We start from the raw sequence: 103,860 nt of genomic DNA on the forward strand, positions 1-103,860 counted from the left end.
CTGTTCAATTTTAACGTGTTCACACCCCGACTATCTTGTTTGTTCAGATGTCAGGAAACAGAATTGAATGACAGGTGAAAGAGAGAGCAGAATAAAGGTATTAAATAGAGAAAACAACACAAGTTTCACTATGGCAGCTGTTTTTTCATTCACAACTTGTATTCACAAATACAAATAAATTCCAGAGATACCGTCACACTACACGAGTTAAACAGGAAAAAACACCTTTACTAATAATTCACCTTTAAAACACCCTTAATTTAGAACATACAGCTATGCTTTTATGTTTGTGATATAGACCTACATACAACTTTTTAGACTTTCTCACCTGTTTAAATGTTCTTGTGTGGTTGTTTCTATAATACAGTATAAAATGCATTTATCAAGACACTTTACGTTTCCCATACAACCTTTATTATTAACATTAATAAATGCTATTTTATCCATAGACTCTAAAACAAATATGGATGTAGTGTCTGTGATGTCACCCATAGGTTTGTGAAGAACTTTTTTGAAGCCAATAGTAGGCGGTTCCTGCCGTCGGCATCTTGGCCGCACGTCACTCGCGGATAACCGAAAATGGGTAAAAAGGGCGGGACATGGGGTCGCTGGGTGCTGAAACCATGCCTGCCTAGCTCGACTCTAGTGACAGCAGTTGCCGTTTAACCGTCACTCAAGTGGCCACTCCCCTTAATTATGCAGAACTTTAAGGCTTACAAAATAATTCACCCCCTTAAAGTTGTCAGGAAGGGAAAAATTAGCTATAGACCAAAAACACATCTTGTAACAGACTGTAAACATATTATTTTCTACTATAAAGTTTGGCATTTTTACATGGGGGTGAGAATTGACTTCTTTCTGGAGCCAACCTCTAGTGGCCAGTCGATGAATTGCAGTTTAAGTTACTTCCATATTGGCTTCATCAGAGAGATTGGAAAGTTGGCCCTTGTTTTTAACATTTGCACTTTTTTCTTATGATAAAAATTAATGTTATTGTTTGAGATGAGCTAATTCTGCGCAGAATGGATCACCGGTGATCAGCGCATGATGCATGTCGGTTAGAAAAGTGTCCGACTTCCGTCCGACTTGCTCTGATGTCACGCTGACGTGTGCAAAATAACTCTCGCGATGGAGAGGCGGGCTCGTCGGATTCTACAGCCGAGCGCAGTTGCTCTCCACCGACTGCGTTGACGAAAAGCACGATGGGCAAAGACTTGCTGACGACACAGTTTAAATCTCATTGGCCAGGTTATGTCAGCTGATGACTTGTTAATTCTAAAAACTCTAATTCCTGTAGTAGTTTTTATATTAATTCAATTGTTCTTTACTATGACATTTATATTTTTAATGAATTCCTGTAAACTTCTGTATTGGTGTTGATTTATTTGTACTGTGAGCTGTTTATATTTCACACAACAGAAACGAATTGGTATTACCACTAGACTTCATTCATCCCAACATTTACTAAGTAACCTTTTCCAGTAACGAACAGTTCACCTTCGTTGATTCTCCTTATAAACATCTTTATGTAAATGAATTTATTGGTATTTAAGTTGCATCTATTTAATCCGCGATAAAATACGCGAACGTGATCTCTGCCTATATGCTGACGTTTGTAGTCGACTGGACTGCGAGATTGGTGAAGTGTCTGACTTAAAAGCTCTTTTTTCACTCCTCCCCTCACTGCAGCCGTCTGCTCTCGTCTGAATGTCAGGCAAGGCAAGTTGCATCTCAAACAAGCCTATTTGCATACATATAAAATTAACACTTTTTGGACTTTTATGATACTGCTTCTTTATCAAAAAATTGGCCCTAGCTGTCACTGGTGCAGTACCCTTTAAAAAGATCCTAATACTATTTAGCTACAAAGGACCAATGTCCTTTAAGGTACTAATATGCACTTTTATGTGTACCAAAATTGTCCCATTGCACTTGACAGTGATCCAATGTACTCATATACTGTAAAAATGACTTTCTTACTTAGTATTTTTTTTTGTCTTGTTTTCAGAACACATGTCTAAATATTCTTAAATCAAGATAATGAAGACTTTTTCTTGCACTGTAAAAAAATCTTTGCTGCCTTAAATTTTTTGTTTAGTTTTTTTGTATAATCAACTCAGATTTACAAGTCATTTCAACTTACTTTTATTCTGAGATGATTAAGCAAATACTTTTTTACAGTGTGATTTTAGTAGATTTTAGACAAAAATATAAAATGTAAGTAAATTCGTGTTTAAAACAAGCAAAACAAATCTGCCAATAGGGTAAGATTTTTTTTCTTGAATCAGTTTAAGAAAAAAGTAAAGAAAAGTAAAAAATATATTTTTTTTATATATTTTGCAGATTTTTGTTTATTTTTGCTTGCGTTAAAACAAAAAATCACTTCAAATTTATATTTTTTTGACTAAGAATGTGACTACTTTCATGCAGCATTTTGCGGCATCAAGAAAATGCAATGAATTTTTTGATATTTGTACTGAAAACAAGACAAAAATATTAAACAAGAAAGTCATTTTTTGCACTGCATAAATCTATTGGTTTGAAAAATAAAACCGCACAGTTTGCGACAGCAGCTGCAAGGCTGGACAGGAATCTGCGCTGAGCAAAGTTTGAAACGTATCCCACTTATAAGCCATCATTTTGGCACACTGGTATGTGCTGAACATCAGCATCTCCGGGCTCATTTCAGGTCACGAGAGGAGGATCATATCTCAGCACAGGAAGATGTGGTCCTGCCAGAGGAGATAACATCATCACTTGGAGACTACAATTATATACCGAAAAAACCCATGGGTACAGTTTTCATATTTTGGTGCTGATGTGTTCAAATCTAAGCTCAGGCTTTCTGGTTAGAGAGTCAGAGACGTTGTAAAATTTTTAGTTCAGTACAGCGAGTCTGTTGTTATTGATTACGGTAATCTAATACGCTCAAAACCATCACAAAATGATTTGTATTACTAAATGAAAAATGACTCAATCATCCTCCAGATGAAAAATATGAATTGTCTTCTTGGATATGCATTACCAAAATGAAATCTATCTAATTCACTAAGAAAGAATTGCATTTGAACCTGCTGCCTGTGATGTTTAAGCTCCTAAATCACTACAGGATTTATGCAAATCAACAGCCACATATTTGTACTGTGCTGTACTGCTTGTGGAAGATACAGCAAAGTACCGCAGTCTGGCATGCTTTACTGGGGACGTATTGCATCACTCCACCACTAACATCCAGGTCCTCGAATCAAATCTTTAAAATGCTAAAGACCCCTTTGACATCTGACCAATCATAACGCTCATGAATAAATGTAGCTGATGTTATCTGGACTTGGCAAATAGCAACAAGCATTATAAAAATGGCACACTGAGCCAACGGTAAAAATACAGCATTTTAACGTTCACATCAGCACCATTTCAGCACATTTAGTGTATAGTTCACCTGCACTGCCGGCGCTTTCACAGACAGCAGATGACTCCGGGCCGGATCCACACCAGATCTGTGCCGAAGTCAGCAGCTTTTGTCTGATTGTCTGCTATCTGGGTTATACTAAAAAGCTGGGTTACTTTAAACCCATCGCTGGGTCAAAAAGCAGGTAATTTAACCTATTCTGGATTGTTTCAACCCAAAATGCTGGGTTGTTTTAACCCATTGTTGGGTCTTAAATATAAACATGGGTTCATTCAACCCAACAGCTGGGCTCGTCATTTTTTGACCCAATACTGGGTTGAAAATAACCCAGCATTTTTTAGCAAGTCTGTGAAAAGCAAGGTTTGCACCGAAACACCGCATTCATAAGTGCCACAACTCTCTAATGAATTCACCTCCAGACGTTGAAAGATATTCACCCCTCATTGAAATCAGCCAGACATTGCACTGTGGATCTAATCTCTAGACGTGCCACAACACATTTAAGCCTATTCAACATAACCTCACTGTTGCCAACTGTAAAAACAAAAACCTCTCGTATTCACAAATCGAACAACCAACTTCCAGCTTACGGCCAGCTGGCCAGCTATGTGCTCACGGAGACAACATCCAAAGCTTTTCATTTTTGTCATCCTCCCCGTTTTAAAAATATTCTGCCGGGGGAAATTCTGTGAAAGCCTCCCCTGTCATTTTCTTCGTGCTAAAATTGCAGAGAGGAACCCACACCCTGTGCATTAATGTGTGATGTTTAAGATCCTGTCTAAGCCTGCACGTCTAAGCCTGATGTTATTAAAAGGATTTCTTGTCTGATTGGAAAATCCACCTTTATTTTAAAAGGCTGCAATCTGCGTTCAATAAATAATCAGACCTTTCTTTATTCTTTTAGTTTCTTTTTTCTTTCATGCACACCACTAAAATGAATCTATAAGAAGTCCCAGCATGGATGCAATGCTTTTAATATGAAGATAATGATATTTACTGGACCCCATAAAATCCTGCCAATAGTAGCAGAAGATTTTGTAGGAAAACTTCAAATGTCATCACAAGTCCTTTTGTGTTAAATGTATTACTGCCTGTGAATTTTTTTGTAATTTATTGTTTTCTACATATATCTATAATATATCAAATATGATATTAAACTTTGCTCCAAATCTCTCATTCTTTATAAGACTTTAACCTGAATTTCACAGACAGGGTCACATATTTGTAAGGACATTTTTACAAAAGTAAAGTCAAACTTTTACACACACACACACACACACACACAGACACTTCTATTGTTAGTGTACAAAGCTACCGACTCAATGCAGACAACCTCTAACCCCTAACAAAAAGGTTTCATTCATGATTTATTTATTCAAGAATCAGGTTTCAAATGAGGATGTCCCCAAATCTCTCCAAAGACAGGATTTGTCAGATTTAGCTCACTTCGGGAGACAAATCTGTCCCCGAGCAAACACCCTACCCCCCAACACACGCACTCATTCAATGAGCCGCTCAATCTGTCTCAAACAAAGCCACGGAGGAACTCTCCGGAAAGACACAGAAAGGCTGATGGAGGGCACAATGGCGCGTTGACAGGTGCATGAGCTTTATCACAAGTGGAGGTGGTTCCTTGCGTTGCTTTGACACAAGTTACATCACCACCCAAATCCTTACAACTTTTAAAAACACATTTAACCAGTGATACCCTGGACCTTCTTAGCAGTAACTTGCTCGGGACAAGATGAGGGACGACATGGGAGCAGTTAGGGACTATGAAAATGTTTATGCAAACGCAATCCCGCGGTTCTATTGTTCGGATGGGGTTTTTCTCCTTTTAGCTCCGGCTCATGACACTGTGTGGGTTTTTCTTTTTAGCCTCTCCACGGATGAGAGGGTTTCTGTCTTAACCGGTGCCTGCAGAATTTCCTTATGCTGAAAAAAGAGGGCGGAGGCATACGTGCTCGGAGGATGCACCTCTTTGTGAAGCAAAGCAGAATTCAACAGCCTGTGTTTTAAAGGGAAATAGTTGTATAGGTGTTTAGTGGCAGGTGTTTGTTATTGAAAAGACAAAGACGTCTGTCTTATTTGCCCTATGCAAAAATTCTGACTGTCATTTGACCGAGATTGTAGGAACGGGTGAGCGCTGTTGGTATTGCGTCGTGTGTTTCTAATACAACCAGGATATGCGGAGGTCCTGGGAAACGGTCAATGATTAAACGTCTGTGCGGAGTTTATTTAAACCTCCAATAACACAAAGCCTTGGTTTTTATTGCCTCTTTATGGTGGCTTGTGTGCATGCGTGTGCCCTTTAAAGATCCTCAGTTCCCAGCTGTCTGTTGACCTACACTATAAACACACATACACTAAAAATAAGGATGATACACCATGCCATAGAAGAACGGTCATACAGTCTTAAAAATAAAGGTGCTTGTGAGGTTCTTCACAGCGATGCCATACATACGCTTTTCTAAATGCGAAGGCTGCAACCTCCAGAGGTCGCATATGGGCGCTGCACGTCATCAAGCTTGGTTTATTTAAGTTAAATAAGCATTTCATTTGGAAGTTATAAGCATAATATAACAATTAACCGTTAACTAAGAATAATAGTCAACTTCATAATTGTTAATATTCTGAAATACATCTTTATGATGCATGCAGCCTACAAATGTGACCAAATGCAGCCTTCAGATTAAGAAACGGCCGGCATGTTGTCCGAGTACAAATCAGTGAATAAAGAAATCATTAAGTATTTTTAAAAACCTGCATAAATCTGCATGTTTGCAACTTATTTAAATTATAGCATCTCGTTTTCATTAAACATAATTTGGATTTGGTATAATGGTTTTAAATTATCTTGAGATCAAGGGGCCCCCTAGTGGTGCGGGGCCCTATGCAAATTGTGTACTTTGCGTATAGGAAAGACCGGCACTGGTTAGTTGTAACACGGACCGCTTACATTGTTGCACAGGGTTGAGCGAATTGTTTTTCCGGTATTGTTTTCACGCCACGCAAAGCAAATTTATGGAAATGTATAATGTTTTTCCATAGAGTTATTGATAAAAGACTGTTTTGGTGTTATATAGGTAAATTTTTTCATCATATTTTTTCGGTTTCTGAGTTGGGTGTGTAAGATACCAAAACCAATGTTATGTCATCTTAATCAATGTCTTGTTGACTAAAACATAGCATCATTTTAAAATATGTCTGCTGCTCTTAGCAACTTTTTTGGCTTAATTTTTTTTTGTGACACAGCTGGTTTAATTGTAACGCTGTGTTACAACTAACCCCTCAGCACTTACAGATGTGGCCTTTAAAAACGCACGTTTTCTCCCGCGGCATTCGCCAAATTATCTTGCGGAGTTTTGCAAAATTCTGCAAGTGTTTTCAGGGGGGCTACTTTCCCTTTTCCCTTAATGTGTTTCGCTTCACAGAAAATCCACCAGGTGGCGCATAAAAAAATAAATTTTTATATGCGTTGTCATTGCGCTTGTTTCCGGAAGTTAATAAGGGCATTGCTGAATATTTAACATTGCTATTAAAACAGCAAAGTGACGTCAACCCCTTCTTGCCAGCATAACAGCGCATACAACTATTAAGATGACTGTACGTGCAATGCGCATTTATACTAAGTGCAACAGAGAATTTAGTGTGAGCCTAATACACTTATGATATGAAAACCGCTAACGTTAGCGTAATACTTGCCTTTGTTTTAAATAGGCTACACATGAATGATTGCTGGCTGCCAACAAAATAAATGTGCCTGTCTTATCAAAAATTGTGTGTCAAAATGTATTTTTGTTCATATCTTTAATATTGATTGAATAAGGCCACGTCAAAGATTGAAATCATAATGAAATGAATGGCTAAAATCAGACGTTGATTGAGACTTTAGTATGGTTTTTGTTTTGTTTTTGTCATAATTGTGCTGCTTTTTCTCACATATTTAGACATTTGTATTCATTTATAACTATGGTTAGATGAGGGATGAATAGTGTACCTGCCTATTATAGACAGATATATAAACAATATCCAAGTATATAGACAAAATAGTATTGAAATATTAACTGTAAACTAAAAGTGTTACAACTTACTCCCTGCCTGTTACAATTAACCCCACCTATGGGGTAAGTTGTAACATTTGCACTTTTGTCACGTTTGGTGTAATTGTCCAAGAATAGTAAGTGATAAAAACAAACTTCAAATGTTCATTTGTAGCAGAGATGTGTGTGTTGCATGTGTAAAAATATAATTAAATCAAACTCAAATATTTGTTTAATGATTGAGCCAAAATCAAAAGGCATTGTGCCCCCCTCTCCCCTACTCCAGCCAAATATCAAAATTACCCCATAATTTACTCACCATGAAGTCTTCCAAGATACACAGTCCAAGATGGTGTTTGATATGTGGATTTGTTTTACAAAATTGCATCGATTACCTGCGAAAGACCATCATTAGCCCCTTGGAGCTGTGTGGATTACTTCTGTGAAGGATGAATGCAATTTTTTGGGCTTCAATGTCAGAAGTTGTTCCTTGATCCCTGTTTTATACCATTATATAGCTTGGAAGAGCAAAGACATTTACTAAAATAACTCCAAATGTGTTCATCTGAAAGATAAAATGTATCTCAATTGCTTGTGGGTAAGTAAATCATGGGGTAATTTTAATATTTGGCTGTAGTATCCCTTTAAAGGTGCTCTAAGCAAATTCACGCATTTAGACCATAATTTTTTTTTTGTTACATACAGCAAACATCTCCTCACTATCTGCTTGCTGCCTGTCCGCTGATCAAACTGTAAAAAAATGCAATCTCTGTAGACAGCCCAGGCTCCACAAAATTCAATATAAACACAGTGGCCAAACCTAGCACCACGAAACAAAACAAAGTGTTCCAGCCAATAAACGACAAGAAGGATTTGGGGGTGGGAGTTGGGTGCGTTCATGAAAGCACGGAAGGGAGGGGGAGGAGTTAGCTACGCTCCGATTGTTTGAAAACAGTTCAAACATCAACAAAAACTGACGTCTCGCAGATTTGCCTAGAGCGCCTTTAAGTTAAGTGTGTCAATGTAGGGACTGTTGACACAATACCGTTTTTAACTAAAAAGGAAAACATTTTATTCATTTTGGCCATTCATTTAAAGCAACACTAAAGAGTTTTTGCTCTTTGCTCCCCCTACAGGTTGGAAGCGGAATTATCCATTACCAATGTCGTAAATAATTTAGCCTACTGCAGCAAAGCTGGCTCTGACTGGATTGTAGGTGTGCTGTAAAGCAAGTTTTTGTAGTTTTCACTTGAACTACCGGACCGCGACCCAACGGTTGGAAACTTCTTTAGTGCGGTTGGAAACGTTATTTGAAGGTAAAAACACTCCTTGGTGTTGCTTTAAATATAAGTAGCTTCTTTGACTCCAAATACCAAATCCATACAACGTCCACACTTTACATTATGGGGTTCAAAGGTCAACGTTTCAAAATGACATCATCAGCAATCACGAACCTACTGCAAACGCAACAGTCTCACTTTAACGGTATGAAAGACAAACACACTTTTATGATTCACTTCATCCACATAAAACACACAACGATATGCTGCGCCCAAGCAAATGAGCTCATGATGGTCTCATGTGAGTGTTTAGTGTGACTTGGGTAAACGAGAACTGAACTGCACGTGTGTTCCACATGCATGCAGGGTTAAACGCATGTCAGGATCTGAGGAATATCTGTGGGCCGTTTGAAATGCTTTGTGGTGTTTGGCTACGGTGTTACCATGATCCACTGCAGCTGGATCTCTCAAAGCACATTAAGCTAGTCGCTCTTGGACGCAAAAAGAAAGTATAATTGGGCCTTTTGATTGTCATAAATTTGTGGTGTTGGCTAGGCAAGCATCACTAACACTTAGGGTTGTCAACAGTCCCGTATTAGCCGGGACGTCCCGTATTTTGGGCATAATTGATTTGTCCCGTACGGGACCTCCCACGTCCCGTTTTTTGACTGCTACGCTGATCTAACCAGTGACTGATACAGTAGACTTGTTTGACTTCATGTGGCGCCACAAGAACAGAGAGGCAGATGACATCAAAATCCCACCACTTTTTGTCCCATATTTCAGACTGACAAAGTTGGCAACCGTACTAAAACAATCACTCATACTAATGCATATCCCTAACTTCAAGTAACATAAATTTTCTTCTACAACATGAATGGTACTTTGAATTATGTACCATGGTAAAAAAAGAATATGCTATTACTTTTCTAAATAATCAGACTAATGATTTTTGCCAAGCAGACAATAAAACTGGCATACAAATCCTATACATTGAGAAAGGACACACGCCAGCAACCACTTATAAGCAATGCTCTGCTCTAGCAACCACCTAAAACACCCTAACAACTGCATTGCAACACACTTACAACCATTTAGCCATAGCATTAACATAAGGGTTTACAATTTATATTTACTCTACAAACACATAATCAAACAACTTTTGTGCTCTTCTCCCTTGATGATATAAAACATATAGGAGTCATATAGGAGCTTTAATCTCTTAGACTTAATGTCTCTTGATTGATGGAATATAATAAGCATACAGAGCTATAAAATGAATATGAATAAATATATTGCACTTGGAAGACATTTGATATCTCTTCTCATAAAGCAGATTTAGTCAGAAAAGTCTCCATGCACCCTGCATTTAATTTCATTGCTATCTGAGAAAAACAACTGTGAAAAGAAATCTTGTTTTGTGATTGTATGGGTTATTCTCACGAAACCATTGAAACACCACGGCACTAATGATTTTAGCTTTAAAATGTGTAATATAGTAACATTAAAAGCATCAGAATTAACACAATAATGTGTGATTTCAACATAAGAATTTATAATTGTAAATTTTATCTCATTTTCTGCTGAAATTCTCATTACCGCAATGTGTCTGGCTGTGTTTGAACATGCGTTATGTTGTAATTTAATCAAATTAACACAAAAATATTAAGAAAAAAAATAAATGGATGCTTTGCTAGACTACTTTAGATGACAGAAAAAATATTTACTGAATATTCATGTATAATAATAATGAAGAAAAATTAGGAAAATTATGTGCTTACACGACATTTTGATTATCATTACCGCAACAGATGCTTATTAAATGTTAATTTAATTAATAGAAGCATAATACTTTGATTTTAAATGCATGTGCAGAATCTCCAAATTATGTTCTTTCAGGTTTGTCATGTCATATTGAAAATATGTCAGTGTTGATGTTTTCTGATTGTTGCGGTAATGAGATTTTTTAGAACTAATTTTTTAAATTATGTTACAAAAAGTGTTAAATGATAAGTAAAAGTTTTTAAATTAATGTTCCCATTTACTCCAGACTTTGTTTTTCAATGTCTGGTGGGGAAAAAAGTAAATTTAAGCAATTGTTACATTTTCATGCTTGACATTTTTAAAACCAAGTTTTCGTGAGAATCACCCGTATGTACACTGTCAAAAATAAAGGTACAAAGCTGTCACTGGGGCAGTACCCTTAAAAAATGTCCTAATATGTACCATTTAGGCAGTGGTGTAGTGCAGGGTATACGCAGGTATATGGAGTATACCCACTTCTTTATTAGATGGCATGGGGTATACCCACTTCTACTTTAAAAAACGAGGGCATGATACCCACTTCTCCAGGCACCACTACACCAATGCATTTAGGTACAAATATGTATCTTTGAACTGCCAATATGTACCTTTGAAGTACTAATATGCACTCTTTGGGTACAAAGGTGTACCTTTTTGAAAGGGAACTGTCCCAGTGACAACTTTTCTGAGAGTGTATGCAATAGCTCATTACTAATATTCCCACCTAAAGCCTGGCGTATTGTCTATTTTTTACATGTGCGCGAACTTACATGCACAGTCGAATGTACTGCCTTGCAAAGTTTATTTGACCCATATGTTTGTACACAGACATTTGACAAAATGACGAATTTGCGAAAAAATGCAAAATCTCCTGCTACATACTACATTCTCCTGTACACGCATGTTCGACCTGTGTGCGCGACGTACGCGGGTTTTAAAAATCCGGTGGTGCACGTACAGTATGACCACACTTTTCTGATGATGAAAATTGCATCATGTGCACTATGCGGACCCTCACGTACTGTTAAAAAATGGTCCATACTTCGGCCTTAACACATACAGTATAGTTTATTTAAACCCCATTGACACAGCACTTTGGTTCCAGAAAATTTCCGTAAAATTGGCTTTTGTGTGAACAAAAACACGTCCCATAAATGTTCTGGGATCCCTTCCGTAAAGAGAACCTAGTAACATTGCCGTAACATTCACGGAAAGCATACTGTGTGAACAAAATGCCGAAACAATGCTGTAAGGGGCGTACCGTAGTGAGGATGCGCATGTAATTGCAACAAGAAGTTATGGTTCAGAGCTCTTTGACACAGGGATTTAAACGCAGATCAACATTCACGACGAGGAATGTCGGCAAACTGGACTGAAGCAGAGATCAGGGAGCTCCTCACTATCAGCAATGAGGCTGAGATCATTCACCAGCATGACACTGACAGACCAGCGCATCACATGCTAGGGCTATCACAATGATTAAATAATCGTATCATCGTGATTGTTTGACCTCATCGCAATGATTTCAGATCACCGCAATGATTGCACATCTCTGTAAGAAACACAAGGGGGAGCTGCAGCGCCCGTATAAACGAGACAGCATCAGATTACTTTTAAATTTGTGTTATGTTTATTAATATTTACTGCGAGGTAAACCTTGCGAAAAATTTAATTTAAATAATCACAACAATGTGGGAAAATTATTTAATAAACAAACAAAAAAAGTATGAAAATTAAATGTCAGAGCACTAAAACATACAATTAATCGGCATAATCGTCAAAGCCCTAAAACAGTCAATTAATCCTCATAACCATCACAATTTATTAGACAATTAACTGTCAGACAAATTTTATAATCGTGACAGCCCTATCACATAAGCTTGACATAAACAAAAATGCACCGCAGTGGTATCTATAGAGAGAAATCACGGATAATTAGCAAACTTAAGACGCTTTGAAAAACAAATGATCAGGTGCAGGTTTGTTACGGGACCTTTATGGTATGTGTGTGAATGCACCCACAGATTCTGGAAAATCATTGGCGGTGTGAATGAACCAAAAATCTATCCCGGATAAATCTGGGACGATTTCCGTGTATTTTCCGTAATCTCTGTGTGAAAAAGGGCTTTAGATAACATGATAACTTTCACTGACCTTGCTAAACTCTCTGAATAAAAATCATCGGTAATTATCACATTGAAAAGATGAGGCGAGAACAGACAAGCTTTTGCTTTTAAATGGATTGCCTGGTGCCGTAATCAATAATCCAAATAGATTTTTGCTAAAAAGCTGTGAAGCTTGGATTCGTTTAAAAGGATCTTAAACATATTGAATGAATCAGAAGTTATCATTGGTTTTCTAGAGAAAATAACTTACACTGCAATGTAGGAGAAGGTTATCTGTGCGGTAAAGAATAAAGGACGATCACAGTGAACCACATTTTACTTTAGAGAGACGATATTATTCACAAACAGCTTCTCTTGCTGACAGTCAATATGATTTGTAGATTCAATTGAAGAAACGCCAGTATCACTTAACAGGCAAATGTTGAGCGCCGGTGACATATCAAAGACGAAGCTGCAATGCGCTCACTCTGACCATCAAAGAGTTTGAGAAATATATGACAGCTGTGATAACACGATGAATGCATATGGATTGCAATATGGAAAGTTTTCCTTTGTGTGTTCTATCATGTTGTGATGGACTTGAAAGTTGAGGCATATTGAAGTCAACTATTAGTTCTTGCAGTTAAATGTCTTATAAAGCAAATACCAATTGCCCTTGTCTTGGATGATCTCAGATTCAAGTCTTTACTGGACACCATTAGTTATCTTTTACTATCTTGTTTATTCTTTAGTTGTTCTTTAGTGTTTTTGACTATTCTCCCTCTATCTACGCCTGTCTCTGCACTTCCCCTCATTAGTCTCACTGAGGCTGGTTCACACCTCATTGCCACCTTCATTCATTGCTGTATTTGGTGATAAGCCCCCTTTAGGAGGTCAATGGGACCCTTTCAGATTCAGCTGCCTGCTTGCCTAAAGAATGGGGGGGGGGGTAACAAACAATTAGATTTATTCCCTACCTTCTTTTAACCAATCTGAAATAAAAACCATTTCCTCATTTTAGGGAAGGCATCATCTAGTCTTGGCCATGAGTAAATTCTCTGTTATTGTGCAAATAATAATAACAATGTTAAAGTAACTGATGTTTCAATAAAGCGTAGTGTCAAAAGGAAAGACACATTAGTCCTTAGGTGCTTTTGGAACATGAGCGGTGTATTACACATTGCAGAGGCGCCTGCTGTCGCTCCCATGGACTTCGCTGTTGTTTGGCGAGCAAATTGGGTCAATAAAGGTTTTAGTAGAGAGAAAACTGTCGCCTCAAGCCCCGCAGGGAAACCTTACAACTATGAACACAAAGCTGGCAAACAAGTAAACAATGTTCAAATGGAATTTAAGGGGAAACTGGTTGTTTCCTAGAAAGGTATACCTCAGACGTACCTTTAAATACAATAACACATAAGCATGTCATAAGCAGAAACTTCTGGGGGGTTTCTATACTATAGTTCCCTAATGGAAGTTAAATTAAATAGGAGAAGCTACCTAAAGCTTAACCGAACCTTTTCCTGCTGTTGAGATAATATATGTGCAGGCTCTTAACTTTGCTGTGGACACCTTTACTAAGCAAACACAGGTCGTGTCAGGGGTGTGTGGACATTGTTGACGCACACAAAAAGAATGAGCTGAACAGCTTTATCTGTAGAGAAACCTAATCACTCATCCTCTTTATACTATCTAACAAGGTACTTTTCAGCGTTTACAATATTATCCAATCTTTATCTAGTATGTTATTGTATGTATTTTAAAGTTTATAATGTTATTGTATCAATAAGCATTACATTATGACCACCCACATCCTAGGGCAATGAGCAGACCTGACAACCAAACAATGGCACAAGTTGGTGATTCTCACAAAAACTTGGTTTTAAAAATGTCAAGCATGAAAATGTAAAAATTGCTTAAATTTACTTTTTTCCCACCAGACATTGAAAAACAAAGTCTGGAGTAAATGGGAACATTAATTTAAAAACTTTTACTTATCATTTAACACTTTTTGTAACATAATTTAAAAAATTAGTCCTAAAAAATCTCATTACCGCAACAGTCAGAAAACATCAACACTGACATATTTTCAAAATGACATGCAGACCTGAAATAACATAATTTGGAGATTCTGCACATGCATTTAAAATCAAAGTATTATGCTTCTATTAATTAAATTAACATTTAATAAGCATCTGTTGTGGTAATGATAATCAAAATGTCGTGTAAGCATTCTGACAAGACAATATTTCAAATTAACTGTAAAAAAATGATCTTACCTGGTAGCCATCTTGAAGTAACTGGTCCATGTGCTTGGTCACTCAAAATCAAACTTTATTAAAATTCTGTATGTGTGCTTAAACTGTTCTCAAAAAGTGTTGCGGAGGATGAGAACATCAGGCATGGACACATCATTTTCCTAATTTTTCTTCATAATTATTATACATGAATATTCAGTAAATATTTTTTCTGTCATCTAAAGTAGTCTAGCAAAACATCCATTTATTTTTTTTCTTAATATTTTTGTGTTAATTTGATTAAATTACAACATAACGCATGTTCAAACACAGCCGGACACATTGCGGTAATGAGAATTTCAGCAGAAAATGAGATAAAATTTACAATTATAAATTCTTATGTTGAAATCACACATTGTGCAAGGTAGAACACAGTATTGTGTTAATTCTGATGCTTTTTAATGTTACTATATTACACATTTTAAAGCTAAAATCATTAGTGCCGTGGTGTTTCAATGGTTTCGTGAGAATCACCCAAGTACAGTTCATAGAGCAGTATGCATACCACCCAAGGACCATTTTTTGGTCAGTCAAGTGTTTACGCTTACGATCAGATTTTAATAGAGGACAAATTGTGATGGCACGGCACCTTAGAACTTCAATCCCAGAAAGGATTCGCCTCGTGGGTTGTTTACGTGCCACTGTAGGGAGTACGAACCAAAAGTGGTGCACGGATGGCCAAATGACAAACCAGCATCCAGCTGCATGTCATCTGAATGCCAGAGGGGGAACAGTACAGACTGTTGCCCATTATTCAAAGCGACCGCAGGGACACAGTGTGACAAAGCACCAGCAGCTACAACAGTGGTGACCAGGGCAATGTGTCACAGCACAAACTTCTACGTATGGGCATGCGTAGTTCAAGCCAGGTCTTTATGCTAACGGCATGCCATTGCCAACAATGCATGAAATGGGCGCAAGATCAATGATTGGGCCATGAATGGTTGGAAGAAAGTGACCTTGGTTCCTGTTGCATCACATTGATGGTAGATATGCTGATTACCAATGGCACCTGGATGATCTGTTGGGCGGACACAGGCTGGTGATGTTTTCTTGGGACACTTTTGGCCCTGTTATTATAACTGCATCTGACTATCATTGTGGACAAAATGCACCCATAGCAACTGTGTCCCCTGCTGGTGATGGCTATTAGCACCAGGATAATCCCACATGCCACATTGCCAGAATCATCAAGGAGTGGTTTGAAGAACATGATGGTGAATTTCTGGCCTCCAAATTCACCTGACATGAACCAAATTGAATATTAGTGGTTCAACTTGGAAAAACGGGTTTGTGCTACATCACCACCACCCTGCAAAATACGGAAACTGAAGGACCTGCTGACATTATGGTACCAGATACACCAGGAAACTTATTGCCACCTTGTCAACTCAATGCTTCGCCTCATAGCTGCTGTTTTGCAGGCTATAAGAGGCACTAGGGCTGGGCGATATGGCCAAAAAAATAATCAAGAAAGTTTTTCCGTATTAGACAATATCGATCATTAACGCAACAAATGACAAATTTTGATTACGGTATAATTTAAAGGCGTTTTTTTGCTCCTTCATGAAAGTTGTAAATATCTGACAGTTAAGTATGGTTTTATACTACTTTTTATTCAGAACATGAGCAATACTATACAAACAAGTGATAAATTGAGGTTTACAGATTAGAATATTACAACGTCTGTGGTGACCTTCGTGCTAGTCGTGGGCACTGCATTTTCTTCACTGTCGCTCATTTTTCTTTCTCCACTACTGACACTCTGACTGTGTGCGGCATCCAGAAGTGCAGTATCCAAAATGTCTGCATAGCGCATAAACATTATAGAAAATTTATCGAACAGTCATTAAAAAAATAAAAATAATAATTATTGTTGGAGCACAGCATAGGAGCTGCTACAGGATATTAGGTGGTCATAATAAAATTGCTCAGCTGTGTATATGTTTAATTGTATATTAAAACAAGAAATTATAGAGTTTTGTGTATCATTTTATTGTATCTATTGATTAAGCACTATTTGCCAAGCCAATGCGGGTTTTTTGTGTGAAGTTAATTTTATTAATTTATTTGCTATCCATAAATTCCATTAGATGTCATCATATTACTGACCATCCTGATTTATAGATATTAGGATTAACCATTGGAAAACACTTATGTCATAGTATGTAAAATGTTATTGTATTGCTATTGCATCTTCTTTCCGAAAAGTATTTACACAGTAAAGGTTCCCAAAATAGTCTTTGTCTGGCTGGTGTGGTGCCACAAGGAACCTTTAACATCCACAGAAGCTCTTTGCTACACAAACTGTTCTTTTTAGTTTAAAATAAAGGCTCTTTCAACTATTGACATGTAAAACAAATTTGTTCTTTTAAGAAACTTCGACTTAAAAGGTTCTTTGGAGAACCAAAATGGTTCTTCTATTCACATACCTTTTATGAACCTTTATTTTTAAGACGGGTGACGACTTTAGTTTTTCAAAAGTGCAAAGGACGGGGTTCAGTGTTTGAGAAACTACAATCCCAGAATGCACCGGGTAAGCTGTTTGGTAGTACTGAGGTGTTAGTGATGGAGGGGGAGTCAGTGATGTCAATGTGTGTGTGTGTGTGTGTATGTGTGTGTGTGAGATTACTCACACTCCTCCATCCATGAGTGCGGAATCTCGTTGTATCCTCTGAAGTGCTGGGGGAGGCCGACGCCACGGACTACTCACACAGCAGACAAAAAAGATTATAAAGTTAATTTTGGGAAACAAGTTCTACCATAGAGGAAACTTCGACTCGAGTACGTTACCACAAGAACGTTTTGCCCTACGTTTGTGACTTGCACGGATTGCCGACCGAAGTAGCGAACGGGGTAAAAGTTTCCCCCCTGATCTTTTCGCATGGACACAAACAAAAACCAAACGGCTGGGATTTTTAGGAAAAACTGGACAAAACAGCTCGGAACATCGTTTGTTGATTCTGTAAGTAAGCCGTGAACTAAATAAGTTAACGTTACCTGTGCGAAATCTTCACGAGATCTTCAAGCACGCGCGCCTCCGCTGAGTGTATTCACTGATTTCAAACGATTCTCGAGCGAGTTGGGAAAAAAACAGTTTGTGAAAACATCCTAAAAAGAAATTTTACGACAAAGGGAGAAATGTGGAGTTTCGTCCAGTGACTTTCTGGACGTGTGTTTTTAGGAACTTCTAAATCTAAGGATTGAGTCTTTTTAAAAAAGGATTTACTTCAGAAAGGACAAGGTGAGTAACGTTAACGTCTTTGAACGCTGTGAATGGAGTCTGTCTGGTAACGTTAGGCTAAACATGTTTGCTTTTTTGAATAACATAGCGTTTTTACAATGTCATGTCCTGTCGTTTTTATAACCCCCCCAAACATATAGACATTTATACGGTTTACACAAAATATCCAGTTATGTTTTTTTTTATTTAACGTTAACTTACTCTGCCAATCTAGCACAATGTTTATATTTTGCTTGTTTTATCTTTCTGTCAGAAAGATGTCTTTCAACCATAAAAATCATACCGATGCTTTTTGCAACGAATCTGTAGTGATTTAACGGGAAAAAATATTTTTATTTTTTTAAAGCAGTTTGTATGTAGGCTATGTTGTTGCTGTAACGTTAAGTTGTTTTTACACAACGCCACGCGCGAGAAAGTAAGAAAACACTGAGATAACATTAACATTTATTCTCCAAATGTGAGATAGCCTATACGTAAATTAATGCGCGTTCCTGTACCCCCATGCGCGTTCTCGATTATCACTTGCTTTTTAAACGCATAGTATGGCACAAGTTTTACCAAACATGTTTCCATATATTGGCAATTTTCAATTAGTCTTTGCTAAAAGTATCCTTTAGATAACCAATTATAATTTCTGTACAAAGTTTTTGAGACATTCTTGAGCAGTTTGATAACTTTACAACAAATTATCTGTTTTTTAGTCATGAACCCAAAAGAATTATGTTTAGTTTGCTCATAGTCATACACTGGTTTTCCATTTACATTGTTGTCATTGCATAATTTGCCCCTATGCCTGATGTTTTTTGTTGCATGTTTGTTGTTGCAGTTGTTTATGTTCCTGAAATATAAGGGATAAAACATAAATATACTCATATGGGCATAGATGGCCCTGTGGCAGAAGTCTAAAACATTTAAAAGTCATACAGTAATATGAGTGACGCATTAAATCCTGTGAGCATTTCAGATGCCTGTAAGAGAAAATACTTTCCATCTGAAATATAAAATTGTTGTCCCTATTTTGGCAGCAAAGGCATATACCTTTCCCAGATGGTAATACAAAATGTATCCAACACAATCTAATGCAACTAATGTACAGTACAGTTCCAGGGCTTGTGTTGTATTACTTTCTACATAGTAATATTTTACTGCACCCATCACACAGTGTCAGTCCCTCTTTTCCTCCTCATCAGTCACTTGATAATTTAACCAGCACTGCAAATACATAATTTTAAGTCTAGAACTTTCTATTCATTGTTCACCAAAGTAACACAAAAGTCCTTCCAGTTCAACTTCCAAAAACTTTTCCTGCTGTTAAGTGACCATTGTCATTTGAAATTAGGACATTAGCGGACAGTTTGCACCTTTTCACTTGCATTGGGGACGTGATGGGGGAGCTGAGCATCTGAATGGCGACACACAGGCTGGCGATTGCATGTGCAGACATGACCGAGACTTTTTGTTATACAGTACATAAGTGTGAGCGGAATACAGGTAGTTAAGTTACAGAACGTATGCAGATAATATTACCAATAAAGATCCATATCATAGTTCATTTCCATTTCCTCCATGATTTCCATATACGCGGTTTAGGTTTGTTTTGCATCTGGACTTTCAATTTAGAAACTAATTACTCCCAGGCAAAAGCTTAATGCACTGCATGAAATTGTAGGGTTTTGCGTTTTCAGTTTATCTAGCAGGTTTAGGATTTATACTTCGATGTTCTATCAAGGGAGTTCTTTAATTATTTTCAGCTACTAAAATACTGAAGAACTGCACTAAGGAACCGATCTTGTAAAAATGCAGTCGTTTTCCATAATTACATCATTTGCTTAAATTAGAGGGGAAATCATTATGGTCACTGGTCCCTCTGGATCTGACCAGTGTTTGTACATTTACCCGGTCTGAACGGGTCAGTGTTTCAGCTGGTTTGCAGTAAAGGTGTATGCTGAGAAGCGTCTGACAGTGACAGCTTTATAAAGTTACAGTAATAAATTTCAGATAGGAAGTTTACTCTAGAGTAGTTTGAGTTTATGGATGTATTTACTTACTAAGGGGCCGTTTACACCACAGGATTTTCAACCAAAGTTTTTTGTGCATTTTGGCTTTTTTTTACATGAAAACAGCTTTTTCGGGTCCTGGAAACGCAAACGCTCGTAATTGTGTTTGAAAAACAAATTTTTGACAAGGGCGGTGTTATCGCTTCCGTATAAACAAAAGAAGCGCAAAAATTTAAGTGAATTGTAGTAATAAACCTTTAAAAGTCGCTTTTGCCATCTTAATTGTTTTTACTCTATAGAAAAATGTGAATGTGCACAGGCACGTAGTGTTTCTTTACAAAGTTACAGCGCCATCTGCTTGCCTGACATGCATAATGCAGCATTTTAATCATTTTCAATGATTTCCGTGAAACACAGGTCTTTATGATACGGTTGTTGTATGTGTGTAAAAATGTCCAGAAATTTCTGTCTGTTGCATGGTCTTGTGGTGAATATTTTACAGTACAATGTTATGTTCTGTGGTTTGAAAATGAAAGGAAGCAATTGGATGGAGACATATTGGTACTTTGCCGTGGGTGTTCTTCCGGTGGAAGTGTGTTTTTGAGGGTTTGGGGCGAAGAGGAATTCTGTGCTTTATAATTTACAGGGTTGGGCTGGCACAGCCAAGTATCACCCAGTGCTTTTTAAAGGAAAGTTGCGGTTATAAACATGTCTGAGAGCTTTAACATGAAACTTTTGCTGAGCGTTTCATTTCTACAAGCATTCACAATCTAAACGTTCTTGACAAAGTAACAAAATGGCTGCCTTGCATTACTATCCAAAGTTTAACCTTGTTTCTATGTGTCCTTCCGGCATCCCATGATGACCTTTCCATCATCAGATTAAAATTGACTGGGGCTTCTGCTCGATCTTGGTTTCTCAAGAAAGTTTTGGAAAGGGAGAGTTTAGAGGGTAATGTGTTTAGAGCAGCATTTGAGATTTGAAATAGAAATTGTGAGGAGCGGTAAGAAAAAAGCAACAAAAGAGAGGTTTGTAGATAAAGTTCATTAGTCTGGTCTTAATGGCCTCCCCATGGAGTGTCAGTCTCGGGGCACATGGTTTGGTGGGCTGACTTTGGTTCTGGCTCCAACCAATCCCGAAATGGGTGAGGTCAGGCGTTCCGTCTCCGACACAAACCAATGCCGTTCTCTGGAATGTTCCGCTCCAGTAGTAGGCAGCGGTAATGAGCTGGGCCTGCTCCAATCTCTAGCCACGTTCCCCTCCAAAGATCAGACGCTGGGGTTCATTAATTAGGGTACTAACTTTTCTTTCCACTCGACTGGATCTATTTCTCTTTATTCCGGTCTCTCCCTCCCTCTCGCCTGTCTTGAGTATCCTTCCCTTTTTCTCTATCAAACTGAACACTGAGGAACGTTGTGTTAGTTGGAAATACTACATCAACAAAAGGTTATTAACATTATTTCAAGTTGTTTTAAACTAAACTAAGCATTGGTGAATTTATTTTCCTCCAGGAATGATTTGTTTCTTTCCCAAAAGTATAAAATAAATCAAATTAGACTTTTAGTTGTAAGCTGTGTAAAGCTTTTGAAATTTGGCTGCCAAATGTGGATAAATATAGTTGAATTACAAGTAGTTAGCGAATAAATTTATTCAGTTTAGTTTTCTGGGATTTTTCCCAGGTTTATTGATTCGATTATGAACAGGAAAAAGGAAAGGAGATGAGATAGGATCAGGAAAATTTGTATAGTTTGTGTTAGGCAACAGCTTTAAAAGGCTACTTTAATTTTTTAGGAACATTTAGGGGCCGTTCACATGTTGCGCCTAAACACGCGTATAAAACGCTAGGGGCATAGGTTCTTGTCACATGACCTGCGGTGCGCTTGCGGCATTCTAAAAAGTTGAAATGTTTTTAACTCGATGCGGTGCGGACGCACCTGGATAAAATGGTGCGTTCGCGTCACTTCCCTTAACAGCGTGCATACTGCGCGCTTACAATTGAAATAATGAACTTAAAAGGCGCGATATGTAAATCATCCCTTATGCTTCCTGTCAGAAGATTCAACAAGGTATTCTTAGTAAATCAAATAGTATCCGCTGTTAAATGCATCTAGTTCATATTAAACATCTTTTTTAAAAGAAGTGAAGTTAAATTATATTTAGAATATTATTGCATGTATGCAATGATGCTGTACGGGGCCCTAAGCTAGATGTTCATCACATTACATCACTGTTACTGTTTATGCCACATAAACAGTAACAGAAAAACATAAACACATGACAGAGACTAACAGAGCTAAACAATCTAAAGAAAAAACATACTGCTTGTTAAATTGTGAATCATTGCTCTCTTTAGACCAATCCATTTGTCTTGGGGTTTGTGTTGAAATGTGTAAATGATGTTTGAAGGAGGAGTTCTGATAGCTAGAAGGACAAAAGGTTGTGGGGGTCATGCTGGGGTCTAAACCAGCAGAGCTGACAGATATCTGTGAACGGGTGGAGTTTTTCAACTGATGGATTGACCCAGAAATCAAGGTTTACCATATAACTGTTTAAAAATTATGATGGTTGTCAAGGGTTATGCAGCCTGTTATATATATTTGTCGTATGTTGCCATCAGTGCATTATTGTTACTTAAGTCATGCGTTTAGTTGAAACAACGATTTAGCTTGTTTGGGGTCATTTTGTTTTATGTAAACTCACACTTGGTTCGATTATGCTGGCCTTATAAATCATCTAATAAGTGTCACATACATTGTAATGGTCAAACTGGGGTCAAAATCTTTGAATTCTTTAAGGACACGTTGTTCCACTATTGGCCTTATACAGCGACATTTTTTGATTCCGCTTCATGGTGGGAGAAGAGTTTTATCAGGCTGTTTACAAAAAACTCGGATCGGTGTGTATCAGGCATCAACAGGGGTTTCTGTGACATCATTTTGTGAATGCAAAATGAATGCTTTTTCTTTGCTGTGGTTTTGATGGTACAAAGGTTGTGGTAAGAGTGTGAAATATATCAGTTTCGTATCTTAATCAGCATCTTAATGCCTCAACTTTCTCTGCATCTACAAGAAGTAATGATAGAATCATGTTGGTGTGAAAAAAGTAATATTTACTGATATGTCTTCTCCCAAATAATGCTTTTTTAAGTTGTCTAATGAGTGACTCATTGTTAATAAAAAAAAATTAGTATCTAAGTTTAATAATTAGTTGACCTAAATAGTAGGCATAAAATGTGACCAAATGAGTCGGGATGCGCACAGTCTAATTTTAAGCTACAGCCAGAAGAAAGTAAAAATGTAGATTTTGTTCAAAATTGAGTGTTTCATAAAAATAAGTGCATTAAGCCCTCGTGTAGCGATCCCAATTTCTAAATAGTCATTACACGTCAAAAATAATTTTGTTTGCACGTTTTGCAAGTTTTTTGTGATTGTTGCGGGCAATAATCCTTGATCTTGCGGCACGTTTTCTTAAAAAATGCGCTGGAATATGCGGGATATTTATGCAATTTTATGCAATAAATTTGTGGCAACTTGCAAAACTGCGGGAAATTGCAAAAACTGCGGTCTCGTAATTATGTCACTTCGTAATGTTCCCATGGCAACAGGGGAGATGGCTGCGCTTGTGTGAAGTAAATGCAACATTTTTTAACTTTCTGCTAAGATATAGACGTTTCATCGGATGCACGTGCGCTGACGCGATACACGTCTGGATCCGAACTTTACTTCCGGTTTCGTTTTTTTAATGGTCTGACTAGTTGCTAAACTGATCTCTTGAACAAATGTCTCATGGAAAATAACAAATGTTTTGGTTTCCTAGGTAATCTATGTGTTGTTTTTTTTGCTTGTTATATAAATAAACTACGTTTAAAGTACTTTGTTGTTATTTATTCTTAGCTGAGTTTACCGGAAGTTACGTGCGGACCACGACAGCCGCTAGTGATGGGAAGTGTGGATCATTTTTCTAATTCAGATCTTTGAATCTTGTTCATCAAAACGAATGAATCCTTTTTCGAGTCATTTTGTTCTTTTGATTATGATTACGTGTTATTTCACGAGCCAGAACGACCACTCATGCAAACAACTATGACATTTCTAACAAGTTATGAGAAATAAAAATGCTTATTTCATGATTTATTGACATTCACATAAGCTCTGAAACCTGCACAAGAGACTGCTTACCTCCTAAGTTAGTCCTTGTGTACAAGACATTGCTTCTGTCGCATGACAGCCCCCTACAGTCTGTGTTTATGCTGTCCTGAAACAGAATTGATTAGTTCTTGTCGAGTTTTCGGGTTTGACTCGAGTCATTACATCTTTTCGATATAAGGCTATGCAGCCCATAGCAGATATAGATTTGATTCGTTCATCTCGAGTCTTTGGGTCCGAGTCGTTCTGTCTTTTGTCACGTAATGTCACTGGATACAGAAATTATAGTTAACAACTGCATACCTTATAAACAATAATTACATTATTTATATAAATTTAATTTACAATTATTTAATAATAGAGATGCCTGTGTAACCTAACTTCGTAACATAGCAATGATGTACACATAAACACTGTATACATAATTGTTGTTTATTGTTTATACTGTATATTATGCCAGCAAAAAAATATTTAAAAGAATTAAAACACACACGTGTGCACCACAGATACTTAAGAAACATTTAACAATAATTGAGAGAGACTCACAGAAACAATAGTAGATCACAACTTTTATTTTTCAGAAAAAGTTTATTGTACTTTGTCTTTTGCACTGTTTCTTCTGATAATTTCCAGATAATAAATGGTCTGTAAAATATACTGAACCGGGAAGTGCGGTCACGTGACAAATGAACGGACTTGTGCCAAAGACTCGAGATGAACTAATCATTTCCGGTACAGATAGCATAGCCCATTGGGTTGTCACGTGTGAAAGGAACGAACGACTTGGAGGACCCGAAGACTCAAAATTAACTAATCATTACTCTTTCCAGTACATACAACATAGCATAGCTCAAAGGGTTGTCGGTTGTGAAAGGAACGAAAGACTCGGAGGACCCGAAGACTCGACAGGTGAATTAATCAATTCTCTTTCCGGCACAGAACCAATAGATGTTGCACATGCGCTGTCAACACAAAATGAACGAATCACTCTCCGGGACGAATCATTACTCGCGAGTCCTACTAAAGATTCGTTCAAAATTAACGAATCGTTCATGAACGACCCATCACTAACAGCCGCTTGTTTATGTTGTTACTGCTGAAACCGTCTATATGTGACTTTCTGCTACGAAAATTATGAAATTATGAAATCATGCAAGCCCCGGATATTTTGCTTGTGGAAATCTGCAATTTATGCGGCAAAAGTGTGGCGTATTTGGAAAAATACGCCCCTGCATAAATATGTGGACTTTGACTGATTATGCATTGAATCATGCGATCGCATAATCGAGTTTTTCTGGAGGGACTGAGTGTGGCTTCAGTTTTAAAACGTAGGATTTAGAAAGTAGTGCAGGACTTGCTTGATGTTAAATTATTTATTAAGAGAGATCAAGTTCGGGACTTGATTGATGTTAAAAGAGTTATTAAAGCGATAAGACATGAAAACGATCTTCCTCGCGTTCACTGACAGTTCCGAAGCATGCACATAGATGCGTGAGCGCATGACCACGATATATACACATACACAAAATTACACATTTAAAAATATCAGTTATCTTTATATCAATATCTTTTTTTTCAGATCAACAAATCATAGATTGTTTTGAAGTTTTTTTTAATAGACAATGTCAAAGTATGAATAACTCCTTTTTGAAAATTTTATCATTCTGACTCATTGCCAGCATGCATCACAAATGGTAAAAGTTTTTAATTTTAAACAAACTTGCTTACTGGTTTCTGTCTATCTGTCCCACACACAGTACTGATGTCCTAGTTGTGTTTATGGCGTGCTGGGCTGCGTGGAGAGTTCAGATGTAGTGGATCTTTTATCATGATGATGACGATGAAGACCATGCTGCTGCTGATCTCAGTGCTCCTTACTCAGGCTCTTCAATCACAGGGGAGACCCGCAACTCCTGAAGAAGGTAAGATTTTTTGTAGCACTTTTGTATCATCTTTCAGCCAAGGATGTGCTAATCATGGGCTTTTTTAAAAACCAAGTTTAACTGTTCCTTTTAAGTTTTTTTTGTTGTTGTTATAATTGGGATCATCATTAGGCTTTTTGAATGACTTGTTTATTTTCTTTGTAAAATTAGTTTCAATAAACGGTTTGGTTGGAATGCAGATGGATACTTGCATGGTGCAATTACAAATATGTTTACATAGTATGTCAAAATACTGTTTTCTACAATATATCTCATTTTAAAACGAGCTACATTTAATATGTGATTATACTAGACGATACCACTATATTGCTTATCCGCAGACTGCTATGCTTTGAGATCATATTCATTTTTCCAATATTCCAAAGGCAGCCAAGCAAAGCATACAGGTGAAATATTCTTCTCTGTGTATTCTAAGCGCTGGAAATTGACACATAGATACAATTTGTCAATATTCACGCCTCAATGCTAAAAAAGCAATTTTAAACCCAAGCACTCATGTAGGCCGAAAGTGAAACGGATAAACGGAAGGAAAAATGCCAGCTGAAATGAAACCCTAAAAAATGTGTATATTGGCAGCATTCCAGTGGAGCGAGTGCTGGTGTCTTTCAGTGGCCCAAACTGGATTTAGTAGCTTCATAGTCTTGTTTAGATTTGGGAAATAAAGTGGGCTCAGGGGACTTCTGAATGCCTTATATTATGGTTACAACATTATGAAATGAGTGGCCCAACTGTGAAGGCTTTAAATAAACCAAGTTGGTTTGAATTTACCCTAGAGCTGGAGGTGTGAAATAGCTGTCGTCTGTAGCCTCCAGCCATGTAAAAATACCTCTGTTCTCTCTTCCCCCACTATCTCTCTCTCACTCCTTCCCGTTGTCTCTCTCTCCTTCTTTTGTAATGAGAAGGTATTTGTTATCAAGGGAAGAGTTGTCTACCGGAGACGCTATAAATTACTGCTTTTAAAAGAAGAGACAGAAAGTACTCCGCCCTGTGGTGCTATTCCACAGTGGAGATCATGTTTCTGGGAAAATGCAACAAGTTTTCTAGTGGTTGGTTCCAGGTTGGTCAAGCATTAATGCTCTTGATGATAAGTGGGATTATTAACCAAATGTCACCTCTTAAACCTTATATCTTGCTGTGGTTGTAACAAAGTGGGGGCTTGTCCGGGATATAAATTTGGTTGTTGCCACTGATAATCATAATTCTTTGTCCGCACCCACATATTTCCAACTATTTTGGGTGAAAATTTCAGTTTTTGATAATTGATTGAACACATCCCTTAAGGATTTTGTCTTGACTATAAAGTAGAGAGGAAGACCAGGCCAGAATGTGATGGATGAGCTTTTACCACTTAATGCTTGACAGCCAAATGGCCAGACGTGCTGAGACCATCTACTTGTTTTCTCTTCCTCTCTCTTCTTCCTCCTGTCAGGACAGAGCTCCTTTCTATCTATCCCCCCAGGCCTCCTGTGGTGTAAATGATAGTTTCAGCTGTTGATGAGTGACTGAAACTTTGGCATTTTGTTACACTTGTTAAAAACAGCCTGTGCAAACAACATGACTTCCTTAAGTAGTGTGTACATTGCTCAATCAGGAAAGTGTGATTATTACTTAATTCAAAGCTGAAATAGACAACCTTCAGTATGGTTATAAAGGATACAGTATTGTGTGGATGTATTTATCACGGCTGAAGGCTTTTGACTATGATCCGGTCATGTCTTTAGGAGGTCATTTCCTTATAGTTTCCTCTGGCTCATAATTCTACATCCTATGAGCTGCTGTCAGTCAAGATGAAGTGTAAATAAAATGTAAGAGTATTATATAATGTAAGTATCATAATCATAACCAGTAAAGCAGTCCTCGGGTGTTAAATAGGGATGTGCACAAATGGTCGATTTTCCAAATATTTGATCTGCAATAATAATTCAAGAAAAGAAAAATAATTTAATGTTTTTACTTCATCTGTACTGCTTTTTACAGAGTTTAATGTAAAATATACATGAACATTAATTTTTGATTGTTTTGGCAATTTAGTTTTTGGCCACCGCCTCATGTGTTGTTTAGAGGTGCTCATCCGCCGCATCAGTGCATCATGAGAGATTTGTTAGCTTCCTGTTATATAGCCTACTTTATTAATAACAAGACAGACATGGAGAAGGAAACGAAAACATTTATTCATTTGCGGTGCAGTGTGGAAAATAAACCGGATAACTGTCCATTGTTGTTTAACAGCAAACAGTAGCAACAGCCCCGTCTTTGTGAAGTGCTGTTAAATTAAGCTTGTAACTTTGCACAGTTAGCAGTAAGGTTTCATGTCAGCTTACGTTGTTTGTAAAATAATGTAAAATTTGGATATTCTTGTTAGATCCATCTGTTGTTTTTAACAGATAACCACAGAGTTTTCTCTGCAGCGGCATTATTGTAGTCAGTATAACAGGCTTTTACCGGAACAGGTAGACTAAATATGATTTTCTTTCTTCACAAAAACATGTCAAAATAAATGAAGATATTTATATGCCGACTGTGCAATCTGTTATGGAGCGTTTTTTTTTTGTTCACTCCAGGCTCTCACTTGCTATTTCTGTTTACATGATGATAGCATACTTTGTCAAGTCCTCAAACTTTAAACTTCAATTGGGTTTGGGTAAAATATTTGGTAAATTATAATTTCTGTAAGATCAAACAGTACACAGGGTTTCCCGTAGCACTTTTCAGTTCGGGCGGCCCGCCTAAGCTGGGAAACCCTACCGCCTTAACTAGGTCGTTAAAAAAAGAATAATTCGCCGTACAAAAGCTCGTCAAGTGCATCTTGGAGAATAGCGCAGACGTCCTTCACACCGCGAGCGGACTTATGTTTTGGGTTTATTTAAGCCTGCTATTCTGCTATTGTATTAGTTAGTGCTGCACAATTAATCGCATCGCAATCGCAATGTCAGCCTGTGCAATTATATGACAGCAAAATGTTGCAATTATATTAAATAAATAAATGTGTGGACTTGTTAACACAAACTTTCTGATAACAGTTTGATGATTTTCCTTGCTGTTTAAAAAAATATAGAAAAACGAACAAAAAAGGCAGTGCACGTGTGGCATGCACGTGTGTGGTGTGCGTCGTCACTTATACCAGAGCGAAGATGGATGCAGAGGAGGTTGACAGTGATCTGGTAGCAAAAAAAAAAAAAACTATGTCTGTTGTATGGCGGTATTTTGGATTTAGGATTACTGACACTGAGCAGTTGCTACATCACGTGGTACAAAACATTTCTAGTTTTACAAATACACATTTTAGCTTATCTGTGTGTGGATTTTCCTTAGAACCCATCAAGTTGACTCATGATACCATTTAGTATAATCGCAATCGCACATCGTAATATTAGCAGCAATAACCGCAACGGGAAAAATTACCCAAATCGTGCAGCCCTAGTATTAGTCTATAGTTTTTGCAAATTTAAAGTAAGTTAGCAGGTGATTTTGTTGTTTTAGCAACCTGCTAGTTAGGTTTCACGTGCCTGTTGATTAGATATAATTGTTGAGTGCTCTGCTCACGTTATTTATGTGCATTATTTACATGTTACAGTAGTTACACTCCTTTAAAATAATGTAATTAATAGTGGAAAATAATCAGTTTTCACAATTTTTCCCTATCTATCATCGTTTGCCAGACATTCTACAACATCTGCTTTAGTTTGTGTTTATTAACCCTTTAGTTTCACTTCATCACGCAGCTATTCCCGTTAGATGTAAAAACATTTAATTCATTTATAATCTAGTATGTGTTCATTTTCTGTCATAGTTTCTTCAAAATGAAGTTTTATTTGAGTGTTTTAAATAAAAATATTTTAATTTTCATCATAATGTGTGCGCCCCGCCCCTTTGATTGACCCGCCCCCTGCCCAACCCTACCACCTTAACAAACAATTTTTCTGTGGGAAACCCTGGTACAGAATTCATACTAACGACCGACTAGAAATCAAGACACGTTCAGCATTCACAATTAAGTTGGAGGAGTTACTAGTATAAGTTTTATATTCTAAAAATGCCTAAAGTGTAGATTACCTGTTCACATAGTATGTTTATATAAAATTTTCTCTAATATTGAATCATTACACAGATAAAGATATTTTGTAAGCCATGACCATATTAAGATAATGTAAGTAGTAGTAGTAAATGTCATTCGATTTTGTTGTAATGTACAAATCTGTCAATTTTCTCATTGCATTATGCTGTTTTTAGTAACAGCCGTGCAGTCTGTAAAGACGCTCACTCTCCAAATGGAGATAAATAATGTTTTGTGGAAACAATGACTGTTATTCAGACTGATCTCATTCTTGTCCTCCTGCAGAGCTTGTGCATGTGTACGTTAGCACATTCATGTGTAGGCAAGCAGTGATTATGTTTGTACAAGCATGGCTATTGTGAACAAATGTCCTTTAGAGATGTGTCAAACGACAGTGCTAGCATAAGACAGGGGAGGTCTTTAAAGGGTGCATTAGTAAATTTCCCTGTTTTTTGGGGGGTCACAATTAGCTAACACCTTTACTAATCATGTTAAGTAACTGAAATAATGAAGTGCTAGTCACATAATCAAATTTAGTCACGAAATGAGATTACTGATCGTATTGCAGTTTATTTGTTTGTTGATTATTTGTGACAGCGCACATTCCAATTTCTTACTGAGACGAAGTGTCTCTCTGATCCGAGGTTGCGTGAACAGAGTATTTTTTGTCGTTCACTAAAATTGTCCTAAAATTAAAATCTAAATGCTTATAACATAAGATATCTGGTCTTGCCTTTAAAAATGGTAAAAAAATTATGCTAATGGGGTTTAAAGTAAGGTGACCAGATTTTTTTTAATAAAACTATGTCCTAGTTCAATAGTTAAAATACTATTGAAATCTCATTTAGTTTAAAGAGAAATTAAATATAAAAGTTTTAAAGAGGAGAACATTTTTTTTTTAAAGTTTATTGGATAAAATAAACCAGATTGCAAGAGCTCTTGCCACATTTAATGTAAGTCAAAATAAAATAAAAAATTGACAAATAATTAGTAGTTATTTGTTGTAAAGAAGTTATTGATTACTTGATTATTATGTTTACTGGTCTCTTTATTTCTCTATCTTCTCTCCAGCGAGAGGAAATCCCTGTAGTAATTCTCTTGTATTGCTTCCTTTTGTATCCGGTCTCTCCAAAAGGCCTCTTTTCCATCCTGCCCACACTGCCTCTCATTTTGTTGGTCATAAAAAGGAGATAAAAATTCACTTTCAAGATTAACTATAATCAACTTGATTTTCAAAAACGTCAATCATCTTTTTGCATAGTGTAAAGCAGGAAAAAGAAAGCAATGATTGCAAAAATATGCACTTTTATCCAACTTAATCTGGTCACAGAATGTGAAGGATTAATGGGAATGGGATTCTTGGAGGATCTTGGATGTTGCTCATCTTTTTGTTTGGTTTGTACTAGATCATGCTGTTGTTTCTAGACACATGAATGATACCTGAAAACCTCAAATCATGAAACCTGTATTTTAACTTAAACTTTCAACCATCCTTTTTAAATCTGTAATGCTGTAGTTTTGTAACATCTGGCCTCTATAGCTCATACACATAGCATATCTTCAGCTTGTTGCATTATAAAAAGTTTCGCTCTTTGTGACTTATGGCTTGGTGGCATGCCAGAATTGAATATCCTGGAAGGAAGCATGTCGATTAATGACCATAAATCAGAAGCTGTAGAATTTCCTCCTCGTGCGATTATTATACAATAGTCTCACTTGATACCTCACAGCCTTTTCAGTGATTGCAGTAAAATGTTTTTGGAATCTTTTCTGCTGATTACTAAGTCTCAAGTGGAAATTGCAACCTTATTGTCACAAACTTATGATCTGTTGCGTGTCTGTGATATGTCAAGAGTTCCTCGTCGATACAGCGTGATGTGTTCCTGGCTGTAGAAGTGATACAGAGGGTCAAATGAGGCTGTGATGTTTTCGGGGTAGAGCCTTTGAGTCTGTGTAGACATAGGCCAGATATGGATACAAAGTTTTTGAAAATTATGTTGGTATTTTTTTTCCGTACAAATGTATGACATCTTGCACATGAGCAATACGTGTTCAGTCTACAGGTAGGCGTAAGTACTTGACAACCATAACAACAATGGTAATTCACTTATAGTAATATTCCAGGTTCACTTATAGCGATAAACCTACCTCATCATTCCGTCCAAAAAAATTGCTTGATGCTCGTGCGGTCTTTATTGTTGGTATTTTTCGCTCTGTAGGAGAATGCTTATGTGCGCTGGTGCGTAGTGGTTCTCTGCCAACTAACATCACCAACTACTGGCCTGGCATGCATAATACGCCATTTTTAGTCATTTTAGCGGATCTGCGTAAATAGGAATCATTTTGACAACTTTGTTGTGTGTATCTGAAATTTATCAGAAGCGCAATGAAAAGACTTCCGTTTTTAGTACTACCGTTGTTGTGTAAACATGCCCTGAGGCTACACTGGCTCATCATCTTTTCTCCTGCCTTCATTCCTTTCTGCAGTGTTACAGTGGGGTAAGTTGATCTCTTTCAGGCCCCTGTTCCTGTCAGGATTAAGAGGCTGTTAGACACATGCGAAGCAGGAAATACCTTAACTAGACCCTACTGAGATCACCATGGATACGAGCCCAAAAACCTGCTGCTACAGGCCTCTAGCCCGCTCTCCTTTATTGGTGGAGTCAGTGCATGGCTCCAGACTGCAAGCAAATTGTGTCCTTTCGCGACCAATTTTTGAGACCGCACAAGCATTTTTTTACAAGTACTCGCGTCTGTGCGACCTGCAAGTTTGCAATTTCTTTGAGTTGTAATTTCACGTTGAAAGACGAGTAGATTGCGAGCCCAAGAGTGTGCTGTGGCATGGGTAACATTGGCAGCTGACACAGAGCATCGGTTACAAAAACGGAATATGCCACAGGGTTTTTACCCCTTATCTCCGTTAGTCAACTGTGCAAGTCATATCCCTCTCAAATGAAAATAAAATGGCACTTTGTAATTTAAGTCAAAGTATTTGTAAGTAATTTTGGGAAAATTTTGAATAATTGAATTGCAGACTGATTTAAGGTGTGGCTCAAAATTTTCTGTTTGCGCTCCTAAAATTTTCATTCAGGGGCTACAGTGCACCTATTTACTCTTTCACTGCCAGCATTTAAAAAAAAAGTTGCCAGCCAGCGCCAGCGTTTTTCATGATTTTCACCAAAGTTTAATGCCCTCCAGAAAATGTTCTTCTTTAAATATATAAACATACACTATACCAAATGAAAGAACAGACCCTCTGCTTTCAAAAAAAGAAAAAGTTTCATCCTACCTTCAGTAGTTCTTTGTAATCAGCTTTTGAATATGGGTAGGTTTCTGCAAAAACACCACATTTTGAGCAAAAAGCAGAGATAATTACATTTTTGTGACGGACTTTTCATAGAGATCCCATTTAGAGCGATCTTTAAAAGAGACACGGACATGCAGCTGCTTGCCATAGGGCAATACTTCCGGGTTTAAACATTGTGGATAATAGCGGTATTGCGGAAAGACGGAAATACTCGTCATTGGCAAGGAAGCGTTTTCTCATGATATCTCGTCAATGGCGTTGAAAGAGTTAAACAAAGTTAGTCGTTGTGTACTGCATTCTGTTAAAAACGCAATAAGCGTAGCAGTAATAATGAACCCTTTACCTTCCATACTAAATCTTCAAAAGTCTTTAAAAATAAAATATTGACTCATTTAATAGAAAAAAGTTGAAAAGAATGAATGTGTTTTAAACTTATTTAGAAATAAAATAATCTTATGGTATGTAAATCCACTCATTTCATATTTAACTCAGAAAATTCCCATAGACTCGAATACAATTTTGTAGAGCTGCACGATTAATCGTTAAAAGATCGTGATCTCGATTCAACCCCCCAAATGATCTTAATCCAGCATTTCGACGATTCAAATAATTATATATTCAAGTAGGAAAGACAGTCTCGTCAGTTCTCTCGAAAACACGCAATCACAGCAACCGCGATGAGGTCTTTACATCACATTTATTATTGCGCAAGCCAAATGTGCTCGTGTTCACTCCACTGGTACAGCGGATGCTTTCGCCGAGAAGTTAGACAGAAAGAAACAGAAACTAAAGAGAATCAGTGAGGCAGAGCATTAAGCATGCATGTAGATATTATTATTATATTATTCACCCGATGGACGTTCACGCCGACAGCGAGAGCGTCAAAAAACGCTCTGAGGCTCGAATGCATTCTCTGGAATCCTCTCAAGCAGAGATGTACGCCCTTCCGATTGGTTCCCGCGGAGCGTTTCCGCCTTGCGATTGGTTGCAGCCGAACTGCATCATAGCTCATTAACGTAAAGTAATAATGTCAATCCATGTGACAGCTTTTTTTTAGGCTACTTAAAATGTATATTTAATTTTTTTCTTTAAATATAAAATGAATACATAATCACTCTACAATTAATATTAACTGAATTTAAAGAATATCTACACATATCTGAAACTTTCAGAATTATAATTAATTTGCACCTGTAAAAACTAATGTTCTGGGGTTGTACATCTTTAAAATTAACAAAGTTCTTAAGAATCATGAGAGAATCGTGATCTTTATTTGAAGCAAAAGAACCGTGATTCTCATTTTATACAGAATCGTGCAGCTCTACAATTTTGTGCAATTTCTAACATTGCAGTCTCTCTTTTATTCTTGGGTCATCAAAGTAGCTCACAAGGATGTAGGTCATGCATTGTTTCTTTAGATTCACTCATGCATCACAAAACAATAGTGTAAATGTCATTCTCAGCAAGTGGCAGCACTTCACGGAAATGTAACCTATTTTGAACAATTATCCAGCCGGGATGCATAGTTTACAGGAAACCATTTGCTAACATTTAAATCCCTTGGAGCAGATCAGATGCAGTATTATTGAACGTAAGTAAATCCAATTACCATGTGAATATACAGCAGTTAGCATTTGCTTTGTAAATGTAAAAATCTCATTTAAGTCTACTGTTAGTATGGAGGCGCAATTAGCATACGGTGTCAGTATGTGCTCTTTGACGACTTCAGTCCATTCTTTTAAGGAGGAACCCTAACAGGGACAATCCTACAATATGCTTATGTCCTTAGTAGAATCAGACCACCTTAAGAATGTACTACTGCTTGTTTGACAGGTACAGATGGGTGACAAAATGTTGATGGACATTGAATCAGCGTAATTAAATTAGGCCTTCCCAAATTCAAATCTCAGCCCCCCGTCTCTAATGGTCACCAGTCGAAACGGCTGGTCTCAGGTGGCTTTGTCTGAGGCAATGCCCCCAACCTTGCATCCCATAATCAAATTTGAGCTCCCTCTCAGAATTGGCCTGACAATTGGCCCTTGACTAATTCAGAATGAGATTTGATTTCACATGGTAACATTTTGATGGGTGTTTTTGCTCAATGTCTGTAGGATGCAAAATTTTAACGACATTAGATACACTACAGGAAAAACAGCATCTTCCAAATCCCCATAATTTGTCCCAAGTACATAAATTCACATGCAACAAAATATATTTGTGCCTATTTTTTTGCTTATAAATTAAAGGGATACTCCGATCCACATATCAAATTACCCCATAATTTACTCACCCCCAAGTAATCTGAGATACATATGTCCATCATCTTGTTGATTTTAGTAAATGTCCTTTCTGTTCCAAGACTTAAACCCCCCAAAAAGTGCATTCATCCTTCACAGAGGTAATCCATACGCCTCCAAAATGGTTAATAAAGGACTTCTGCATTTAATCAATGTTTTTTTAAGCAAATTTTCATATTTCAAACTTTATAAATTGTAATAACTAGCTTCCGGTAATGACGTCATAGCGTAGTGAGCGTTTTTTGCCATAGGTAGGTTGTGCAGTGACTCTTGTGAATTGCGTGAGACCAAGATGGCGTCGTTGACGAAAGCTAGTTATTACAGTTTTTAAAGTTTAAAATATTTGGATATTTTTCTTACAAAATAGCATTGATTATTTGCAAAATCTTTAATTAACCCCTTGGAGCCGTGTGGATAACTTTTTTGGATTTCAAAGTCAGAAGTTGTTCCCTGACCCCTGTTTTCTTCTGTTATAATGTGTTTTATCAACTGGCTATCCTCCAGACATGACGAACCACGTCTTTATCTCATTTCGGCCGTGTGGCGCACGTGCACGCTCGCGGTATGAAGCGCATCCGCAATATTTTCCGAGATGTTTTATCAACTGGCTAGTTATCCTCCAGACAGTGACGGCCTGGACCACGTCTTTATCATTTCGGCCGTGTGGTGCGCGTGCCCGCTCACGGTGTGAAGAGCGTTCGCTCTATTCTCCGAGATGCACTTAACGGCCTTTTTTGCAGCATTTTTTTTATGACCTAGTTAAGGCAGTAGGGTTTCCCAGCTTAGGCGGGCCGCCCGAACTGAAAAGTGCTGTGGGAAACCCTGTATTAACAGAGTCTGTTAAAGTATTAAGTGTGTGAAATAATTTTGACTGATTATAACTAAAAGGGCTCTTATTCTCCTGTGCGTTTCCTTAGCGGTCGCCCTTGTAGAGCCCACACCATTTACTCTCTATCCTGGGGACAAACTGGAGCTGGGCTGTAAAGGTAAAGAAGAAGCACATGATGTGACTTGGACTAAGGATTTCATTCCACTGGCTGACGGAGAGCACACGCGCCTACGAAACAATCAACTGGAGATCGAAGCGGTGGAACTGGCCGATTCTGGTCTGTATGCTTGCTTTGCTCAGGGACCCAATAGCAACCACACAGACTATTTCAATGTCAATGTTACAGGTGAGAAACTTGCTTTTTTCAGATTTATACTGTAGATTGGTTTGTTCATTGTTAGTAATCAAAATTGTATTCCTTGAGCAGATGGATTAGCTTCCTCAGAAGATGATGAAGAAGAAGAGTCTTCCTCAGAAGAGACCAAGCTATCAAGTAGCCAGAAACTGCTTCGTGAGTCACTTTCTACAGTACTTTTAGTAAAACTCTCTGCTCTCCAAACTCTAACTCAAAGATTGGGTATCTCAAAAATGTCAATAACAGAATTAGTTCCTTATGCAATTGGTATGGTTGACAGGAAGTAGTGCACATAGTTGTCTTATAAACCACAGCTGTCTCCAGTGAAATTGGTCAAGCTTTAGTTCACTAGATTGAAAGTCTGTTTTGATGGATTAGTCTTTGAGTCTGGAGGACATCATTACTCAAGTCAGACAGAGTAAAACCAGCATCACCCAAACATTTCCCCTTTGATCTGCGATTCGGTCACCAGTCAATCTTGAGGAACGTACTGTTGTTGTTGATGTGCATTTATGAATGAATACTTCACCCAAAAATGAAAATTACAATAATTACAAATAAAGGATAAGTGACTACAACCAGTTAAGTTTCAAGAAGACTTTACGATTTTTAGTAAATAAATATCAGTCTGCTTCTCACACAAAGCTATCTTATCTCTTCTTTATTTGATATGCTCATAAATATTGTGAATTTCACTTCTTCACCCTAAAAATGTTTTTGGTAAACTTTTACATTTAGAGTTGTCATTCAGATGTTACACCATGGTTTTACTTTTTTGTTAAAGGAACATTCCACTTTTTTAAAAAATACAAATTTTTCTGCTCCCTTAAAGTTAAACATTTGATTTTTACCGTTTTGGAATCCATTCAGCTGATCTCCGATCTGGCGCTATCACTTTTAGCATAGCTTAGCACAATCCATTGAATCTGATTAGACCATTAGCATCGCGCAAAAAATGTAGTGTAACATGGCTGCAGGAGGGGCAATGATATTACGCAGCAGCCGAAAATAGTCCCCTTAGTAACTTTCAATGGCAGGGGACTATTTTCGTGCAGTGCGTATTATTCCTACGCCTCCTGCAGCCATGTTACATCAGCAAAGTCCTTGATTATTACGCCAGAATGAGAGTATAGTTCCTAACCATATCTGCCTAGAAAATCACAACTTTTAATTTTCTGTCTGTCTTAGTACACGATGTAACTAAAGAAGAGTCAAGTTCGAAAGTCTTTGGTTATTTTTTTTGCGTGATGCTAATGGTCTAATCAGATTCAATGGATTATGCTAAGCTATGCTAAAAGTGGTAGCGCCAGACCCGGAGATCAGCTGAATCGATTCCAAAATGGTAAAAAGCAAGTGTTTATCTCTAGGGGAGCTGGAAAATGAGCATATTTTTTAAAAAGTGGAATGTCCCTTTAATTATTCTTATATTCTTCACTCTTTCTCTTTCACAGCGATGGCCCCAGTCTGGGCTCAACCTGATAAGATGGAGAAGAAGCTCCATGCAGTTCCTGCCAGCAAAACTGTCAGGTTTCGTTGCCAGGCCAACGGTAACCCAAACCCAACACTCAAGTGGCTCAAGAACGGCAAAGAATTCAAGAGAGACCAGCGAATAGGAGGATTCAAGGTGAGAGTGCCTGGATATGGATACCAAACAGCAAGATTAGATCAATAACCCGACACTTTGTTATGTGTGTTGTATTGCTAAGGCAAGCGTAGCGGTTACTGTTGGCCATTCTTGGGAATTGGGGTTCATTCCATTTTTTTAAATCAGACACAAAGCCATAACATACTTCTCTAATAGAAGTTTGCAAATATAAGTCAGTTTCTTCCAAAAAAACGCAAAAATGTAGGTTATTCATTTTTGTAAATCTATAATCTTTAATTCAGTCTATATATTGATGTCTCCAGAATACCAAACTGAAATGTTAGTAGTGCCCTCCTGCTCTTGTTTTGAGGTTAGAAGGGCAGATCTTCTCCTCCTCCTTAAAGGCGGAGTCCACGATGTTTGAAAAACGCGTTGGAAAAGGAGACGGGCCAACTACCAAAACACACTTATAGCCAATCAAATCAAATCAAATGCCAGGTTGCGTATGTGTGGGGCGCGTCTATCAACAGAAGGTCCAGATTCTATTGGGGTAGGGGCGTGTTTGTTTGGGTGATTTCAAATATCAACATTGGCTTTCAAACATCGTGGACTCCGCCTTTAACAGATCAGTCTTACAGACACCTCACTACAGCATGACAGGAACATAATAGCTGTGGCTGGAAGGCAAACACTGGATCTATGGATTTTTGGAGAAAACATCTTCTCCACTTGACTGTCCTCATTTCACGCAACTGGTTCTCCTCATAAGAATAAAGTCCTGAATAAAGCGTCTTAAACAAACTAAAAGTAACAAAACAATTAAATTACGTTTTGGCACTTGTTTGGCACAAGTGCACTTGTTTCATATCTGTTAAATGTTTTCGGCCCAAGATCGTTCTGGTGCGAAGTTATGCACAGTAAAGTTTAAAAAGAGAAAATGTATTGCTGTTTGTTTGGTTACCATGTTTGATTTTTCCTTATCATTAGGTCGTTGCCATGTACTCTTTTTTTATTTGTATTTTACGAAGATTCATTTTTGGTAATCAACGTTAAAGGCAGCAGCATGAGATCCTCAGTCGGACCTGTGGCAGGATATGATTGCTTCATGCTGCTGCCTTCTAATAGAGAACAGAAAGAGATTTCCTTGTTTTTCCCAAAACACTGTAGCGTGTTGCTTAAGGCTACATCCAAAATCGGTGAAACGTCAATTTTCTTTTCAAAATGGTGTCCGTCCACACTGACGATTTTAAACATTTTCCGAAATCGCTAGTAAATGCTTAAATAATGATTGTTATGAGATGCATTTCCCAAGATTTCCTTTCATTTACCATTTTGACCCTGGACCACAAAACCAGGGTTTTAAGTTGCGCGGGTAGCAAAAGCGGAACAATACATTGTATGGGTTTTTTATGCCAAAAATCATTAGGATATTAAGTAAAGATCCTGTTCCAATAAAAGATATTTGGTAAAAGTCCCACTGTAAATATATAAAAATCTATTATTGTGAATGGATGCAGTTTTCATTTGGCGATTTTCTCAATTTTTACATTTTTTTGCACCCTCAGATCTTAGATTTTGGCCAAAAATTATCCTATCCTAACAAACCATAAATTAATGGAAAACATTTTTATTTAGCTTTTTTATTATGTGTAAATCTTAATAAAAAAATACCCTTATGAGTAATTTTGTAGTCCAGGATCACATTTGTTTTGCTTCAGTCTCACGCCATTAGTTATGTCGAGATGCTCAAACATTCACTGCAAAGCCGTACAGTTTGTTAAAGATATCAAGAAATCAACCTTTTTATTACGCTGCAATTGGCAAAAGTATTAAAAGCTACTGGACAATTACTTTCTCCATGTCATTCTCTTCTACATGACATGTCAGAGATATTTTCTGCAGTTCTCTGCTTGTATCATTGTCGTCTGTGTTTCTCATCAAGGTGTACTCCAGCTGGGAGGCATTAGTCCTCTTCCTCTTTTCACCGCATACACGCTTTACCATCTGGAGTGTGTTTGAGGCCACTGCAATGCATACGGATGTACACACACACACTAAAATTACTTGTATGTTTGTATAAAATCAAGTCTACGAAGTATGCAAAGCAAAATTCCTTTGCCTTTTTGTTTTTTATATGCTCAGAACCATAAGCAACGAGAATGCATGCATCCACATCCAAGCTACAAAAGTGTGACGGGGCTTTTCGTTGAGGGGCCCTGCAGCTTTTTTGTTCAACCTCCCCCTCGGCCCCATTTCTGTTCCCTTTTGTTTAACAAGAGTCCGGCACAATTGTTCATTTACATTAAGTGTATGTGAAAAGGAAGTCAGGCAGACTGAGTGTAGCAGATCACATCTGGGCTTTTGTAGCCTGAAAACCTATATTAATTGTCCAACCATAAGCTCTTTGCGTCTGTATTTTATAAAGCCTCAGAAAAAGCCATTATAGCAGCGAATGTTGTGGTTGGGCTTAAAAGTACATTTCAGCCCAAAATTAAAATAGTCAGCTCGCTCACCCTAAAGTTGTTACAAACTCAAACAACTTTCTTTTAATGGAAAGCATACAGTGTGCTTTGGTTTCCAAAATGACTAAAAGCCCATAAAAGTAGCCATGATGATTTGTGCAATAGGTTTTATATAGCCAAACGATAGCTTTGTGTTAAGAAACAGACCAAAGATCTTAAACCTTTCTGCCACAGCTTTTAAAGTTACATTCCACTTTTTTGAAAATATGCTAATTTTCCAGCTCCACTAGAGTTAAACAATTGAGTTTTACCGTTTTGGAATCCATTCAGCTGATCTCCGGGTCTGGCGGTATAATCCATTTGAATCTGATTAGACCATTCGCATCACGTTCAAAAATAACAAAAGAGTTTCGATATGATGATATATGATCTAGCGCAGCAGCCAAAAATATTCCCCTTGGTAACTTTCAATAGCTGGGGACTATTTTCGGGCACTGCGTAATATAATTGCGCCTGCTGCACACATAGTACTGCAGCAAAGTCCTTGATTATTACACCAGAATGAGAGTATAGTTCATAGACACATCGGTTTAAAAAATCACAACTTTTAATTTTACGTTATTCTCAGTACACGATGTAACTACAGAAGAGTCCAGTTTAAAATAGGAAAAACTCTTGATTATTTTTAAGTGCGATGCTAATGGTCTAATCAGATTCAATGGATTATGCTAAGCTATGCTAAAAGTGGTACCGCCAGACCCGTAGATCAGCTGAATGGATTCCAAAACAGTAAAACTCAATTGTTTTAGCTGGAAAATAAGCCTATTTTCAAAAAGGCCAAATGTATTCAAATGTAAATCTGTTTTTTACACAAAGCTTTGTATGTCTTTAGTGTCATTGAAGCATTTTTATAGACAATAGTAACAACGTTTCAGCAGTAACAACATCCTTTTACAGTAGTGTATTTTTGGTAAACAAACTAAACTAACTAAAGTAAGTAAATTATCTTTATTCACATATCTAACACGCATTAACTACTACACTTAGCTAACGTTACTGTGTAAAACTAACGTATACAATGTTCGCAAATTCTTGCTTGGCTGCCAAATTTCTCCGCACAGCAGTGAGCATATTTGGTTTCTCCCCTTGTCTTTAGCAAACCAAAACATTTCATTTTTGGACAAGGTATTTGTTTCTGATATCAGTTTAGCCACAAGCCAGATGATAAACGCAGACCAGAAGTTAACTTTGGTTCCAGGCGCATTGCTTTTTGGATCTGCTTTCATTATGAATTATGAACATTGTTTGTGTTACACAGAAGAAAAACAAAATTATACAGGTTTGACCCTACTTAGGGTAAATTATGACAGGATTTTGTTTTTCAATGCTATAGCTTTTTCAGTATGAATGTCACCTTTATTTCAGCTGCATTGTAGAGGTCTGTATTTCAATAAGTTAGGTTTTCTAAAGTTTGATGTGTTCTTTATAGGACTTTTGACTTGCAATGCCGTCTGTTTTAATGGACATGAAGTGGCTTGTTTCCCACTCTCCATGGAACATGCTGTTCTTCACGGCTCTGATCTTGCGCCTGACTGGATGCTAAACTGACCTGATATAGATCGGTTGCCAACATACTTTGTAAACTTCCTCAGCCTTTCATCAAAATGATCTTAAAAAGACAAATGGGCCTCTAATGCATTTAGCAGTTTTCTAGGTTTTTTTTACACTGAATTGGATGAATATTAGTCAAAGAGCGTGTTTTTATGTATGTCTATATCATAGTCCAGAGGTGGGCAACTGGCAGCATTGTCTGTGGCTTTGTGAGGAGTGGGGCCAGCTACTGTCCTCTAGTGTACTCATAAGGATCCAATGCCAATTTTAACTAATGATTCTGCCATTCCTATAGAGTTCTGAACTGATCTGTGAATCTCTTTTACTGCACAGGTTCGAGAGCACATGTGGACCATCATAATGGAGTCTGTGGTGCCGTCCGACAAAGGCAACTACACTTGTCTGGTGGAGAACAAATATGGCAGCATCAACCACACCTACCAACTGGACGTAGTTGGTCAGTCACATTTTATTATTACTTATCTCTGTTTTTCAAAGTTAGTTCAAGGGTAAATGGGATTAACCAAGTGCTCTTACATCATTTCTCGGTCAAAGGCCGTTTGGTGTCTTCTCCTCCCCAATAGTTTAATTTCGGTGATTTATCCCTTAGCTTTTGATTAAATTGATTTTCGTGTTTAGCTACCACATAACACACAAATGGTCCCCAAGGGAGCGCTTCAGTGTTTACTCGAGTCTATCCGATGTAAATGGGTGGTGTTTACCATGTAGCTAATGTTTTGGTGCAGGACGCCTAATGGTTATCATTACTTCAATGCAGTGAACTGAGGTAATGGGTGGCTTTACGCCTTGTGTGTACGTGTAGTCTGTTGATGGTGTGGGTGAAATGATCCAATGAATAGATGAGGTGTTTACTTGATGCCGTGATGAGTTAGAGATGCGGTTAGTGGACGGGGATGAGATCAGAGTATTTGGAATAAAGTCATTTAGAACACTGATTGGTGGATGTACACTTGATTGATGCCTTCATTAAGTAGGCAATAAATCAGTGCCACGCCCTTGTAGATGGAAACCAAATGTGACATCATTTGCACATACAAGCATACACATTCAATACACACACAATTTTTCATAGACACTTCATCGTCCTGTAAAGTACTCATTATGAGAAGTCGTAAGTGTTATGTGATGTGAACACTATATGTATGTTTTCATTTCTTACTTCATGACAAAAAGAAAGCAAGGTTTTTAAAACTACTGCTGCCAACTGTAAACCAAAGGATGAAAAGATCAGAATCATGAACATTGTGCAAAGTGAACCGTCTGTGTTTGCACTTTATTTCTCTTTTAAGTGTATTGGCTTTTTGGTGAAAATGGGCTGTGGCTAAAAACAACAATACCACTCGTTTACACCAAATTGCAGCAATTATACTGAGATTCTAGTCTGCATGTTAAGAAGGCTGATCCCTACAGACTGTTTGAGATTAGCATCTGCCCTGCTGAAATAACAGCTTAAACCGACCTAAGACCTCCTAGTCTTGGCAGGCTGTCCAACTTAGCTCGGCCAAACGGTTTGCTGGTTTTAGGGGCCGTTTAGTAGTGTTGCGCGATATTCCCCATAGTAAGCCTGTCAGATCGCCGATACACGATAGTATCAAGGTGGGGCAATAATAATAGCATGATAATAATTTAACTATAATGGACAAACTATCATCAAAAAGGCTAGTGCTCTGTCTGACTATCATCATAACAACATTTTCAACAGGAAGCGGTAAAGTTTTTACGCAGTTTGCTGTTCGTTTACATGAAATTGCCATTTTGGATTCTTGAAAACGCAAACCAGTAATACGTTTCAAAGTGCAACTTTTGGATAATGACACATTGAAAACTACCTAAACGCAATTCTGTGATAACTGTGACCTTAAGCACATGTGTTAATTTAGTATATACACGGTTTCAGCAGTAACAACATAAACAAACAGCTTTCGTGGAACAAACGTTACTTCCAGTAAACTACGCAAAGAATCAATAAAAACAAAGTCCTTGAAGAGTAGTTTATTTCTGATAACAAGCAAAATAAACAAGAAGTAGAGTACCTTAGTTCAAATCATAGCTAAAGCCTATCAAAAACTACATTTAGCTATGGTTACTGTGTAAAATGTGTACTATATAAGGAATACAAAATACAGATCGGCTACCAAACCTCCTATCAAATGGCGGTAATCCATGATCGCCATCTTCCCTTGTCTTTAGGAAATCAAACATTTGTTATTTTTTTCAAGGAGGTATTTGTTCAAGAGTTCAGTTTAGCAACTAGTCAGACCATTAAACAAACAGAGACCGCAAGTTAAGTTCCGCTCAGTTTCTACGTTATTCCGATGAAACTATAGGCATCTGAGAGTTCAAACAAAACAATTTTGTGCTTTAGGACTGTGTTTATGTTACTCAAGATACTGAGTTTATTAACAACGTACGTGTACACATTTTTATAGCCTACATCATCGTCTGTCTATTAAGAAAACTTCTCGACGACTTGATTGATTGTATTTTTCACTCGGTAGAAAAATGCATATGTGTGCAGACGTTTAATGTTTCTTTACAAGGTAACATCGCCTTCTACTGGCCTGGCAAACATAATACACCGTAGTGATGGGACGATTACCGCTTTCACGATTAACGATAAAATGTCCTGACGGTTAGTATTATTGTTTAAAATGTAATTATAATTACAACCGTGTTTGATTACCGTGATTTTGAAAACTCACGGTAAATCCTGTCCAGCCAGAATCCGTTTGACGCAGGCGCGCACATGCAACATAGTTTTTGCACAAGAAGGCATTTAAGGGATAATGTATTGTATTCATTCAAGGTAAACTTATTAGACAGATTTATTTTTTTACCACAGAAATTATTTCAGGGACAGGGAAATATTAAATTGTGATTTTCAAAAATAAAACTTTTTAAAAATGTTTTCAGTGTGTGTATCAGTTCTTTTTGAACATTTCCATCTCATTTTAACAAAACCATGAAAATATTGATAGCCGTGAAAACTTTGGTCACTATAATCATGATATGAAATTTTCATCCCATCCCTAATACACTGTTAAAAAATGCAGCATTTTTGTCAAATCAACATCTATTTTATGTTACTTTAACTTAAAAAATTAAGTTAAACAATTTCAACAATTTTATAAGTTATTTTCACAAGCCAAACTTTAAATAGTATGTTGAATTGACTTGCAAAACCAAGTTGTTTTAATTTCATGCTGTATTTTTTTGTCAGTGTAGAGCATAATAAGTTGTCTTCACGGATCGGTGTAAATTTTTTTAAAAGCTTTTTTCATTACATTGTTGTTATGATGCATTTTAGGTCTGATTGTCAGATTAAGAGACCTGCTGGCCAGCCAACTAAACTAGCTAATGAACTACAGCTTGAAGTCAGGTTAAGCAAGGGCTTAACCTCGTAAAACCAGAGCTTTGGTTTGTCTTTTTTTTCAGATTTCTTCCAGCAATTTGGGGTTAGGAAGAACCAATAAATATAATAACCAAATATTTTTCTTTGAACATGAAGCAGTGCAATTGTCCAGTTGGACTTTTGTGTTCATACAATTATTTCATGCATTTTTTTTATCAACTTTGTTTTTGTGCTACAGAGCGTTCACCACACAGGCCAATCCTTCAGGCCGGGTTGCCTGCTAACCGCACAGCCGTGGTGGGTACCGATGTGGAGTTTGAGTGCAAAGTCTTCAGCGATCCTCAGCCGCACATCCAGTGGCTGAAACACATTGAGGTCAACGGCAGCCGAGTCGGGCCTGACGGACTGCCTTACGTTCGTATCCTAAAGGTAAAGAAACATTTTACTATCAAAAACAGTTGTTTATGTAGTGAAAATCTTATCTCATACTACAGAAATTTTGGTTCAGAACATTTATAGATAAACATTTTATTAAAACAATTTATTTGGCCTCCGCAGTTTTGGCCTTCCCTCAAAGGCTTTTGTTGCTGTGTCCAAAATTGTTTTCTAGGAAACTTTCCCCAAATTGCTTCCACCTCTGTAGACAGGAGAACCATTGTGAATGGAACAGGACTAACAGCTTTTAATAAAACTATGATCTGTGCTTTTGGCAGGCTGTCTTTATTTCATAAGATCAGTAACGCCTGTTGCCTAACAAGGGCATGGTGGTGTTTTTCAGTGAAGGTTGGGATCACAGCGATCGACAGCAATGCGACTTTGTGCTTGATCTCTGACATGTTTTGACCTCCGCAGAGCTCTGGGGTCAACAACTCGGACACACAGGTCTTGACGCTGTACAACGTGACAGAGGAACACAGCGGAGAGTATATATGTAAAGTTTCCAATTATATAGGCGAAGCCAACCAATCAGCATGGCTCACCGTTACACATCCCTCCCAAGGTAACCCACGACCCCCGCTGCAGAGATGTCAGTCAGTGCAGAAATAGACAAACATACACGGGCTAGACGGGGGTACAGGCGGGCGCGCTTAACATAACACATCTGCCCTCTGTCGTCTCTTGTTTTCTCTGGAGCCCCTTTTTGCAAATGATGCCATGGAAAATCCCAGCAGAGCAACTGGAAGTATTTTGGCTTTTGTTTATACTGGAAATTTCCTTCTTTCCATACGTCTGCTACACTCTGCCCTCCTAATAAGGGTGTGTTTTGTGCCCTCTAAAGGATTACTTACGCTCTCTTGCCCTTCAAAGGCTTCTCAGCGGCACCTTAAATGTGCCTGTTTAAATTCCTGTAACTCGCTCAGGGGCGAATGCTTTATTTTAGTCTGACAACTTGACTTTTTTCATGACTGCTCTGTTTCCATAACCAATTCCTCTTTCTGTTTTTAACTCCTAAAAATGTGTTGTGTTATCAATGTTAAAGGTGCAGTGTGTAACATTTAAAAGGATCTCTTGACAGAAATGCAATATAATCTACATAACTATATTGTTAGTGGTGTATAAAGACCTTACTTAATGAACTGTTATGTGTTTATTACCTAAGAATGAGCCGTTTATATTTACATACACCGCGGTTCCCATTACATTGAAGTCGCCATTGTGTGCTGGCATGTTTCTACAGTAGCCCTAAACGGACAAACTTCTCTATAAAGTGCGTTTTATCACTTCTGTATTTTGTCTTAGGGCCTGTTTACACGAGAACGCTCGAGGGTGAAAACGTAAAAATATTTTATCGGATGTGCCTTTCGTTTACACAGCGACGGCGTTTTGGGGGCTTAAAAAGCAAAAAAGTGAAACCACCCTTCAGAGTGGAAATCTTAAAAACGATCTACCGTCGCGTTTTCGTCTAAAGAGTAAAAACGCAAATGTCTGCTCACGGTGGCTCTTGTCGCGTACACGTTTACATCACAGGCATGCGCCAGTTCAGGAAAATAACAACAAACATGTCACCTTATTTTCATATGTCGAACCTTCAAGTTGCCATATCAGCTCTGATAAATATACAAGTCTTTCCAGCAGTTGTACGAAATATTCACAGCTAGTATTACTGATCAGAGAATTACCTCAGTCAAACTGTTGATGCGCCAATTCGTCGGAGGCAAACCAGACGGCTTTGGACGAGACCTGGAAGAACCAGGAAGAAGGTTATACGCAGGCACACGGACTTGGTGTTGTTGTGTGTCAGTGCTTAACATTGCCACCTGGAGTGCATACCACATCGAATATCACACACTTTTGCGTCACCATATGCACGCAGATTTCCCCCTCAAAACGCTCGTATAAACGCAGAATAAAAAGTGATGATGCAACGCCACTTTTGCGGTTTCTTTTCAGATCGTTTTCATGTAAACGTAGCCTTAAACAACAACATGTTTGTCCTGTGGCAGCTACCGTAGCTTCTCTATGCGTTTCGGTGAACGGTGGACTGAGCCGTTGATTGCAATTCACAATCTCACTGCTAGATGCCGCTAAAATCTACACACTGCACCTTTAATATTAAAAAGGAATCTATTAGATGCAGTATAACTACATTTTTTGCAGAATGGGCCATGCCTGAATTTAAAAGTAAACTGATAAAAAAGGGTATTATTTTACAGTAAACTTTGTGCTCCATATTTATATATTTAAATGTAATGATGCAGTTTTGGTCCTGGCGGTGAGTCTGCAGAAGTTTAAGGGTTAATATTACATTTTTTACTGTATTCCTCTATTTCTTTGAGTTCCTTTCTAAACTGTATAATGGTCTTTATTTCCTATTCTCTCTTTCTCCGTGTGTGTGTGTAAGAGTGGTTTTGTACAGTCTCTGCTGGTTATATTCCATGTGGCCCATCTCATGCATGTGAAGATAGATTTTAGGGTTGCGAGTGGGGTTATACGTCACCCTCCTCTCCGACGACTCGTCCTCAGGTGTTGGGTCTTTAGCAGGTGGAGTCATGTGCTCTTTTCTCCAGCTAACCACAAATCTCTCTGCAGGCTCATCGAACGATTCAGTTCCAGTCTTATTTTCTCTAGGGACGGTGAAGGACCTTATCTTAGGGGTTTCTCCAGTATCCGCAACCTTCTTTTCGTCAGTCTAAATCGATCAAATCTTCACCTCTCTCTCTATCCAAAATCTCGCCCTCTTTCTCCTCTTTTGGGTTTTTCCGGCTTCATTCTGTGGTTCTTTTCTCTAGACGGCAGGCGTCAACACCACGGATAAGGAGATGGAGATACTGCAGATCAGGAATGTGTCTTTAGAGGATGCTGGGGAGTACACCTGCTTGGCTGGGAATTCTATCGGCCACTCCCATCATTCTGCATGGTTGAGTGTCTATGAAGGTATCTTTGGTTCTTCTGGTTGATGGTTTCTTCCTGTCTAACCGCGGCAGTTTACACTGTGGGTTGAATTTAGTGTTGCGTTTAGACATTGTCAGTGCTAGCAGACAACAGCTTTTGTGTCATTGCGTGCAAAACGGTGGGTCTGTAGCGCATGACAATGCCAACTTTGTGTGCTGCACTATTCTTCAACCCACGTGTTTCTGCTTTTCATCTGTCGACTGACACTTGTTGAAATGTCAGCTGAAACATGTCTGAATGTCATGTTTCGTCTCTTTCGAAGCAAAGTCAAACCACCCGCAATCTCGTACGAAAAACTTTTCAGATTACTCGCATTTGGAAATGTTCCAAACCCATACCTATAACAGCGTAGTCATTTCAGACTGTGTACGGTGGTTTGGCAATGCTTTTTTCCATTTATAAAATGACTTTAACATTATAATATCCTTTCTCAAGTTTTTCAAAATTAACCCATTTCTAATTAATATTTCTTCATGCCTCAACATTAGACAAGCATCCCAAAGAAAATGACTTTGCTGTTGTCATTTTCTATTTGGGTCATATTTGATAAATAAAAATCTGTTCGACTTTCGAATAGATTTGGTTTATCAATGCTTGCCAAAAGTCTTAATCACAAAGCAAGCTCTTGCGTATGTGATGCCAGACTGTAATGTTGAGACATTCAACATTAGGAATGAGTTACATTTCATTCTCCATGTTGAATGTTGATGTTACCGCTGCATATTGCATTGAAGAAAACACTGGCAGTATGTTTTTCGACAAAAACCCGCACATGAGCATGTTAACACATTTCATATCCACCCTCATATTGTTTAGGTTTTTTTTTATAAAAACATGAGTAATCTATGAGATGCATTTGTCTGATTGCATCTGTGTGAAACGTATATACAATAAAATCTTTTGTGCACGTGAACTGTGTGAATGAAACCCGGTATTATAAACCCGAGCTTTGTGTCAGAAAAACAGCAACCAAATAGCTTAGGAAACATCTTTATCATTCTGACTCTTCGTGTAATTTTACCCCCATAACCTAGCTCTCCATTTATACCTCCTCTCGGATATTGTCTTCCCACCCAGATTAGCCATTCTTCTCCATTTACATTTGTATTTGTGCTGCAAATATAATGTCTCATATGAGCTCCTAATCTAGAAGCAAAAGCTGCCAAGTATCATGAGCAGCGGTTTCCTTCTCCTGCTTAGTCCCATAAGCAGAAGAATGTGCCGTGAAACCTGATCCATGAAAGAAGTAATTATGATGCTACAATAGGAGTTTGTGCTCCACGCAATGTGCCAGTCACATGAACAACTGTTTTTCCAGATTCGTGCCTTGGCAATTATTTTTTTGGGTTTGCAATTTGTGAATTCTAGGTGAACATGTAGGTTTATGTAAAGAGAGAAAGTTTTGTTTATCAAGCCTGTAAAGGCCTAATCTATACAATATTGAACCATTTTTTCAGTCTTTGTAGATTAATGCAACATCATCCTTTTAAAGTACGTCGAGCTCACTGCTTTCTGCCACCTTGCATTGCTCCCCTTTCCAAATCTAGCCGTTCCCCCGACTCAGCTGCCCAACCAGACGTACCTGGAGGTGCTGATCTACTGCGTGGGCTTTTTTCTCATCTGTGTGATGGTGGTGACCGCCGTATTGGCCAAAATGCACAGCTCGGCGAAGAAAAGTGACTTTAACAGCCAGCTGGCCGTCCACAAGCTGGCCAAGAGCATCCCCCTGCGCAGACAGGTAACAGAAAGTAGATAGGGGGTTTGATATCTTTACCACTAAACACAAACCTCTTTTTCGACAGCTTTTTGTTAGTTTTACATTAGCGTTAAGCTAAATAAGCTACTGTTATCAGAACCTGAAGGTTACCAAGTAAAAAAAATATGTTTTATCAATGAAGTTGTTTATGCTGAAATGAAAAATGTATCAATTGTGACACTAAAGGATTGATCCAGGTTTTTCCACGTAAGTTCAGCATGGTGTAATGTCATGTACCACAGGAAATATCTCACACATAAACATATGTCTATAGATACACTAATAAAGTAACTTACATTGCACAGATTTGTTTATAGCGCTGTATTGTTTGGAGAGTAAGCTTTAAGTGTTTCTGTGCAGGTGTCTATAGATTCCAGCTCATCAGGCGGGATGCTGGTTCGGCCTTACCGTCTCTCCTCCAGTGGCTCCCCAATGCTCTCAGGGGTCTCTGAATATGAATTGCCTCAGGACCCACGCTGGGAGGTACCCAGAGACAGGTAAAACATTTACATTGCCCTTTCAGATCTGATTATATGCATTGTTGGAAACAAATTGTGTGGTACGAACATCAGAGGTACACATTGTTACTAAATGTATACATCTCTATACCTAAATGGTACATATTAGGACTTTTTTTAAAGGATGCAGCTGACAGCGTGGGACCATTTTTTCTGGCAGTATAGTAAAGAAATGATTTGGGGGTATAAAAAGATGTTGTGAAAATGGACATTTATAATTTGCTACGCTGGTTAGTGCTGCCTCACGATTAGTCACGACTAATCGTTTGCAGAATAAAAGTTTTTGTTTACATAATAAATGTGTGTGTACTGTGTATAATAATTATGTTTATATAAATTCACACACATAAATGTATAATTTTAAGAAAAAAATATATTTATATAATAAATATTTATATTTATATTTATATATAATATAGATTATATATAAATATAAACATGTATATACACATGCAAATGTTTCTTAATTATATACATGCATGTGTGTATGTGTATTTATACATAATTATTATACACAGTACACCCACATATATTATGTAAACAAAAACTTTTATTCTGTAAACGATTAGTCATGACTAATCGTGAGGCAGCACTAACGCTGGTTTTAAAACAATCTCTGGGAATCAGATTGCTTAAAGGGGACAGAGAATGAAAAACCATTTTTACCTTGTCTTTGTTGAATAATGGTAGTCTACCCACATTCACAAACATACAAAAAGTGCTAAACATGCTAAACATCTCAGTCTCATAGAAATTCCTCTTTTAGAAATGTCAGCCAGAAAACAGCCCAATCTGAAAAACTGATGCTTATGACATCACAGGCATCTAACTGCCCTTCCACTTTAAAATAATTGGCTACATTTTGTGAGTGGCAGCAAAGTCAGCCAATCAGTAATGAGATTGAGAGTTAAGCCAGTAGGGGGAGCCAAATAGGTGCAAAACCACTTGTTTAAAATCCCCCACCCTAATAGAGCTATCTGAGAGAGGTTTTTAGGAAGCTTCTAAGGCATTACAGACCCAAACAAAAAAATTTTTGTCTACATGTCACATCACAGAACAAGGATAAATACTCCGTTCAATCATTCTATGTCACCTACCCTTATCTACAGATTGATGCCATCAAATCTTAGATATACTAAGGATTTGTTCAACAAATCATCTTGTTTGATAAGTCAACAGGATAAGCATGTCTGGTTATTTCACTTAATAGTCAAAGTTGGGGGTGGTACAGTGGGTAGCACTGTTGGCTCACAGCAAGAAGGTGCCCGGTTTGAGCCCCGGCTAGGTCAGGTGGCATTTCTATGTGAAGTTTGCATGTTTTCCCTGTGTCAGCGTGGGTTTACTCCGGGTACACCGGTTTCCTCCTATAGGCCAAAAACATGCAAGTTGGGTGAATCGGAAATACCAAATTGCCCCTCCCCAACCTATGTATAGATTTAATGTGTGTGGATCAACAAGTTCTCGCCATGAATATAGCGATAGATGCTGGAATGGTGTCAAGAATAAAGAAAGGTAGAATAGTCAAAGTTATATTTAATTCCAGATTTGCCCCCCAAAAAATTAAAGAGCCACTCCACTTTTTTTGAAAATATGCTCATTTTCCAGCTCCCCTAGAGTTAAACATTTAGGTTTTTTTGTTTTGGAATCCATTCAGCCGATCTCCAGGTCTGGCGCTACCACTTTTAGCATAGCTTAGCATAATCCATTGAATCTGATTAGACCATTAGCATCGCAATAAAAAATAACCAAAGAGATTCAATATTTTTCCTGTTTAAAACTTGACTCTTCTGTAGTTATATCGTGTACTAAGACCGACAGAAAATTAAAAGTTGTGATTTCCTAGGCGACATGGCTAGGAACTATACTCTCATTCTGGCGTAATAATCAAGGACTTTGCTGCTGTAACATGGCTGCAGGAGGCGCAATGATATTACGCACTGCCCGAAAATAGTCCCCTACTATTTAAAGTAACCAAAGGGACTATTTTCGGGCAGTTCGTAATATCAAATAGTCCCTTTGGGTACTTTAAATAGTAGGGGACTATTTTCGGGCAGTGCGTAATATCATTGCGCCTCCTGCAGCCATGTTACAGCAGCAAAGTCCTTGATTATTACACCAGAATGAGAGTATAGTTCCTAATAGGGATGCACCGATAGGATTTTTTTTGGGCCGATACTGATTTAAACAGACAACTTCTGGCCGATTCCGATGCCGATATTAAACACTTGTATATAATACTATACAGTTGGTCTATTAGCTAGTTTATTTCTGCATCAAATTATTTTTACTGAACATGGATTAAATCTAAATAAAATTTAAACTGACCAACAAAATAAGAGAAGCACAAATTAAGCTAAAACAAATATAATAAGACTGTATAACAACCTTCAAAGGTTGTTTTTGCTATTCAGCATTTATTTTATTAACAACATTAAATCATTTTTTACATATAATGGATTTCTTTATGCAGTTAATTAATAAACAATCGGTATTGGCCTTTCTCGTGCTATTGCCGATATGCCGATGGTTTCAAATTCATCAAAAATCGGCCGATAAATATCGGCGGCCGATACATCGGTGCATCACTAGTTCCTAACCATATCGCCTATATCTAAAATGTATTTTATTGTGTGTATATATATATATATATATATATATATATATATATATATATATATATATATATATATATATATATATATCTTGTACAGAAGAAGCTGCAAACTTAATGCTAATAGTGTAACGTTAAAGAGTAATTGATGCCTTTTAGGAATAAATGTTAAAGTTGGGTATTTGACACATTGTGTATTAATGTTGTATATTTGTGTGTGTTTGTATCTCAGGCTGGTTCTTGGAAAGCCATTGGGTGAGGGCTGCTTTGGGCAGGTAATGATGGCCGAGGCTGTAGGCATGGACAAAGACAAACCCAGTCGTGTCACCAAGGTGGCTGTCAAGATGCTGAAATGTAAGTGCTTACTTCCCACTTTTGGTCTAAGTGTAAACTCTTCCTGGAAATCTGTGTCTCATGAGGAATCTGATGGTCTGCTGAGCTCTCGTCTCTTTTCCACCTCGACCCTGAAGCATGTTAATCGAGCTCTCGTGTCACATACCACACCAGAGCAGCGGGTGTTTATTCTGGCTCAGGTCCTGTCGTCTACCTCTCCTTTAGCAAGTGAACGGCCAGAAACACCAGCAAAACCGTCTCACGGATACACAGTGTGTGTGTGTGTGTGTGTGTGTGTGTGTGTGCAGTAGCTTTTTAAAACCTAACACAAATATACTTCAGTTTGGCTTTAAAAGGAAAGGATAGTCCACCAAAAAATGAAAATTGTGCATCATTTACTCACTCTCATATTGTTGTGAAACTGTATAAATGACATAAAATTTCGTTCTGATGAACTTCCATATATGAGGTGCTTGAAAGCCTATTTTATTCGGAAAACTGCTTTAGATATGGTTTGGGAAAAGATTGCACTATGCTGGTAAATGCAAATATCTGTAATGTCAAATATGGTAAATTAATTGTAAACAAAATGCAACGTACATCAGAAATAATAGAAGTTTAGCCTACCTTGTATGTAGGTGAGAGTAAAACATAAACCAATTGAATGTTGTGTCATCTCCTAAGCTATTTATCTCTCATGGCTGGTTAAGGTTGAAGGTTGCGTGACCTGTCATACTAAGATATGCGTCTTCATCGATATTTCTTTTTTTAGCCGACGCCACAGAGAAGGACCTGTCAGACCTCATCTCTGAAATGGAAATGATGAAGATTATTGGCAAACACAAGAACATCATCAACTTGCTGGGAGCCTGCACACAAGACGGTGAGTAAAGGAGGAGGCAGAAGGACGAACGGGGGGATGGAGACATTTAGAGATGATTTCATCATTTTATTTTCAAAATCAATTTGTTATTGGCACACAACTCTTTTTAATTTCAGGAGTAATGAATGTTGTCATGAGACAAACTATTGCGATTTCACAAACTAGAAAACATCTGTTGTTTTGTTTAATTACTTTAATGGATGATAAAACTGACAGAGAGAGAAAAAGAGATTAATGAAAGACTAGACATTTGTGGATATTTGGCCGTTTTGAGATCAGCATTGGTGATAATGGTTTGATAGGCTTGTCATTGGAAGGTGAAAGGGTGATATAAAAGGCTGAAAATGCAGTCATCTATAGCTTACAGTAATGGCCAAATGCTATATGCAGATGGGTGAAAAAAAACTTATTTATTCAGATGATGAATAAATCTGAGTTTTAAAAAATTGATCATTTTTGGTTTTGTGGTCGAGAGTCACAAATGTGTGTCAAGCACTGACTGTGATCAGCTTGTGCTATAATTGTTTGTATTTTTCTGCTTTCAGGTCCACTTTATGTCATTGTGGAGTTTGCATCAAAGGGTAATCTGAGGGAATATCTGCGTGTACGTCGTCCTCCTGGAATGGAGTATTGCTATAACCCTGACCAGGTGCCTGTGGAGCACATGTCAGTCAAAGATCTGATCTCTTGTGCTTATCAGGTGGCACGTGGCATGGAGTACCTCGCATCCAAGAAGGTTGGCATATCTGCTTTTCTGTACCTGAAACAAGTTTTTATGCACTGACCGCATTTCTTGTTGATGTTAAAAAAAATCATTCTTAATATGTTTTGTAGGCAATAAGGTTCATTTTTAATTGTTTATGTTAACTATTACCTAAAGTTTATATATTAACTTGCATTAACTAAATACTGAAGATTTATCTTTCTAAAGATCTATTTGTTGTTAAACTATTCATCTCTTACTTTATTATTTGATCACTCTATCTATTTATTACTGTATCAGACATCTTTTTTTTCTTTCTTTTCTTCCTTCTGTCCTTTCTTTCTTTCTTTCTTCCTTTTCTTCCTTCAGTTCCTATCTTCCTTCCTTCTGTCCTTTCTTCAATTTTCCCTCCTTTCGTCCTTTCTTCCTTCCATCCTTTCTTTTTTTCTTCCTTTCCTTCCTTCCTTCCTTCTGTCCTTTCTTCCTTTTTTCCTTCCTTTCGTCCTTCTTCTTTCCTTTCATCCTTCCTTCCATCCTTTCTTTCTCCCTTCCTTCCTTCCTATCTTCCTTCCGTACTTTCTTCATTCCTTCCTTCCTTCCTTCCTTCCATCCATCCATCCTTTCTTCCTTCCATTCATCCTTTCTTTTTTCCTTACTTCCTTCATTTCATCCTTCCATCCTTCCTTTCTTTCTTCCTTCCCTTCCTTCCTTCCCTTCCTATCTTCATTCCTTCCTTCCTTCCATCCTTTCTTCATTCCTTCCATCCATTCTTTCATTCTTTCTTCCATCCTTTCTTCGTCCTTCCCTTCCTTCCTTCCATCCTTTCTTTCTTTCTTCCTTCCTTCCTTCCTTCCATCCTTTCTTCATTCCTTCCTTCCATCCTTTCTTTCTTTTTTCTTTCCTTCCTTCCTTTCTTTTTTCCTTCCTTCCATCCTTTCTTCCTTCCCTTCCTATCTTCCTTCCTTCCATCCTTTCTTTCTTTTTTCCTTCCTTCCTTCCTTCCTTCCTTCCTTACATCCTTTCTTCATTCCTTCCTTCCATCCATTCTTTCTTTCTTCCTTCCATCCTTTCTTTCTTTTTTCTTTCCTTCCTTCCTTTCTTTTTTCCTTCCTTCCATCCTTTCTTCCTTCCCTTCCTATCTTCCTTCCTTCCATCCTTTCTTTCTTTTTTCCTTCCTTCCTTCCTTCCTTTCTTCCTTTCTTTTTTCCTTCCTTCCATCCTTTCTTCCTTCCCTTCCTTCCTTTCTTCCATCCTTTCTTTCTTTTTCCTTCCTTTCTTCCATCCTTTCTTTCTTTTTCCTTCCTTTCTTCCATCCTTTCTTTCTTTCATCCTTCTTCTTTCCTTTCATCCTTCCTTCCATACTTTCTTTCTTCTTTCCCTTCCTTCCTTTCTATCTCCCTTCCGTACTTTTTTCATTCCTTCCTTCCTTCCTTCCTTCCTTCCATCCATCCATCCATCCTTTCTTCCTTCCATTCATCTTTTTTCCTTCCTTCCTTCCATCCTTTCTTTCTTCCTTCCCTTCCTACCTTCCTTCCTTCCCTTCCTATCTTCCTTCCATCCTTTCTTCATTCCTTCCTTCCTTCCATACTTTCTTCCTTCCATCCATCTTTTCTTTCTTTCTTTCTTTCTTCCATCCTTTCTTTCTTTCTTCCTTCCTTCCTTCTATCCTTTCTTCATTCCTTCCTTCCTTCCATCCTTCATCCATTCTTTCCTTCTTCCTTCCATCCTTTCTTTCTTTTTTCCTTCCTTTCTTCCTTTCTTTTTTCCTTCCTTCCATCCCTTCTTTCTTTCTTCCTTCCCTTCCTATCTTCCTTCCTTCCTTCCATCCTTTCTTTCTTTTTCCTTCCGTCCATCCGTTCTTTCTTTCTTCCTTTCTTCCCTTCCTATCTTCCTTCATCCTTTCTTTCTTTCTTTCTTCCATCCATGCTTCCTTCCTTCCATCCATCCCTTCTTCTTTCCTTTCTTCCTTCCTTCCGTACTTTCTTTCTTCCTTCCTTCCTTCCTGCCATCATTTCGTCCTTTCTTTCTGTCTCTCTTTCTTTCTGTCTTTCTTTCTTTCTTTACTTATTTTGGCTAACTTAATACTATTTTGAACTTTTAGACTACGCTTTACTAAGGCAACGTAAAGTTTTTTTCTCATGGCTTTACCTCATCTAGTTGAATTATGATACCTTGTGCATTATTTGATGGCAGTGAATTGAACTGTATTGCAAAGTTTTGCCCAAAGTTGACTATACTATTAAAGGAGCATTTCACCCGTAGAAACATTAATCTTTATTGAAAGTGCGTCATATTTGTAGTCGAAATGTGACATATATTTCTAATTTGGTGCCTATTTGGCCAAGAAAAGTGGTGTTTGTAGTCTCACGCCCTCAACAAAGATATTGGACTTCCTTCTTTCAATGATGCAAAATGATGATTTTTGCACCATTGAAAGAATGAAGTGCAACACTGAAATCTGTATTTCTCCTGTCTCAGGGAAAACTGAGGAAATGATGCATGACCATTCAAAAACATGACTGGGGTTCTAACGATACAAAGCTTAATGCAAATGGGTGAAGTGTCCCTTTTTTTACTCAATTGAGAAAGTTTTATAGCTACGTATTATTTTTCTGTTAAACGCATACCTGACCTGTCAAATGTCTCAAAATAACCATCAAAGCAACGTCGGTGGTAACTGTGGTATAAGATGAATAATTAACTCCGGTCCTTTGGATTCCTTACATAAAATGTAGAAAATTCTAGTATGAAAGAAAGGCAAGAGGTGTGTACAAACTGTATATCTGAAAAGCTTGTTTTGCGAGTTGGTATTGCGCCATGCCTTTGTCTAGACTTTGATGAACTGTTTCCTTAAATAAAGTATGCATGTGTTTGTGTTTTCACTCTTCAGTGCATACATAGAGACTTGGCTGCCCGTAATGTCCTTGTAACCGAAGATAACGTCATGAAGATAGCAGACTTCGGCCTTGCTCGAGACATTCATCATATTGATTATTACAAGAAGACTACCAATGTAAGAATCATATCTAAACAGAAAACATTGTCTTTTTATTTTTTGTTATTTTGTTGTCTAATTGCTGTATAGTGTATTTAACGAAACTTTTAGTCCATCCCAAACAGATATATATTACAGCACTATTTCTCACTATTTTGCTATTGTATTATTTATCACCACTGCTGTAATAGCCACTTGGCCATAGGTAAAAGTGATGTGTGGGTCATTTTTTTCCAATTTTTTGCACGCCCCGCATCACTGTATCTATTTTTACAACCTGCAACCATTAAATGACATACTAGGCATTGTAATGTAAATGACAACAAGCTTTATTTCTGCACATCACTAATAGGTAATATTTAAAACAGCACGTCTGCAATCCTAACCCGAGAGAAAAACCGGATAGGTGTTTCATATAGGTGATGAGTTTGTTAATAAAGTATTCGTGTTTTCCACAGGGTCGTTTACCAGTAAAATGGATGGCACCTGAAGCTCTGTTTGACCGCATTTATACCCACCAAAGTGATGTGTACGTTTTACCCTATTCTTTTTAAATCTTACTTTGATATAAAGTCGCGCTTCGTGCAAAGTTAGCAATGCTTAGTAATGTTGTTTGTGTACTAGGTGGTCATTTGGTGTGTTGCTCTGGGAGATCTTTACTCTCGGTGGCTCACCGTACCCAGGTGTGCCTGTAGAGGAACTCTTTAAACTCCTAAAAGAAGGCCATCGCATGGACCGCCCCTCCACATGCACCCATGAACTGTATATGATGATGAGAGATTGCTGGCATGCCGTTCCATCTCAGAGACCTACTTTTAAACAACTGGTGGAAGATCTGGACCGCACCCTCTCTGTGACGTCCAATCAGGTGAGTCTGTTTTAAAGACAGCCCAGATAGCTTGAAAATGCTCAACTTCTGCTCATAGCGCTGCTTCACATTTGAATGTGGTTTTAACTTAGTGCTTTGTGGTTTTAAGGAGTATCTGGACCTGTCTGTATCTCTGGACCAATTTTCTCCAAACTTCCCGGACACGCGCAGCTCTACCTGCTCTTCAGGTGAAGACTCCGTGTTTTCTCACGACCCAGGCGCTGATGAACCCTGCCTGCCCAAATTCCCTCCACACCCCAACCGCGGAGTGCCGTTTAAGAAGCGCTGAGTTCCCTAAACTCTCACATCTTCAGCTGGCTGGACTCGGCTCACGAACGTTTGGAGTATTTGAAGCTTTTGCCACATACGGAGATGCCTGGAGCGAAAGCGCTTGGAGATTGTGCGATGTTACGGTTTGGAAGAGAACAAACTGGGCACACGTGGACCCCTCTTACCTGTTGTGGTTGTTGTAAAGCTATAGGGCACTTGAGTGCAAGACATATAACATTGCCTTGGTGGTAGTAGAGAAAACCTTGTTGGAGTTTTTCGTTTTTGGACATTTATTTTGTTGCTCAGACCAAATTCTTAATCTGCCCGAAATGAATTGTGACAACGGGCACACATCTGACTGACTGACTGAAAGGACACACAACCTTTCTTGTAAATACAGCTAGAAATGTATAAATATGAATATATATTTACACTCTACCTTTATTTTTATTACACTATTTGAATCATGTCGCTTTTTTGTACCAGGATGCGTATATGTAGACCTTAGATGTGTAGCTTTTTTGAAAGGGACGTTACAAGGTCCACGAGATTGTAGATGAAATTATATGATTAAGAGCTGATATATGGCCAGTTTTGTACGTTTTCTGTATCATTGATGCATCCTGGCAGAAGTGGCTCAAAACTGCTGCTATCTCAGATGGTACCCAGTTAAGCTATATGTATATAGGCTACCATTGCTGAAAAGACAACGAAGCCTACTTTACGGTTGTTCTCTTCGTATCTCTTCATATCATAAATAGTCATTGCTTTTTATGATACGGTCTTTGATGATGATCATAGGAAAAAATTCCAGATAAGCACCCATTCCAGAGAAAATAAACGTTTTGTTTTAAAGGGATAGTGCACTGAAAAATTAAAATTTTGTCATAATTTACTAACCCTTAAACTATAAATGTCTTTGTTTTGCTAAACACGAATATATTTTGAAAAATGGTAATAGCCAAGCAGATCTGGGGCACTATTGACTCCCATATAATATAATATCATGGAAGTGAATGGTGCCCCAGATCTATTGGCTATTAACATTTATATCTTCATTGTACAACTGGAGGGTGAGTAAATGATAACAAAATAAATTTTCGGCACCTCTTTAATGTAATGAAAACACCTGCATGTCATTTATGTTAATCTAGGATTGCATCCAATAAAATGCTGTTGACAAACAAATCACAAAAACTTCATAAACAACCTTGTAAATATCTTACTGACGAGTTTACAACATAAATTTGTGTTTACAGTCCAACGGACCCTCACATTTGGCGTGGGTTAGTAGGGGTGATGATATATTATAACGTGCAGCTTACATTGTAAATGCCAGGTCCGAAAGCCGAGCGTGGCGGTTAATGCTTTATTTATAGTGGTACGAATGACCGTTCTTAGTAAGGTACTATGCTACAAATGCATGCAACTGTTACCAATGGTGACTGGCTCACATCCAGTGGCTGATGCATCACGTCTTGATGCGGCCAAGTGATTCATTCTGGCCAGAACCGGCTCGGGCTCGTGAAGTCGAGGCTTGATTTATATGACTGAAGTCTACAGTTGAAGGGTACGGGGTATACAGCAGTTTCAATTTATGACTGTTTGTGAGTGTACAATGTGTTTATAGGACAGCTGCGGTAAATTTTAATTTGCGGTACATTGTTAGGTTCTGAGAAAGGTAACGCAGGTCAAACAGATGGACTACTGAAACATTTGTTGTATGTAACACGTGCATTATAATTGGAAATGTTGCAGTGCAGTTTAGTAAACTGCAATAGTTTGGCTCAAATTCATCAATAAATGTATCAGCTTTTAGTTTCTATGTGCCCTCTTGTGTCAGATTTTATTTAGAGTTGTTCAATTTGAAATTGGATGACTTAATCTCCCAAGACCTAATTTTTTTGTTGTTGTTTGGACCATAATACTCCTTAATAAACCTGTTGTACACAAACATGGACAAATACATTGCTTCATGTTCAAAGAAAAATATTTGGTTATTATATTCATTGGTTCTTCCTAACCCTAAAATAGCTGGTAGAAATCTAAAAAAGACAAACCAAAACTCGGGTCTTAGGAGGTTAAAGAGGATGTTGAAAAATCACTATAAAAATGCTGTGGGTTATTTTCAACCCAGCGTTTGTTTGAAATGGCACAAACCCAGCCGTTGAGTTGAATTAACCCAGAAAATGTTTATATTTGTCCCAACGCTGTATTGAAAATATCCCAACTGCGTGTAAACGAAAGTGACCTAACCCCTGGTCACAATTCAGTGTTATTGTATAGAGAATTAAGCATTGTGAAAATTCTGGTAAGCACCTTTTTTATAAAATATATGGAAAAAGTGTCTGAAAAAAAGTGAATGAACATGAGGGTAACTTTCATGAAACCAGATTGGTTTTGGCAAGAGCAACCTGTGTCAGTGTCATATACTTTATCTCATTCCCTATATGCTTTGTGTCCAGCTGCACTGCTTCCTGGGCTTCGGCCGGCTCTTTGTTTCTTGGCTGCCATTATTGGACAAACTGATTAATCCAGGTGTGCCTGACCTCAGTAGTCACAACAACAATAATCAGACACACCTGAATTAATCAGTTTGTCCAATAATGGCAGACAGGAAACAAGGAGCTGGCTGGAGTTCAGGAAGTGGTGCAGCTCGGCATAAAGCCTATTGATTACATGTTAATGCGATCTTGTAAGAGCTCCATTAAACCAAAGCAGGCTGTTTTGTTTTCCTTGTTAATGTGATGTCACACTGATAAAGCCCCACCCACAGCCATAGGCTGACTGGTTAATTTAACTTAAAAGCTTTTGTAAATGTGTTTGTTAGCATGTTTTAGTGCTAATGTGGCTAAATATGCTATCATCACAGACTGTATTCACAGGAATCAGATCTGTTTTTAACCAAAAACGCTCAATGTCTGTTGGTAAGGGATTGAGGAGCAGTAGCTCATTTGCATTTAAATGGACACTCAATTTACAAAAATTTTCAAAATGTGCTAGTTTTCCAGCTCCCCTAGAGTTGGGCATTTGATTCTTGCCGTTTTGGAGTCCATTCAGCTGATCACTGGGTCTGGCGCTACAACTTTTAGCTGCAGCAGGCGTAATGATACTACGCATTGCCCGAAAATAGTCCCCTGCCATTGAAAGTAACCAAGGGGACTATTTTCGGCTGCTCTATAGTGTCACTACGCCTCCTGCAGCCATGTTACAGCAGCAAAGTCCTTTATTATTACGCCGGAATGAGAGTTCCTAGATAGGCCATATCTGCCTAGAAAATCACAACTTTTAATTTTTCGTCAGTCTTAGTACACAATTTAACCACAGAAGAGTCTTAAAAGTTTTAAAGTTTTAAATAGGAATAATATTGAAACTCTTTGGTTATTTTTTAGCGTGATGCCAATGGTCCAATCAGACTCAATGGACCATGCCAAGCTATGCCAAAAGTGGCACCGCCAGACCCAGAAATCAGCTGAATCGATTCCAAAATGGCAAAAATCAAATGTTCAACTCTAGGGGAGCTGGAAAAGGAGCATATTTTCCAAAAAAGTGGAATGTCCCTTTAAAGATACAGACATGAAAACAACGCATTTTTTGCCCCCTGAAATGGAGGCATTTTGGACATGATATAATAAATGATCTGTGGGGTATTTTGAGCTGAAACTTCAGACAGATTCTGTGCCCATCTCAGACTTATATTACATCTTGTAAAAATGGGCTCAATATGTGCCCTTTAAAAAAAATGGTATGGTTCACAGTTTTGGTACCACTGACAATGGAAACGGGCATAATTGCATGGGTGATTCTCACGAAACCATTGAAACACCACGGCACTAATGATTTTAGCTTTAAAATGTGTAATATAGTAACATTAAAAAGCATCAGAATGAACACATTACTGTGTTCTACCTTGCACAATGTGTGATTTCAACATAAGAATTTATAATTGTAAATTTTATCTCATTTTCTGCTGAAATTCTCATTACCGCAATGTGTCCGGCTGTGTTTGAACATGCGTTATGTTGTAATTTACTCAAATTAACACAAAAATATTAAGAAAAAAAAATAAATGGATGTTTTGCTAGACTACTTTAAATAAAATATTTACTGAATATTCATGTATAATAATAATGAAGAAAAATTAGGAAAATGATGTGTCCATGCCTGATGTTCTCATCCTCCGCAACACTTTTTGAGAACAGTTTAAGCACACATACATAATTTTAATAAAGTTTGATTTTGAGTGACCAAGCACATGGACCAGTTACTTCAAGATGGCTACAAGTTAAGATCATTTTTTTTACAGTTAATTTGAAATATTGTCTTGTCAGAATGCTTACACAACATTTTGATTATCATTACCGCAACAGATGCTTATTAAATGTTAATTTAATTAATAGAAGCATAATACTTTGATTTTAAATGCATGTGCAGAATCTCCAAATTATGTTCTTTCAGGTTTGTCATGTCATTTTGAAAATATGTCAGTGTTGATGTTTTCTGACTGTTGCGGTAATGAGATTTTTTAGGACTAATTTTTTAAATTATGTTACAAAAAGTGTTAAATGATAAGTAAAAGTTTTTAAATTAATGTTCCCATTTACTCCAGACTTTGTTTTTCAATGTCTGGTGGGAAAAAAGTAAATTTAAGCAATTTTTAAATTTTCATGCTTGACATTTTTAAAAACAAGTTTTCGTGAGAATCACCCGCATACTGTGCCATACCAGCCAATGGAAACAAGGCATAAGTGTTCATTTGTTCCAGAGATGTGTGTTACTTATGTAAAAATATGTTTACATTTTTTTTTGTTAGAGCCAAAACCAAAAAGCGTTAGGTTGTGCCCCGCTCTCCCCCTACTACAGCGTCTATTGAAGGATCATCTACACTCTTGTCTGCGCGGACATAAGAAGTGGCTCAGCAAGTAATGCTGGAGGTAAAAGTGGTAGATGTTAAGTGAATTGTGTTGTCACATTGGGCAGATGTGGAAATGAAGATATCGGCAATCTCACAACGGCTGCAGCTTGTAAGCGTTATCTTAACAATGTCAACTTAATTGACAAGAATCCAATGCAAGTCATGTGCTTCTAAGTGTTACATACAGGAGTAGTTTACAGTATTGAGGCCAAACTACTGTAAGGAAAGAAAATCAATCATCTCAATTGATTGTGGAGAGCGGGGCACAACCTAACGCTCAGGGTTCCCACGGGTCCTTGAAATCCTTGAAAGTTTGTGAATTTGGGTTAAAAAATTCAAGACCCTGGGAAGTTTTTGAAAATATACATACATAGAAAGTCATTGAAAGTACTTGAATCTATTTTATGCAAGAAGTTTTCTGGAAAAATCCATATTATGCTCTGTGTAATGTAGGATAATATCATAAAAATTCTAGACTTTTTAAGCACACGTGCTACTGTTCGCAAATAATTCAATAAAATTCTGTCCATATACTAAATGTGGATATTGTTTATATATCTGCCTATTATATATATCCACACATTTATCCATTCATGATCCTTCCCCTAACCATCCATGTATTATGCATCAATGCATTTAAATATATTTTTTTAAAGAGCTGCACAATTAAGGCAAAAAGTTCATAATTTTGAGTTTTTTCTCCTGATATTGTATTAACAGTTATCATTTTGATTATTAGCATTTACATTGTTTTCATTTCATTATCATTGTATACCTGAGGCTTCATTGTAACGCTGTGACAACTAACCCGGCTGTGTACAAATGTTTTCAATCCCAGCTATCAGTTACTAGGAGTTGTTATGTTGTGTTATGTTTTAGGTAACAAGACAGTGATTAAAATAATATAAGGTTGGATTTGATGACTTACACACCCATATTTTTATGCCTCCAAAACACTCTTTGTTCAATATCATATCCAAAACACATCAAAACTTTTTAAAAATTCACAGTTGATCATCTTCTGACAGTAAGAGAAAAAAAACAAAAGTACAGATTGCTCAGCCCTATAGAAATATGTAATGTAGTCGTGTTACAATTAACACACCCGCGTTAGTTTGTGCCCAGCTCACCCCCTATTTCCATTTCATTTATTACTCATTGATAAAATATTTAATACACTGTAAAAAAAAAATTCCAGTGAAAGAAATTACAATGTTATTGCAGCTGGGTTGCCGGTAATTTACCGTAGATTTAAATTTATGTTATTTACTGGCAAGAGTTTGTTCAAAGTTAAATACATTTTAAATATTAACAAGTCTTTATCTTTACAGAATAAAACTATACAATAACAGCCTCATGCAAAGCATTCTGGGAACCGGAAATCATCATCAACCTTTTTCTGTTTTTTGCTTCAGATTTTGTTTCCCAGAATGTTTTGCTTGATCCAGTTTTTTTAGTTTTACTCTGTAAAGACAAAGACTTGTAAATGTTTAATGTTCATTTAACTTTAAACAAAATGTTGCCAGTAAATAACATACATTTTAATTTACGGTAAGTTACTGGCAACCCAGCTGCAATTTCTACGGATTTTTTTTACAGTGTACTTTTGGCTAAAGTTAAAGAAATATCTTATCATAACTGCAGGATTTTATTTGTGTGACCTTGACTTTGTGTCATCTGCTTTCTATTATTCAGGTCACCAACATTTCATCTAATCAATGTTGTAATGTTCATTTGTAACATTAAAGAGCCGCGCTGTCGTCTGAAGACAGACATGTAACCACTTCTTTATTTAGCCTCTTCAAGGACCTGCTTATGTTCTGCTATCTCTGTCTCAAACTGAACTTCTTCTGTTAGTGGGTGGAGTGCAGGATCTTTCATATCTTGACCCTTTGAAAAGTAAAATGTGGGTTTGGAGATAAGCAAGTATTTAGGGATTTCTAATCTCCAAAGACGCTAAGATTGGCGTCCTTTAATGAAAGCATTTTTAAACTAAGAAGTTGCATAGTCAATCTCAATGAAAGCCTTTATGATCTCTTAATGGAGCTTCAATTATGATTTGTTTAAATGAAAATGTGGATCCTGTTTTGGGTCAGTGACCCCTTGAAGAGTGCGTGTGTGTCTGTACTGCTGACCGGCCTCCATATGGAACCCAATCACTGATGTGGAGGGCATTCGGGCGCCTCGACCTGTCAATCAATCTTGGGTCCTGTATTGTTTGTTGTTTCCTGTTTCTGCACTTCATTCATATGAATGGTGTGAGAAAGTGACGGAGACAATGAAGCCAACAAAAGATTGTAAGAATGGATACAATGATTCAAGTAGTTTGTATGCATTTGAAGTGCGACAGAACCAGATATAATGACAGACGCGCAAAAAGATCAGTTTTTTTGTGTGAGCCCTTGAGAATAAACATCTAATTATTATTCAGAAAATAACGTACCTTTATTTTCATTATACAAAGCACAAACTCAAATATGATATGAAAGTACACTTTTTTTTGGAGTAATAACTATTTTTAGTTGATATTTTTGATGATCTTTACAATATAGAAAATATAATGATGTGGCCTTATTTTTATGAATAAATTGAATGATATGGGCTGCTATACAACTCTTATGCACCTGTTACCCCGAGGCTGTACTTTGCTCTGCTCGCAAAAGATCGGATTTCCGACACAGGAGTACACTTACATGTATAAGGTGGGGCTGAGTAATCACGGCCTGTCAGCTTGTTCTTCAGCATTAACCCTTTGGCTAAACGTACATTTCTTGTCTGAACAGACACAGTGATACGTGGCAGACAAAAACTGTATCATTTTACATTTAGAAACGTCTGACCTCAGGCAAATTTTACATTTACATTTATTCAGTCTTACAGGGAATAATGTAGTCTATTACTGTGATAAGCTCACAAATCAATCAACCGAATAATTCTCACAGTCAGCAGATAATTCAGCAAAATTGTTATTTTTTTATAGCAAACTAAAAATTTTGCTGTAGTTATGCAGCTGTTATGCAACATTAACAAGTCTTTGTCTTTACAGAATAAAACTATAAAATAACAGCCTCATGCAAAGCATTCTGGGAACCAGAAATCCTCATCAACCTTTATTTTGTTTTTCCTTCAGAGTTTGGCTGTTATCATAGTTTTACTCTGTAAAGTAAAAGACTAAGTTTATTTTAACTTTGCACAAACTGTTGCAAGTAAATAACATACATTTAAAGGGCACCTATTATGCAAAATCCACTTTTAGTTTTTGGACATTATAGGGGCTCTATCATAAACCTGGCACAATGCTCGACGCAAGTTTCTTTTGCTAGTTTCAACCTGGAGCAATGATCATTTTCACATTTAGCGCCACGTTGTTTAAATAGCAAATGCATTTGCGCCCAATTTTGCGCCCATGGGCGTTCTGGTCTGAAAACTAGGTTTGTTCAGGCGAATTGTTGGCGCGTTGCTATTTTGAGGCAACTAAAATAGACTACGGCGCCATTGACCAACAAAACCTGGTCCAAAGTGCGCAATATTGTTTTTGTTATTTAATGAGCGCGTTAGAAATATGCGCCTATAAACAGGACGACAAACGCGCGTTTGCTTATCACATACATGGATGCGCAGCAGTGCAAAAACGCTTTTAAATATAAAACATTAAAAATTAAAATGTACAAGATTATTATTGAGTCTCTTGGACATAAATGAGGACCGATTATGAGACGTTAGAAGGCGCAAAGAGCTGTTTCACCTGCAGCCTGGTAAGTAAATAAATGCTTTGCTTTAAACAAATCCATCTATTTTTAAATGTTTTTTAAATGCTACCCGACAGATTTATTGTATATGATGACTCTGTACCTGTGGATATGATGAGATGAGAAACATTTTTAAGTAATGCTTTAAAAAACTCACAGCGCTGTCCGAGTGCTGAAACAATTCAGCTCTCCGCACGTTTGTACATTTTTTATCTCTTGTTTGTATTTTTAAAGTACAAACCTTTTTTTTTGCATATTTGCAAATTATTTTATGAGATTACAATGATTATGTAGGATATCAATACATTTACAGCAATTAAAAGCCTGCTTTTTGTTCTTCTATGACTGAAAGAAAACGGCTTTTAAAGGTTTTAATCCAAAAAATAATCATTTTAATAAGAATGAAAACAACACAATTTTTTTAACATTAACCTTAAACTGGTGGTCTTCTTCCTCCGCTTAGTTTTGCAGTTTACAAATTCCGCTTTCTAAATAGGGATTAGACCTAGTGCCAGGCGCAACTGGCTTTTAAAGGGAATGGGAGCTGAGACTCTCATTGGTTTATTGCACGTTACGCCCAAAACACACCCATTACTCATTACAAGAATAGGAATTTTTGGAACATAAACCATTTTTCCTGTTTTTAAATTAGCAAAAGTGACACCAGACATGCCCATTTAGGCCGTGTGCAGTGCGCTTTAGACAATGCGCTTAGGTCATAAAAATAGGGCCTAATGTGTGTTGGCAGCCCTACAATAAAAAAATCCCATTAAACCAGAGCAGCCTCATTAGACATGCCATTTTCATTCTCTTATCAATGTGAGGTAACACTGATAAAACCCCGCCCACTTACAGTCATGCATTGTTTCTACCCTAAGCAAATTGTACTCCGTCCACTAGATACTTTTGTCTTAGACTGTATTAAATCAGATCTATTTTAACTGAAAGCGCTCACTGTCCTTCGATAAGGGAGTGAGGAGCTGTAGCTCATTTGCATTTAAAGGTACAGACATTAAAACAGCGTGTTTATGCTCCCATTCAAATAGGGGCATTTTGGACGTGCTTTAATAAATGATCTGTGACGTATTTTGAGCTAAAACTTAACAGATACATTCTGGGCACACCTGAGACTTATATTACATCTTGTAATAGGTGCCCTTTAAATCTACAGTAAGTTACTGGCAAACAAATTTCTGCAGAATTTTACAGTATAAAAAATAAATAAATTCTTCTATAGTATTTGTTTTTCTACTATGGAATATCTTCTTATGTGTTTAACAGAATAAAGAAACTCATGCAGGTTTAGAACAACATGAGGGTAAGTAAATGATGAGAGAATTTTCATTTTGGGCTGAACGTACGAGTTGTAACGACGAAGCATTTTACAAAATATTGATAGGAATTAATAAACTGCAATCCCCTGACTTTCTCTTTGACTTCAATCATATAAGAGAGATCATACTAAGGTTACTTCAATCTGGTCCTGCAACGGTCCTCATGATTTGTGTTATAAAGGAAGAAATGAGTCACTAGACTGATGTCTGCTTGGATCTCTCTAATCATATCACTGAACGCTGAAGCACATGTCTTTGTATTCTCCATTATTGAATTGGGTTTAGATTAAATTGCTTGACAGCACTCCTATTGTTTAACTTCAAAATGGGACACAATTCTTCCTCAGCAGCAGTGGCGGAGGCAGAAAATGTATGATGGGTGGGCCTCTAAAAATCTGGCCGCCGGAATAATTCGCATCGTTCCCTGTTTTTCAACCCACTTTAACCTTCTTAGACCCAAGCTTTGGTTTGTCTTTTTTCAGATTGCTTCCAGCTATTTGGGGTTACACTGTAAAAAAATTATATTTTAAAAAATTGTGGAAACTGAAAGTTAAGTATTGACTCAGCATCTTGCTTTCAAATAATTCTTCCCAAACAAAAATATGCACTGTGTTAATTAAAACTTAAAGAGTAACTAAACCCTAAACCAACTTTTTTTAGTTAATGATCTTTAAGAATGGGGCTTTATTAGATTCAATGGATTATGTTAAGCTATGCTAAAAGTGCTAGCCCCAGACCCGGAGATCAGCTGAGTGGATAACAAAACAGTAAACATTAAATATTTAACTTTAGGGGAGCTGGAAAATGAGCATATTTAAAAAAAACAAAGTAGAGTCTCCCTTTAAGGTTTTGCTAGTGCTGCTCTTGTATTTTTTCCAGCTTAATGTAAATGCACTTACACTATGTGTGTGCCCAGTCCTGTAAGTGACTTGGTCTGGCCTGTACAAAGATTTGAATGATTCATATGAACCTAGGCGTGCTTTCAAAACGACCTGAACTGCATCCAAGCACATATCCTAAAAGTCGCCAAAAACATTATACCTGAAGTGAGATGGAAAACATAGACCTTCCTATTTGAATCCCACACCCCGGCCAAACTTGTAAGGATGAAGAAACTTCAACAGATGTGCGAGGGAAACACACACAGGCTCTCTTTGACTGAACCTGGCAATAGGATCGAATCAGGAAGTGGGTTTGGGATGTAAACTCAATAAGGTTTTTATCTGCTGTCATTCTGTGATGAATCAATGCGCATGAGCCATGGCGGTGATTCACGAGGGCCGATAGCTTCCAAACACTATAAAGCCCGGAGAAGCTATTGCCCGGTAGAACGGATATCATGACTCATGATGATGAATTAAAGTCCAAATATCCAAACTGAGCATTAATGGCAAAAGACTGAGTGTACCTGCAAGATAGATAGACAGACAGATAGATTCCTGACTTTGTAATTTGATGTAAGTTGATATATAAAAAATTTATTTTCTCTCTTCTCAAGGCCAGGGAGACATCACATAAGATAGCAGGTATCCAATGCACGAAGGCCTACTGGTACCTCAGCTTGTTCAATTGGCTTGTTTGTGTTTTTGGTGTCAGCTGGTGAAAGCTGTGCCTTCCACTGCAGTACTGCCCTGCCAAGAACAAAGTGACTGAGACCAGAGGAAGAGAGAGAGAGAGAGAGAGAGAGAGAGAGAGAGAGAGAGAGAGAGAGAGAGAGAGAGAGAGAGAGAGAGAGAGAGAGAGAGAAGCTTGTTCTCCGTTCTGTAAACGGACTCACAGTTCTCTCAGGATGTTAAGTGACACTCTTATGCCCCCTTGTGGTCACCATGCAAATCACCATGATTCAAGTGTATCTGATTTTGATGTATTGTCATTGTTTAAAAGAGATCAGTGAGATTCTTCTAAAGTCTTTCTACTGTCTATAATAAGACCATTTTACCATTTTAGTATATTCATGCTTTAGCACCACATATGGTTCTACAGAGTACCATAAATGGTTTCCCTATGACAGGGGTCTTCAACTGCTCTTCTTCAGGGGCCAGATTTAAAAAAATTAAAAATGATGTGGACTAATCTTTTTCTCATTAATAAAAAAACATGCATTTTCAAAAAAGATGCACACTTCTTGTATACAGTATTTTGCCTTTTAATAACTGAAAACTCATATTTTCTTATTTAATATTTAAAAACAATTGCACTTTAACATTGCAGGAACCAATTAATTTTAATAGTTCAACTATGAACATTGCACAGAAAATTGTAAATAATCAACATGTAGCCTAGAGCGCTTAAACTTCTTTTGTTTATAACTGTTTAACTTTCATGAATTGTTACATTTTAAGTATTCACAACATATAGTCTTTCATAAATACTAAAAGTCGTGCTAGGCTATGGGCTTAATTACACACTAGTATCCTGGCACGACGGTCGGAGTTCGCCCCCTAGTGTGGCAGTCGTAATGAAATGTCAGTTTAATTGTAAATCCGCGTTTAATCTATTAATTTAGTTATCAGTAATCAATCGTTTTTAAAGGATTCAAGTGTTACTGATAAAGTTAAACAAAAAAAGAATGAATCATTTTTACCTTGCACACAGCGTTAGTACGGGATCACACTTAAATACATACAGTCGCACAAGTTTATAGGCTTGTTCGACTTCATGCAGCGCCGCAAGAATCGACAGCCGGATGACGTCATAGTACCGCGAGAGCGATTCGTGAAATCATACGAAGGAGTCTGCTTTTAAACCGCTCTCGCAGAACTTTGACGTCATCCGGTTGTCGGTTATTGCGGCACCGCATGAAGTCGAACAAGCCTTATTATTTATGTCCCTAAGCTCAAAATCGGATCTGGTAATTACGCACACGCAGACTCTCTTTTCGGTTTTTCGGTGTACAATGTAGTGGAAAAGTAAAAGTAACCACGCTGATTTGAAACCAGACAAAGATGATTCGCTTCCAGGTCTGTATGCTCTACTCTGACATGATATTAACGTTAGAGGATATTAGATATGACAAATTAGATATTAGAATTAAAAAGAACATAACACAAATAAAATACTACGAATAACAAGCTACGCACATGCTGGCACCCGGACGCGATCAAGCCAGTTTTCCGGTTTTGGTCACACGACATATACCGCATTTCAATACTATTTAGCAATTGTTTAAAGTGATGCAGTCATTAAACATATTTAGGAACCAAGGACCATTTCACAATATTTTTGTAATCAAGCAGGAAACATAAGCACCATTGACTTTCATAGTAGGATAGAAAAAATGCTATGGAAGTGATGCTTGGTTGGTTACAAACATTGCTTTATAAATATCTTCCTTTGTATTCAGCAGAGCAAAGATATTTATACAGGTTTATTGCAACATGTGGGTGAGGAAATAATGACAGATTTTTTTTTTTGGGGGGGGGGGGGGGGTGAACTATCCCTCAAAGATGGCGTTACAGGGAAGCAGGAAGTATAGCAAGGGAGACGCAGCGTCTCGTTCCCTTCTCAGCGAACAACAGTTACATACGTAACCCAAGACATTTTCATGTGTCAAACAAAACTATGCAAAAAAGCATTTTGGTGTGAATCAACATTCACATACAAAAGATATAAGCATTTAAAGCGAACAGTTTAGCACGTGTGCTTAAAAAGTCTAGAATTTTTATGATATTATCCTACACTACACAGAAAATAATGTGAATTTATTTCCCAGAAAACTTCTTGCATAAAATATATTCAAGCCCTCTCAATAACCTGTATCTATGTATGTATGTATAGTTTCAAAAACTTCCCAGGGCCTTGAAATTTCTCCCCCAGATCCACAAACTTTCAAGGATTTCAAGGACCCGTTGGAACCCTGGACGTTGACTTTTCGTTAAGGGGCGTGTCTGTGGTGGCGTGACAAAGTATGGTCAAATGAATCACATTTTTAAGGGCCTAAACACGCTTGAAAAATCATGAAACTTTGCACATGTGTGAGATGTGGGGAAAATGTTAATTTCTTATAGGTTGCAGAATTGGCCATGTAGAAATGGCTCTATAGCGCCACCTACAAAAGTTCAAGAGAGCAGCCCCCTGCTACGTTAAACGTACAGGTACGAAATGCAGTAGGATCATAAATCACCCCAAGACCTACAAAAAAGTCTCTTGGAGCCAAGCTCTAAACCCCACAGATTTAAAAAATATATATATATATATATCTTTTTGCAATGCTAAATTGCCGATATCTTGTCTTTTCGTTGAAGGGTGTGTCTGTGGCGGCCTGCCAAATTTTGGCTTTTTGCCTTTCAAACCTAAAGTTGTTCTAACTCAGGCTTAAAATGTTCAATCTGACCCACACTTCACATGTTTGATAAGTGTCCTGACCTAAACACATATGGCATTATTCAGAGACAGTCATAGCGCCACCTACTGGCAGCAGGAAATGGCCTGTTTTACACTGTGATTACTGCTCATAGAAATTTTATGAGATCATCATCATATTCAGACCGATCTTAAGGACTTTGCAATAATAATGTGCAAAGATCTTGAATTTTCGTTAAAGGGCATGTCTGTGGCGGCCTGGCAAGGTTTTAGTTTCACCATTGACATAGAAAGCTGTTCTAACTCATACAATGTCCGACCTGTCCCAGACTTTATGGCGCCGTTTCCCGGACAGGGATTAGACTGGTCCTAGATTAAAATAAATGTAAGAGCTGTCCAAACTGAAAATAACTTGAACTGACATATCTAAAAATACATCAGTGCCCTTTGTTTTACCTCAAAATGCACATAAGTAATGTTTCTACTAAGGTATGTTTGTTAAAACTAGTTATATTTCCTAATTAAACTAAGGCCTAGTCCTGGATTACGCTAATCCTAGTCTGGGAAACCGCCCCTATATGTTTGACAAGAGTTCTGGCCTGAACACATCAATATAACAATAATCAATTGCACTCATAACGCCACCTGCTGCCAAAAGTTGGTATGACACATACAACTCTATTGAAAATCCACATATATTTACCCACTAAAATTCATATACCAATTGTTCACTTCTTGCCCTAAAGCCTTCGGGTGAGGGTGCACATGCGTGAGAGGGCCCTTCCATCGCTGCTTGCAGCTTTAATATGAAATTAAACGTATTAATTCAATATATACCATCACTCAATGAACTGCTGGTACATTAAGAATGCTCATTTTCACACTGCAAGCCAGCTATAGACCCTTTTACTGTTTGTATACAAGGATGAAGTATGGCAAGAATCAGCAGTGAAGCAACACAGACAGAGAAAGATATTTTAAAAAGTTGACTTATCAAGTTTTTCAACACTGTTACCAGATCCGTGTACTATAGTGGAGTGGATAGAAGACGTTAGCAGATGACCAAATATAAAGGGGCCAGATAAATATATACGTATATACGTATATTATATATTAGTGCTACCAAACGTAACAACCAGACATTTTACTATCAAGCAGGGGTTTTACTTTCTACTTAAACGTTTTTTTTTTAAGTATTTGTATTTTATCCGCGTTTTTCTTTTGAAAACATACATTCCAAAGCATATTATCATAATTTTTACTCTATTACATTTCATGAATAATACTTTGTTTTACATTTAATGTAATAAGTATTAAATACATTTTAATATGCAATATTAAAGAATACACAGTATGATTATATGCTTTAGAATGTAGTGATGAAGTAATGTTTTTCCCAATACAAACATAAAGCACAGATGCTTGGAAATGTAACTAATGTAACTAACTATTGTCCACCTGCTATTAAGTCCAACTAAATTTAATTTAAGCTGATAATAGTATTATAATTTGTAATAATTTTTAAAAAATATTTTAATAAAAATCTTGCTATTATTTTGTAAATAAAAAAAGTGTAAAATGTTTGGACATATCTGCTTTTACACTATTTTGACCAGCAGGGGTCGCCATCGTGTGTGGTGTTTCAAACTGCTTCGAAAAACTGAATCAATTTTCAAAGCAATTGGTTCAATTGATTCGAAGCTTCGAAAAACTTCGTTTCTCCCATCCCTAGTTTTACTGGCATTTTCGCCGCAGCTCCTATGAAAACCAACAATTTTGTTGAACGTTTGCCACTCGACGTGGCGAGTTCCGGCGTAGTCACGTGGAAAAGTGACGTCAATGCATACCCTCTATTGACCAATCAGAACCAAGGACCGGAACTAACCGTTTCATAATTTGAGGCATACTAGTTCAAATTTCGAATACTGTTTAGGATGGTTGTATGCAAATTGTAACGCAGGAAAACTAGGGGTGCTCCGAAAAATGCCGATATACACTAATAATACGTGGTCGATCGCTCACAGCTATTTCATGTGCTACAGCTTTAGTAAGTCCTTATCAATCTGAAATCACTGTTAGTTTGAGTCGTTTAAAACATGCATTTGAAAAAGCAACACTCGTCAAACATAATCATTATACATATTCTTTATTATCATGAAAATACCTGAAAATATTTGAAGAACAGCAATATATCCTTAAGCCATTTCCTGGAGCTGCGGGTCTGTCTATGGTTTTTCGTCTGCAGCGCATATTGAGTTTCTGCACGAGGGCGCCCCCTGGCTTTTGGATGTAGCGGCATTTCACCGTAATTCATTGAGAAGAATAGCAAGCATCATTGGAAACTGCATGCGAGCTGCCGTAAAACACCAAAGAAGAAGAAGCAGCAGCAGCAGCAGCATCATTGGCCGATCGATCGGAGCATCCCTACAGGTTACCAATGTTAATATTTGATAATTTGATTTGATCATAGGACTTAGAATATATCACGTTTATGTCCCCCAAATATTATTGAAACACTGGGGTTGGCTCGATGATTTAGGCCAATATGCAATATTTTGGATGGGCAAGCACTACTGCCCTGCTGAAAAAAAAACAGCATACCAGCAAGACCAACATATGTTGTTTTTTGGTGCCGGTTTGCTAGTGAACACCCGCTAAACCAGCACCAGCATTAGCACCAGCTAAACCAGTACTAAACCAGCATTAGCACCAGCTAAACCAGCAAGACCAGCATAATTCCCATGCTGGTTTGATGCTGTTTTTTTCAGCAGGGTACAGTAAATGTAAATAAATGGTTCTGTTATTAGGATTAGCTATTAGAAATGTGACCAAAGAGTGATAATGCATGCATATATAGTTTTAGATGGTATATGAATGTGTTTAGATGTTGGTTAGTAAAAACTGCTGACTTATGGTTAAAATGATACCTTTTGGTTGTTCAGTGTCAAATAAAAATGGGGTCAGTACCTGCAATTCTGCAGCACTGCAGTGTGTCCTGATATCAATGCAGAATCATAAATCATATGCCTGATTGCTTAGAAATGTTAAAGCACACTATCAATGCTTAATACTTCCGGTCAGGACCCTCTTTCAGGCCCGGGATAGCCCATCTCCCCATCTCCTGCTTAAGTGTGAGTGTAAGTGAATAATTCAGGGTTTGCATTAGGGTTGCTGAGTACACACACACGCACACACACTCCTGCAGTCTGACAGCTGCACCGCTAAAAGAGAGAGAGAGAGCAGAGAAAACTGCAGACCACAGAGAGAAAATCTAATACACACTGATAGACGCGCACACAGGGAACACCATTCACTGCCCTCTCTATCTGTGACTGGCTCACTCTGAGCATAACAACATCACATCTCCATTTGGATTTTACGTTGTCCTGCTGTTTTCACAACAGGGACCAATTATACCACAGCACCTCATCCTTGTCTCCAGCCGTACAACAGGAGAAGAGAAGGTGCATATGATGTTGGAAGCGAGGCCCAGGCGGATGCTGCGATGGCCAGACTGGCGTCTAACTGTTTGTCTGCTGCTTTTCTGTATGCTTGGGTTCACTGTGGGCCGCAAGGCTCCTAAAATCCCACGGTGTCCAGCGACCTGCTCGTGTACTAAAGACAGTGCCTTCTGCGTGGATACCAAAGCCATTCCCAAGAGCTTCCCACCGGGAATCATCTCATTGTGAGTATGAGTATTGAGTACGTTGTACATCAGCCTGTTTGTTATTTGATTCCTTTATACATAGTAGAGTACTATAGTATTGTAAAACCAAACCCTAATTCTCACGCACTTGTACTTTTCAAAGAAACTTTTAACATGAAATGAAAATAGTTGACATATGGAAGTTGTCATGTTTTACTTCAGTTGGCAGTGCATCGTGCTAGCAACACAAAGCTTAAAGGTTTGATTCCCACAGTATCCATGAATTGGTCAAATGTATACATTTATAAGATACTGAATGTGCTTTAGGTTGCTTTGGATGCAAAGCAGTAAAGGTTTGTATGTTGGTTTCAAAAAACTTTCATTCTGTGATATATCATCAGAATAATTGTTAGTCAAATTTAACCCCACTAACTAAAATGCATATATTCAAGTCAAAGGTTAGCTGTATAAAAGGATGATTTTATTTAAAAGGTTTACCTTAGAAATTTTCTAGGGTTTGTCTATATTTTATCCAATCGTGCACTTTCAGAAATAAAGGTCCAAAAGCTGTCACTGGGGCGGTACCTTTTCAAAAAATAAATTTGTGTACCTAAATGGTACATATTAGCCTTTTTAAAGTGACACTTTGTAGTTTTTCAACCTTCATAATATATTTTCAAGACTCTTGTGATGGTACATCGACTTAAAATAGGTTGAATGGCATGTCTACCGTAGCCTGACGGGGTCTATATCGCTTTTACTCGTACTTTTAAACTTGGTGTTTCGGGTAGTAACAAAAAGAACTACAAAATTTGACTGCTTTACGGCATACGTCACTTCCTCAAATTCGTACGTGAGAGCGCAACTATTTATTTTCCTGATGTCTTTGTCATGGCCGAACCAGCAACTAAGAAAAAGAAACCAAAAAAGAGGAAGACCAGAAAGAGAAAACAGGAGAGTGACAGAATAAAAGGAAGGACAAGGATCAATATTGGGCAAGCGTTCGCTCGCTGGCGTAAACTAGAGGAGGGGTTCCTAAACGATGCTTGGCCGTCATGCTTTTGGACTAGTTAGTAATGTTATATTGCTTGGGCATATATAAGTCCTGTCTGGCGCTCGAACACAATTTTTTTTTCTGAACGTGAATTTTGCTGGAGGCTACTTGGGGAGTGTAGAAAGTGATTTCTATCATGTGACTCTGTGGTGTCGTAGTAGTGTCATGGACCTACGACATGGGCGACCCGTGTTCGATTCCTCTTTAAGGCATTTTTTTTTATATAAACTTTAACCAAGCGACAACCGTTACAACTGGCTTGTAAACGTGAGCTACGCGATCTTTTGGCGTTTGAAAAAAATAAAACCCGTGAAATTATATTCATATGATATGACTTTGTGACCTAAAGAGTTGTCTTCTTTTCCTTTGCGACAGTGCTGCGGTGCTTGTGCCCTCTGAAAAATACATGTCTAGTGCCCCTAGTGGCCAAAAAGTTCTGCGGTGTGCCTTTAAAGGGTACTGCCCCAGTAACAGCTTTTGTATCTTTTTTTCTGGTGTTGTGGCTTGAAAACTTTTCATTTATTACAGTGTATACAGTATGACAAAACAAAACATATTCAGTGAGTGGTGTAAGTGTAAAAACCAGCCTCAATCTCTGCTACATGCGGTCTGGTCACAGGACAGCTCCATTATGTCACAGCATTAAGATTTTGTTGTGATGTAACACAAAATGGGGTTTGACTGAGGTCAGGTTTTACACTTGACATTTGGTTTATCTTGTTATAATCATACTGTTGCTTAAATATAGCCGTACAGCTTAATTATGGGATGGTTTGGTTGTGGTGACCAGCTAGCACTTTAAAGTGTTGTGCAAATAGTGCAGAAGAAAGAAAGACATTAAAAATAGTTAGCATGTCTCTCTCTACCCTTTCTGGAAAACCTTAAGTTAAAGGAGTTAAAGAATGCATTGAAATAATCTGTTAAATTGTTCTCTGATATCTACATGGAAGGTATGTGGCTTTATTAAAGGTGCAGTGTGTAATTTTTAGAAGGATCTCTTGAAAGAAATGTAAAATAATATACAAAACTATATGATCAGGGGTGTAGAAAGACCTTTCATAATGAACCATTATGTTTGTATTACATTAGAATGAGATGTTTTTATCTACATACACTGAGGGTCCCCTTACATGGAAATCGCCATTTTGTGCCGCCATATTTCTACAGAAGCCCTTAACGGACAATAATTTTTTACTAAGTTGTCTCCGACAATGACATGTTTGTCCAGTGGCAGCTAATGTAGCTTCACTATGCGTTTCAAAAGCAAGGGGGAGCAGTGAACACAGCCGTTGGTTGCAATGCGCAACCTCACCACTAGATGCCACAAAAATGTACACACTTCACCTGTAAGTGAAAAAATATACAGAGATTGTTTTACATATCCATTTACAACCCTAGGATTTGCCTTTAGAATGAAATAGTCTATTATTACCTTATTTGAAAGGGTCATGAATAATAATGATGAGCTCTCCTCTGATTGGCTGTTTCTCAGTGTGGCTCATTTTAGTAGCTCTTTGTGGGTGTAAACAGACCTTATGTTGAGCCTGTATCATACAAAGATACAGGCTGAGTGGCAAGTTTGTGTTTTTTTAAGTATGGACCTGTAAAACGTAACTGTAACGTCAATAGTAAAACTTCAGCCTAAACGCTAGCATATAGCATTAACTAGCATATAGCGCTACCTCAGCACAACTTTGTTTTTAGCATTGTAACAACAGTGTAATTAAATGAATGTGTAATTTAATGTTGGGGCGTAAATCACGATTGTAACATCACAGTTGGTGTTATGTTGAGATTGGTCTGTTTTCCAGCGGTCTTTTGCATGCATGAGGTTTAGATAAGGAGGAGGACAGTGTTTGAGGCTCACGATAAGTCATTACCATGTACACAACTCTTATTATTCATCTATGCCTAGATAAATACAGTTTTACTGTGGCTACCTTTAAATTGAGTTTATTTATTTTGGAAAATCTTCTTAAACCTATTTTTCTAAAGTAAAAACAAGTTTTGTAACAAGAAGTGTATATGTGGTGATTCTAATGATGATGGTCTTATTTCACTTCAGGACTATGGTGAACGCTGCATTTACAACGATTCCTGAAGGAGCTTTTTCACATATGCAGCTATTGCAGTTCTTGTGAGTACTTATGCCTATTGATCTCTCTCTCTCCATTTATCTATTCTGGCCTTTGTGTTTGCAACTGTGAAAATATAAGGTAAAATAAAAGGTCGTGTCTGTCACGTGCGCGTGTGTTTGTCTGAGCAGTGTATCAGTAACAGAGGCTGCATTTACAGACTGCCTATACTCACATAACAATGACTTCTCTATCATTCCTATGTCTGTGACAGAGACAAGCTTGTTTTCAAATGACAGTACGCCAGTTCTTTACTCACTGATCAGTCAACAAATTAAAACTGTCCTAAAAATCATATTTAGAAAAAATTGTCTGTATTAGTTTTCAAAGATACAAATCATCTATCACCATAAAATCCTTACGGATCAATCTAAAATAATTTGCATAGCAGTTACATGGCATAAAGCAACACCGCTGTGTTTGTGCGTGTGTGATTGTGTTTACCATATATTGTGTGTGTGTCTACACTCTAAGAACGAATGTGTTAAAAACAACACATTAGTGTTGATTCTGGGACAACACACTAACTGCGTCGTCCTGGAATCCACCCATCTCTGTGTTATTATTGAAACAACACATTTTGTGTTACTTTTAACACAACATGTGTTATACTTGAACACAAAATCAACACAAAATGACTCATAATGTGTTAAAATTACACATAATGTGTTAAAAGCTTACAGCACAATGATGTGTATAAAATTAACACATCCTTTCTAAGAGTGTACCATATTATATTTTTGTACTCAAACCAGGGTTCCCATGGGTCCTTAAAAGTTTGTGAATCTGGGGGGAAAAATTCAAGGCCCTGGGAAGCTTTTGAAAATATACATACATAGATACAGGTCATTGAAATTGCTGGAATCTATTTTATGCAAGTAGTTTTCCTTAAAAAAATCCATATTATTCCCTGTGTAGTGTAGGATAATATCATAAAAATTCTAGTCGTTTTAACTTTTAAGCACACGTGCTAAACTGTTAGCTTTAAATGCTTATATCTTCTGTATGTGAATGTTGATTCATACCACAATGCTTTAGTTGTGTTTAACACATGAAAACGTTTTGGGTTACGTATGTAACTGTTGTTCCCTGAGAAGGGAACAAGACGCTGCGTTTCACTTGCCATACTTCCTGCATCCCTGAAACTCAGTTTTTGGCAATATTTCAGATAGCGAAAGCGCCACCCTGTCTTTGTCGTTAAGCCTCACCATTGGTTGAATTTGATATACACATTCAGACACACTTACCCCTGGAGGCGTCCCCAAAGTGTCACCACAGTGCGCAGCACGAGTTCCCTCGAAAGGGAACTGTAACAATGTATCTTTAAAGGTAACACGATGTTACCTTGCTCTCACTTGAAATGTGTCGCCACATTTAGTCCTTGAATTTGAGGGTATTGGACCTGGAAAGTCCTTTAAAAGGTCCTTCAATTTAAGGTTAACTAAGGTGTGGGAACCCTGTCAAACGTGAGCAAAACTTGATAAACCTCATTTTTGGGAGCGCTGATATTTTTATGACAAAGTCACATCAAAAATCCTCAATTTGTATGAATCCATTGGAGTCGTGTGAATTACCTCTGCACTTTTTGGGGTCAAAATCCGTAGCACGGTTTAACATCATTATAAAGCTTGGAAGAGCCAGGACATTTTCTAGTAGGGCTGCACGACATATCAAAAATTATTGTTATTTTAATATCAGTATGTGCGATATCCATATCGCAGAGAGTTGTGGTAACTTCAATTTATTTTACGTGTCTATCATTTGTGTGTTGCATGTTTATATTGTTCAAATTAGACCAATCAGAAGGGGCCTTAGTAAATAACAAGTAGTTCTTATACTGTTATTCTATTGGTGAACACAAAGGTGAACCTAACGGCTCAAAGCAGAGAGTGGAAAATAAATATGGCAGGAGCAGAGACGAGCGAGGAAAACTACAGCGACAAACTTGTGCCTAAAAAAACCTTGATACATCTGAATTTGTTTTTAACCTGAATTATATTTAATTACATCAGAAGAATATGTATTACCTATATATGAAGAGTTTGGTTCCAAAACGCAATAAATCCATTTTGACAAATTTTGGTAAAAACGTGTTTTCTATACCAAGAAAGTGACAAAATGAAAACCACTATTTTCTGTTACAAACTTTCACACAGCATCTTTAGGTTATAAAAACATAAAAAATTCAAATCCATAAGTTGATTTTCAAAGATTTATTATAAAAACGGATAATTTTTTCCACAAAATGCAATAAATCCATGACAAGTTTTTATTCAAAATGCTATAAATCTATTGAATCAATAGCCTATATAAATGTGCATTCATCTTTGCCATGTTATATTCATTTAGTTGACTAGTTGTACACACTAATTAAAAATATAAACATTAATGTCATTAATCAAAACACTTACTTTGTCATATTAAGATCACTGTCATTGCGGTTACTTGACGTCCTCGCTTAACGTCTTTCACAGAGATCAGCTGTAAAATGTTTTTGGTCCTGCTCGATTTTCGTTGACTTTGAGTAAAATTCTGGAAAGTTTTTCATAAGATCCTCTGGGGTCAATGTGTAAGCATGAGAAGCTTGATGCTGTCGGGAGAACAAGCACCCGTCTCCCGAGTGCCTCTCAAGGAAATTATTAGATGCTGATGGCTTACGTTTCTTTCCCATCACAGAAAACCATCACAGGTTTAGCGATGCAATTAAAGTATTATTTTGTTTTGTTTGTTGATCACGAAGTACAAAGTAGATGAGGAAAACTAGGACTCCGTGTACTCAGCGCGTCCGCCATTGTTTGTTTACATTGCGTGACTGGTGGGCTGTAATATCAGAAATGGATTTATTGCGTTCTGTAAAAAAGGAGCAGTGGCGTTTGTCGCATTTTGGGAAAAAAGGGAGAAAAGATGACAGAATAACACGGCGGATATTGGATTTTGCGTAAAATTAAGAATTTACTTTTAACTACTGACCTGATATAATACTGATTTTGGCAGTAACTCATTTTTTTCAAAAATGGCGTTTATCGCGTTTTGGAACCAAACTCTTCATATGTATGTTTATTTCAGTATGAAAGTTACATCTCTAAAACTACCTGATACGATAAAAAACGCGGAAATTTGTGACAGTATCACAAAAAAGAATAAGAAATTACATGACTATAGGTACGTAATTTCGTGAGAATGCGCTGACGGGAAACAATATACAGCAAGAAATACTGTTAGCACAGTAGAATTGCATATTTTCTCAATACCGTGCAGCCCAATTTTCTAATGTAACTCTGATTGCGTTAATCTGAAAGATTATAGTGACCATTGACTTCCATAGTAGGAATAAATAAAATATGATGGAATTTAATGGGTACCATCAACTGTGTGCTTACCATCATTTATTAAAATATTTTCTTCATCATTTATCACAATACTTTCAAAATATTTGTTCCTACTATGGAAGTCAATGGTCACTATCTGCTGTGTGTTTACCATCATTTCTCAAAATATCTTCTTTTGTGTTCATTAGAAAAAGAAATTCATACAGGTTTAGAAAAACATGAGGATGAGTAAATGACAGAAATTTCATTTTAAAGTGAACTATCCCTTTAAGGAAACATTTCAAACATTCTGGTAGGAGCCTGATAAATAAAATCAGGTGTTTCATATAAGGAAACATTCTGGGATGGGTGGCCCGAAGACCACTGGACTAAAGTATTAATGGGTATTACCGTTAATTGGCGCTGTCCCGTGAGCGGGACACCTAGCTTTATTTCAATATTTTCTATGTAAATGTTAATCTATCACGACAAACTATATATTGTTGGAAAGGTCTAAGAATGTAGTTTTCATATTTCAAAACCTTTTAGCAGTAATAATAATGCAGTAACTGTAATTTATTAATTTGTGACACAAGTATGCAGCAAACCTCAAAGCAAGCCAGCACAAACCTCAGTTTTTTGACAATTTTATGTATTAAAAATTATACTATATTGCATTTTTAATTATTACAAATAAATGTAAACTTTAAAAAAATATATATATTTTCACCTCTAGACACTTCCCTAAAAAAACCTTGAAGTGTCTTCTTTAAAGCCAAAAATTATCAAAATTAAAACCAAAATTAGGCTTCTAGACCAAAAAAAAAAAAAAAAAATGCCAGAGCTATATTAATTTAAAGGTGTATATCACCTTTTCACCAACCCCCCACTCAAAAAGGGCTGCTATTCTTAAATATTAACTCCCCGCCATTGACGAGTTATCTCGTCAATTAAGAGAAAACATTTCCCTGCCAATGACGCTTCCCTGGCGAGTTTTTACGGTGACCTGTAATTACGTTATTATACACTAGATGGCATCTTACCTAATTTATAAAAAACTGAAGCAAAAACTAATTTTACAAATTTTAAACTCTGTGTATGTTTTATCATCGTTCTAAATCTGACAACATTTACAAAAATGCTATTATTTCAGCTTTTTGCTCAAAATTGTGTATTTTGAAGAAACCAAACGAAGATAGGATGAAGCTTTTTCCCCCATTTTGTTTGTTTGAAAGCAGAGGCCTATTATTTCATTTGTGATATTTGTATGTTTATATATTTATACAAGACAATTTTCCTGAAAGGCATTTTGTGCAACTTTTGTGAAAATCACAAAAAAATGCTGGCGGGCAACTTTAAAAAAAAAGGCTGGGAGGGAATGGGTTCAATGTTAAGAAGTCTAGCAAATGTATGAATGGGTTTTAAAAAGATCAAGTCAATTATCACTTGTTGCGTTGGGTAGGTGTTTAACCATTACCCTAAAGATATAATAAGACTAAAGTTAAAGGTACTGTAAAGCTGGTATGGGTGCAATTCTGTACGTCTTTTTCCCACCTTGTTTCAGAGAAGGCTAACATTGGACGGCAGCTATTACTGTTTATACTACAATTCAGATGTAGGCCTATAGCGTAATGAAATGTACTTTTTCAGCGTGCGGCCCCCCTTGTGTACAGTGCATTCCTCCGGGGCCCCCCAAAAAAAATTTGTGACAAAAAACTGTTCTAAAACTCAACATTTTAATTAAAAAAAACCAATAAATTATACAAAAAAGTAGTGCTTTTGGTTAGTAGCCTTATTTTTTTAGGTTTAATTACACAGAATACATGATAAATTTATGTATGTCATAAAATGTCATAAAACTGGAGCCCCCTGGCACCATCTTGCGGCCCCCAGTTTGAAAACCACTGCTCTAATGTGTCTTTCTTTGTCTCTCTCTCTTTATTTTGCCCAGGCTGTTGAACTCAAACACATTTTCTTTGATTTCTGCTGATGCATTTGCTGGCCTTGGACACCTGCAGTACCTGTAAGCATTTTTTCTGTTGCTGTATTATAAAAAGTATTTCAGACATGAGTTGATGCATGTATGTAATGTACAGTATGGATGAGGGCTTGGATAGGTCAATGGGAAAATAGATGAATCACTGACCTAATGGCCTGATAGAATAATATTTGAGACATAGTGTATTTCAGATATTAATAATAATAATAATAATTCATTACATATTATATAGCGCTTTTCTGCAGCACTTTACATATGAAAGGGGGATTCTTTTCAACCACCACCAATGTGCAGTATCCACCTGGATGATGCAACAACAGCCATATTGTACCAGAACGCCCACCACACACCAGCTTATTAGTGGAGAGGAGACAGAGTGATATAGCCAATCAATTTATGAGGAAATGATTAGTAGGCCAATGGGCAAGTTTGGCCAGGATGCCGGGACACACCCCTACTCTTTTTCAAATAACATCCTGGGATTTTTAAAGGGATACTTCACCGATTTAGCATTCAGCTTTGTATCTGTAGAAACCCGGCAGTATTACTGAATGACCATGTTTCCCTCCCTCATTTCCCCCTGAGAGGAGAGATATCTGCATTTTGGTTCTGCAAAAAAGTCCTCCGATGATGTAATATGACGATTTTTGCATCATCGGAGGACTTTTTTGCAGAACCAAAATGCAGATATCTCTCCTCTCAGGGGGAAATGATGGAGGGAAACATGGTCATTCAGTAATACTGCCGGGTTTCTACAGATACAAAGCTGAATGCTAAATCGGTGAAGTATCCCTTTAACGACCACAGAGAGTCAGGACCTCGTGTAACGTCTCATCCGAAAGACTGTGTTAAGACCCACACAGACCACAGGGTGAGCACCCTCTGCTGGTCTCACTAAAAATATATATTTTTTGCTAAATTCAAGATGGTTCAATGATGCTGCCAAATTATTAATACTGATTCACCAAGGATTTTGTATTTTTTTCTATAATTTCCTATAAATTAAGTTGTGGTCAAATCCATTGCAAAGTCAGTTTGTCATTTTGACAAGTATGAATATTTGATTCATATAAAGTTTAAAGATTTAAATAATTGCTTTGGTCACTAAGACTTTATGCACGTGCATGCTCGTATCTTTCATCTTTGTGCAAGCTGTGCTGTTTCCTATAAATCCCTTTTAAGATTCAGTTACCTTTGTCCGGAGAAGACAAACACTAAAGCATTGTCAGCGGCTCAGCACTATAAATGCAGAAAGAGAGGGAATGAGATGAGAGAGAGAGAGAGAGGGCGATTCCTTGCTATTACAGAAAGCTTTTAGCACTAATGAAAACACTCACAACCTCCATGTCATTAAGCTAAAAGCTTTAATAAGACATCTCTGCAGAGCCCATCTTTATCTCTGCAGAGGCAAGCATGCTCTACCTAAACCTTAATAGTCTTCCTCAATGCTATGACGCATGAATCCATTAGGAAGACAGCAGGCTGCGTTCCTCTTCGTCTTTACTGTTCATTATAAATAGGAAGGTAGAGAAGATGCTTTTGATCAATACCCCATCCTAATGTTTTATGTCTCTAATCACACAATCCTAAATCTTTTAATGACTTTTAATCCTATATACGCGTATTCTATTATGCGACAAATGGGTTTCTTTCAATTATTTATTGTATTCCCACGTTCTTGATCCTTTCAGATTTATTGAAAACAATGACATCCAAGCTCTGTCCAAGCACACATTCAGAGGACTAAAATCTTTGACACATCTGTAAGTATATTCCTGTTCCACCTGCATGCACTTAAAAAATGCTCTGGGGTGGTATACCCTTTCAAAAAGTACAGCTTTGGCCCTAAAAAGTTCATAATAGAATGCCAAAGGCACATACTGCTACCAAATGTACACTCACCTAAAGGATTATTAGGAACACCATACTAATACTGTGTTGGACCCCATTTCACATTCAGACCTGCCCTAATTCTATGTGGCATTGATTTAATAAGGTGCTGAAAGCATTCTTTAGAAATGTTGGCCCATATTGATAGGATAGCATCTTGCAGTTGATGGAGATTTGTGGGATGCACATCCAGGGCACAAAGCTCCCGTTCCACCACATCCCAAAGATGCTCTATTGGGTTGAGATCTGTGACTGTGGGGGCCATTTTAGTACAGTGAACTCATTGTCATGTTCAAGAAACCAATTTGAAATGATTCGAGCTTTGTGACATGGTGCATTATCCTGCTGAAAGTAGCCATCAGAGGATGAGTACATGGTGGTCATTAAGGGATGGACATGGTCAGAAACAATGCTCAGGTAGGCCGCGGCATTTAAATGATGCCCAATTGGCACTAAGGGGCCTAAAGTGTGCCAAGTAAAACACCCCCCACACCATTACACCACCACCACCAGCCTGCACAGTGGTAACAAGGCATGATGGATCCATGTTCTCATTCTCTTTATGCCAAATTCTGACTCTACCATCTGAATGACTCAACAGAAATCGAGACTCATCAGACCAGGCAACATTTTTCCAGTCTTCAACTGTCCAATTTTGGTGAGCTCGTGCAAATTGGAGCCTCTTTTTCCTATTTGTAGTAGAGATGAGTGTTACCCAGTGGGGTCTTCTGCTGTTGTAGCCCATCCGCCTCAAGGTTGTGCGTGTTGTGGCTTCACAAATGCTTTGCTTCATACCTCTGTTGTAACGAGTGGTTATTTCAGTCAAAGTTGCTCTTCTATCAGCTTGAATCAGTCGGCTCATTCTCCTCTGACCTCTAGCATCAACAAGGCATTTTTGCCTACAGGACTGTCACATACTGGATGTTCCCTTTTCACACCATTCTTCGTAAACCTTAGAAATGGTTGTGTGTGAAAATCCCAGTAACTGAGCAGATTGTGAAATACTCAGACCGGCCCATCTGGCACCAACAACCATGCCACACTCAAAATTGCTTAAATCACCTTTCCATTCTGACATTCAGTTTGGAGTTCAGGAGATTGTCTTGACCAGTACCACACACCCCTAAATGCATTGAAGCAACTTCCATGTGATTGGTTGATTAGATAATTGCATTAACGAGAAATTGAACAGGTGTTCCTAATAATGCTGTAGGTGAGTGAATATATCTAATGTAACATTTTAGGACTTTTTTAAAGGGTACTGCCCCAGGGACAGCTGAGGTACTTATTTTGTGTAATGAACATTGGACAAACGTTGTATACTCTAGTATAATGACCTAAATTTGTCATTCATTGTCCTTTCTAGATGAAACTTAAAGGATGAGGAGTGTAATTAATATGAATGCCTGTGATTTGGATTTTGCCATTTCAGATCTCTATCCAATAACAACCTGCAGTTTCTGCCCAGAGATCTCTTCAAATCCCTGGACATCCTCACAGACTTGTATGTACAATACAATACCTCACAGAGTGGATTTACAGATGAATGTGTGTTTTCATGGCATATTTCTTAATTTCTTCCAGAGATCTGCGAGGAAACTCGTTCCGTTGCGATTGTAAGATCAAATGGTTGGTCGACTGGATGGAGAAGACAAACACCTCGGTTCCAGCCATATACTGCGATAGTCCTTTTGAGTTTCAGGGCAGACGCATCCACGACCTCACTCCACGTGACTTTAACTGCATTAGTGCGGGTAAGTTCATTCACTTTTCCTGATCAATATTTGTAATCAGCTCAGTCTGATCCAGGGTCAGTTCATGCACAGTCGGTGCTGGGTATTCATCTGAACTGCATAGACATTTTAACTCTTTCCCCACCAGTTTTTTAAAAAAAGTTGTCAGCCAACACCAGCTTCATTTGTTCTCTCTTTATCACCTCTCAAATATTGGTAGGTTTCTTCAAAAATACCAAATTTTGAGCAAAAAGATGAGATAATTGCATTATTGTGAAGGACTTTTGTTAGAAATCAGATTCAGAACGATGATCAAAACATACTGTTTTTGGATCAGTGGATGCTTCAGTGCTTTATAAGTTGTGTACGAGCGCCACCTAGTGGATAATAGCAGAAATATGGATTGCAGTTAAAACTCGTCATTGGCAAGGAAGCGTTTATCCAAATTTTGGTATAATTGTTGTGCATGTGCAATAATAAGAGCAAAAATGGTTCTTCTATGGCATCATGAAGCAACTTTATTTTTAAAAGTGTAAACTTATATAAACTTATGCACACTACTTAATGTACACTACACTAATTATACGAACCCTTCTACTCCTCAAGATTTTGCAGTGTATGAGACATACTCATTCCAGTCTTTGTCCGTGGAGTCATACGAGTTCAACGATGACCAGTATGTGGTTTTCGCTCAGCCCAACACTGGAATCTGTACCGTGTTCATATGGGATCATGTGGACATGCTTTTCAAGACACATTATAACATCACATGTAAGTCAAAAACTACAGAGCTGTAATTTAATTCTTTTTACTTGTTTTAAAAGATAGACTGAATAATAACAAAGCATGGGTACATGTATAAAATACTGTGCAAATGTCTGAGGCCACCATGCCACTATTAGATTGGTTGTTTTTGCAGTGGTATAGTAATCATATATAATTATTTAGTCTCTTTATTAGAAAACAACCAGAAAAACAGGAAATTTGTATGAGGTATTAAAAACAGTATTAAGGTGTGAGCTGAAGACTTTTGGAGAGTACTGTATATGTGACCCTGGACCATAAAACCAGTCATAAGGGTCAAGTTTTTAAAATTGAGATTTATAGATTTGAATAAATTAGCTTTCCATGATGTATGGTTTAAAACACACATTACTAATAATAAATAAATGTTTTTGTATTTTACGGATGTAGGAAATTAACTAAATATTTTATAGAACATGATCTTTACTTGATATCCTAATGATTTTTTGCATAAAAAATTGATAATTTTGACCCATATAATGTATTGTTGGCTATTTCTACAAATATACCCGTCTGACTTCTGACTGGTCTTGTGACCCAGGGTTGATTTTGTCATTATATTCCTGGACCATGAGCCTTATTTTATATGCTTGCTTGATGCATTGCAAGAGACGGTCGAACAATGCTACTAGATCGGTGGCATTATGATGAAATTTATTGCGAATAAAATTAAAGTGCTCACACATTTGTGCCTAACTGGCTATAGTAAACTTTATGTTGCTGCAGAGAGTAAAAATTCAAATAAAGGTGATCATTTGAGATAATTTGACAGTGAGAATGTTTTTTCTCGCATTAAAGGACTAGTGTGTAGATTTTTAGCGGCATCTAGTGGTGAGATTGTGAATTGCAGCCAACAGCTCAGTCTACAGCTCATTCCCATACCCGTTTTTCCTGGGATTTCCTGTATTTTACCATTCTGTCCATACCAATAAACATAATGGTATTAGGGTTCGGGAAATTTCAGTTTTGATTTTTAAAATGAACTCAAAAACACAACATTGATTTAATCTTTAAAGTGCATTCTTATCTATTGAAAATGTCAAATGTAAATGTGAAATACTGTTGTGTGTGCGTTCCAGCTCGCTCTGCTGTCTACTGCAAACCTGTGGTTATCAACAACACTCTCTACATGGTTGTCGCCCAGCTCTTTGGAGGATCCCATATCTACAAGTAAGTCTATTTGCTCTGCTGTTTACATTATGTTGCAGACTGAAACATTTAGTTAAAGACATTTTTCTGTGATTTACTGTTTTCTACATAAAATCATCCAAAGAACATTCAGTGAAAACATAACCTTGATATCTTAGCAACACCAAAGAGGGTTTTTTTTTTACCTTAAAATAACGTTTCCAAGAAAGTTTCAGTCGTTCATCCACTCGACTTTGCAGCCCTCTATCGGCCAAAACTGCACTAAAGAAGTTTCCAACCGTCGGGTCGCGGTCTGTAGTTCGAGTGAAAACTACAAAAACTTGCTTCTCGGCAGACTTACAATCCAATCAGAGCCAGCTTTGCTGAAGTATTTATGACAGTGGGTAATGGACAATTCCGCTTCCAACCTGTAGGGGGAGCAAAGAGCAAAAACTCTTTAGTGCTGCTTTAATATTGATCGAGTAAGACCATGTTAAAGAGACACTTCACTTTTTTTGAAAATATTCTCATTTTCCAGCTCTTCTAGAGTTAAACATTTGATTTTTACTGTTTTAGAATCCATTCAGCTGATCTCCGGGTCTGGCGGTACTACTTTTGGAGTAGCTTGGCATAATCCATTGAATCTGGTTGGACCATTGGCGTCGCGCTGTAAATAACCAAAGAGTTTCGATTTTTTTCTATTTGAAACTTGACTCTTCTGTGGTTACTATCGTGTGCTAAGACCGACGGAAAATTAATAGTTGCGATTTTCTAGGCCGATATGGCTAGGACTATACTCTCATTCTGGCGTAATAATTGCTGATGTAACATGGCTGCAGCAGGGGGCTTTTTTCGGGCAGTGCGTAATATCTAATTCCAGGAAAATTTTCTTCTAAAAATATATAAACATACGAATATATCAAATGAAAGAACAGATCCTCTGCTTTCAAACGCACAATCAACAAACAGACAACACAGGGGGAAAAACGTTTCATCCTATCTATATTTTTTCTCTGCTTATAAACCCTTAAAGGAACAGTATGTAAGAAATTTATATCAATTAATCATAAAATGGCCCTGATATGTCTCTAGACATTAAGAAATCATTTTCATTTCAAATACTTATATCACTCACAACAGTGGTCCGGCCAGGATATTGTCATTTAAAAGGTGGAGTTGCAGCCCTAAACTGATGTTTATGTTGTCATGTTGTGTATTGGCCACCAGTTGTGTGATTGCAAAACCAGTTTTAACCACAAGTTTTGTGATTGCAGTACCAGTTTTGGCCACAATCCTACATGCTGTTCCTTTAAATAAGGGTATTTTCTTTAAAAAAATACTTTTTAGCAAAAAGCTGAAATAATTGCTTTTTTTGTGAAGGATTTTTTATGAGAGATCAGATTCAGAACGATTATCAAAACATACACAGAGTTTAAAATTTGTAAATACTTTTTTGCTTTTTTTTTTTATAAATTGTGTAAGTGCGCTAGTGGATAGTCGCGGAATTACAGATTACCATCAAACTTAATCAGGAACACATTTTTTCATGCAAGTTTTCTCTTAATTGACGAGATTACTCGTAAGGGCGGGGAAAGAGTTAATGTCAATCAAACAATAAAAGAAAGAAAAAAGTGTAACACATATTTTTCCTATAGATATTGTTTTTGACTGTGTGTGTACCAAATCTATTAGTTTTACCCATGATTTTAAGGTATGGTTACAGTGATTTTTTTTTTTTTGAAACTTCAAACAGGTGTAGCTCTGTCATTTTTTTTTGTCCGATTTCAACAAATCAGAGATCATTTTGAATTTTTTATGTCAAAATATCAAAAAAAAAATTACATTTGCTTATTCCTGGGGAAAAATACTTTTTCAGGAAGTGATTTTTTTGCACTGTCACTTAAAGACCCCAATCACGCTGATAAGCCGCTTGAGTTTTTATTATTATTTATTGATTATATTTAATTAAATTTTTCAGTCTCAAACGGTCAAAAAATATTATACTTTAAACAAGAATTGATTTTTTTTTTCAGGCAAATTGATGCATTTTAAGTCTTTTCTGTTACAGACTTAAAAACAATGTTAATAAAGTTATTCTTTGCTGTAAGTTGATTGATATTTCTTTTTTTGTGTTTTCTTTAATGTTAATAAGGATACAATGTTTTGCAGATGTGTCATTTTATAGATAAATTATACTATTTACAGTCGCGGCGGAGAGTTAGGGGGCGCAAAATGTTTACTTCTTCCTAGGGGGGGCGTGACAGAAAATAATTGAGAAGCACTGCCTTAATGCAACGCAGAACAACGCTTTAAATGGGAAAATAATAAAAGAACTAATAATTTTAATAATAATAATAATCTGACAAATCATATTTAATGTTTCATTTTGACGAGCGTGTATACAGGGTAAGGTACGAAACTGCATAAAATTCAGAATGGAAACTTTATTTATTTAACAAAATTATGAATATATACAAGTTATGTCATGTGACATTTATTTGTAGTGCTATTTATTGTTGTTGTTGAATTACTTGTTGTTGGCTTTCTATAGCAAAGCCTCTGAGCTACATATCCTTAAAGGTGCAGTGTGTAAATTTTAGCGGCATCTAGTGGTGAGGTTGCGAATTGCAACCAACGGCTTAGTCCACGGCTCACCCCTCGCTTTTGAGACACATAGAGAAGCTACGATAGCCGCCACCGGACAAACATGTCATCGTCGGAGACAACTTTGTAAAAATATTTGTCCGTTAAGGGCTTCTGTAGAAAAATGGCAGCACAAAATGGCAACTTCCATGTAAGGGGACCCTCAGTGTATGTAGATAAAAAGGTCTCGTTATAAACACATAACGGTTCATTATAAAAGGTCTTTATTATTGATTATATACCCCTGATAATATAGTTTTGTATATTATTTTGCATTTCTGACAAGAGATCGTTCTAAAAATTACACACTGCACCTTTAACTGTGACAACCATCTACATATTTTATTTCATGTGTCTGTATTTCCTATTTTCATATAAAGCTTTTTTTGTAAAAATGTGCTACAGTTGGATATGAATTTAATTGAATACTATCATAACAGTTGATTTTATTTTTGCCAGATGGGAGGAGGCCCCACTGCGCTTCGTCAAAATCCAGGATATCGACAGCACCCGTGTGCGTAAGCCCAACTTCATTGAGACTTTCCAGATCGAAGGAGACTGGTATTTTGTGGTAGTTGATAGCTCTAAAGCCGGATCCACCAGCTTGTACCGCTGGAACAGTAACGGATTTTACTCGCACCAGTCCCTTCATCCGTGGCACAGAGACACTCATATTGACTTTCTCGAGGTGGATGGCAAACCTCGTCTCATACTCTCTAGCTCCTCTCAGCCCCCGGCGGTCTATCAGTGGAACCAAAACCAACGACAATTTGTCTACCAGTCCCTCATCACCGATTCGGGCGACGTCCAGATGGTCAAGCACTTCTGGGTGCGAAAAGTCCTATACCTCTGCCTCACGCGCTTCATAGGAGACTCGAAGATCCTGCGCTGGGACAGCCAACGGTTCGTGGAGATCCAAACCCTGCCGTCACGTGGCTCTATGGCCGTGTATCCGTTCAGTGTAGGAGTGAGGCAGTACCTTCTGCTGGGAAGCGATTATTCCTTCTCTCGGATTTATCTCTGGGACGACCTCACTCAAAGGTTTCAGCCCTTTCAAGAACTGAACATGCTGGCACCTCGAGGGTTCAGCCTGGTCTCCATCGACAATAAGGATATTCTGCTTGCCGCCAGTTTTAAGGGAAAAACCATGGCCTACCAGCATTTATTGGTGGACCTCAGTGCCAAGTAGGCTGCTGATGATCATGTGGCTCTCAGGCTATGTGTGCATAAATGCCAAGGATAGGAAACATTCTACACTTCATTCACATGCAAATTAGGTCTGTAACACTGTAACATTGACTATTGTCAAGCCATTATCAACACAAACACATAAAACTATAAAATGATTATGCATTTGGGCCTTAACAAGCAAACATTTAACATCTGCATTGCTATATTTAACTCTTAACAGTATGTGCATTGCTTAGAAATTTCATCTAAAATGTTTAGACAGATGCCACACCCAGTGGCGGACGGTGCCTTCTTGGAAAGCTAAATATGTGTTCAGGGTGTCATGTGTGGCTTGTCATGTCAAAATATGTTGGGAACCTATGTGCATGTCATGTCAAAATGTGGGTACATGATAAAAGAGACGCTCACGTTTCGCAAGACACTCACTTAAAGGCGGGGTGCAGGATCTCTGAAAGCCAATGTTGATATTTGAAATCACCTAAACAAACACACTCCTACGCCAATAGAATGTGGACCTTCTTTTGATAGACCCGCCCCACACATACACAACTGATTGCTGATTGGCTACATGTTTGTTTCAGTAGTCGGCCCGAACACTTTCCAAAGTGTTTTTCAAAAATCACACACCCCGCCTTTAACACTGAAATCTGATTATACATGAGATTGAGCAAGTATCTAGCAAACGCGAGGGTCTCTTTATCATAAACCCTTACGAAGCTTCTGTAGCAGACACGCATTTTGACATGACACGCGATGCACATACTGTTGGTTCACATGACGTGTCGAACACATATTTTGACATGACCCACACACATGATGAAAAGAAGTTACGAGTCGCCACTGGCCACACCCTGATCCATTTATCACCATAACATAATAATATCAGACTTTGTAACAGATCTCATACATGCACAAATACCTACACACTTAAGATAAAGGAAAACATGAAATTGCATCATATGACCCCTTTTAAAAAGTATTTGCCCCTGACAAAAATAGCATGTTCATTTCATCAAGTCCATTAGAGCCAGATCAGGGGTTTTCAAACTAGTGGATCCTTGCACTGTACGTACTTTGATCCATATTTTTTATTTGTGCTGTATTGTTTTAAGGTTTCTTTTCCCGACTGTTGGATTTAGGTTGTTTTTTGAGGATTGTAAGGCGGTATAAACTGTAAATCTGCTTTGGAATATTCTGTAACACTTTACTTGAAGGGGTCTTTATGGGACTGGCATGACAACTTCATAATCATGACATACATGCACTGTCATTAAGTGTCATTTGTTCAATTAGTGCTTCTCAATTATTTTCTGTCACGCCCCCCCTAAGAAGAAGTAAACATTTCGCGCCCCCCCAACTCTCCGCCACGACTGTAAATAGTATAATTTGTCTATAAAATTACACATCTGCAAAACGTTGTATCCTTATTAACATTGAGAAAACACAAAAAGAAAACAAAAAAAGAAATATCGATCAGCTTACAACAAAGAATAACATTGTTTTTAGTCTGTAACAGAAAAGACTTAAAATGCATCAATTTGCCTGAAATAAAAAAATCAATCCTTATATAAAGTATAATGTTTTTTGACCATTTGATACTGAAAAATTAAATTAAATATAACCAATACATAATAATAATAAAAAAAATCAAGTGGCCTATCGTGATTGGGGTGTAATGTCTTTAAGTGACATTAGAAATCACTTCCTGAAAAAGTATTTTCCCCGGGGGCTCGTGCGCCCCCCCTGGTGTCGCTTCGAGCCCCCCCTGGGGGTCCCGACCCACTATTTGAGAAGCACTGAATTAATACAAAGATGACATTGTTTGAGATGTCTTTGTATGACAACTTGACATAAGTCAGTACATCATAACTTGTCATAAATCTGTCATAATCATGACACATCAGAATAATGATCAAACTTAAGAAACTACCTGCTTTATGGATTAAAATTACATTAAACTGTCATTTAAATGTCATTAATTGTTAATGATATGTCAAATACCTTATCAAAATGCAACAGACACATCAAAATATTGTACTTTACTTTATGTATGTGCAAATACATAAAAAACTGACAACTAACAGAACTTGTTCTTCCTCACACAGAGGGGTCTGACATTTTCTGACATAGAAGAAAAAACTAATAAAACATTACATTTCATTAATTTAATGAATACATTTAATGTAAATAACATTTTTATCTATCAATATGGATTCAACACTGCATGGCTTAACCCACTATTGTACTGTTTTCATTTATTTTAGGTGACTCGTTCTCCAAATGCAATCAAATATAATTTTATAAATTTTAATTATTTTATTATTATTTTTTATTGGATGATTAATTTTATTTCTTAAACACATGGAGAAAACTTTTAACCCATTATGAATTGAAGAATATTTATGACGTTGTTATAAAACTATTTGACAGAGTATTTACACTTAATGACATTTTAATAAAAAATTATATTTGTACCACTGTAGTTGAGGTCAAGAAAAATATTCATGATGATGTTATAAAACTATTTGACAGAGTGTTAACACTTAATGACATTTAAATGACAAATTATATTTGTATTAGTGATGCACCGATGTATCGGCCGCCGATATTTATCGGCCGATTTTTGATGAATTTGAAACCATCGGCATATCGGCAATAGCACGAGAAAGGCCGATACCGATTGTTTATTAATTAACTGCATAAAGAAATCCATTATATGTAAAAAACGAGTTAATGTTGTTAATAAAATAAATGCTGAATAGCAAAAACCACCTTTGAAGGTTGTCATGCTGTCTTATTATATTTGTTTTAGCTTAATTTGTGCCTCTCTTATTATGTTGGTCAGTTGAATGTTAATTAGATCCAATCCATGTTCAGTAAAAATAATTTGATGCAGAAATAAACTAGCTAATAGACCAACTGTATAGTATTGTATACAAGTGTTTAATATTGGTATCGGCATCGGTATCGGCCAGAAGTTGTCTGTTTAAATCGGTATCGGCCCAAAAAAATCATATCGGTGCATCCCTAATTTGTATCACTGTAAGGCAAAGGCAAGGCAAGTTTATTTGTATAGCACATTTCATACACAGAGGTCATTCAAATTGCTTTACATAGAAATGAGAAAACAAAAAATCAAAGATACATGAATTTAAAATATCAATTAAAAGAAAATAAATGTGATTTTAATAAAAACGGTTTAAATGTGTGAAAAAGAATAAAACAGGAATAAAAGTATAAAACTTTAATTCTTAAAAATAAGAATAAAAACAAGAGAAATAAAAAATTATTAAAATAGTGCCATATATAATATAGTGCAATCAGTTCGGACGCAGCATAGTGCTCATTCAGTAAATCCATAGCTAAACAGATGTGTTTTGAGTCTGGATTTGAATGTGACTACTGTTGGAGCACATCTGATCTCCTCTGGAAGCTGGTTATAGCTGCGACTGGCATAATAACTGTAGTTGAGGTCAAGAAAAATATAAGCTGTTATAAAACTGTATGACACAGTATTAACACTTAATGACATTTTAATAACAAATTTAATTTGTATCACTGGTAAAAGTGGTCAGTTATGTTGTCTTTGTAATTTCAAACATCTCAAACCACGTCATCTTTGCATTAAAAATGACATAATTGAATAAATACACTTAATGACAGTTGTCATAAACATGCATAACATCTCCTTCATGTTCATAAATTGTGTCATTTCATGATTATGAACGTGTCATTTCAGTCTTGTGAACACCCATTCAGGTAAAGTGTTACAGAATATTTTTTTAGTAGTGAAAGTGTTATACAAGTTAATTTTCAATTGAAAATTAAGATTTCCTCTTGAGGTTAATTAATAAGATGCTGTCAACTAAATCAAAACTTACTTTTCTACAGCATAATTGACAATGTACTGTATTATCTGGTTTGATTTGGGAAATTGTATCTGTAATGCTTCTCTAACAAGGAGATCATCAAACAGCATTTGTATTTGAGGGTTCTTGTCATTTCTAAGTTTAATAACCCCTGAGCTAGACTGGTAAAAATTGTAATTGTTTTTTTTCTATGCATAGATAATTCTGTAACAATACTCTAAATTAAAAACTACACCCTAAAAGAAATGGCCCTTAATAGCACTAAAAGTGGTTCACTAGCTTGTAATCATAGGAAAACCATTTTAACTCTTTCGCTGCCATAACTCGTCATTTAAGAGAAAACGCTTCCCTGCCAATGACGAGTATTTCTGGCTTTCTGCAATACCGCTATTATCCACCAGGTGCGCACTTCCGCAACTTATAAAACCTGGAAGTATCACCCTAGGACAAGCAGCTGCATGTCCGTGTATGTTTTGAGGATCGCTCTGAATCTGATCTCTAACAAAAGTCCTTCACAAAAATGGATTTATCTTAGCTTTTTTTCTCAAAATTTTGTGTTTTTGAAGAAACCTACCCATATTTGAGAGATGATTAAAGAGAACAAATGAAGGTATGATGAAACGGGTTTTTTTGTTTGTTTTGTTTTTTGAAAGCATGAGGGTCTGTTCTTTCATTTGATATGTTGTATGTTTATATATTTAAAGAAGAACATTTTCTGGAAGGCATAAAACTTATGTGAAAATCATGAAAAATGCTGGCGCTACCTGACAACTTTTTTAAATGCTGGCGGCGAGAGAGTTAAGTGCTATATACTGTAGCACCTGTAGATCCATACGATGTGCTATAGCATTATTATGGTTCTACATATGGCGGCTGAATAAGTATTCAACACGTCCACCACCATTTTTCTCAGTTAATGTATTTCTAAAGGTGCTATTGATATGAAATTTTCACCAGATGTTGACAACAACCTACAGTATCCACACATACACAGTCACATACACACCATACACACCATCAAACCATCGATGTCCATGGGTTGGGTTGTGTGTAATAATGTAGAACAACACAGGCAAAAGTATTGAACACACCCTTTGCTGGTAATAAAAGCTTCATGCCTCCTGTATGGAGAAACTAGTTACATGTATTGCTCAGGTGTGATTTGGACTCTTTTATTCTTTCACACAAACAGTCTTCACATCATAAAGGATCTGTGTGTCTCTTCTATGAACTCTGATTTTTAGTTCTTCCCATAAATTTTCATTTGGATTCAGGTCAAGTGATTGGCTGGGCCATTCTAGCAGGCAGCTTTATTTTCTTTCTCTGAAACCAACTGAGAGTTTTCCTGGCTGTGTGTTTGGGTTAGGGTTTACCCATCATGAGATGTTTCTGGTGTGACACCTTGATAATGAGACACTATTTTATAGGCCATGAGTTGGGATTAAACCAGCTGTTATGAAAAGGGGAAGAATAGTTTTTTATTACCGACTGTCTTGGTTTTCCCTGCCTTTTTTGCTCCGCCTTTTCTTGGTCCATTACCTTTGCTGGTGTCATTTTACATAATAACACATAACTTCATTTATGGACATCTATGGTTGGATTTCTTTGCATGTGTGGATTGCTGGTAAAAAAGATTCATGTCAGTAGCACCTGGTGACGTGTTCAATACTTATTTTACCCGCTGTATAGATGTAGGGTGGCCATTCGTGGCAGTTCTGCCGGACGCGTCCCGAGCATGTTTTCGGGTTCGTTCTCCGGGAGTCGCGTTGCTCGACCGCATACGTCATCACATTTCAGTTAAATACATTAGAAAATTAAGATTTATTTATTTTAAGACATACAGTCATTGTAGTTTCAGTCTTACCTTGAAATGTAACGGTTGCTTTTCTGAAATTAAACCCGAAATATTAAACTTTGATGACGTATGTGGTCGACCAGCGCGACTTCCTGAGGGCGAACCCGGGGGCATGTTCGGGACGTGTCCGGCGGAGCTGGCACGAATGGCCACCCTATGTAGATGTTATATAGCAGGGGTTTTCAGGCCTGTCCTGGAGGACCACTGGTGCTGCACAGTTTGCATGTCTCCCTCATTAGACACACCTGATTTAAATCTTCCGCTCATTAGTAGAGACTGCAAGACCTAAGCCGTTTCTCAATACCAAGTACGCCAAGTTCGGACTTGTGTCCTTCCTAGTTCGGACTTGTAAGTTTAGACTCGGAAGAACGAACTTCTGACGCGAAATGCATTCTGGGAAACTTCGCTGTCATAAGTCCACACAAGTCTCCTCTGATGCATCCTCGATAAAATGGGCGGATCAAGAACACATCCGGGGATTTTATGCGAACGTGGGCTTGATGCGAACTTTGAATTGGAACAGTACTTGGGCCGCGACTGATGACGTTTCACAAGTCCACAAGAACGCAAGTACAGACAAGAACGCATATTAAGAAACGGCTCTAAACTGGGTGTGTAAGGTAACTGAATGAGGTGTGTCACAAAAGGGAGACATGCAAAATGTGCAGTACTACTGGTGGTCCTACAGGACAGGTTTTAAAACCCCTGCTATATAGCACTTAAAGTGGTTTCCTTATGAGACTATTTAGTGCTATTTAGTACCATTTGTATAGAGTGTAGAGTGACTTGCAGTTTAAAACCTTTGCTGTCATCAGCATGCATTGCAATAAATGAACACCATGAAAAGAATAACTGAAGCCATGTTACAAAATAAAATTGAAATTGAATTGATCTTTGTTTTATTTTTTTCAGCCTGTATCATGAAGTGAAATGTTTCTTTTAAAATAGTTTGGTGGTCCAACCTTTATGGCCACAAGTGAAAAAAGGGGGCACACAGGGGCGCTTTAAGAAGAGGCTGAACAGTAGAATGCCAGACAGACATCACTTGGATATACAAAGATAAACCTCAAACAGTTAACCTCTCTGAAGGACAAAAATGACCGAAAAACAAAATGAAGATCCCTCAAATGATACGAACCTTAGTCAAATTTCAGAAAAAAAAGCAACGGGAAATCAAACTCTCCATCTAAAGTATCTCAAGAAGAAACATCAAAGACAAGACAAATAAAAGATGTGGAAATGAAAGATCATCCATTAGAAGTGTATCAGAGCAAATTTCACAGAATTAAACTGTTAAGCGTCGCCGTCCCGTATGGACACCTAAGTTTGCATTAATATTGTTGATGTAAATTTTAATCTTTCACTACAAACTATATATCGTTGGAAAGGTCTAAGCCTCCAGAATAGACATTTCAACAGTGTTTTATAAAATAAATTATGTAGGGAGAGTAATTGATTCATTTATGAAGAGAGTGTGCTTCAAAACATTTATTTTCTGCTAAATAGCACTGTCCCACCAGCGGGACGACTACATTTACTTCAATGTTTGCATATGAATTCTTATCTAATCATGACAAACTGTATATTGTTTGAAAGCTCCAAAAGTGTAGATTTATACGTGCCATTCTTCCCGGACGCGTCCTGGCCAGGATTTCAGGTGACAACTATTAACTTTCATATTGTAACATGTATCAAGTAGTGGTTTTTGGCACGGGAGAACTAAAGGCAACCGCCCGGGGCGGCATTTTTAATGAAACATGGGGGCGGCACGAAAAATCCTCTGTGCTGCCGTGAAGCAGTTTTCTATTATCTATCATTTCACTGTGTGGGGAATTGGCA

The 103,860-nt window shown here is 37.4% G+C and overlaps 2 protein-coding genes across 6 annotated transcripts; both read left to right on the forward strand.

Moving 5' to 3' along the window:
• Window positions 1-17,528: 17,528 nt before the first annotated feature.
• Window positions 17,529-62,289, forward strand: fgfr1a (fibroblast growth factor receptor 1a). Of its 5 annotated transcripts, none has more exons than XM_073867554.1 (17): window positions 17,529-18,178; window positions 26,078-26,242; window positions 36,839-37,096; window positions 37,178-37,261; window positions 38,557-38,729; window positions 43,097-43,220; window positions 46,375-46,565; window positions 46,989-47,136; window positions 51,077-51,273; window positions 51,646-51,782; window positions 54,647-54,768; window positions 55,520-55,630; window positions 56,176-56,366; window positions 59,224-59,346; window positions 59,787-59,857; window positions 59,953-60,196; window positions 60,306-62,289. In XM_073867554.1, exons 2-17 carry the CDS (start codon window positions 26,149-26,151, stop codon window positions 60,483-60,485), a joined length of 2,448 nt encoding a protein of 815 aa, XP_073723655.1. In that variant the 5' UTR covers window positions 17,529-18,178; window positions 26,078-26,148; the 3' UTR covers window positions 60,486-62,289. The 5 variants fall into 5 exon arrangements, with proteins under 5 accessions (XP_073723655.1, XP_073723659.1, XP_073723656.1 ...); XM_073867558.1 differs by having other exon boundaries at window positions 51,077-51,267; XM_073867555.1 differs by having other exon boundaries at window positions 17,529-17,899.
• A 14,702-nt stretch (window positions 62,290-76,991) lies between these two features.
• Window positions 76,992-98,419, forward strand: lgi3 (leucine-rich repeat LGI family, member 3). The gene is made up of 10 exons (XM_055167537.2): window positions 76,992-77,196; window positions 78,171-78,451; window positions 81,532-81,603; window positions 86,861-86,932; window positions 88,600-88,671; window positions 90,231-90,302; window positions 90,383-90,552; window positions 91,138-91,302; window positions 92,415-92,505; window positions 95,566-98,419. Exons 1-10 carry the CDS (start codon window positions 77,113-77,115, stop codon window positions 96,293-96,295), a joined length of 1,809 nt encoding a protein of 602 aa, XP_055023512.2. The 5' UTR covers window positions 76,992-77,112; the 3' UTR covers window positions 96,296-98,419.
• The last annotated feature ends 5,441 nt before the right edge of the window (window positions 98,420-103,860 follow it).

Source organism: Misgurnus anguillicaudatus, chromosome 5 (assembly GCF_027580225.2).
Source record: "Misgurnus anguillicaudatus chromosome 5, ASM2758022v2, whole genome shotgun sequence".
NCBI classification, from domain to species: domain Eukaryota; kingdom Metazoa; phylum Chordata; class Actinopteri; order Cypriniformes; family Cobitidae; genus Misgurnus; species Misgurnus anguillicaudatus.

Excerpts from the sequence above, each read along its gene's own strand:
- fgfr1a (XM_073867554.1), top strand. The coding sequence starts at position 26,149 with ATGATGATGACGATGAAGACCATGCTGCTGCTGATCTCAGTGCTCCTT. Across the intron at positions 37,097-37,177 it reads TTTCAATGTCAATGTTACAG|ATGGATTAGCTTCCTCAGAA; the intron begins GTGAGAAACTTG and ends TTCCTTGAGCAG. Across the intron at positions 38,730-43,096 it reads AGCGAATAGGAGGATTCAAG|GTTCGAGAGCACATGTGGAC; the intron begins GTGAGAGTGCCT and ends TTTACTGCACAG.
- lgi3 (XM_055167537.2), top strand. The coding sequence starts at position 77,113 with ATGCGAGCTGCCGTAAAACACCAAAGAAGAAGAAGCAGCAGCAGCAGC. Across the intron at positions 78,452-81,531 it reads CCACCGGGAATCATCTCATT|GACTATGGTGAACGCTGCAT; the intron begins GTGAGTATGAGT and ends ATTTCACTTCAG. Across the intron at positions 90,303-90,382 it reads CTGGACATCCTCACAGACTT|AGATCTGCGAGGAAACTCGT; the intron begins GTATGTACAATA and ends AATTTCTTCCAG.